General features: G+C 45.9%; 5 protein-coding genes across 5 annotated transcripts; 1 reads left to right on the plus strand and 4 right to left on the minus strand.

Moving 5' to 3' along the window:
• Nucleotides 1-129: 129 nt before the first annotated feature.
• On the plus strand, nucleotides 130-14,416 carry LOC141203912 (uncharacterized). The gene is made up of 7 exons (XM_073663884.1): nucleotides 130-190; nucleotides 10,927-11,077; nucleotides 11,207-11,386; nucleotides 11,470-11,593; nucleotides 11,677-11,774; nucleotides 11,971-12,061; nucleotides 14,294-14,416. The coding sequence occupies exons 1-7, from the start codon at nucleotides 165-167 to the stop codon at nucleotides 14,320-14,322; spliced, it is 699 nt and encodes a 232-aa protein (XP_073519985.1). The 5' UTR covers nucleotides 130-164; the 3' UTR covers nucleotides 14,323-14,416.
• A 19,003-nt stretch (nucleotides 14,417-33,419) lies between these two features.
• On the minus strand, nucleotides 33,420-70,870 carry LOC141203887 (uncharacterized). The gene is made up of 7 exons (XM_073663862.1): nucleotides 70,794-70,870; nucleotides 46,015-46,164; nucleotides 45,784-45,885; nucleotides 45,577-45,700; nucleotides 45,399-45,493; nucleotides 45,113-45,203; nucleotides 33,420-35,350 (listed from the first exon to the last, which is right to left on the minus strand). The coding sequence occupies exons 2-7, from the start codon at nucleotides 46,090-46,092 to the stop codon at nucleotides 34,032-34,034; spliced, it is 1,809 nt and encodes a 602-aa protein (XP_073519963.1). The 5' UTR covers nucleotides 46,093-46,164; nucleotides 70,794-70,870; the 3' UTR covers nucleotides 33,420-34,031.
• Nucleotides 70,871-76,177: 5,307 nt separating this feature from the next.
• On the minus strand, nucleotides 76,178-102,872 carry LOC141203914 (uncharacterized). The gene is made up of 7 exons (XM_073663886.1): nucleotides 102,780-102,872; nucleotides 84,549-84,698; nucleotides 84,315-84,419; nucleotides 84,108-84,231; nucleotides 83,928-84,025; nucleotides 83,641-83,731; nucleotides 76,178-80,893 (listed from the first exon to the last, which is right to left on the minus strand). Exons 2-7 carry the CDS (start codon nucleotides 84,624-84,626, stop codon nucleotides 79,641-79,643), a joined length of 1,749 nt encoding a protein of 582 aa, XP_073519987.1. The 5' UTR covers nucleotides 84,627-84,698; nucleotides 102,780-102,872; the 3' UTR covers nucleotides 76,178-79,640.
• Nucleotides 102,873-114,911: 12,039 nt separating this feature from the next.
• Nucleotides 114,912-126,266, minus strand: LOC141203893 (uncharacterized). Its single transcript, XM_073663866.1, has 6 exons — nucleotides 125,465-126,266; nucleotides 125,159-125,335; nucleotides 124,949-125,072; nucleotides 124,768-124,865; nucleotides 121,408-121,498; nucleotides 114,912-118,888 (listed from the first exon to the last, which is right to left on the minus strand). Exons 1-6 carry the CDS (start codon nucleotides 125,609-125,611, stop codon nucleotides 117,777-117,779), a joined length of 1,749 nt encoding a protein of 582 aa, XP_073519967.1. The 5' UTR covers nucleotides 125,612-126,266; the 3' UTR covers nucleotides 114,912-117,776.
• Nucleotides 126,267-127,254: 988 nt separating this feature from the next.
• Nucleotides 127,255-138,423, minus strand: LOC141203894 (oocyte zinc finger protein XlCOF8.4-like). Its single transcript, XM_073663867.1, has 5 exons — nucleotides 138,355-138,423; nucleotides 138,189-138,279; nucleotides 127,788-127,927; nucleotides 127,479-127,658; nucleotides 127,255-127,395 (listed from the first exon to the last, which is right to left on the minus strand). Exons 1-5 carry the CDS (start codon nucleotides 138,421-138,423, stop codon nucleotides 127,255-127,257), a joined length of 621 nt encoding a protein of 206 aa, XP_073519968.1.
• Between the last annotated feature and the right edge of the window lie 5,756 nt (nucleotides 138,424-144,179).

Raw genomic sequence — 144,179 nt, forward strand, 5'->3', positions numbered from 1 at the left:
ACTGTAAACCCCTCCTGACCCCACACATAAACTTCAGCTCATCCAGCACCATGACAACCAGCACAGCAGAGTCCTGCATCCACTGAGGCCCCTGATCATGTGACCCCTGACTCCTCCCCTCCTGTGACCTCATCACAGCTCCTGTGCGCACACAGCAGCCATATATGTGGTGGCGGCTCTGCAGGTGGAGGTATGTGGAGACCCCATTACTGGGCACAGGGGGCATTAACCCCTTCAGCACGGAGGCTCTTTTGGGGTCTTGTGTTGCCCCTTTATAAGAATCATAAGGTTTCTGTTCTGTTTCCTGTAATAGATACATACGACCCCACTATGGAGACAGGAAGGGAGGAAACGTCTTGTTCTCAGAGTACAGGACCCCCACAGTGTAATGCCCCCATAGTACCGCCATCCCCCCACACAGTACAATCAGAGGCATAACTAGGGTCTGATGGGACCCGTTGCGAGATTTCGGCCACCCCCCCATCCTGATATATACAGTGGGTATGGAAAGTATTCAGACCCCTTTACATTTTTCACTCTTTGTTTCATTGCAGCCATTTGGTAAATTCTAAAAAGTTCATTTTTTTCTCATTAAAGTAGACTCTGCACCCCATCTTGACTGAAAAAAACAGAAATGTAGAAATTTTTGCAAATTTATTAAAAAAGAAAAACTGAAATATCGCATGGTCATAAGTATTCAGACCCTTTGCTCAGACACTCATATTTAAGTCACATGCTGTCCATTTCCTTGTGATCCTCCTTGAGATGGCTCTACTCCTTCATTGGAGTCCAGCTGTGTTTAATTAAACTGATAGGACTTGATTTGGAAAGGCACACACCTGTCTATATAAGACCTCACCGCTCACAGTGCATGTCAGACCAAATGAGAATCATGAGCACAAAGGAACTGCCCAAGGCGCTCAGAGACAGAATTGTGGCAAGGCACAGATCTGGCCAAGGTTACAAAAGAATTTCTGCATTACTCAAGATTCCTAAGAGCACAGTGGCCTCCATAATCATTAAATGGAAGAAGTTTGGGACCACCAGAAGTCTTCCTAGACCTGGCCGTCCAGCCAAACTGAACAATCGTGGGAGAAGAGCCTTGGCGAGCGAGGTAAAGAAGAACCCCAAGATCACTGTGGCTGAGCTCCAGAGATGCAGTAGGCAGATGGGAGAAAGTTCCACAAAGTCAACTATCACTGCAGCCCTCCACCAGTCGGGTCTTTATGGTAGAGTGGCCCGATGGGAGCCTCTCATCGGTACAAGACATATGAAAGCCCGCATAGAGTTTGCTCAAAAACACATGAAGGACTCCCAGACTATGAGAAATAAGATTCTCTGGTCTGATGAGATGAAGATACAACTTTTTGGTGATAATTCCAAGCGGTATGTGTGGAGAAAACCAGGCACTGCTCATCACCTGCCCAATACAATCCCAACAGTGAAACGGGGTGGCAGCATCATGCTATGGGGGTGTTTTTAAGCTGCAGGGACAGGACGACTGGTTACAATTGAAGGAAACATGAATGCAGCCAAGTACAGAGATATTCTGGATAAAAACTCTGGACCTCAGACTTTGCCGAAGGTTCACCTTCCAACAAGACAATGACCCTAAGCACACAGCTAAAATAACAAAGGAGTGGCTTCAGAATAACTCTGTGACCATTCTAGACTGGCCCAGCCAGACCCCTGACCTAAACCCAATTGAGCATCTCTGGAGAAACCTGAAAATGGCTGTCCACCAACGTTCACCATCCAACTTGACGGAACTGGAGAGGATCTGCAGGGAAGAATGGCAGAGGATTCCCAAATCCAGGTGTGAGAAACTTGTATCATTCCCAAGAAGACTCATGGCTGTACTAGCTCAAAAGGGGGCTTCTACTCAATACTGAGCAAAGGGTCTGAATACTTATGACCATGTGATATTTCAGTTTTTCTTTTTTAATAAATTTGCAAAAATTTCTACATTTCTGTTTTTTTTCAGTCATGATGGGGTGCAGAGTGTACTTTAATGAGAAAAAAATTAACCTTTTAGAATTTACCAAATGGCTGCAATGAAAGAAAAGAGTGAAAAATTTAAAGGGGTCTGAATACTTTCCGTACCCCCTGTATATGTATGTCCCTTATCCTGGGCCTAAACCTAGTATATGTCCCCCGTTCTGCCTCTGTTCTTTAGTGTATAGAAAAAAATAAACTATTACACTCACCAGGGGCGAACATAGAAGTGATGGGGCCCCATAACAGAAGTATAATTCACTCCCCATAATCCTCCATACAGTATAATGCACAGCCCATAGTCATACATGTAGTATAATGCACAGCCCATACTCATACATGTAGTGTTTCTACTCAATACTGAGCAAAGGGTCTGAATACTTATGACCATGTGATATTTCAGTTTTTCTTTTTTAATAAATTTGCAAAAATGTCTACATTTCAGTTTTTTTCAGTGAAGATGGGGTGCAGAGTGTATTTTAATGAGAAAAAAATGAACTTTTTGGAATTTACCAAATGGCTGCAATGAAACAAAGAGTGAAAAATGTACTGTTATACCAATTAAATATGTGAATAGAGTTGATATAGACCCAGTCTGCGTACGGGCACTCTGACCTCTCTATGCACCAGATTAGATGTATGTTATGTATTTATGTTTTGAAAAATCAAATAAAAATGATGTTGAAAAAAAAAAGAGTCAAAAATTTAACCCCCGAGGGTGGTTTGCACATTAATGACCAGGCCAATTTTTACAATTCTGACTTTCACTTTATGAGGTAATTACTCTGGAACGCTTCAACGGATCCCCCTGATTCTGAGATTGTTTTTTCGTGACATATTGTACTTCATGATTTTGGTAAAATTTCTTCGATATCACTTGCGTTTATTTGTGAAAAAAACGGAAATTTGGCGAAAATTTTGAAAATTTAGCAATTTTCAAAATTTGAATTTTTATGCCCTTAAATCAGAGAGATATGTCACACAAAATACTTAATAAATAACATTTCCCACATGTCTACTTTACATCAGCACAATTTTGGAACCCAATTTTTTTTTTGTTATGGAGCTATAAGGGTTAAAAGTTGACCAGTGATTTCTCATTTTTCCAACAAAATTTACAAAACCATTTTTTTAGGGACCACATCACATTTGAAGTCACTTTGAGAGGTCTTTATGACAGAAAATACCCAAAAGTGACACCATTCTAAAAACTGCACCCCTCAAGGAGCTCAAAACCACATTCAAGAACTTTATTAACCCTTCAGGTGCTTCACAGGAATTTTTTGAATGTGGAAGAAAAAAAATGAACATTTAACTTTTTTCACAAAAATGTTACTTTAGACCCAATTTTTTTTATTTTCATGGGGGTAACAAGAAAAATTGGACCCCAAAATTTGTTGTGCAATTTACCCTGAGCACGCAGATACCCCATATGTGGGGAAAAAACACTGTTTGGGCGCACGGCATAGCTCGGAACGTAAGGAGCGCCATTTGACTTTTTGATTGTAAAATTTGCTTGAATAATTAGCGGATGCCATGTTGCGTTTGGAGAGCCCCTGATGTGCCTAAACATTGGAGCTCCCCCACAAGTGACCCCATTTTGGAAACTAGACCCCCCAAGGCACCTATCTAGATGCATAGTGAGCACTTGGAACCCCCAGGTGCTTCACAAATTGATTCGTAAAAATGAAAAAGTGAAAAAAAAAACACTTTTTCATTTTTACGAATCAATTTGTGAAGCACCTGGGGGTTCCAAGTGCTCACTATGCATCTAGATAGGTGCCTTGGGGGGTCTAGTTTCCAAAATGGGGTCACTTGTGGGGGAGCTCCAAAGTTTAGGCACGCAGGGGCTCTCCAAACGCAACATGGCGTCTAACAATTTGAGCCGATTTTCCATTCAATTTGTTAGCGGACACCATGTCGCGTTTGGAGAGCCCCTGATGTGCCTAAAGAGTGAAGCTCCCCCACAAGTGACCCCATTTTGGAAACTATACCCCTCAAGGATTTTATTAAGGTGTATAGTGAACATTTTGAACCCAGAGGTACGACACAGAATTTGATAACATTAGGTCATCATATTGAATAAGTTGTCATTAGTCTTGAGCGCAAGTGCTCGCTACTTGAGTTTGCATTGGGTACTCAGGTATGCACCATGTACTGCGTGTGCTCGAGTGACATGCTCGAGTCCCCGCCCGGATGTTTCACGGTTATTAGATACCCAAAAAAAGACATGCGGGGATCGTTCGTGCATGGCAGGCAATCCCCGCAAAGTTTTTTGGGCCGTGAAGCATATGGGGTGGAGACTCGAGCATGTCACTCAAATACCCACGATACTCAATGCATACCAGAACACCCGATGAAAACTCAAGTAGCGAGCACTTGCGCTCAACACTAGTCGCCATATCTTCATCTTTTTTTCTTACTTTTGAAAAAAATCACAACCCTAACCCCAACCGTAACCCCAACCCCAGCCCTAACCGTAGCACAACCCTAACCCTAGCACAACCCTAACCTGAGAGTTTATTTTTTACGCCGTTCCTCATGCAGTATAAGTGATTAGACGACATTATTCTTCGGGTCGGTGAGACTACAGCGATACCAGAATCATATGGGGTTTTTATGACTGACAGCTGTCACACACTAAAAGTTTTTGCATCGCCATATTTTGAGAGCTATAATTTTTCCAGATTTTGGCAGACAGTCATGTGACGGCTGGTTTTTTTGCGGGATGACTTGACGTTTTTATTGTTGCCATTTTCAGGCACGTGACATTTTTTGATCGCTTTCTATTCCGATTTTTGGGAGGCAGAATAAACAAAAACCAACAATTCAGGAATTGTTTTTTTTTTTTTATTCTGTTCCGCGTGTGGTAAAATTGATAAGGCAGCTTTATTCTTCGGGTCAGTACGTTTACAGCGGTACCACATTTATATCGTATTTCTATGTTTTGCACTTTTACATAATAAAAGCAATTTTATAGAAAAAATTATTTTTTAGCATAGCTTTATTCTGAGAGCTATAACTTTTTTATTTTTCGGCTGATGGAGCTGTATGGTGGCTTGTTTTTTGCGGGACGAGATGACGTTTTCAGCAGTACCATTTTTATTTATATTTGTCTTTTTAATCACGTGTTATTCCATTTTTTTGGGGTGGTATGGTGATGAAGCATTGTTTTTTGCTTCGTTTTTTTTTTTTTACCCTGTTCACTGAAGGGGTTAACTAGTGGGACAGTTTTATAGGTCAGGCTGTTCCGGACGCGGCGATACCAAATATGTGTACTTTTATTGTTTTTTTTGGTTTTTTTTATAATAATATTTATTGATGGGTACATTATATTTTATTTTTGGTGGATTATATATATATATATTTTTTTTTACAATTTTTTTTTTTTTTTTTCACTTTCTGATAGTTTTTATACTTTATTACTTTGTCCCACTATGGGACTTTCACTTTTTTTTTTCTGATCGCCTGCATGGCACAGGAATGCAGCACCATCCCTGTGCCATGCCGGCTGTCAACGCTGGACAGGGAGAAGATTGTTTGGAGATGCACTGCGCATGTCCAAAAAATCTTCCTGATGTCTGGTGACCCGGATGTTGTCATGACGACATCGGGTCGTCATGGCAACATCCTGGAAGCCACGGCAGACAGCGCTGGAAGCCGGAAGAGGAGGTGAGTATCTGCGATCACCTCCCCTTGCCACCGCAATGCTGCGATCGACTTCGATCGCAGCATCGCGGGGGTTAATGTGCTGGGAGCGGTGCGTGACCGCTCCCTGCACATAGTACCGGGTGTCAGCTGTGACAATCAGCTGACACACGGCGGCGATCGCGCCCGCACAGCCTGTGTGCGCGCAAGATCGCCATGACGTACTAATACGGGTCTGGCTCTTAAGTCCCAGGGCACAGACGCGTATTAGTACGTCTAATGTTGTTAAGGGGTTAAAGGGGTCTGAATACTTTCCGTACCCACTGTATATGTATGTCCCTTATCCTGGGCCTCAACCTAGTATATGTCCCCTGTTCTGCCTCTGTTCTTTAGTGTATAGAAAAAAATAAACCATTACACTAACCAGGGGCGAACATAGAAGTGATGGGGCCCCATAACAGAAGTATATTGCACAGCCCATAGTCATCCATGTAGTATAATGCACAGCCCATAGTCATCCATGTAGTATAATAAACAGCCCATAGTCATCCATGTAGTATAATGCACAGCCCATAGTCCATACATGTAGTATAATGCACAGCCCATAGTCATCCATGTAGTATAATGCACAGCCCATAGTCATCCATGTAGTATAATAAACAGCCCATAGTCATCCATGTAGTATAATGCACAGCCCATAGTCCATACATGTAATATAATGCACAGCCCATAGTCATCCATGTAGTATAATGCACAGCCCATAGTCCATACATGTAATATAATGCACAGCCCATAGTCTGTACATGTAGTATAATGCACAGCCCATAGTCATCCATGTAGTATAATGCACAGCCCATAGTCCGTATATGTAGTATAATGCACAGCACATAGTCATACATGTAGTATAATGCACAGCCCATACTCATACATGTAGTATAATGCACAGCCCACACTCTTACATATAGTATAATGCACAGCCCATACTCTTACATGTAGTATAATGCACAGCCCATACTCATACATGTAGTATAATGCACAGCCCACACTCTTACATATAGTATAATGCACAGCCCATACTCTTACATGTAGTATAATGCACAGCCCATAGTCATACATGTAGTATAATGCACAGCCCATACTCATACATGTAGTATAATGCACAGCCCATACTCATACATGTAGTATAATGCACAGCCCATACTCATACATGTAGTATAATGCACAGCCCATACTCTTACATGTAGTATAATGCACAGCCCACACTCTTACATGTAGTATAATGCACAGCCCACACTCTTACATGTAGTATAATGCACAGCCCACACTCTTACATGTAGTATAATGCACAGCCCACACTCATACATGTAGTATAATGCTCAGCCCATAGTCTGTACATGTAGTATAATGCACAGCCCATAGTCATACATGTAGTATAATGCACAGTCCATAGTCCATACATGTAGTATAATGCACAGCCCATAGTCATACATGTAGTATAATGCACAGCCCATAGTCATACATGTAGTATAATGCACAGTCCATAGTCCATACATGTAGTATAATGCTCAGCCCATAGTCCATACATGTAGTATAATGCACAGCCCATAGTCATACATGTAGTATAATGCACAGTCCATAGTCCATACATGTAGTATAATGCACAGCCCATAGTCATACATGTAGTATAATGCACAGCCCACACTCATACATGTAGTATAATGCTCAGCCCATAGTCTGTACATGTAGTATAATGCTCAGCCCATAGTCCATACATGTAGTATAATGCACAGCCCATAGTCATCCATGTAGTATAATGCACAGCCCATAGTCATCCATGTAGTATAATGCACAGCCCATACTCTTACATGTAGTATAATGCACAGCCCACACTCATACATGTAGTATAATGCACAGCCCACACTCATACATGTAGTATAATGCGCAGCCCATGGTCCATACATGTAGTATAATGCACAGCCCATAGTCCATACATGTAGTATAATGCACAGCCCATAGTCCATACATGTAGTATAATGCTCAGCCCATAGTCATACATGTAGTATAATGCACAGCCCACACTCTTACATGTAGTATAATGCACAGCCCATACTCATACATGTAGTATAATGCACAGCCCATACTCATACATGTAGTATAATGCACAGCCCACACTCTTACATGTAGTATAATGCACAGCCCACACTCTTACATGTAGTATAATGCACAGCCCACACTCATACATGTAGTATAATGCTCAGCCCATAGTCTGTACATGTAGTATAATGCACAGCCCATAGTCATACATGTAGTATAATGCACAGTCCATAGTCCATACATGTAGTATAATGCACAGCCCATAGTCATACATGTAGTATAATGCACAGCCCATAGTCATACATGTAGTATAATGCACAGTCCATAGTCCATACATGTAGTATAATGCTCAGCCCATAGTCCATACATGTAGTATAATGCACAGCCCATAGTCATACATGTAGTATAATGCACAGTCCATAGTCCATACATGTAGTATAATGCACAGCCCATAGTCATACATGTAGTATAATGCACAGCCCACACTCATACATGTAGTATAATGCTCAGCCCATAGTCTGTACATGTAGTATAATGCTCAGCCCATAGTCCATACATGTAGTATAATGCACAGCCCATAGTCATCCATGTAGTATAATGCACAGCCCATAGTCATCCATGTAGTATAATGCACAGCCCATAGTCATCCATGTAGTATAATGCACAGCCCATACTCTTACATGTAGTATAATGCACAGCCCACACTCATACATGTAGTATAATGCACAGCCCACACTCATACATGTAGTATAATGCGCAGCCCATGGTCCATACATGTAGTATAATGCACAGCCCATAGTCCATACATGTAGTATAATGCACAGCCCATAGTCCATACATGTAGTATAATGCACAGCCCATAGTCATACATGTAGTATAATGCTCAGCCCACACTCATACATGTAGTATAATGCTCAGCCCATAGTCCAAACATGTAGTATAATGCACAGCCCATAGTCATCCATGTAGTATAATGCACAGCCCATAGTCATCCATGTAGTATAATGCACAGCCCATACTCTTACATGTAGTATAATGCACAGCCCACACTCATACATGTAGTATAATGCACAGCCCACACTCATACATGTAGTATAATGCGCAGCCCATGGTCCATACATGTAGTATAATGCACAGCCCATAGTCCATACATGTAGTATAATGCTCAGCCCATAGTCATACATGTAGTATAATGCACAACCCATACTCATACATGTAGTATAATGCTCAGCCCATAGTCATACATGTAGTATAATGCACAGCCCACACTCTTACATGTAGTATAATGCACAGCCCACACTCTTACATGTAGTATTATGGCCAAGGGCACCGTGTAGTCGCTGATTTAAAAAAACAGAACATTATACTCGCCTTCTCTCTGCTCCCTCGCAGCGCGGTGTCTTTTTTCTGGAGCTGCCGCTGACTTCAGCTACAAGTGACAGGAGAGCATGATGTTACTTCCATGCGCCCCCTAATGGCGTACATGCCGATGTCAGCTGCTGGCCTCTGATTGGTCAGCAGCGTGTATTGTGGCACTTCAGCTGAATGTCAGTCCGAGAACACATCCAGCTGAAGTAGGGGTCGGTCGCAGGAGCCACTGCGGTCATTAAGCCTCTCACTATAATGCTCTCATAGTACCTCTATTTCCCCACACCGTATAATGTTCTCACAGTACCGCCATCCCCCCACATACAGTATAATGTTCTCACAGTACCGCCATCCCCCCACATACAGTATAATGTTCCCACAGTACCGCCATCCCCCCACATACAGTATAATGTTCCCACATTACCACCATCCCCCCCCACATACAGTATAATGTTCCCACATTACCACCCCCCCACATACAGTATAATGTTCTCATAGTACCTCTATTTCCCCCCACATACAGTATAATGTTCTCACAGTACCGCCATCTTCCCACATACAGTGTAATGTTCCCACAGTACCGCCATCTTCCCACATACACTATAATGTTCCCACAGTACCACCATCCCCCCCACATACAGTATAATGTTCTCACAGTTCCGCCATCTTCCCACATACAGTATAATATTCCCACATTACAACCATCCCCCCACATACAGTATAATGTTCCCACAGTTCCGCAGTCTTCCCACATACAGTATAATGTTGTCACAGTCCCGCCACCCCCCCGCATACAGTATAATGTTCCCACAGTGCCACCATCCCCCCACATACAGTATATTACCAACATCCCCCCCACATGCAGTATAATGTTCCCACAGTGCCACCATCCCCCCACATACAGTATAATATTACCAACATCCCCCCCACATGCAGTATAATGTTCCCACAGTGCCACCATCCCCCCACATACAGTATAATATTACCAACATCCCCCCCACATACAGTATTATGTTCCCACAGTACCACCATCCCCCCACATACAGTATAATGTTCCCACAGTGCCACCATCCCCAATTTTATTTTATGTTTTAACACTTGCTTTTCTTTTTTTGGTGTTTTTCATGTAATATATGGAAGCCTACAGGAAAATGCTAAAAGAAACATAATATCCAGGAATAAAACCACTGTACATGGAGACATTAGCATCAAATAACTGTCTTGTTCTTACACACACGCTCTTATAAATGAGATCTAACGTGATAAAAGATTACAACCTGGGGAAGACGGGAAACATTCACATAGACGGTCGGTGATGATGTAGTCAGTGACGGACTCTGGCCAAATTTGTTTCTAGAGCCGCATTAGAAGATGAAGATGTCGTCCTCATCATGAAGTTGTTATTTCTCATGCCATGTGTAATGTATATGACGAGAATTAGCGTTATGGAAGATGAGTCTATAAGAAACGTATTCAGCTGCCGACTCCGAGGAAGAAACTGCTTGTTGTCTGTGGCCTAAAATATATAGATTTTATTAGTACGTCAGGGACAAAAGCAGAATGTTGTAAAATAATAAAAATACCATTGCTGCTTGGGTTTCTGGGTGATTCTTACTGAAGCAGTGGCCAACTTACCCAGTGATTGGAAGTATGGAGGAGATGTCTAAGTCAGCAATTCAACTTATGTTCCAGTCCATAAAAACTAGAGAACACAACATCTACACATTCTATCTCCTGATATATTTCCCCTTATTGTCTCCAGTAATTGTATTATTACACAGGATTCTTTATGATGTTACATCGGCTCATCTTCTCATTCAGGTTTCTACAATATCAGATCCTCTCAGTGAAGATCTTCTATATTAAGAGAATTTTTCTGAATCACCTATCAAGGATGGGCATGGACAGAGACAAGATGGCGGAGAGGATAATGCACCTCACCCTAGAGATCCTCTTCCGGCTTACTGGAGAGGTGAGAGATTCTGATGACGTCACGTTACATCATTCTTATCTATGGGAATAACAGATGGACAGAACTGGAGAGGTGAGGACTCTGGAATTGTCTGGAGTGAGATTTATTAATGTGTCTCTCCATAACCAGGATTACACAGTAATAAAGAAGACCTCTAGTGAGTGCTGTCAGGACCCTGTGTCTGAGGGATGGGGAAGACCCCTGAACCCAATCACAGGGCCTCAGTCTCACTTCCTGATACATAAGGACATCAATGACCAGAAGATCCTAGAACTCGTCTACAAGATGATTGAGCTGCTGACTGGAGAGGTGACACTGCTGGGAATGCTGGGACATTATACAGTAACGCTATGGAGGGATCGAGGGGATGACGGTATCATTGTATGTGTCAGGTTCCTATAAGGTGTCAGGATGTCGCCATCTATTTCTCCATGGAGGAGTGGGAGTATTTAGAAGGACACAAAGATCTGTACAAGGACGTCATGATGGAGGTTCCCCAGCCCCTCACATCACCAGGTAATAGACAGGACTAAATACACACGGCCTATAATTATCTGTATGTAAAAAATGAATTCAGTCCCTGTATGTGTTTCCTCCAGATCTATCCAGTAAGAGGACAACACCAGAGAGATGTCCCCGTCCTCTTCTTCCACAGGACTGTAAACAAGAAGATCCCAATGTTCCTCAGGATCATCAGGTAGATGGAGAGAAGGTGTCATGGGATCTCCCCTATGATGTGTAGACGGCTGTGAAGGTCTTGTGTTCAGTCTTGTTATATCCACCAGTATTATGTTTTATACTTGTGTTATGAGAATTGTGGAGATGGCTGGATTAGAGCTGATCATAGATGTGACTTCTCCATCTGTCTGTGACTTCTACAATATTTGTTTCAGGGTGAAGATCTGACCCATATTAAAACTACAGAGACACATGTGAGGGGTGATGAGCGGTGTAAAGAGGAGATTCCTACATATGACTACCCAGGTGAGTAGTGACCACTAAATGCAGAGAAGTCACAGATTCTTCTCAGTCACCGGCTGTGGCTGCTTTATCGGTGGTGTAGTCTGGCCGTATCACAATCGTGTGATCACCATTTTCCCTCTAGACCACAACATTTTCCTCCATCCAAAAATGTTCACATTACTTTGTGTAATTGTAAAAGTCCTTTTCTGTAGAACTTACAACCTGGAGATCCACCTGCCCCCTGGGATTAGTAGACGCTGACCGTTACCTGCCCAGGTCTGTAAACTACAAAGCCAAATGACAGCGTACGTAGAAAGTGCTGACAAGTGAGAAAATCACTTGAAGGAAAATATTCTGATGGGTCTGTAAGAGAAAGCGGAGGGTAATGATGCTGTTGGCTTCCTAGATCCCTGATATCTTATTGGATGAATCTACCTTCTCTCCCTTCTGTGCGGCTGAATGTGCTCATATGGTCCCTACAAGACCAGGTCCAGTCTTTCTGGCCAAACTTCACTTTTATGATCGACAACATTAAATGTGCAGTGAGGGCCAAGTGTGAATTTCTGTACAATAACAACGGAGTTTCCCTTTATCTCGACTTTTCAAACTATCTTCAAACAGGATTGTGATAGACTACATAAATAACATTACACCTGTGCCATGATACGTCTCTAAGCTGTGTGTGGCTGATGGCTGTAATATACATCTATTCACACCTGCAGGAGATGTGGTGGCATGGCTAGAGCCCTGGTTTCATGGATTCACTCCATGTCATAAATTACATTATGTTTCCATCCTAAGGAATTCAGATTACTGCACAATCGCTCCTGAAATGGGGGCACTAATACTTTCTCTACTCTTCTGGTCAGGACTCATCACACCTCCAATGGTCCACCATAAATGAGTGCAACTCCGGTTTAGTGTTGGAGCTCTCCCTTATATATACGTTGTTGTTGGGGATGTAACAAATCTTTTATTCTGTCTTTTTTACAGGTTCATTCTATATGATAGTTTGATTATGGTGGGATTGGCCTGAATCACTTATGTGACTCTGTAATTCCATGGTAGTCTTTAAAAGAAGGTCATCTCTGCACTATTATAAAAAGTTCTCTTTCAATGTCTAATATTTCTTTTTGAAATTTATCTGACAGGAAATATTGTCCCTTACGATAGTTTAGATGATGAAGAGCCCCCGAGCCCCAGACTCTAATTACCCCAGAGAGGTTTCACCACTAGTTACTCACTATTTACTGAGAAGACTGTTGAGTTTGATCATTTCAGTAGATGTGTTGTTGTCTATACTCACAGTTTTTGACTTCAGTAATCCTCTGATTTAACCCCTTCCCGCAGTCAGTTTTTTGTTCCTAATCAGGTTCCATTTTTCAAATCTGACATGTGTCACTTTATATGGTGATAATTTTGGAATTCTTCACAAAGGATAATAGGAAACAAATGGACCTTAAAAATGATTTCCAACTACTCTTGAATCTGACAGTCCCCTATATCCGGTTGTACACTACTGTCTGGGCACATGGCAGGGTAAGAAGGGAAGGAGCGCCATTTAGCTATTTGAATGCAGATCTTGCAGATCCCAGAGGAGATGGGACACAACATTTGCAGAAACCTTAATATGACAAAATGGCAGAAAACCATAGCAATAGAAATCCCCATAAAGTGACTCCATTTTGGAAATTATAACCCTCAATGAATTAATCTATAGGAGTAGTGACTATTTTGATTCCACGGCCATTTTCTGGACATTAGCTCACAGTCGATGTTGGAGAGTAAAAATTGCCCATTGGCCATTTTATTCCCCAACACATAGTGCCCAGATTGTGCTCCAGGAGACGCACACCGTAAATGAAGAGGGTTCTTCTCACTATAGTAATGCCAAATACATGGATGATAAATGTGGTTTGGACGCACTGCAAGGCTCAGAAGTGAGGGGGAGATCTGACTTTGGGAGAGCGGATATTGCTGGATTGGTTTATGGATGAGTAGTAGTTTTTATTGGTATCATTTTCATCTACATAACATTGTTTGGTGGCTTCTTATTCCATATTTTGGAGGCCGAATGCACAAACAGTTGAACACCACGATCCAATGGTTCATCCTATGAAGTTTTCTATTAGACTGTGAATTGTCATTCTGTCAATAAGTTGTGATTTCTACAGACATTTTAAGTAGAAATGTTCAAAAATATAAATTTCAATGATGTTTTATTTAAAATTAATATTTTTTTTTTCTTGGCAGATGACTGTACCAGGAGATCAGAGGGATAGGAGATTTTTATATCAGATGATCTTCAGATCCCACAGGATACAATTGAAGTGAATGCCATTACTCCAGATTTACCATCATCCCTTCCCAGCAAAGATCTGTCATCTGATCCTATGAAACAGGTCCTGTCTTCTGATTCATTACCGACTACTAAGCAAAGTCAAAATAAAAGAATAAGAATTGAAAAACGAACTGATCCTAAAGCAAAGAAGTCATTTTCACTTTCAGAAAATGGAAATAGTTTGACCCTCGAAAAGTCTATAAGTCAAAAAATACACACAGTGGACAATAGATTTTCGTGTTCCAAATGTGGGAGATGTTTTAACTGTAACTCAGTTTTGGTTAGACACCAGAGAACTCACACAGGGGAGAAGCCTTTTTCATGTCCAGAATGTGGGAAATGTTTTAACCGTAAATCGGTTTTGGTTATTCACCAGAGAACTCACACTGGGGAGAAGCCTTTTTCATGTCCAGAATGTGGGAAATGTTTTAACCATAAATCAGTTTTGGTTATTCACCAGAGATCTCACACAGAGGAGAAGCCTTTTTCATGTTCAGAATGTGGGAAATGTTTTAACCATAAATCAGCTTTGGTTAAGCACCAGAGAACTCACACAGGGGAGAAGCCTTTTTCCTGTTCTGAATGTGAGAAATGTTTTAACCAGAAATCAGATCTTGTTAGACACCAGAGAACTCACACAGGGGAGAAGCCATTCTCATGTTCAGAATGTGGGAAATGTTTTAACCTTAAATCAGCTTTAATTAGACACCAGAGAATCCACACAGGGTAGAAGCCTTTTTCCTATTCTTTTTTTTTTAATTCAGTAAATTTTTGAGTTTTTTTCATTATTTTTTTTTACAAAACAAGAAACCAGTACATACAATAATAAAATAACATACATGCATCTCTCCGATATATCCTTTCAGCTTGCCCATTACCGTCTGATACCTTGCAGTTACTATATCTTACAATTAACATTCCACATTCTTGAAATCTCTTATTAGCATAATATTGTAATAAACATTATAATCCTCTACACATATAGGTGTGCTATATTACCCAGACCACATGTTAAGGAATTCCAATACACAATGAAACATTAGACCTCGTCAATGCCTCCCTTCCTCCATAAGTCAAATTGTCTCTCCAGCAATAACCCCCTTGATGGCATTCCAGGTGTATCCAACCATAAGTCTCATATTTTCTCAAATTTATTCATTGAGTTTCGTTTTTTATATACCCCTTTTTCTAATCTGATATTAGTTATCCTATTTTTGAGTTCACTAATTTCTGGGGGTGAGGGGTTAATCCATTTGGATGCAATATGTTTCCTAGTTTGAAATAAAATACGTGAAATCCCTATTGAAATTGGGTCAAATTCCATATCATCCTCTAATATACCTAATAGGCATTTTTTGGGTCTGGTTGAATATCTATTTTATATTCCCTCTTTATAATAGACAGAACTCCTTTCCAGCATTTACCTGACTCCCGGCATTCCCATAGCGTATGTAATAGGCCCGCATCATCCATTTTACATCTTGGACATTCAGCATCAGTCCGGTATCCTATGTTACATAGGAATCTTAGTATTTCCCTTCTCTAATACCAACTTAACAAAAGTATTATGTTTTACCGAAAAGGGAGTCCATTTTGATTGTGCATTAAATGAACGCCGAAACTGTAAATATCTATAGAATTGTGTCAACCCAAATCCCCCCTTTAATTGATCAAAGCACTTAAGTATCCCTTCAGACAATAGGTTTTATATCGTTTATACCGTATTTTTCGGACTATAAGATGCACCGTATTTTTCGGACTATAAGATGCACTTTTTTCCTTCAAAATTTTGGAGGAAAGTAGGGGGTGCATCTTACAGTCCGAATGTGGCATATAAATAATCCTCTGGCTGGTTGGGGAGCGGGGCACAGGAGGCAAGAGCCGCCTGCTGCAGCCTACACTGTGCTCGGTGCTAATGAAAATGGCTATTCATGCCCATGGGGGTGAATATTCATGGTCTTTAGTAGCGGGCACACGCGATCGCTCAGCAGCAGTATCCGCGCTGCGGCTACACTGTGTGCCGGCTATTAAGGAGAATGAAGTCACTGCTCCCCATGCACACAGTTCCGGTGTGGGGAGCAGTGACTATTCCCGCAGCTCATCTCACCTTGTGAGGGCGCATGGCAGTGAGATCAGCTGCTGGTAGACAGGATTCAGCGATGGAGCAGAGGGGAGGAAGGCGAGTAGAAGTGTTTTTTGTTTTCTTTTTGCAGCGTGATGGAGATAAGGGTTGCCATGCATACCAGGAAGAGGGACGAGGGGAGCCATGCTTACCAGGAAGAGGGACGAGGGGAGCCATGCTTACCAGGAAGAGGAATGAGGGGTGCCATGCATACCAAGAAGAGGGATGAGGGGGGGCCATGCATACCAGGAAGAGGGATGAGGGGGGTCATGCATACCAGGAAGAGGGATGAGGGGGACCATATATACAAGGATAAGGATGAGGGGTGCCATACTTACCAGGATAGCGATGAGGGGGCCATGCATACCAGGAAGGGGGATGAGTGGTGCCATGCATACCAGGAAGATGAACTTGGGGGGCCTTGCATACCAGGATAGGGATGAGGGGTGCCATGCATACCAGGATAGGGATGAGGGGGCCATGCATACGAGGAAGGAGGATGAGGGGTACCATGCATACCAGGAAGAGGGACAAGGGGTTCCATGCATACCAGGAAGAAGAGAACGAGGGGGGCCTTGCATACCAGGATAGGGATGAGGGGTGCCATGCATACCAGGATAGGGATGAGGGGGCCATGCATACCAGGAAGAGGGACAAGGGGTGCCATGCATACCAGGAAGAGGGACAAGGGGTGCCATGCATACCAGGATAGGGATGAGGGGGGCCTTGCATACCAGGATAGGGATGAGGGGTGCCATGCATGCGAGGATAGGGATGAGGGGTGCCATGCAAACGAGGATAGGGATGAGGCATCCCATGCATACCAGGATAGGGATGAGGGGGCCATTCATACCAGGAAGGGGGTTGAGGGGTGCCATGTATACCAGAATAGGGATAAGGGGGGGCCATGCATACCAGTATAGTGATGAGGGGCGCCATGCATACCAGGATGGGTATGAGGGGTGCCATGCATACTAGGATGGGGATGAGGGGTGCCATCCATGCATAACAGGATGGAGGGGTGCCATGCATACCAGGAAGAGGGATGAGAGGGGCCTTGCATACCAACAGGGATTCGGAGTGCCATGCATACCAGGATAAGGATGAGGGATGCCATGCATACCAGGATAGGGATGAGGGGTGCCATGCATACCAGGAAGGGGGATGAGGGGTGCCATGCATACCAGGAAGAGGGACGAGGGGTGCTATGCATACCAGGATAAGGATGAGGGGTGCCATGCATACCAGGATAGGGATGAGGGGGCCATGCATACCAGGAAGGGGGATGAGGGGTGCCATGCATACCAGGAAGGGGGATGAGGGGTGCCATGCATACCAGGAAGAGGGATGAGGGGTGCCATGCATACCAGGAAGAGGGATGAGGGGTGCCATGCATACCAGGAAGAGGGACGAGGGGTGCCATGCATACCAGGAAGAGGGACGAGGGGTGCCATGCATACCAGGAAGAGGGACTAGGGGTGTCATGCTTACCAGGAAGAGGCATGAGGGGTGCCATGCATACCAGGAAGAGGGATGAAGGGTGCCATGCATACCAGGATAAGGATGAGCGGTGCCATGCATACCAGGATAGGGATGAGGGGGCCATGCATACCAGAAGGGGGATGAGGGGTGCCATGTTTACCAGGAAGAGAGATGAGCGGGGCCATGCATACCAGGAAGATTGATGAGAGGGGCCATGCATACAAGGATATGGATGAAGGGTGCCATGCATACCAGGATAGGGATGAGGGGTGCCATACATACCAGAAAGGGGGGTGAGGGGTGCCATGTGTGCCAGGAAGAGGGACGAGGGGTGCCATGCTTACCAGGAAGAGGGACTAGGGGTGCCATGCTTACCAGGAAAAGGGATGAGGGGGGGCCTTGCATACCAGGATAGGAATGAAGTGGGCCTTGCATACCAGGATAGGGATGAGGGGTGCCATGCATACGAGGATAGGGATGAGGGGTGCCATGCATACGAGGATAGGGATGAGGGGGGCTATGCATGCCAGGATAGGGATGAGGGGTCCATGCATACCAGGATGGGGATAAGGAGTGCCATGCATACCAGGAAGAGGGATGCCATTCATACTAGGATGGGGATGAGGGGTGCCATGTATACCAGTATGAAGGGGTGCCATACATACCAGGGTGAGGAGTGTCATGCATACCAAGATGGAGGGTGTCATACATACGAGGATGAGAGGTATCATGCATGCCAGGATGAGGGGTGCCTTGCATGCCAGGATAGGGATAAGGGGTACCATGCATACCAGGGCTGTGGAGTTGGTAAGCCAAACCTCCGACTACGACTCCTCAATTTCCATGACCAGGACTCCGACTCCCTCATACACGGCTCATGTTTAAGTGATGAATTTACTGTAGCACAGATTCATCTCAGCTAGAAGTCCAGACCTTTAGATCAGGAATAGGAGGGACATTTATAGGACATTTCAGAACTTTCCCAAATTCTTATGAAAAAATATTCCACACAAACTGCATTGAACTACTGTACCCAATTTATTATATATTTTAGGAGTCGAGTCCATTTTATTCTGACTCCACTAAAATGGGCTCCGACTCCACAGCCCTGATGCATACCAGGATGGAGGGGTGCCATGCATACCAGGATAGGGGATTGGGGTGTCACGCATAATAGGAAGGGGGGCATATACAGTATACCAGGATGGGCGATATTAACAGAATTGGGGGACATTACCCCTATAACAGTGTCAGCAGCAGACCCCTCCCCCATAACAGGGCATCATGACCACATTTTTTGCTTACATTTTTTTTTTATTTTCCTCCTCGAAAACCTAGGTGCGTCTTATAGTCCGAAAAATACGGTATACCTTTATCCATCCAACTGCGAAATCCCTCTAATTTATAGGACTCAGCATATTTATTATTAAACCATATCTATAATATAAGTCGGGATGCGTGTCTCTGTCTGAAGCCTCGATAGACTGCGCATGCGTGACGCGCAGTCTGGCTCCAGAGAGAAGCAGGCATCCAGCCGTTACAGGTAAGAGGAGTATATGGCACTGGAGATCACGGTATGCGTAGACACTGAACGCATACCGCGATCTCCGGCGCCATACTTACATACTTACCTGACCGGGAGGAGCGTTGCCACAGCGCCTCTCTTCTCTGGAGACCGGGGGAGGAGTGAAGGCGTCGGACCGGCGCGTGAGCATTGCGCTATCCGGCGCCATTTTACTGAAGACACATTTACCGTGTGTCTTCAGCAAAATGGCGCCGGACAGCATGGTGCTCCGGCGCCGCACTCCTCCCCCGGCCTCCGGCAGAGAGGACGCAGCAGCGCTGGAGTACAGAGAAGAAAGGTGAGTATAACTGTTTATTTTTTTTGTATGTGTGTACAGTGTGAAAGGGATGAGGGGGCCACACATAACAGGATTGTGGGGTAAGGGGACCATGCATATACCAGGATTGGGGGGTGAGGGGTACCACACATACCAGGATTGGGGGGTGAGGGGTACCACACATACCAGGATTGGGGGGTGAGGGGTACCACACATACCAGGATTGGGGGTGAGGGGTACCACACATACCAGGATTGGGGGGTGAGGAGTACCACGCATACCAGGATTGGGGGGTGAGGGGTGCCACGCATACCAGGATTAGGGATGAGGGGTGCCAAGAATATCGGGATTGGGGATGAGGGGTGCCACGCATACCAGGATTGGGGGATGAGGAGTGCCACGCATACCAGGATTGGGGGATGAGGAGTGCCACGCATACCAGGATTGGGGGGTGAGGGGTGCCACGCATACCAGGATTGGGGGGTGAGGGGTGCCACGCATACCAGGATTGGGGGGTGAGGGGTGCCACGCATACCAGGATTGAGTGTGAGGGGTGCCACGCATACCGGGATTGGGATGAGGGGTGCCACGCATACCGGGATTGGGGATGAGGGGTGCCACGCATACCGGGATTGGGGATGAGGGGTGCCACGCATGCCGAGATTGGGGATGAGGGGAGCCATGCATACAAGGATTGAGGATGAGGGGTGCCACGCATGCTGAGATTGGGGATGAGGGGTACCACGCATGCCGGGATTGGGGATGAGGCGTGCCACGGATGCCGGAATTGGGGATGAGGGGTGCCACGCATGCCGGGATTGGCGATGAGGGGTGCCACATATACCGTGATTGGGGATGAGGGATGGAGTGCCATGCATACCAGAATGAGGGATACCATACATACCAGGATAGGGATGAGGGGTGCCACGCATACCAGGATTGGGAGTGAGGGGTGCCAAGCATAACGGGATTGGGGGTGAGGGGTGCCACGCATACCGGGATTGGGGGTGAGGGGTGCCACGCATACTGGGATTGGGGTTGAGGGGTGCCACGCTTACCGGGATTGGGGGTGAGGGGTGCCACGCATACCGGGATTGGGGGTGAGGTGTGCCACGCATACCGGGATTGGGAATGAGGGATGGGGTGCCATGCATACCAGGATGAGGGATACCATAAACACCAGGATAGGGATGAGGGATGGGGTACCATGCATACCAGGATGAGAGATACCATACACACCAGGATAAGGATGAGGGGTGCCACGCATACCGTGATTGGGGGTGAGGGGTGCCACGCATACCTGGATTGGGGGTGAGGGGTGCCACGCATACCGGGATGAGGGGTGCCACGCATACCAGGATTGGGGGTGAGGGGTGCCACTCATACCGGGATTGGGTGCCATGCATACCAGGATGAGGGATGCCACGTATACCAAGGATTGGGGGTGAGGGATGCCACGCATACCAGGATTGGGGGTGAGGGGTGTCACGCATAAGAGGATTGGGGGTGAGGGGTACCACGCATACCAGGATTGGGGGTGAGGGGTGTCACGCATAAGAGGATTGGGGGGTGAGGGGTACCACGCATACCAGGATTGGATGGTGGGGACAGGATGGAGGCAGCACAAATACAAGGAGGGGGGCAGCACATACCAGCATGGGAGACCATATACCAATAAAAATGCTCGCCACCCGGGCGTAGAACAGGTTCAATAGCTAGTAGGTGTATATTCACTGCAGTCTCCTATTTCCATTATATGGTTACCCCTATCCCAGACCTTGTAGAGTAGAGCAAGTGTAGGGTATATTGATTTCTTGTGCTCGAGGTCATTCAGTTCAACTATATGAATAGGAATATTCCACGGTGTTCCTGAGGTAATTAACCCCTTAATATTATTTGGGTTTGCAGCGCTATGTCACCTACCCAAATGTTGCAGTTGCGCTGCTATATAATATATTAGTGCATTAGGAATCACCAATCCACCAGATTCCTTGTCACTTTGTAGATATTACATAGTTACATAGTTTATAAGGCCGAAAAAAGACAAGCATCCATCCAGTTCAGCCTATTTCTTGCGCACTGCAGCTATTCCGCAGCGTTGATCCAGGGGAAGGCAAAAAAAAACCATGCGGTATAGGCCAATTTACATCATTGAGGAAAAATTCACTTCCCGACTCCTATCTGGCAGTCAGATTAAATCCTTGGATTAATTAACTATCACTAAGCATAAGATGTAATTTTATTGTTCTCAAGAAAGGCGTCCAGGCCTCTCTTGAACTCATTAAGTGAGTTGGACATCACCACTTCCTCTCCCAGAGAGTTCCAGAGTCTCTCGGCTCTGACCGTAAAGAATCCCCTTCTATGCTGGTGCAGGAACCTCCTTTCCTCCTGACGCATAGTGTGCCCCCTCGTCTTTGTCACCATCCTTGGTATAAACAGGTCATGGGAGAGATCTCTGTACTGCCCCCTGATGTATTTATACATGTTTATGAGGTCTCCCCTAAGCCTTCTCTTTTCCAACGTAAATAGGCCTAATTTTGACAACCTCTCTGGGTATTCTAGTCCCTCCATTCCCTTTATTACCTTAGTCGCCCTCCTTTGTACCCTCTCTAGCTCCAATATGTCTTTCCTGAGCACCGGAGCCCAGAACTGTGCACAATATTCTAAGTGCGGCCTTACCAGCGCTTTATACAGAGGAAGAACAATGTTCTCATCATATGCCCCTATTCCTCTTCTGATGCATGCCATGACTCTATTTGCCTTCGCAGCTGCTGCCTGACACTGGGCACTCCAATTTAATTTGCTGTTAACCAAGATGTCCAGGTCCTTCTCCATGTCAGATTTCCCCAACGGTTTCTCATTTAATATGTATGGGTGACTGCTGTTTTTCTTTCCCATGTGCTTGACCTTACATTTATCGGCATTGAACCCCATTTGCCATTTTTTGGCCCAACTCCCCAATTTATCTAAATCCTCCTGTATCTGTGCCCTATCCTCATCTGTATTAACTACTTTACAAAGTTTAGTATCATCTGCAAATATTGCTATTTTACTATGCAACCCTTCCACTAGATCATTAACCGGATCCCGACCGCCCACTGTACATAAACGTCGGCGCTGCCTGGGCTCTGTGCAGCGCCGACGTTTAAAAACGGTGGGTGGTCCCGCAGCGCTCAGGACCCCCAGGGTCCTGCAAGCACTGCGGTACCGGTTCAGAGCGATAGCTCTGACATGTGGCATCATGGGTACCTGATTGGATCAGGTCCCCATGATGTTAACCTGTTCCTATCTTCTAGATGCCGCGATCCATAGCGATCACGGCATTTAAAAGATAGTGACAGCTGGTGGTCGGCGATCGGGACCCCCACATACCTTAGCGGAGGGGATCCCGGTGCTGCGACCTCAGGTCTCGATGATGTCAGCGTCACTCCAGCCAATCAGAGAGATCACTAGGGAAGTTTATTTTAGCAACAAACTTTCCCGAGCGATCTGCCTGATAAATACACTGTTTCCCCTCCGATCTCAGTGAGAGAGCAGAGGAGAAGCAGTGTGACAAGAGCTGTCAGCCTTGCCACTGTAAAAGTGAAACAAAAAAAATCAAAAAAGAAAGTAAGGCTATGTGCCCACGATGCCGAAATGAAGCAGAAAATTTCTGCTGCATTTCTGCATCTCCCTGGCAGAAAAAACGCATGCAGATTGTGCATGCGTTTTTCCTGCAGAATACATGCGGATTCACATGTGTTTCCGCATGCAGATTGACAAGCGCTTTCCAGGCGATTAGCATCACTTGGAAAGTGCTTGACAACTAGGTCACACTGTATAAATCCATGCAAACAGCATGGATTTATATAGTGTGACCGTAAAACAATGCTTAAAATAAAGCTATACTCACCCCTGATGGCCCGGCGTGGCTGCAGCGCTCGTTCCTGTCTGGTTCCCGGCTGCCGGCATATCGCGAGACACAGCGGTGAAGGGCCTGCGGTCACATGACTGTGACGTCACCGAAGGTCCTTCAGCGCTGCCGGCATGCCGAGAGAAGCCGTTGGACAGGTGAATATAAACTTTATTTGTTATTTTATTCTTTTTTTCACAGGTACAATGGTACCCAGGTCTGGATGAGAGTCTCCTCTCCTCCAGAACTGGGTACCATCCGCACATAGCGACGCATAGAAGCCGCTTGTACAAATGTACAGTCGCGGTTTCTATGCGTCTCAATGCAAGTCAATGGCGGCGCTTCCGCAAAATTAATGAATATGCTGCAGATTTATGAGCGCTGCAGAAACGCTGCGGAAAAATCCGCAGCATGTGCATTGACATTGCGGAATGCCATTGGGGACCATGGGGTGCGGATTACCATGTGTTTTTGATGCGTTTCCGCAGCATAAACGCATGAAAAATTCATCGTGTGCACGCAGCCTAAAAGTTAGGTTAGGGTTAGTCAGTCCTGTCAGATCAGTCAGTCCTGTCAGATCAGTCAGTCCAGTCAGTCAGTCTTGTCAGTCAGTCAGTCCTTGTCAGATCAGTCAGTCAGTCCTTGTCAGATCAGTCAGTCAGTCCTTGTCAGATCAGTCAGTCCTGGTCAGATCAGTCAGTCCTGTCAGTCAGTCAGTCCTGTCAGATCAATCAGTCCTGTCAGGTCAGTCCAGTCAAAAAATATAAAAATAAAATGGCCCGTCAGACTTATACCGCAGAGGAGGTGTATGCCCTGCTATGTTCTGACAGTGATGACAGTGCAATGTCAGATGGAGATGTGGATTTTGAGGGCTTTAGTAGCGGCGACACTGAGAGCTCAGAAATGAGCAGTGATTCTGGTCCATCCTCAAGCCCAAGGACCAGTACAGCAATAGGGGCAAATAGCGCTACTGGAGAAACGTCTCCAAATCAGGGAACACTGCCCAGTACAAGCGCTGTCCCTGCTACTAGTGAATTGGCGCACGCCAGTGTACAAGGGGCTTTGCCACATGATCTAGCATTTCCCAGATGGGAGGCTTCGGATTTGGCTGCTCCATTCAGCCCTGATTTCAACGCCATTCCTGGTATAAATGTGGAGGTGGAAGATTTTGGACCAATTCATTTTTTTAATTTGTTTTTTACAGACAGCTTGCTAGAGCATATTGTCGTGCAAACAAATTTATACGCATCCCAATTCATAAGCCAGAATCCCCGATCTTACTATGCTAGGGCAAATTTATGGACACCAACTAATGTCCCGGAAATAAAAAAAATTTTAGGACTTACATTTGCCATGGGGCTTGTTAAAAAACCGAGCATTCGATCCTACTGGTCCAACCACCCTGTTCAAGCCACCCCTATGTTTTCAGTCATTCTTACTAGGACCCGTTATGAAATGCTCATGCGGTTTTGGCATTTTAACGACAATAGTCAATGCCTGCCCAGAAATGCCCCAGAACATGACAGGTTATATAAAATTAGACCCATCATTGAAAATTTGTCAGAAAAATTCTTAAGGCTCTACACCCCAACACAAAATATTTCTATAGATGAGTCCCTTGTAAAATTCAAAGGAAGACTGCACCTCAAGCAATTTATCCCATCTAAAAGGGCAAGGTTTGGAATAAAGATCTATAAAATGTGCGAAAGTTCAACCAGATACACATCCGCTTTTCGTATATATGAGGGGAAAGAAAGCCAACTAAACCCACCAGGATGCCCTACTTATCTGGGGACATCTGGAAAAATCGTTTGGGAATTGATAAGTCCATTTTTTCAAAAAGGCTACAATCTATATGTGGACAATTATTACACCAGCATACCCCTATTTAAAAGTCTGGTTGAACACAACATCGGAGCTTGTGGGACCATTCGTAAAAACCGTCAGGGGTTTCCTTAACCATTGGTCAACCAAAAGTTTCAAAAAGGGCAGTCGGGCTGTACGCAACGGAGAGCTGCTTGCCCTGAAATATAGGGATAAGAGGGATATTTTTGTCCTCAGCTCGATCCACACAGATGCCACAAGGGCCACTGTAGAACTAGGATCCACCACTCCGAAGCAAAAACCTGTGTCAGTCATTGACTACAACAAACACATTGGGGTGTGTGGACTTTGCAGACCAGGTTCTACAGCCATACCAGGTATCAAGAAAGTCCTATACCTGGTATAAAAAGTTGGTTATTTATTTGTTTCAGGTGGCCACATACAATTCTTTTGTGTTGTACAAAAAAGCAGGAAATTCAGATCCTTTTCTTGATTATCAAGAAAAGGTAATTGAAAATCTTGTTTTTCAAAGTGTTAGCCCCGCTCATCTGTTAGAATCTGAGGATGTGAAAAGACTCACTGAGCGACATTTTATTGCACTTATTCCAGCAACGGAAATGAGAAGGAACCTCCAGAAAAGATGTCGTGTATGTACTAAGAGAGGAATGAGGCGTGATACCCGCTACTATTGCCCACAATGCCCATCATTGCCAGCCTTATGCGTCACTGACTGCTTTAAAATCTTCCACACAGAACCACGTTTTTAAACTGTAAAAATGTATCCCAATTTGTCATTCAAACATTTGGTTCATTTAGTGAATGACACATTCGAGTAGAGCTCACTTAATTTCCAGGGGTTGGGGGTGTTCTCCAGAATCTAAACCTTCCATTGCGTGCTTGCTTCTGGAAATCATCCATTGAGTTAAAATGGTCACTAAACCCATAGATGAATTCCCAGAGGGGGGGATTCTTTAGTACTGGTACTTAGCACCTCTGAAAAGTGGCAGAACAGCAGAATCCCCCCTGAAGTGACCCCATTTTGGAAATGACACCTCTCTGGGAATTCATCTATGGGTTTAGTGACCATTTACCTATCTATTTATTTTCCCACCACTAGATTAATTTATACAGAAGAGTAGATTGTTAAATTCGGTCACTTGTTGGGGGTTTCCTCTGTTTAGGCACATCAGGGGCTCTCCAAATGCAACATGGCGTCCGCTATCGATTCCAGTCAAATTTCCATTCCAAAAGTCAAATGGCGCTCCTTACCTTCCGAGCCATAACGTGCGCCCAAACAGTGGTTTTGCACCACATATGGGGTATCAGCGTGCTCAGGAGAAATTGCACAACACATTTTGGGGTCCATTTTTTCTGGCTGCCCTTGTGAAAATTAAAAATTTGAGGCTAAAGTAGCAGTTCTGTGAAAAAAACTTAAATGTTCATTGTTTTCTTCCACATTCCAAAAATTTCCGTGAAGCATCTGAAGAGTTAACAAAGTTCTTGAATGTGGTTTTGAGCACATTGAGGGGTGCAGTTTTTAGAATCGTATCACTTTTGGGTATTTTCTGTCATAAAAGCCCCTCAAAGTCACTTCAAATAAGATGCGGTCCCTAAAAAAATGTTTTTGTAAATTTTGTTGTAAAAATGAGAAATCGCTGGTCAACTTTTAACCCTTATAGCTCCCTAACAAAAAAAAATTTTGGTTCCAAAATGGTGTTGATGTGAAGTAGACATGTGGGAAATGTTATTTATTAACTATTTTGTGTGACATATCTCTCTGATTTAAGGGCATGAAAATTCAAAGTTTGAAAATTGCTAAATTTTCGCCAAATTTCCGACTTTTTTACAAATAAACGCAAGTGATATCGAATAAATTTTACAACTATCATGAAGTACAATATGTCACGAAAAAACAATCTCAGAATCAGGGGAATCCGTTGAAGCATTCCAGAGTAATTACCTCATAAAGTGACAGTGGTCAGAATTGAAAAAATTGGCCCGGTCACGAAGGCAAAAACAGGCTCTGGTGCAAAGTGGTTAAACCATGACCTTCACCAGACGGATTGCTAGTGAAGCAGGACACCAGTAGGAAGCAGCGCTAGGGAACAGAGGCATATAATGCCAAGTGGAAAGGCGTTACTTACTACTGGTGGATAAAACAAGACTGAGCACAAGACCTTCACAGCCATCTACACATCATAGGGGAGATCTCATGACTAGAGATGAGTGAACTCTTCAGCATTGTGCGGTTTGTCACCTAAGCATATTAGCTTCAGCACAGCCTGTTGCCGCTTGGCCAAGGCAGTGCTTCCAGCTTGTGACTGATGTGGTCATTTCGGAGATGGAGGCTGCAGAGGAGGAAGAGGCTGAGGAGGATGAGGTGCTGGAGCTATAGACTTTGGGGGCAACCCTAATTGACCTAGGGACCGCAATCCTCGGCATCGGGAGGCTGTGTTCCGTCCCAAGATCCGACTGGGTCCCCACTTGCAGTATGTTAACCCAGTGTGCCGTCAGCGAGATGTACCGTCCCTGCCCACAAGCACTTGTCCACGTGTCCATGGTTAGGTGGACTTTCCCGGTAACTGCGTTGTTGAGGGCACGGCTAATGTTTTGGGACACGTGCTTGTGTAATGCGGGGGCGGCACACTGGGAGAAATAGTGGCGGCTGGGGACCGAGTACCAAGGGATGGCCGCCACCATCAGGTTGCGAAATGCTTGCAGAATGCAGGTTGCTAAAAGGCAACATTTCGAGCGCAAGCAGTCGTGAAATGTGGGAATTTAGGGACGTTGGCTGCGTATTTGCGCTTGCATTCCAAGGACTGGGGTATGGACAACTGAACGCTGCACTGGGACAAGGACGTGCTTCCTGATGCTGCTACTTGAGAGTGTGCAATGACAAGTGCTGGGCAGGAGGCATCTTCACATGCACCATGAACAGGGGATTGGCTTGCACGCACAACAGCAGAAGAAGCAGTGGTGTCACCCGCAGACACTGTTCCTGGACCCTGGGTTTCGGCCCACAAAGTCAGGTGCTTTGCGGCCATGTGCCTGATCATGCTGGTGGTGGTCAGGCTGGTAGTTTTGCTACCCTGCTGATGCTGGCCTGGCCGGTGGTGCAAATGGCCTTTTTGGGGTTATCGGTAGAGTCTTTAAAAAACAACCAGACTGGGGAAGATCTAACAGTTGTACTGGCAACTTCCGTCGTGTTGGTGTTATGGGGAACGGTTGCCCGCCTTGTCTGTGGCTTCAACACTGCTTCTTCCTGCCTTTTGGGGTGCTCTACCGCCCTCCCCGTTTGCTGCTGTCCTCGCTCTGCATGTCCTCCTGCCAAGTTGGGTAAGTTACTATATCATGCACCACCTTGTCTTCCACTTCCGCACTCTGGTCCTCCTCCTTTCTGGCAATTGTGTCTCATCACTGTCCACCTCTTGTGACACTTTCCCACCGCCGCCTTCGTATGACCTTGGCTGCTCAAATATTTGAGCATCGCTATATGTGATCTCCTCTTGCCCCGCTTCAAGTGGACCAGGCAAGTGGCCCAAATTTATAAATGGAAAAATGAACAGCTCTTCGGAATGTCCAAGTGTGGGATCAGTTGTCTCCAGACACTAGGCATAGTGGGAGGAAGGAGGATCAGGGTGAGGAATATGCGGTCCAGACTTACGGCTACTGAGACTTGACCGTGTAGAAGACAGGGTGGTGGTGGCTAAGTGACTGGAAGCATTATGTGCTATCCAACCAATAACCTTTTCACACTGCTCTGTGTTCAATAGTGGTGTACTGCGGTCCTCTATTAATTCGGACAGGAAGGTCAAGCGAGAAGATGTGGGTGTTTGTTGTGGCACAATTTCAGCTTGCCCACGGTCTCGGCTTCTGCATGCACCATCACCATCATGTCCAGTTCACCGTCCGTTGCCACATGCCTTGCCCATTTTAAATGGAGGACAATATCTTCCACGCTCACTACAAATGGCTGAATTTGGAGCGAAGTTATATGTGATCCGTGTGACGGACAAACCACAGTTTTAAATACCGACCTTGTGTCAGTAAGTTAACTGACACACAAACAAAATTTCAATGGAGGCCAGAAATGGCAATATTTTTTAGCGCAATCATATGTGATCCGTGTGATGGACAAACCACCGTTTTAAATAGCTGGATTTTTAGCGCTGTAATATGGAAAGGACCTGGCTGTATTCTGCAGTGCCAACAAGCAAATGGCGGAGAAAAACAGTGTTCTCTGGATTGACTTTTAAGCAAATAATCAGGATAAAGATAAAAAAAAATTATTCCTGGCTCCTGAGACCTGGTGCTACTTCTACAAATATCTGTAAAAGCACCAGCAGACAGAATTGGAATGGAGCCTCTTGCTATGTGCACTGCAGTCTGCTGTATACCCTGCCTGCCTGCCTAGCATGGTGGTGCTAGGTCTGATATAGACCTGATGACCCTGTGCGGCCAGCCAATCACTGTAATGCCACAACCAACATGGCTGCGACTTTACAGTATGTGGCAGACAATCCCTGCATGTTCATTGGGGCTTTAAAGAGCGCCAAACATGCAGGGAGGGGACCCGAGCTCCCACCGAGCAACCCCGGAAATACTCGGCGAGCAGTTGCGAGCATGCTGGCTCATCACTAGTTACGGTTCATTACAACATTCCACTCTAAAGCTACAGAATTACGTGACTGTCTTAACAAATCATGGCCCATCTTAATGGCTGACCCCATGTTGGCAAAATATCTACCAGACAGCAAATCACCTTCAGAAAGGCAAAAAATCTCTGTGATCATCTTATAAGAAGCCATCATTATCCTACCACTCCCCCTAATTTTTTGAAAAGACCACCTCCAGTAAATGGATGTGTACCATGTGGTTGATCTGTGGCGTGTCCTAATGTCGAACATGCTAACTCTTTCACAGATTCCCAGGGTTCTAGGACCTATTAGATCACCAAACCGATAACTTGTACCTCTAAAGTGGTGGTCTATTATGCAACATGCCTCTGTCCTAAAATCTATGTAAGGCTATGTGCCCACGATGCATAAATGCTCAGGATTTTTTCCTGAGCGTTTCTGCATCTCCCTGGCAGAAAAAAAACCATGCGGATTGTACATGCGGATTGTACATGCGTTTTCCTGCCAGGGACATGCGGAAATGGAGCGTTATTCACTGACATTTCTGCATGCGGATTGACAAGCGCTTTCCAAGCGATTAGCATCACTTGGAAAGTGCTTGTGACAACTAGGTCACACTATATAAATCCATGCAAACTGCATGGATTTATATTGTGTGACCCGAGAGAGTGGTTAAAAATAAAAAAATAAATATATACTTACCCTCCGATGGCCCGCGTTGGCTTGCTTCGCTCGGTGCCCGCAGCGGTGGATTGAAAGACCTGCCGACGTCAGCGTCGAGTGACCCGTCACATGACTCTCACGTCAGCGCAGGTCCTTCAATCCACTGCAAAGTGCCGGGAAGCAAGGAGGAGCGCAGCGCGGGCCGCCGGAAGTTAAATATACATTTATTTTTTATTTTATTCTTTTTTTACAGATTTTTTAATGGTACCTGGGTGTGGAGGAGACTCTCCTCTCATCTACACCTGGGTACCATCCGCACATTAGAACGCACCAATTACACAAGTACAGATGCAGTCTTGCGTAATTGGTGCGTTCCAATGCAAGTCAATGGCGGCGAAAACGCAGCATTTCCGCAAAATAATTGGTAGTGCTGCGTTTTTTTCCGCAATGATAATCCGCAGCGGAAATTTCCGCAGCATGTGCACAGCACGGATTATCATTGGGGAACATTGCTGCCCTTCTACCATGCGTTTTTAATGCCTTTCCGCAGCTGCAAGAACGCTGCAGAAACGCATTAAAATGCATCATGGGCACACAGCCTAAGGCTCACAACTAGATAACTTAAGACAAGAACACGTGAACACGTCCTAGGTATTGAAGCGGCGGTAAATGAAACGGATATTTCTACGTTAAAACTATTCCCAAGCATTTGAGAATACACCATAAGTGTGACGCATCTAAACTTAAAGTTCTGGGTATTGACATGATCACCACTAATATTAGGGAAGGTCGAGTGAGCCAACTATTAGCTCAGAAAGAGAGCAGATGGATTTGGACTTTGATCACCTATATCCACATTGTTTTAGCTATTTTATTTGTGTTACCTTTTTATCTAGTATGGTTGGGTAGTAGTTAATAATTTCTATCTGTCAATGACGTTGAGGACTTCCATTCTGCTATTGGATAACATGGACATAATTGCTGGCACTGTATTGTCTCTCAAGATCTGTAACTTTTTTTCTGTGTGCGCATTTTGTCCAGTTATTATTGTATATATTTCGCATTTATAGATCGATATATTGAGAGATATTTTCTTATATCTTATTATGCATTTATACTATGATCTCATATAATCATGGTATACTTCATGCTTTTCTTAAATATATACTTTGTTTTGTCATGGCCAATTAACTTCTCTGACTTATACAGAACTGGCTATCGCCTATACCCCTTAGATACATATATACATTTGGGCTATGCTATTATTGACAGTTTACCCCATTATGCTTGTTTCTTTTTCTCTCCGGTTGTATTTGACTATATGTCTGTGGACTGGGCGGTACGCATGGCTTCACTGTTCTCTGTGGTGACCTCGCTGGCCGTATCAATCTATGCTCCATGACGCGTGATCACGTGGTTCCCCTCGTACTTGCGGCGTGATGGATCATATGACGCGTTTGCCATGGATGTGGCGGTGTAGCGGTGATTGCCATGTGTCATGCCACGCCCTCCCCACACCCATTGGCCGAGAGACTACACACCCCCTTTTCTATTGGCTCAAGGGCCCTTTTTAAACCCTACCCACCTTCATTGACGCCTCCTCCTGATGAAGGCAGCCATGCCGAAACGCGCATCAGGGTGAGCGCAATTGAGGAGCGTGTTCACATCCACGGTGGCTGTAAGTATTCTATAGGATTCATGCTACACTCTTTTTGCTGCCGTTCTTTAAACTTTTTTCCTACTTAGATGCATTTTCTAGGCTTTAATATGTATTAGGATATACTTTTACCCTGTAGCCTAAGAGGTCAGGGCACTGATACCACTTATAAAGATCTGCTGTCCCCGGTATGAGCTATCTATATTAGTACCTATATATAGACAGCAGTATGACTAACCTCTCATATAGCAACTACTTCTGACCTACCTCATAAGCACCTGCACTTTTATTGAATGCTTCTCTGCTTTTTAACAATATATTCTTATTTTTTGGCAGCCCAATTATGTATTTACATCAGAAAAGAATCATGTTAGTTTGTCTCATGCTCCTCATTAGCGCTCCTCCATTGTTTTACTATTAACTGTCTCTGTGATTCATATTTTTTTCCTGTATGAATTATAATTAATAACATTTTGTAATTTTTTCACTATTATATGGGACTCTGACTTGAAGTTTTTTCCTCTTGTTTCTTATGTATGGAGGAGCAGGTGGGGCTCATTATACTGTATACTGGTTGGCCCACGACTTTGTCAAAGTTTTCATGTTGTGAGTTTTACATTCCTGATGTAGAATCAGTCTGGGTAAATGTACATGGACATGGCAATAATGGAAAGCTGCTAACTGGACTTTGCTACAAGCCTCCTAATATAGCTGAACACGTAGAGGATGAAATGCTGCAACAAATTAAAAAGGCAACAAAAACAAGTCATGGTGAAAAGTGTTGGATCCCTTGAAATTGTTCGAGAAAATGAAGTAATTCTCCCAGAAAATTATTGCAATTACATGTTTTGTTATACACGTTCATTTCCTTTGCATGTATTGGAACAACACAAGAAAACAGAGCAAATAAGGCAAATTGAACATAATTTCACACAAAATAGGCCGGAAAAAATTATAGGTAAACAACTTTGTTTCAAGCATGTGAAGCTTGTTCACACGCAATTGTGGCAAGTAACAGGTGTGGGCAATATGAAAATCACAACTAAAACTAGATAAAAAAGGGAGAAGTTGATTCAATCTTTGCATTGTGTGCGTATGTGTGCCACACTAAGCATGGAGAAAACAGAAAGAGGAGACGAGAACTGTCTGAGGACTTGAGAACCAAAATTGTTGAAAAATATCAACAATTTCAAGGTTATAAGTCCATCTTTAGGGATAAGCATGTTCCTTTGTCCAAGGTACGCAGGATAATCAATAAATTTACAACCCATACAGTCAAATATGGTGGAGGTTCAAAGGTGTTTTGGGGTTGTTTTGCTGCCTCTGGCACTAGGTGCCTTGCCTGTGTGCAAGACATCATGAAATCTGAAGATTAGCAAAGGATTTTGGGTCACAATTTAGTGCCTAGTGTCAGAAAGCTGGGTTTGCGTCCTAGGTCATGGGTCTTCATACTTTACTTTCCCCTTGTTGACAGTGTGTTGCAGCCTCCCCTCTGGTTCCTCAGGAGGTATGAGAAACTCCTCAACGGCTTATTAGGGAGTTAGGTCTGTGGTGGCGTTATTAGTTGTGCAGATAGGGTCTTTCTTGTCTGTACAGAGACTAGTTGTGTGTAGTCTCCGGTGGTTATCAAGATGCGCTTTCTGGTTAAAACATTTCCCACAATCTGAACATGAAAAAGGCTTCTCCCCTGTGTGAGTTCTCTGATGTGTGATAAGAGTTGATTTGTCTGTAAAACATTTCCCACATTCTGAACATGGAAAATGTTTCTCCCCTGTGTGAGTTCTCTGATGTTTGATAAGAGTTGAGTTCTGTGTAAAACATTTCCCACATTCTGAACATGAAAATGGCTTCTCCCCTGTGTGAGTTTTGTGATGCTTGATAAGAGTTGATTTGTTAGTAAAACATTTCCCACATTCTGAACATGGAAAAGGCTTCTCCACTGTGTGGGTTCTCTGATGTGCGATAAGATCTGATTTCTGTACAAAACATTTCCCACATTCTGAACAAGGAAAAGGCTTCTCCCCTGTGTGAGTTCTCTGATGTGTGATAAGATTTGATTTCTGTACAAAACATTTCCCACATTCTGAACATGAAAATGGCTTCTCCCCTGTGTGAGTTTTGTGATGTGTGATAAGAGTTGAGTTCTGTGTAAACCATTTCCCACATTCTGAACATGAAAATGGCTTGTCTCCTGTGTGAGTTCTCTGATGGTTGATAAGAGTTGATTTCTCTGTAAAACATTTTCCACATTCTGAACATGGAAAAGGCTTGTCCCCTGTGTGAATTCTCTGATGTTTGATAAGATATGATTTCTGTACAAAACATTTCCCACAATCTGAACATGAAAAAGGCTTCTCCACTGTGTGAGTTCTCTGATGTGCGATAAGATGTGATTTCTGTACAAAACATTTCCCACATTCTGAACAGGAAAATGGCTTCTTTCCTGTGTGAGTTATCTCATGCCTAACAAGATGTGATTTCTGATTAAAAAGTCTCCCACAGTTGGAGCAAGAAAATCTATTCTTGGCTGTGTGAATTTTTTGATGTTTAAGAAAAGACTTTTTGAGAAGAAAACTATTTCTATATTCTGAATGTGAAAATGGCTTATCTGCTTTAGGAGCAGTTTGTTTTTTAATGCTTATTTTGTGACTATGATTTCCCTTAGTAGTCAGTAATGAATCAGAAGACAGGACGTGTTTCATAGGATCAGATGACAGATCTTTGCTGTGAAGGGATGATGGTAAATCTGGAGAAATGTCAGTCACTTCAATTGTATCCTGTGGGATCTGAAAATTATCTGATTTGAACATTGAAGATGTCAGCTGTCCCTCTGATCTCCTGGTACAGTCATCTGCCAAGAATAAAACCAATTATTATTTTTTAATAAAAAAGACTTGAATTTTATACTTTTGAACATTTCTACTTAAACTGTCTGTAAAAAAAGGAAAGTTATATAAAAAAAAATTCACTTATTCACCAGGACAATGACCATCTAATAGAAAACCTCATAGGATGAACCAGTGGAGAGTGGTGTTCAACTGTTTGTTCATTCTGCCTCCAAAATATGGAGTAAAGCCCCCGTCTCACATAGCGAGATCGCTAGCGAGATCGCTGCTGTGTCATGGTTTTGGTGACGCAACAGCGACCTCACCAGCGATGTCGCTATGTGTGACACTTTGCTGCGAGGTCGCTGATCGTTGCAAAGTGTCCTGGACCATTTTTTCATCGTTGCCCTGCCGCTGGTCAGCACACATCGCTGTGTGTGACCAGCGGGAGCAGCGATCAGGCTGGTAACCATGGTAAACATCGGGTTACTAGGGGCACACGCGCACCTAGTAACCCGTTGTTTATCATGGTTACGAGCCTGCTAAAGTGAGCGGTAACCTCCCGCTCACTGTAGCAGGCTCATAACCATGGTAAACATCAGGTTACTAGGGGCACACGCGCACCTAGTAACCCGTTGTTTATCATGGTTACGAGCCTGCTAAAGTGAGCGGTAACCTCCCGCTCACTGTAGCAGGCTCATAACCATGGTAAACATCAGGTTACTAGGGGCACACGCGCACCTAGTAACCCGTTGTTTATCATGGTTACGAGCCTGCTAAAGTGAGCGGTAACCTCCCGCTCACTGTAGCAGGCTCGTAACCATGATAAACAACGGGTTACTAGGTGCGCGTGTGCCCCTAGTAACCCGCTGTTTATCATGGTTACCAGCCTGCTCATGCTTCAGCAGGCTGGTAAATAGGAGCAGGACATCGTGGAAAGATTCTTTCCACGATGTCGCTGCTCCCCTGATTGTTGGTGAGCCTGCCTGTTTGACAGCTCACCAGCGACCACATAACGACGCAGCAACGATCCCTGACAGGTCGTATCGTTGTCGGGATCGCTGCAGCGTCGCTAAGTGTGACGGGGCCTTAAAAGGCGCAGGCTCTGTCCAGCCACTAAGATTAGGGTTCCTGGTACCAGTAGTACCATCCAGTCTGGCGGTATGGGTGTGTGTGCTGTCCAGCTGGAGTAATCTACTCCCTGCTTCAGCCAATTGGAAAGCACCGCACCCTACTAAAGCTGGAAGCATATTGCCGGAAGCTGCCAGATCCAGCCGTGTTCTCCTCTGGTTCAGTCCTCTGTGCTCAGCTCCCGGCTTGTGTATTTGGTTCCTGTTGTGACCTCGGCCCGTTTACTGACTACTCTTGTGTCTTCTGATTTTGTACTTTTTCTGCCCTCCTGGTTCTGATCCGGCTACCTGACTATTCTTCTTCCCATCTCACTCCACAGAATAGCAGGTAACACTGTGGCCCAAGCCTAGGGGGTCTCTGTGTAAGTCCAGATCCATGTAGAGGGGTTAAAGGGTGATGAGCAAAGTAATTTGTGAAATCTGTAAACAGGGTAGATAGTGACAAGTCTGTTTGTGGTGGCCATATTTTGAGCTGCCAGTAGACCATGAACAGCGCCCCCAATACATTGTGTCTGCGAACTATTCCAGGAAAATCTGCATTCCTAACAGCTAAATGTCGCTCCTTCCCTTCTTATCCTGCCATGTGCCCAGACAGTAGTGTACAACCGTATATAGGGGATTGTCAGATTCAAGAGAAGTTGGAAAATAATTTGTAAGGTCCATTTGTTTCCTATTATCCTTTGTGAAGAATTCCAGAATTATCACCACATAAAGTGACACACGTCAGATTTGAAAAATGGAACCTGATTAGGAACAAAAACTGTCTGCGGGAAGGGGTTAAATCAGAGTATTTTGGGTACTAACTACTGTAGTGCCAATGTGAGTATAGACAGTAACACATCTACTGAAATGATCAAACTCAACAGTCTCCATCAGAGAAAAATGAGTAACTAGTGGTGAAACCTCTCTGGGGTAATTAGAGTCTGGGGCTCGGGGGCTCTTCATCATCTAAACTATCGTAAGGGACAATATTTTCTGTCAGATGAGTGTCAAGAAGAAATATTAGACATTGAAAGTGAAGTTTTTTACAATACTGCAGAGCTGAGGGGTCTTAAATTTAGATCTCGGGCATTTGGAAGAGGCAATGGAGATCTTTTTGAAAGACTACCAGGGAGTTACAGAGTCACATAAGTGAGGCCGGCCGATCCCACCACAATCAGACTATTATACAGAATGAACTTGCAAAAAAAGAAAGAATATATAAACATGTAACATCCCCAACAACAATGTATGTATGAAGGGAGAAATCCAACACTAAACCGGAGATGCACTCATTTATGGTGGACCATTGGAGGTATGATGAGTTCTGACCAGAAGAGTAGAGAAAGTATTAGCGCCCTCATTTCAGGAGAGATTGTGCAGGAATCTGAATTCTTTAGGATTGAAAACATAATGGAATTTATGATGCGGAGTGAATCCATGAAACCAGGGCTCGAGCCATGCCACCACATCTCCTGCAGGCGTGAATAGATTGTGATAGTGTCACTGGTTTTATATGTGAGGGGAGGTATGTGTCACTCAGGATGCTCTCCTGTGTGAACTAAGACCTACTTTATTTTTCTGCCAGCGTGTTATATGCTGGTAGATTTACTCTGTTAAAGGGTGTGCGGTTTTATGGGAATGGCAAAGAGGGCGGGACGTCATTCCCCCTACCTCCCCTCAGGGTGTGGCTGAGCATTGTGTAAAAGCTCAGTCCTGTTTTTTTTCCTGTGGAGTGTGGTCTGGAGAGGAAAGTCTCCAGACAGTATTGTGGAAGCTGCAGAGCTTTGCACAAGGACTTTAGCAGTGCAGTTTATGCTACCGAGAGCGGGCGGAACCCGCTCATTTATGGACTGAGTTATACTTTGTTTTTTTTTCCGTTTAACCCAGAGGGGTCATGTTTGTTTTTCCTGCGAAACTTGCATGAGTTTATGGCTGATAATAAGCCAGCAGAAAGGAAACCTGGGAACGTGTGTCCTGAGTCTGCCTCCAGGAGAGCCGAGCGAGTCGTCTTGCCACAGTTGGTGTGAGAGTGCATGCAGGATTCCAGAAACACGTGTACCTGCCACAAAGACCGGTGGATGTCCTGGGTGAAGGCTGCCAGCCAGCCAGAGAAGTCCAGCAGCAGGGAGGAGCTCATTAAGCACCTGGTCCAGGCCCAGCAGAGCATGCAGCAGCAACACCTACAGGCCCAGCAGAGTATGCAGCAGGCCCAGCGGAGCATGCAGCAGCAACACCTACAGGCCCAGCAGAGTATGCAGCAGGCCCAGCGGAGCATGCAGCTGCAGCACCAGGAGAGTATGCAGCAGGCCCAGCAGAGTATGCAGCAGCAGCACCAGGAGACAACCAAACTGTTGCTTCAGCAGATCCAGTTGCAGCAAAAGTCGCAACAGCAGCACCAGCAGGAGGCGCAACAGCAGATACAGCTTTTGGCGGACGCCATCCAGAGCAGAGTGGCCACCCCACCCTCAGGGACGACTGATGATTCTTACGTCAGGAAGGCGGTAAGGATGGCAATGCAGAAGATGACCCCTGGGGATGATGTAGAAGCATTTCTGACTGTTTTTGAGAGGGTGGCTGATCGGGAGAGACTTCCACCAGCACAGTGGGCAGAGGTTCTGGCGCCATATTTATCGGGTGAACCCCAGAAGGCGTATTTTGACTTGGCGCTGCAAGATGCTAAGGAGTATCCCAAACTAAAGACAGAGATCTTAGCACATCTGGGAGTAAATATGGCGGTGAGAGCCCAGCGAGTTCATCACTGGGCGTATGCTAGCAACAAACCCCCTCGTTCGCAGATGTTTGACCTCCTGCATCTTGTTCAGAAGTGGCTACAACCGGAGTCCTCCACTCCCGCCCAGATGGTTGAGCGGGTGGTGATTGACAGGTTCATGCATTCCCTTCCCAAGCCAGTACAGACCTGAGTTGCCCAGGGTGATCCCCAGAACGCAGATGACTTCATCGGCCTGGTAGAGAGGTACCAGGTAGTCGAGAGATCTCTTGGGAAACCGGATGCAGTCACTTCTCCCTACTGGAATACCCAAAAGGGGGCGCGTTCACCACGGAAGGGGTCTAGAGCCACCACTGGGGGACGTCCCACTCCTACTGAAGGTGCCTTTAGAACAGTTGGTAAAGATATAGTTTGCTGGCGGTGTCACAACCCTGGACATGTAGCCGCCAGGTGTCAAATATCCCCTGAGCCCATGGACTGCAACCTAGGCAGACGGGTCTCTTATTATGCCTATCCAGCCTGTAGCGTGGACTGTCGACCCGGCGAGGGGCCGCAGGCGTGTGCAGTGTCCATTAATGGAATAAAAGTGCTTGGGCTGTAGGACTCCGGGAGTCTGGTGACCTTGATCAGAGCATCCCTTCCCCACCAGTTTATCCCTTCCAAAACCCTGGGCGTTCAGTGCATCCATGGTGACGCCAATGACTATCCCGTGGCCACAGTAACAGTGGTGACAGACTGTGGTGCCCAGTCCCATGAAGTCGGGGTAGTAAAGGACCTGATACATCCCGTCATATTGGGCCGTGATTTTTCCTTATTCTGGGACTTGTGGGGGAAGGGAACTGGACTAAGTAGCATGGGGAAAAGCCAGGTCCTTGAAGAAGAACCCCACGACGAAGTCTCAGATGGAGGAGTTCCCACTGTGCGTCCTTGTCAGTGATGAGGGTGAGACGGTGACCGAGGAGGCCGACCTCCCTGTGTTAGATATGTCCAGAGAGAACTTTGGGACTGCTCAAGTTCGAGACCTGACCTTAAAAGGGGCGTTTGACCAGGTTACTGTATGTAATGGGGTTGCCCAAGAGCCGGGGCCGACACCAGATTCCCCCAATTTGCAGTGCAGGGGGAGTTGCTATATCGGGTGGCCAACCTGAGGGGCGGTGAGATAGTGGAACAGCTGTTAGTGCCGGGGCCATACAGACGGCGGGTGCTAGATATGGCCCATTCACATGTTCTGGGGGGACACCTAGGGGTCGAGAAAACTCAGGAGAGGATATTGAGAAGGTTTTATTGGCCAGGGTGTTATCGAGAAGTTCAAAACTATTGTAGGTCCTGCCCCACCTGCCAAATAACCGCTCCCTCCTCCCACTTCCGTAGCCCCTTAGTCCCACTACCTGTGATAGAGGTTCCCTTTGAGAGGATTGCCATGGACCTCGTGGGCCGCTTAGTTAAATCAACTCGGGGCCACCAATATATCCTGGTTGTCATGGACTATGTGACTCGGTATCCGGAAGCGGTTCCCCTAAGGAACATGTCCAGTAAAAGTATAGCCCGAGAGCAGGTCCATATTTTTGCTCGGACAGGTCTACTAAAAGAGATTCTGACAGACCAAGGAACCCACTTCATGAGCAAGGTGATGAAGGAGCTTTGCAGAGTCCTTCAGATAACTCATTTTCGGACCTCGGTTTATCATCCACAGACGGACGGCCTAGTGGAATGCTTCAACAAGACCTTAAAGGCGATGCTCAAGAAGGTGGTTGAAAAGGATGGGCGAGACTGGGACTACCTGCTCCCATTTCTGCTTTTCCCGGTCAGAGAAGTTCCTCAAGCCTCCACTGGCTTCTCTCCATTTGAGCTCCTATATGGGCGGCATCCAAGAGGTCTCCTAGACATCGCCAAGGAAACTTGGGAAGCTGAAGTCACGCCACACCAGAGTATCATCGAACATATCGCCCAGTAACAGGAGAGAATGTCAAAGGTGCTGCCCATCGTGAGGGAACATCTCCTTCAGGCGCAGGAAGCCCAGGCGAGGGTCTATAACCGGTCGGCGAGACTAAGACAGTTCCAGCCCGGAGACCGTGTTTTGGTGCTGATCCCTACTATCGAGAGCAAGTTCCTCGCCAAATGGCAAGGTCCATACGAGGTGGTGGAGAAAGTGTCACGGGTGTGTCGCCACGAAGATCGTCACGATTACACAGCCTGACTTCTCGCAGCTGACTTTTTGGTGCTTTGTGTTTTTCGGCAGTGAGGGAGTTAATTCTCTCTCTCTCTGTGCTAGACGAGGTCCAGCCTCGCCCAGCTGCAATCAATGATGCTGTAGTGAGACTCCTTCAAATGCCTGCTGGTCTGTTAGGGAAGTGTCGGTGAAAGCATTTCATGCAGACTAACAGAGCGGATCGTGGTATTTGGAGTTTCAGAGATAAGTGTATTCGGAGAGTTTTTTCCCTTCCTCGCTTTATCATTTATCTCCTTTCCCGTTGGTGTTCCCTCTGTTGTAGTTGTGTAGTTTTTGTATGCAAGGTGGTTTTGGTTTTTCCCTTGTACTGTCTCGTTCGTCTAAGTACTGTGTGTGGGCATATTATTACTTGTCCCCTTTTGTTGTGATCGGGGTCCTTCTCAGGACTAGATTACTTAGGTGCAGGGATCATCAGGAGGTAGGGGTTACGCTGGCGGCCTGGACCTCTGTACCTTTAACAGTACCTCCAGGTAGAGGGATTAGCCAGGGCCCCAGCTTAGGGTCAGCTTAGGCCCCCTACCTCCAGTATACAGAGACAGCGTGACAGAAAGTCAGCGAGGTTAATTATAAAGTCCACCAGCCTGGCCGAAGAAAGCCGCATCAAATAGATCATATAAATTTGCTCAAGCCGTGGCGGGACCGTGAACCTGTGGAAAATCCTTGCCTGGGAGCCGCACCAGAAGGCAAGGTGGAGGAGGTCACTATTGCAGATACTCTATCACCGGCCCAAAAGCAACAGTGTCGAGAATTACTACAGCGGAATCGGGAGCGGTTCTCAGAGTTGCCGGGGCATACTCAAGTGGTAGAGCATGATGTGCTGACAGAGCCGCACGTACGAGTGAATCTGAAGCCGTATCGGATTCCGGAAGCACGCCGGGAGGTGATCTCGGCCGAGGTGAAGAGGATGTTAGACCTCTGAGTAATAGAGGAGTCAAAGAGTGGGTGGTCGAGCCCAACCGTCCTCGTGCCGAAACCCAATGGACAGTGGAGGTTTTGTAATGACTACCGCCGGCTGAATGAGGTATCCAAATGTGACGCGTACCCGATGCCCCGCGTCGACGAACTCATCGAGAGGCTTGGACCGGCGAGGTACATCACCACTCTCGACCTGACGAAGGGCTACTGGCAGATCCCCATGGCTAAGGAGAAGACGGCTTTCTCAACACCTGATGGGTGTTTGCAATACACACGGATGCCGTTCGGACTACAGGGGGCCCCAGCTACTTTCCAGAGGGCTATGGATCGGATCCTAGCCCCACATAAGAAGTATGCCGCAGCCTACCTCGACGACATTGGGGTCTTTAGCCCAGACTGGGCTAGTCACCTACCTAAACTACAGGCCGTTCTGGACGCGCTAAGGAAGGCAGGATTTACCGTAAATCCGAAAAAGTGTGCCATCGGGAAGGAGGAGGCCAAGCACCTGGGCTATGTTGTTGGGAGAGGCGAAATAAAACCGCAAATCAAGAAAGTGGAGGCAATTCAAACCTGGGCGCAACCACTCTCGAAGAAGCAGGTGAGAGCGTTCCTAGGAATGGTGGGATACTACAGGCGGTTTATCCCGAATTTCGCCATGATTGCCGCGCCACTAACGGATCTTCTAAAAGGCACCAAATCAACCATGGTGAAATGGACAGAAGAAACGGAGACCGCGTTTCAACAGTTGAAGCTAACACTGTGCAAGCATCCGGTCCTGGTCGCGCCAGACTTCGAAAAAGAATTTGTGGTCCAGACGGACGCTTCAGAGGTTGGTCTAGGGGCTGTACTCTCCCAAGAGATAAATGGGGAAGAACATCCCATTCTCTATCTAAGCCGAAAGCTGTCCTCCTGCGAGAACTACGCCATAGTAGAGAAAGAGTGTTTAGCCATAAAATGGGCCGTGGATACACTGAAATATTACCTACTAGGCCGGAAGTTTAGATTAGTATCAGACCATGCCCCGTTGAGATGGTTGAGGGAGAAGAGGGGTAAAAATGCCAGGGTAACTAGATGGTTCCTAGGGCTTCAAGAGTTTAACTTTCACGTGGAGCATAGGCCCGGGAAGTTACATGGGAATGCAGATGCCCTCTCTAGGATTCCCTGCCTGGTGTCAGAAGGTGCCCAAACCCCCGGCTTTGGGCAGAGGGGGGGAATATGTGACAGTGTCACTGATTTTATATGTGAGGGGAGGTATGTGTCACTCAGGATGCTCTCCTGTGTGAACTAAGGCCTACTTTATTTTTCTGCCCACGTGTTATATGCAGGTAGATTTACTCTGTTAAAGGGTGTGCGGTTTTATGGGAATGGCAAAGAGGGCGGGACGCCATTCCCCCTATCTCCCCTCAGGGTGTGGCTGAGCAATGTGCTAGCTCAGTCCTGTTTTTTTTCCTGTGGAGTGTGGTCTGGAGAGGGAAGTCTCCAGAGAGTATTGTGGAAGCTGCAGAGCTTTTCACAAGGACTTTAGCAGTGCAGTTTATGCTACCGAGAGCGGGCGGAACCCGCTCATTTATGGACTGAGTTATACTTTGTTTTGTTTTTTTTTCCGTTTAACCCAGAGGGGTCATGTTTGTTCCTGCGAAACCTGCATGAGTTTATGGCTGATAATAAACCAGCAGAAAGGAAACCTGGGAACGTGGGTCCTGAGTCTGCCTCCAGGAGAGCCGAGCGAGTCGTCTTGCCACAAGATGTATATTACAGCCATCAGCCACGCACAGCTTAGAGATATATCATGGCACAGGTGTAATGTTATTTATGTAGTTTATCAAGATCCTGTTTGAAGTTAGTCAGTTTTAAAAGAAGTTGAAAAGTATAAAGGGAAACTCTGTTGTTATTGTACAGAAATTCACACTTGTCCCTCACTGGACATTTAATGTTATCGATTAAAAAAGCAAAACTTTGACCATAAAGACTGGACCTGGTCTTGTAGGGACCATATGAGAACATTCAGCAGCACAGAAGGGAGAGAAGGTAGATTCATCCAATAAGATATCAGGGATCTAGGAAGCCAACAGCATCATTACCCTCCGCTTTCTCTTACAGGCTCATCAGAATATTTTTCTTCAAGTGATTTTCTCACTTGTCAGCACTTTCTACGTACGCTGTCATTTGGCTTTGTAGTTTTCAGATCTGGGGAGGTAACGGTCAGCGTCTACCAATCCCAGGGGGTAGGTGGATCCTCCAGGTTGTAAGATCTATAGAAAAGGTCTTTCACAATTACACAAAGTAAATTGAATATTTTCGGATGGAGGAAAACGTTGTGGTCTAGAGGGAAAATGGTGATCACACGATTGTGATACGGCCGGACTACATGACTGATAAAGCAGCCACAGCCGGTGACTGAGAAGAATCTGTGACTTCTCTGCATTTAGTGGTTACTACTCACCAGGGTAGAGGACGCAGTGTCTCAGGCACGTGATCCCTTAGCCCATTCTCCCAGTCTTCTGGTCCTAAGGGATCGAGTGCCTGAGACACTGCATCCTCACCCTCCTTTCCTATTGTCATTCCCAACAAGTGGTACACTGATGAAGGTCTTATAGACCGAAACGTGTTTTTGTTTTTTTTCTGCTGTGGACTGCAATTAAAATTGCTTTTGCTAAAATTCATTACCTGAGTGCCGAGGTTTCTCTTATATTATATGCGGTTTGGACCATACTTGTGCACCTTGGTCCAGTAGTGCTGCGTTCTCCACCACTATTAATGAGAAAAATCTAAGACTTCTCAACATTTCATAGTTACTACTCACCTGGGTAGTCATATGTAGGAATCTCCTCCTTACACCGCTCATCACCCCCCACATATGTCTCTGTAGTATTAATATGGGTCAGATCCTCACCCTGAAACAAATATTATAAAAGTCACAGACAGAAGAAGTCACATCTATGATCAGCTCTAATCCTGCCATCTCCACCGTTCTCATTACACAAGTATAAAACATATAATAATGGTGGATAAAACAAGACTGAAGACATGACTTTTACAGCCGTCTACACATCATAGGGGAGATCTCATGACACCTTCTCTCCATCTACCTGATCCTGAGGAACATTGGGATCTTCTTGTTTACAGTCCTGTGGAAGAAGAGGACGACGACATCTCTCTGGTGTTGTCCTCTTACTGGATAGATCTGGAGGAAACACATACAGGGACTGAATTCATTCTTTACATACAGATAATTATAGTCCGTGTGTATTTAGTCCTGTCTATTACCTGGTGATGTGAGGGGCTGAGGAACCTCCATCATGTTGTCCTTGTACAGATCTTTGTGTCCTTCTAAATACTCCCACTCCTCCATGGAGAAATAGATGGCGACATCCTGACACCTTATAGGAACCTGACACATACAATGATACCGTCATCTCCCCGATCCCTCCATAGCGTTACTGTATAATGTCCCAGCATTCCCAGCAGTGTCACCTCTCCAGTCAGAAGCTCAATCATCTTGTAGGCGAGTTCTAGGATCTGGTCATTGATGTCCTCATGTATCAGGGGGTGAGGTGGAGGCTCCGTGATTAATCTCTGGTTATGGAGAGACACATTAATAAATCTCACTACAGACATTTCCAGAGTCCTCACCTCTCCAGTTCTGTCCATCTGTTATTCCCATAGATAAGAATGATGTTATGTGATGTCATCAGAATCTCTCACCTCTCCAGTAAGCCGGAAGAGGATCTCTAAGGTGAGGTGTAATATCCTCTCTGCCATCTTGTCCCTGTCCATATCCATCTTTGATGGGTAAATCAGGAAAATTTTCTTATATAGACGATCTTCACTGAGGGGATCCGGTATTGTAGAGACCTGAAAGAGAAGAAGATGAGCCGATGTAAAATCATAAAAATCCTGTATAATAATACAATTACTGGAGACAATAAGGGGAAACATATGAGGAGATTTATTATTTTAAATTTAGTTTTTTCTTTACATCTAGTAATAAAACCTGTATATTTTAGGCCACAGACAACAAGCAGTTTCTTCCTTGAAGTCTGCAGCTGAATACGTTTCTCATAGACTCACCTTCCATAACGCTAATTCTCGTCTCATTTTCAGTCACTGGAATTGGCATTAGCAATACTGCAGGAGATATTTATTTCACGTGACATGAGAAATAACTACTTCATGATGAGGAAACATCTACTACTACAGATCTAAAACCATATTTGGAGACAGTCCATCACTGACTACATCACCACTGGCCGTCTGTATGAATGTTTCCCGTCTTCCCCAAACTGTAATCTTCTATCAAGTTAGATCTCAGGTCTGATTCACACACAGAAGTTTGAGGCTTTTATAAAAGCTGTTTTGTTTGCACAAATGCCGTGGACAGAAATTATTTAATACTAAAGTCTACATGTACAGTGTATTATGGGTTTTATTTCTAGCCTTAGGCCTTCCTATATTACAAGAAAAAACCCAGAAAAAAAGCAGATATTAAAATGTTTCAAAAGAAAATTGGCACCAACATTTCTTGTAAAAAGAAAAAACATGCAAAAAGCAGAAGACACATTTTGTAATTTTTTAACATGTTATGAAATCTTTTGGGCACCAGAACATAGATGTACACCTCAAGGATGGCACAGGTGCGGCTGCAATAAAATCCCTGGCAGTTTAACCACTTGCTCCTGCAAAAAGTAAACATGGCATCTAAGAAAGTGTGACAGAGTTCAGCTGAATGCCCTCCTCCCTCAAGTACTGGGCCTGTAATGTACAAAAGTCTATTAGGCCGGGCCAGAGGCAGAGTTCCATAACTTACTTTTTAACACCTCCATAAACATTAGACTAAAGTTACATGGAAGCACTGATTTTGGTTGACTATATAATGTATTTGGGGACCTCCCTACAGATGCAGTCAGTCATACAAACCACAGGAAAGCTGGAATATTTGTGTATGGGGGAGTCTGGAGAGATAGCCGTCTGCCAAATGATCGTTCAGCCAACACTTATCTCATGTGTATGGGGCAGTTAGTATTACACTGACAGGCAGTGATAATACACGGCACTACAGTAGTACAGTGCATCACCTGAGCAATCAAAGGCTTCTGTGTTGTATGATCGCACTAATGAGAGGTATTTTAAAAAGTTTATAAAAAAGGTTTAAAAAAGTTTTAAAGTGAAAATATCACAGTTTTAGCAAAAATAAATATTTGTCACTATAAGGAAAACATGCATATAATGAGAAAATGGAAAGGGAGGTCAGCTCACTGTTTATTTAATGCACCTTGTCTGAAGAATACAGCATGAGCCGCCCTGGTCAGGGACTGTGAAGACCCGGGATCTTCTGTGGGCGTAACGCTACTCAAACAACACAGGGTGAGGGTAAAACAGAGTGGTAATACTTTATTGAACCACAAAGCGGACATTAAACATACAGAAAAGTCCAGCAAATACCCAAGATAGTACAACATTACACAGTCTCACCCTTCCTTCTCCGCCCGCCTGGGATAGAACAGCTGCGACTTTGGAGACTTCCAGGGCCGACTACGTCAACCAGTGGCCCTCCCCTTCTGGCGGGCCCCCACAGAGAGAAGGTAGCGGCAAGCTTAGGAAGTCAACAGTCCATTGAGGAACAAGACCAGGAGACCCGATGGTCCCATCCAGGCCTCTCCGAGAGTTTCCATGGGACCAGACGACCGGTGGGTCCCTCCTGGCAACTCCAAATGTCTCCATCGGTTCTAGTTGACCGGTGGGTCCCTCCTAGCAACACCTAAAGAGCATATCCATGGGGCCAAGTGACTTTTTCGTCCACTCCTGGACTTCCCAAAAGTATCCATGGTCTCTCTGATGGTTAATGGAGCAGATCTGAAACTTTCCAGTGAGGGCTGATACCCTTAGATTAGAATCATGTAGAATACAAATCTGTGTCTCTTTAGATGCCATGCAATCCATCTACTTTCCTGAAGGATGTCTCCCATTTTCCTTCCAAAGGCCTTCTGATGTTCCGTGATTCTCTGTCCCAAATTTCATTCTGTCTACAGCACTACAGACATCCCTGTTTATATTTACATCTGTGTGAGGTCATAAAGCCCAGGTAAAAGAGGTAAAGGTGCAGGGATCACCTATCATTGTTTGAGCTAATCTATTTACATAGTTGGTATCACAGGGCCTGTTGTAAATAAACTTTCAGCTGACTTAGTACAATTTGTCATTAGCACAGTAAACATGATTGCTTCCAAACGAATAGAATTCAGCATTCAGGGTTATACAAATACTATGACCTTTTTGATCAGCAAGAGAAATACAGCCCCTGACGAAGCTACTGTAGTAGCGATACGCGTAGGGCTTACCTTTTTGCGGTGGACTCCCTCAGTAGGTATCTATGCCCTACGTGTATCACTACTACAATAGGTTCGTCAGGGGTCGTATGTTTTTTAACCACTTGTGTGTCCCTACATGAAATAAAGTTGCTATTTTATTTATTATTTGTAGTAATTCTTATTATTTTTGGATGTGCATTATCTCATTGTGCAAGCTTTTCTCTACCTACTTCTTTATGTGCTTTGTTGCACAGTTACCATTGCACCCCGTATTATATTTCAGTGATTTAGATTGTGTGGTGCCGACTGCCAAATATCTTAATAGATTAATGTCTTCTAATACATTTTTTTAGCGGACCTGACGTGCATCCCACGTATTGTAGTTAACTCTCTATACACTCTATTAAATAAATGACCCCCTATAGTGTTACAATTGATGAAATTGTGTATTGAAAATTGCTGGACCGTTAGGTTTTCTTCAAATGTGTTGGTTTCATTAACATAGTTGCATGCTTTACAGGGTGTATGTCCACATTTAAAAAAACCCTTATAGGATAACCAAGTTACATTGCGCTTGATATTTGCTTCTTGCTTATTCCGCCTGGTGTAGAAGCCTTTTTGGATGCAAAACTAAAATATGCAAAAGAATTTACAAAGTCTGGAGGATACCATCTCAGACATCAAAAAAACTACGTTTGAGAGAGATATCAAAGACTACGAGTCAAGTTCAATTTACACATGGAAATGAAACAAACCAGGAGCTACTGTTCTGAAATACAGGTCACACAATAAATTCAAAGGAAATAGAGGAGAGCGGAGGTCAGCTTCACAAATCCTAATGTGTCCAGGGGTTCCTCTAATTATAATCCTCTGAGGACTTATCTGATGCATCAGTGGGATCAACTAAAGACAGATGGAACAAAAATAAATTCTCAAGAACGACCCACAATCCAGCACAAAACAACGGGCGGTAGAAAGCTCAAACGTGCCCGGACATGTGCATTCCATGCCGGAGGGCATCACGGTCTCCTATCTGCGCATGCGCGTGTCCGGAAGCATGCGTTCCACGCCGGATCGCATATGGTATTGGATTGCATACCACAAACATAGAAAAATCCTATCTCTGAGATCAGCATCATGGGAGACTAAAAACAAGTACTGCACATCCTCCCATCATGTAATAGGCATGTAGATCTTCTTTATCACCACAAAAATATTGGATGGTGGCCCACAGTATATTCCTAAATGGTCAAACTTGACCTCTATTGCACAATTAGAGATAAACAAGGATCATCACACTTGTCAATGACGAAATAGTATAAGTGGAATATAATTGATAAGTAATAATTCTGATATAGAAGCTCAGATATTTCGGTGAACTACAACAATATGTGAACCCCATTCACAGGGAACTGACTAGCAATGGGTAGAGCATAAAATCCAAAAATATAATCCAGAATGGGGCTGTATTCACACAAAACAGGCATAGGAAATTTGCTCATTGAGTCCCTTAGGGGCTCGAGAATCCAATCTAACAATCCACTCACTTTCCTTTCAGAGGATACATCTATTGTGATCACCTCCTCTCACATTGGGTTTAACCACCACAATGATACAAAAGGAGAGGTCTCCGGTTTCACCTCGATGTGCACTGTTCATGTGTCTCACAAATGTGATCTCCCGACCATGGCGTATATCGCCCAAATGCTGCCCTACTCTCCTCCTAGACTCCCTCTTGATCTTGTCTACATATTCTAGGGGGCAGGTGCATGTGGCCATATATACTAGTCCTGAGGTTTTACAGCTGGAATAATCCCACTGGAAAAGATTTTAACCATGGAGGAACTTGAGAAAGATTTACATGGTCTCATCCAATTACATGTACAACATTCTCCAGAGCTAAAGAAACCACAGATTCTTCTATCTAGCCAAGTCCCCTTGGGTGCAAGACCAACCCTTTCTGAAAGTTATTGTGGGAGTAGATTCCACAGCACCCTCAGGTCTGGGTCGACCACAAGTATATCCCAGTGTTTTCTGAGGATATGAAAGATACAGTCACTCTGATTGTCATAAGTTTTTCTTACTCGTGTAGTCCAATCTTCTTCTTGGTCTCTTGGATTGGTATGGAGGAGTGTCTCTCTCTCTCCCATTTTTCTGCAAATGATGAAGCGGAATCCAAAATGTACCACAAGTACCCATTATCCCTTAATCATGTGTTCAGGTCTATTGCCTGTATATTAGATTCTGTGACATTCGAGCAGTACCTTCTCAAACTTAAAAATTGGCCCTTGGGTTTTCCTCTGTATATGGGGATGGGGGTGGTGGTTATCCCACTTCAATAGTTTATTAGTGCTTGAAGGTTTATGGTAGATGAGTGACCCTAGGGTCCCATTCCAATCTAACTTGATCAGTACATACAGGAACGTCAACAGGTAATAATTAGTGTTGGTCTGCCCCTTTAAATAAAATGTACTTTTCAGGTTATCCCCCCAGCACCCTCACTTATCTTCCCTTCTTTTGAGGCCCACAGAGTCAGACTCTACCGGCCCTTCTCCCTGTGAGTGGCGGTTGAGGATCGCCCTCCGGGCCCCTCCCGTTCCCTCCCGTCAGTTTGTGGATCATTTTGCCACTTGACTTCCAAATTTTCTATCCTATGACATCCCCACCCTCATCATGGGAGACTTTAACATCCCAATTGGCGATTCCATCTCCCCATCTGCAGCTTATCTTTTATCTCTAACTTCCTCCTTCACCCTTTCACAGCTTACTAATTCTCCTACACATGAAAATGGAAATACTCTTGACTTGATCTTCGCCCGGCTCTGTTCAATACATGACTTTACTAACGCTCCTCTTGCACTCTCTGATCACAACCTTCATTCATTCTCTGTCAAGGACTGTCCCCCTGCTCAGGACACCCCCACTTTCCACACTTACAGAAATATACAATCCATTAACACCCAGAAATTTATGAAAACATTGCAAACATCATTGGCCCCAATCTCCTCCCTCTCATGATCTGACTCTGCACTGAAGCATTATAATGAAACATTGCTATGTGCCCTGGATGAAGCCGCACCTCCTACATAGAGAACAACTCGGCACAGACGGCGACAACCCTGGAACACGCCGCAAACACGTCTTCTCCAGCGGTGCTCCAGGTGCGCTGAACGGCTGTGGAGAAAATCTAATCTCGCTGAAGATTTCCTCCATTATAAATTTATGCTTAAAACCTATAACTCTGCCCTTCACCTCTCCTACCAAACCTACTTTAACAACCTCATCATCTCACGGTCCAATAATCCTAAACGCCTGTTTGACACTTTTCACTCTCTCCTCAATCAAACAGCACAGGCCCCGACCACCGACCTCAGCGCTGACGATCTGGTCAATTATTTCAAAGAGAAAATTAACCATATCCGACAGAAACGTTTCTCTCAATTCTCAAATGTAATGCATGCTCCTCCCTCCCACACTGCATCTTGCTCATTTTCTGACTTCGAACCAGTCACGGAAGAAGAAGAAAAAAACCATCCCTGGACCAGAACAGTGCTGCTAACTACAGACCTGTCTCCAATCTTCCCTTTATCTCTAAACTCCTGGAACGCCTGGTCCATTCCTAATCCACTATCTCTCAGATAACTCTCTTCTTGACCCTTTACAATCTAGTTTCCGCTCTTTACATTCTACTGAAACTGCCCTCACTAAAGTCCCTAATGATCTACTAACAGCTAAATCTAATGGTCACTACTCTCTGCTGATTCTCTGGATCTCTCTAAATCATGCGACACTGTGGATCACCAGCTCCTCCTCACTACGCTCCGCTCTATCGGCCTCAAGGACACTGTCCTCTCCTGGTTCTCCTCCTACCTCTCTGACCGCTCCTTCACTGTATCTTTTGCTGGCTCCTCTTCTTCTCCCCTTCCCCTTATTGTCAGGGTTCCTCAAGGATCAGTCCTAGGCGGCCTTCTTTTCTCCTTATACATCGCTCCTATTGGACAATCAGCAGATTCGGTTTTCAGTACCATCTCTATGCTGATGACCCAATCATACACCTCTTCTCCAAACATCACCCCGGAATTATTACAAAACACCAGTGATTGTCTTTCCGCCGTCTCTAACATTATGTCCTCCCTCTATCTAAAATTGAATCTGTCAAAAACTGAACTACTCGTATTTCCTCCCTCCACTAACCTACCTGTGCTGATATTGCCATTTCCGTTTGTGGCTCCACCATTACTCGCCAGCAACATGCCCGCTTGTCTTGGGGTCATACTTGATTCAGATCTTTCCTTCACTCCTCATATCAAATCACTCACTCACTCGTGTCATCTACACCTCAAAAACATGTCTAGATTCAGAAATTTTCTTACTTTTGACTCTGCAAAAACTCTTACTGTAGCTCTTATTCATTCTCGTCTAGACTATTGCAACTCTCTACTAATCAGTCTCCCTCTTTCTAAACTCTCCCCTCTCCAATCCGTCCTGAATGCAGCAGCCAGGATCATATTCCTCGCCAACCGCTACACCGATGCCTCTTCCCTGTGCCAGTCATTGCACTGGTTGCCCATCCAATACAGAGTTCAATATAAACGTATCACTCTCACCCACAAAGCGCTCCATGTTCAGTACCCCCCCTACATCTCCTCCCTCGTCTCAGTCTACCACCCTTCCTGTCCCCTCCGTTCTGCTAATAACTTTAAACTAAAATCCTCTGTAATCGGAACATCCCGCTCCCGTCTCCAAGATTTCTCGCGTGCTGCACCAATTCTTTGGAATGCACTACCCAGGATAATTCAATTAAATCCCAATACGGAGAGTTTTAAGCAAGCCATAAAAACCCATTTCTTTAGACTGGCCCATCACCTCAACACACTTGTCTAACTGTCCCAGTTTGGCCCATATTAAAATTTTCTTCAAAATCATGCTCATACAATCCATGCAGTGATTAGCCTCTGTCTGTACTGTACACATACTGGCTGGTGACTAGTTCATATAGTGTTATGTACTTACCCTATTTAGCATATTAAGGCTGTATTATAGAATATATATACATTTTACCTTTGTGTCTCCTCTATTTCCTTATAGACTGTAAGCTTGCGACCCTCACTCCTTTTAACATCTGAGTTATGCTTATTCTGTAAAGTCTGTATTGTCTGTATAAGTCTCCCCTAAAATTGTAAAGTGCTGTGGAATATGTTGGTGCTCTAAAAATAAAAAATATTATTATTATTATAATTAAATTCAGATGTAAATTTAAAGCCCACTCTATTGAAGTTGAGTTCCCCGACAAATGAAAAAGATTGTTCACTCGTCCCCGACAAGATGATAAAAATGTAGTCAATATATTTCTACCATACCCCAGTATATGGATGCCACCACTTATAATCATCTCTGAATATTGTGGTTTCCTCCCACCAGTCCAGGGATAAGTTAGCATATGAGGGGGCACAGGGGCTCCCCATCGCAGTACCCCTGAGCTGGAGGAAGTACTGCCTGTCAATAAGAAAGAAGTTATGAGAAAGGGTGAATTTTAGAAGATCCTCCATGAAGTCATTATGTCTGCTACACTGTACTGATCTCGATTTATAGAAACGTCTTACTCCTCTGATACCATCCTCAGGCCGTATATTACTGTACAAAGCCTCGATATCTAGTAAGGCCGGCTGCTCCCCTACATGCATGTATACATGCTCGAGGGTCTACATGTAGGGGAGCAGGCAAAGGGAAAACCAACTCCAGAGGGATTATTCCAACTGCAGGACCTTAGGCGGTACTGTGGGGGCATCAAACATACTGCATAAGGGGCATAATGGGGGCATCACACATACTGCATAAGGGGCATAATGGGGGCATCACACTGTGTGGGGTCATCATACATCCTGCATAAGGGGCATAATGGGGGCATTACACTGTGGGGGGCATCATACATCCTGCATAAGGGGCATAATGGGGGCATTATACTGTGTGGGGGCATCATACATCCTGCATAAGGGGCATAATGGGGGCATTACACTGTGGGGGGCATCATACATCCTGCATAAGGGGTATAATGGGGGCATTACACTGTGTGGGGGGCATCATACATCCTGCATAAGGGGCATAATGGGGTCATTACACTGTGTGGGGGCATCATACATCCTGCATAAGGGGCATAATGGGGGCATTACACTGTGGGGGCATCATACATACTGCATAAGGGGCATAATGGGGGCATTACACTGTGTGGGCATCATACATCCTGCATAAGGGGCATAATGGGGGCATTACACTGTGTGAGGGCATCATACATCCTGCATAAGGGGCATAATGGGGGCATTAGACTGTGTGGGGGCATCATACATCCTGCATAAGGGGTATAATGGTGGCATTACACTGTGTGGGGGGCATCATACATCCTGCATAAGGGGCATAATGGGGTCATTACACTGTGTGGGGGCATCATACATCCTGCATAAGGGGCATAATGGGGGCATTACACTGTGGGGGCATCATACATCCTGCATAAGGGGCATAATGGGGGCATTACACTGTGTGGGGGCATCATACATCCTGCATAAGGGGTATAATGGGGGCATTACACTGTGTGGGGGCATCATACATCCTGCATAAGGGGCATAATGGGGGCATTACACTGTGTGGGGGCATCATACATACTACATAAGGGAGATAATGGGGGCATTACATTGTGAGGGCATCATACATCCTGCATAAGGGGCATAATGGGGGCATTACACTGTGTGGGGGCATCATACATCCTGCATAATGGGGTCATTACACTGTGTGGGGGCATCATACATCCTGCATAAGGGGCATAATGGGGGCATTACACTGTGGGGGCATCATACATACTGTATAAGGGGCATAATGGGGGCATTACACTGTGGGGGCATCATACATCCTGCATAAGGGGCATAATGGGGGCATTACACTGTGTGGGGGCATCATACATCCTGCATAAGGGGCATAATGGGGGCATTACACTGTGTGGGGGCATCATACATCCTGCATAAGGGGCATAATGGGGGCATTACACTGTGTGGGGGCATCATACATCCTGCATAAGGGGCATAATGGGGGCATTACACTGTGTGGGGGCATCATACATCCTGCATAAGGGGCATAATGGGGGCATTACACTGTGGGGGCATCATACATCCTGCATATGGGGAATAATGCGGGCATTACACTGTGTGGGGGCATTATACATCCTGCATAAGGGGCATAATGGGGGCATTACACTGTGTGGGGGCATTATACATCCTGCATAAGGGGCATAATGGGGGCATCACACTGTGTGGGGGCATCATACATCCTGCATAAGGAGCATAATGGGGGCATTACACTGTGTGGGGGCATCATACATACTGCATAAGTGGCATAATGGGGGCATTACACTGTGTGGGGGCATCATACATCCTGCATAAGGGGCATAATGGGGGCATTACACTGTGTGGGGGCATCATACATCCTGTATAAGGGGCATAATGGGGGCATTACACTGTGTGGGGGCATCATACATCCTGCATAAGGAGCATAATGGGGGCATTACACTGTGTGTGGGCATCATACATCCTGCATAAGGGGCATAATGGGGGCATTACACTGTGGGGGCATCATACATCCTGCATAAGGGGCATAATGGGGGCATTACACTGTGTGGGGGCATCATACATCCTGCATAAGGGGCATAATGGGGGCATTACACTGTGTGGGGGCATCATACATACTGCATAAGGGGCATAATGGGGGCATTACACTGTGTGGGGGCATCATACATCCTGCATAAGGGGCATAATGGGGGCATTACACTGTGGGGGCATCATACATACTGCATAAGGGGCATTACACTGTGTGGGGGCATCATACATCCTGCATAAGGGGCATAATGGGGGCATTACACTGTGGGGGCATCATACATCCTGCATATGGGGAATAATGCGGGCATTACACTGTGTGGGGGCATTATACATCCTGCATAAGGGGCATAATGGGGGCATTACACTGTGTGGGGGCATCATACATCCTGCATAAGGGGCATAATGGGGGCATTACACTGTGTGGGGGCATCATACATCCTGCATAAGGAGCATAATGGGGGCATTACACTGTGTGGGGGCATCATACATACTGCATAAGTGGCATAATGGGGGCATTACACTGTGTGGGGGCATCATACATCCTGCATAAGGGGCATAATGGGGGCATTACACTGTGTGGGGGCATCATACATCCTGTATAAGGGGCATAATGGGGGCATTACACTGTGTGGGGGCATCATACATCCTGCATAAGGAGCATAATGGGGGCATTACACTGTGTGGGGGCATCATACATCCTGCATAAGGGGCATAATGGGGGCATTACACTGTGGGGGCATCATACATCCTGCATAAGGGTTATAATGGGGGCATCATACATCTTGCATAATGGGCATAATGGGGTCATTACACTGTGTGGGGGCATCATACATCCTGCATAAAGGGCATAATGGGGGCATTACACTGTGGGGGCATCATACATCCTGCATAAGGGGCATAATGGGGGCATTACACTGTGTGGGGGCATCATAAATACTGCATAAGGGGCATAATGGGGGCATTACACTGTGTGGGGGCATCATACATCCTGCATAAGGGGCATAATGGGGGCATTACACTGTGGGGGCATCATACATACTGCATAAGGGGCATAATGGGGGCATTACACTGTGTGGGGGCATCATACATCCTGCATAAGGGGCATAATGGGGGCATTACACTGTGGGGGCATCATACATCCTGCATATGGGGCATAATGGGGGCATTACACTGTGTGGGGGCATTATACATCCTGCATAAGGGGCATAATGGGGGCATTACACTGTGTGGGGGCATCATACATCCTGCATAAGGAGCATAATGGGGGCATTACAGTGTGTGGGGGCATCATACATCCTGCATAAGGGTTATAATGGGGGCATTACACTGTGTGGGGGGCATCATACATCCTGCATAAGGGGCATAATGGGGGTATTACACTGTGGGGGCATCATACATCCTGCATAAGGGTTATAATGGGGTCATTACACTGTGTGGGGGCATCATACATCCTGCATAAGGGGCATAAGGGGCATAATGGGGGCATTACACTGTGGGGGCATCATACATCCTGCATAAGGGGCATAATGGGGGCATTACACTGTGTGGGGGCATCATACATACTGCATAAGGGGCATAATGGGGGCATTACACTGTGTGGGGGCATCATACATACTGCATAAGGGACATCATGGGGGCATTACACTGTGGGGGCATCATACATCCTGCATAAGGGTTATAATGGGGGCATTACACTGTGTGGGGGGCATCATACATCTTGCATAATGGGCATAATGGGGTCATTACACTGTGTGGGGGCATCATACATCCTGCATAAGGGGCATAATGGGGGCATCATAAATCCTGCATAAGGGGCATAATGGGGGCATTACACTGTGTGGGGGCATCATACATACTGCATAAGGGGCATAATGGGGGCATTACACTGTGTGGGGGCATCATACATCCTGCATAAGGGGCATAATGGGGGCATTACACTGTGGGGGCATCATACATCCTGCATATGGGGCATAATGGGGGCATTACACTGTGTGGGGGCATTATACATCCTGCGTAAGGGGCATAATGGGGGCATTACACTGTGTGGGGGCATCATAAATACTGCATAAGGGGCATAATGGGGGCATTACACTGTGTGGGGGCATCATACATCCTGCATAAGGGGCATAATGGGGGCATTACACTGTGGGGGCATCATACATACTGCATAAGGGGCATAATGGGGGCATTACACTGTGTGGGGGCATCATACATCCTGCATAAGGGGCATAATGGGGGCATTACACTGTGGGGGCATCATACATCCTGCATATGGGGCATAATGGGGGCATTACACTGTGTGGGGGCATTATACATCCTGCATAAGGGGCATAATGGGGGCATTACACTGTGTGGGGGCATCATACATCCTGCATAAGGAGCATAATGGGGGCATTACAGTGTGTGGGGGCATCATACATCCTGCATAAGGGTTATAATGGGGGCATTACACTGTGTGGGGGGCATCATACATCCTGCATAAGGGGCATAATGGGGGTATTACACTGTGGGGGCATCATACATCCTGCATAAGGGTTATAATGGGGTCATTACACTGTGTGGGGGCATCATACATCCTGCATAAGGGGCATAATGGGGGCATTACACTGTGGGGGCATCATACATCCTGCATAAGGGGCATTACACTGTGTGGGGGCATCATACATACTGCATAAGGGGCATAATGGGGGCATTACACTGTGTGGGGGCATCATACATACTGCATAAGGGACATCATGGGGGCATTACACTGTGGGGGCATCATACATCCTGCATAAGGGTTATAATGGGGGCATTACACTGTGTGGGGGGCATCATACATCTTGCATAATGGGCATAATGGGGTCATTACACTGTGTGGGGGCATCATACATCCTGCATAAGGGGCATAATGGGGGCATCATAAATCCTGCATAAGGGGCATAATGGGGGCATTACACTGTGTGGGGGCATCATACATACTGCATAAGGGGCATAATGGGGGCATTACACTGTGTGGGGGCATCATACATCCTGCATAAGGGGCATAATGGGGGCATTACACTGTGGGGGCATCATACATCCTGCATATGGGGCATAATGGGGGCATTACACTGTGTGGGGGCATTATACATCCTGCGTAAGGGGCATAATGGGGGCATTACACTGTGTGGGGGCATCATACATCCTGCATAAGGAGCACAATGGGAGCATTACAGTGTGTGGGGGCATCATACATACTGCATAAGGGGCATTACACTGTGTGGGGGCATCATACATCCTGCATAAGGGGCATAATGGGGGCATTACACTGTGTGGGGGCATCATACATCCTGCATAAGGAGCATAATGGGGGCATTACACTGTGTGGGGGCATCATACATCCTGCATAAGGGGCATAATGGGGGCATTACACTGTGTGGCGGCATCATACATACTCCATAAGGGGCATAATGGGGGCATTACACTATGTGGGGGCATCATACATACTGCATAAGGGGCATAATGGGGGTATTACACTGTGTGGGGGGCATCATACATACTGCATAAGGGGCATAATGGGGGCATTACACTGTGGGGGCATCATACATACTGCATAAGGGTTATAATGGGGACATTACACTGTGTTGGGGCATCATACATCCTGCATAAGGGGTATAATGGGGGCATTACACTGTGGGGGGCATCATACATCCTGCATATGGGGAATAATGGGGGCATTACACTGTGGGGGCATCATACATCCTGCATATGGGGAATAATGCGGGCATTACACTGTGTGGGGGCATTATACATCCTGCATAAGGGGCATAATGGGGGCATTACACTGTGTGGGGGCATCATACATCCTGCATAAGGGGCATAATGGGGGCATTACACTGTGTGGGGGCATCATACATCCTGCATAAGGAGCATAATGGGGGCATTACACTGTGTGGGGGCATCATACATATTGCATAAGTGGCATAATGGGGGCATTACACTGTGTGGGGGCATCATACATCCTGCATAAGGGGCATAATGGGGGCATTACACTGTGTGGGGGCATCATACATCCTGTATAAGGGGCATAATGGGGGCATTACACTGTGTGGGGGCATCATACATCCTGCATAAGGAGCATAATGGGGGCATTACACTGTGTGGGGGCATCATACATCCTGCATAAGGGGCATAATGGGGGCATTACACTGTGGGGGCATCATACATCCTGCATAAGGGTTATAATGGGGGCATTACACTGTGTGGGGGGCATCATACATCTTGCATAATGGGCATAATGGGGTCATTACACTGTGTGGGGGCATCATACATCCTGCATAAGGGGCATAATGGGGGCATTACACTGTGGGGGCATCATACATCCTGCATAAGGGGCATAATGGGGGCATTACACTGTGTGGGGGCATCATAAATACTGCATAAGGGGCATAATGGGGGCATTACACTGTGTGGGGGCATCATACATCCTGCATAAGGGGCATAATGGGGGCATTACACTGTGGGGGCATCATACATCCTGCATAAGGGGCATAATGGGGGCATTACACTGTGTGGGGGCATCATACATCCTGCATAAGGGGCATAATGGGGGCATTACACTGTGGGGGCATCATACATCCTGCATATGGGGCATAATGGGGGCATTACACTGTGTGGGGGCATTATACATCCTGCATAAGGGGCATAATGGGGGCATTACACTGTGTGGGGGCATCATACATCCTGCATAAGGGGCATAATGGGGGCATTACACTGTGTGGGGGCATCATACATCCTGCATAAGGAGCATAATGGGGGCATTACACTGTGTGGGGGCATCATACATACTGCATAAGTGGCATAATGGGGGCATTACACTGTGTGGGGGCATCATACATCCTGCATAAGGGGCATAATGGGGGCATTACACTGTGTGGGGGCATCATACATCCTGTATAAGGGGCATAATGGGGGCATTACACTGTGTGGGGGCATCATACATCCTGCATAAGGAGCATAATGGGGGCATTACACTGTGTGGGGGCATCATACATCCTGCATAAGGGGCATAATGGGGGCATTACACTGTGGGGGCATCATACATCCTGCATAAGGGTTATAATGGGGGCATTACACTGTGTGGGGGGCATCATACATCTTGCATAATGGGCATAATGGGGTCATTACACTGTGTGGGGGCATCATACATCCTGCATAAGGGGCATAATGGGGGCATTACACTGTGGGGGCATCATACATCCTGCATAAGGGGCATAATGGGGGCATTACACTGTGTGGGGGCATCATACATCCTGCATAAGGGGCATAATGGGGGCATTACACTGTGTGGGGGCATCATACATCCTGCATAAGGGGCATAATGGGGGCATTACACTGTGGGGGCATCATACATCCTGCATATGGGGCATAATGGGGGCATTACACTGTGTGGGGGCATTATACATCCTGCGTAAGGGGCATAATGGGGGCATTACACTGTGTGGGGGCATCATACATCTTGCATAAGGAGCACAATGGGAGCATTACAGTGTGTGGGGGCATCATACATCCTGCATAAGGGGCATAATGGGGGCATTACACTGTGGGGGCATCATACATCCTGCATATGGGGAATAATGCGGGCATTACACTGTGTGGGGGCATTATACATCCTGCATAAGGGGCATAATGGGGGCATTACACTGTGTGGGGGCATCATACATCCTGCATAAGGGGCATAATGGGGGCATTACACTGTGTGGGGGCATCATACATCCTGCATAAGGAGCATAATGGGGGCATTACACTGTGTGGGGGCATCATACATACTGCATAAGTGGCATAATGGGGGCATTACACTGTGTGGGGGCATCATACATCCTGCATAAGGGGCATAATGGGGGCATTACACTGTGTGGGGGCATCATACATCCTGTATAAGGGGCATAATGGGGGCATTACACTGTGTGGGGGCATCATACATCCTGCATAAGGAGCATAATGGGGGCATTACACTGTGTGGGGGCATCATACATCCTGCATAAGGGGCATAATGGGGGCATTACACTGTGGGGGCATCATACATCCTGCATAAGGGTTATAATGGGGGCATTACACTGTGTGGGGGGCATCATACATCTTGCATAATGGGCATAATGGGGTCATTACACTGTGTGGGGGCATCATACATCCTGCATAAGGGGCATAATGGGGGCATTACACTGTGGGGGCATCATACATCCTGCATAAGGGGCATAATGGGGGCATTACACTGTGTGGGGGCATCATAAATACTGCATAAGGGGCATAATGGGGGCATTACACTGTGTGGGGGCATCATACATCCTGCATAAGGGGCATAATGGGGGCATTACACTGTGGGGGCATCATACATACTGCATAAGGGGCATAATGGGGGCATTACACTGTGTGGGGGCATCATACATCCTGCATAAGGGGCATAATGGGGGCATTACACTGTGGGGGCATCATACATCCTGCATATGGGGCATAATGGGGGCATTACACTGTGTGGGGGCATTATACATCCTGCATAAGGGGCATAATGGGGGCATTACACTGTGTGGGGGCATCATACATCCTGCATAAGGAGCATAATGGGGGCATTACAGTGTGTGGGGGCATCATACATCCTGCATAAGGGTTATAATGGGGGCATTACACTGTGTGGGGGGCATCATACATCCTGCATAAGGGGCATAATGGGGGTATTACACTGTGGGGGCATCATACATCCTGCATAAGGGTTATAATGGGGGCATTACACTGTGTGGGGGGCATCATACATCCTGCATAAGGGGCATAATGGGGGTATTACACTGTGGGGGCATCATACATCCTGCATAAGGGTTATAATGGGGTCATTACACTGTGTGGGGGCATCATACATCCTGCATAAGGGGCATAATGGGGGCATTACACTGTGGGGGCATCATACATCCTGCATAAGGGGCATAATGGGGGCATTACACTGTGTGGGGGCATCATACATACTGCATAAGGGGCATAATGGGGGCATTACACTGTGTGGGGGCATCATACATACTGCATAAGGGACATCATGGGGGCATTACACTGTGGGGGCATCATACATCCTGCATAAGGGTTATAATGGGGGCATTACACTGTGTGGGGGGCATCATACATCTTGCATAATGGGGTCATTACACTGTGTGGGGGCATCATACATCCTGCATAAGGGGCATAATGGGGGCATCATAAATCCTGCATAAGGGGCATAATGGGGGCATTACACTGTGTGGGGGCATCATACATACTGCATAAGGGGCATAATCGGGGCATTACACTGTGTGGGGGCATCATACATCCTGCATAAGGGGCATAATGGGGGCATTACACTGTGGGGGCATCATACATCCTGCATATGGGGCATAATGGGGGCATTACACTGTGTGGGGGCATTATACATCCTGCGTAAGGGGCATAATGGGGGCATTACACTGTGTGGGGGCATCATAAATACAGCATAAGGGGCATAATGGGGGCATTACACTGTGTGGGGGCATCATACATCCTGCATAAGGGGCATAATGGGGGCATTACACTGTGGGGGCATCATACATACTGCATAAGGGGCATAATGGGGGCATTACACTGTGTGGGGGCATCATACATCCTGCATAAGGGGCATAATGGGGGCATTACACTGTGGGGGCATCATACATCCTGCATATGGGGCATAATGGGGGCATTACACTGTGTGGGGGCATTATACATCCTGCATAAGGGGCATAATGGGGGCATTACACTGTGTGGGGGCATCATACATCCTGCATAAGGAGCATAATGGGGGCATTACAGTGTGTGGGGGCATCATACATCCTGCATAAGGGATATAATGGGGGCATTACACTGTGTGGGGGGCATCATACATCCTGCATAAGGGGCATAATGGGGGTATTACACTGTGGGGGCATCATACATCCTGCATAAGGGTTATAATGGGGTCATTACACTGTGTGGGGGCATCATACATCCTGCATAAGGGGCATAATGGGGGCATTACACTGTGGGGGCATCATACATCCTGCATAAGGGGCATTACACTGTGTGGGGGCATCATACATACTGCATAAGGGGCATAATGGGGGCATTACACTGTGTGGGGGCATCATACATACTGCATAAGGGACATCATGGGGGCATTACACTGTGGGGGCATCATACATCCTGCATAAGGGTTATAATGGGGGCATTACACTGTGTGGGGGGATCATACATCTTGCATAATGGGCATAAAGGGGTCATTACACTGTGTGGGGGCATCATACATCCTGCATAAGGGGCATAATGGGGGCATCATAAATCCTGCATAAGGGGCATAATGGGGGCATTACACTGTGTGGGGGCATCATACATACTGCATAAGGGGCATAATGGGGGCATTACACTGTGTGGGGGCATCATACATCCTACATAAGGGGCATAATGGGGGCATTACACTGTGGGGGCATCATACATCCTGCATATGGGGCATAATGGGGGCATTACACTGTGTGGGGGCATTATACATCCTGCGTAAGGGGCATAATGGGGGCATCATACATCCTGCATAAGGAGCACAATGGGAGCATTACAGTGTGTGGGGGCATCATACATACTGCATAAGGGGCATTACACTGTGTGGGGGCATCATACATCCTGCATAAGGGGCATAATGGGGGCATTACACTGTGTGGGGGCATCATACATCCTGCATAAGGAGCATAATGGGGGCATTACACTGTGTGGGGGCATCATACATCCTGCATAAGGGGCATAATGGGGGCATTACACTGTGTGGCGGCATCATACATACTCCATAAGGGGCATAATGGGGGCATTACACTATGTGGGGGCATCATACATACTGCATAAGGGGCATAATGGGGGTATTACACTGTGTGGGGGGCATCATACATACTGCATAAGGGGCATAATGGGGGCATTACACTGTGGGGGCATCATACATACTGCATAAGGGTTATAATGGGGACATTACACTGTGTTGGGGCATCATACATCCTGCATAAGGGGTATAATGGGGGCATTACACTGTGGGGGGCATCATACATCCTGCATATGGGGAATAATGGGGGCATTACACTGTGGGGGCATCATACATCCTGCATATGGGGAATAATGCGGGCATTACACTGTGTGGGGGCATTATACATCCTGCATAAGGGGCATAATGGGGGCATTACACTGTGTGAGGGCATCATACATCCTGCATAAGGGGCATAATGGGGGCATTACACTGTGTGGGGGCATCATACATCCTGCATAAGGAGCATAATGGGGGCATTACACTGTGTGGGGGCATCATACATACTGCATAAGTGGCATAATGGGGGCATTACACTGTGTGGGGGCATCATACATCCTGCATAAGGGGCATAATGGGGGCATTACACTGTGTGGGGGCATCATACATCCTGTATAAGGGGCATAATGGGGGCATTACACTGTGTGGGGGCATCATACATCCTGCATAAGGAGCATAATGGGGGCATTACACTGTGTGGGGGCATCATACATCCTGCATAAGGGGCATAATGGGGGCATTACACTGTGGGGGCATCATACATCCTGCATAAGGGTTATAATGGGGGCATTACACTGTGTGGGGGGCATTATACATCTTGCATAATGGGCATAATGGGGTCATTACACTGGGTGGGGGCATCATACATCCTGCATAAGGGGCATAATGGGGGCATTACACTGTGGGGGCATCATACATCCTGCATAAGGGGCATAATGGGGGCATTACACTGTGTGGGGGCATCATAAATACTGCATAAGGGGCATAATGGGGGCATTACACTGTGTGGGGGCATCATACATCCTGCATAAGGGGCATAATGGGGGCATTACACTGTGGGGGCATCATACATCCTGCATAAGGGGCATAATGGGGGCATTACACTGTGTGGGGGCATCATACATCCTGCATAAGGGGCATAATGGGGGCATTACACTGTGGGGGCATCATACATCCTGCATATGGGGCATAATGGGGGCATTACACTGTGTGGGGGCATTATACATCCTGCATAAGGGGCATAATGGGGGCATTACACTGTGTGGGGGCATCATACATCCTGCATAAGGGGCATAATGGGGGCATTACACTGTGTGGGGGCATCATACATCCTGCATAAGGAGCATAATGGGGGCATTACACTGTGTGGGTGCATCATACATACTGCATAAGTGGCATAATGGGGGCATTACACTGTGTGGGGGCATCATACATCCTGTATAAGGGGCATAATGGGGGCATTACACTGTGTGGGGGCATCATACATCCTGCATAAGGAGCATAATGGGGGCATTACACTGTGTGGGGGCATCATACATCCTGCATAAGGGGCATAATGGGGGCATTACACTGTGGGGGCATCATACATCCTGCATAAGGGTTATAATGGGGGCATTACACTGTGTGGGGGGCATCATACATCTTGCATAATGGGCATAATGGGGTCATTACACTGTGTGGGGGCATCATACATCCTGCATAAGGGTTATAATGGGGGCATTACACTGTGTGGGGGGCATCATACATCTTGCATAATGGGCATAATGGGGTCATTACACTGTGTGGGGGCATCATACATCCTGCATAAGGGGCATAATGGGGGCATTACACTGTGGGGGCATCATACATCCTGCATAAGGGGCATAATGGGGGCATTACACTGTGTGGGGGCATCATACATCCTGCATAAGGGGCATAATGGGGGCATTACACTGTGTGGGGGCATCATACATCCTGCATAAGGGGCATAATGGGGGCATTACACTGTGTGGGGGCATCATACATCCTGCATAAGGGGCATAATGGGGGCATTACACTGTGGGGGCATCATACATCCTGCATATGGGGCATAATGGGGGCATTACACTGTGTGGGGGCATTATACATCCTGCGTAAGGGGCATAATGGGGGCATTACACTGTGTGGGGGCATCATACATCCTGCATAAGGAGCACAATGGGAGCATTACAGTGTGTGGGGGCATCATACATCCTGCATAAGGGGCATAATGGGGGCATTACACTGTGTGGGGGCATCATACATCCTGCATAAGGAGCATAATGGGGGCATTACACTGTGTGGGGGCATCATACATCCTGCATAAGGGGCATAATGGGGGCATTACACTATGTGGGGGCATCATACATACTGCATAAGGGGCATAATGGGGGTAATACACTGTGTGGGGGGCATCATACATACTGCATAAGGGGCATAATGGGGGCATTACACTGTGGGGGCATCATACATACTGCATAAGGGGCATAATGGGGGCATTACACTGTGTGGGGGCATCATACATCCTGCATAAGGGGCATAATGGGGACATTACACTGTGTTGGGGCATCATACATCCTGCATAAGGGGTATAATGGGGGCATTACACTGTGGGGGGCATCATACATCCTGCATAAGGGGCATAATGGGGGCATTACACTGTGGGGGCATCATACATCCTGCATATGGGGAATAATGCGGGCATTACACTGTGTGGGGGCATTATACATCCTGCATAAGGGGCATAATGGGGGCATTACACTGTGTGGGGGCATCATACATCCTGCATAAGGGGCATAATGGGGGCATTACACTGTGTGGGGGCATCATACATCCTGCATAAGGAGTATAATGGGGGCATTACACTGTGTGGGGGCATCATACATACTGCATAAGTGGCATAATGGGGGCATTACACTGTGTGGGGGCATCATACATCCTGCATAAGGGGCATAATGGGGGCATTACACTGTGTGGGGGCATCATACATCCTGTATAAGGGGCATAATGGGGGCATTACACTGTGTGGGGGCATCATACATCCTGCATAAGGAGCATAATGGGGGCATTACACTGTGTGGGGGCATCATACATCCTGCATAAGGGGCATAATGGGGGCATTACACTGTGGGGGCATCATACATCCTGCATAAGGGTTATAATGGGGGCATTACACTGTGTGGGGGGCATCATACATCTTGCATAATGGGCATAATGGGGTCATTACACTGTGTGGGGGCATCATACATCCTGCATAAGGGGCATAATGGGGGCATTACACTGTGGGGGCATCATACATCCTGCATAAGGGGCATAATGGGGGCATTACACTGTGTGGGGGCATCATAAATACTGCATAAGGGGCATAATGGGGGCATTACACTGTGTGGGGGCATCATACATCCTGCATAAGGGGCATAATGGGGGCATTACACTGTGGGGGCATCATACATACTGCATAAGGGGCATAATGGGGGCATTACACTGTGTGGGGGCATCATACATCCTGCATAAGGGGCATAATGGGGGCATTACACTGTGGGGGCATCATACATCCTGCATATGGGGCATAATGGGGGCATTACACTGTGTGGGGGCATTATACATCCTGCATAAGGGGCATAATGGGGGCATTACACTGTGTGGGGGCATCATACATCCTGCATAAGGAGCATAATGGGGGCATTACAGTGTGTGGGGGCATCATACATCCTGCATAAGGGTTATAATGGGGGCATTACACTGTGTGGGGGGCATCATACATCCTGCATAAGGGGCATAATGGGGGTATTACACTGTGGGGGCATCATACATCCTGCATAAGGGTTATAATGGGGTCATTACACTGTGTGGGGGCATCATACATCCTGCATAAGGGGCATAATGGGGGCATTACACTGTGGGGGCATCATACATCCTGCATAAGGGGCATAATGAGGGCATTACACTGTGTGGGGGCATCATACATACTGCATAAGGGGCATAATGGGGGCATTACACTGTGTGGGGGCATCATACATCCTGCATAAGGGGCATAATGGGGGCATTACACTGTGGGGGCATCATACATCCTGCATATGGGGCATAATGGGGGCATTACACTGTGTGGGGGCATTATACATCCTGCGTAAGGGGCATAATGGGGGCATTACACTGTGTGGGGGCATCATACATCCTGCATAAGGAGCACAATGGGAGCATTACAGTGTGTGGGGGCATCATACATACTGCATAAGGGGCATTACACTGTGTGGGGGCATCATACATCCTGCATAAGGGGCATAATGGGGGCATTACACTGTGTGGGGGCATCATACATCCTGCATAAGGAGCATAATGGGGGTATTACACTGTGTGGGGGCATCATACATCCTGCATAAGGGGCATAATGGGGGCATTACACTGTGTGGCGGCATCATACATACTCCATAAGGGGCATAATGGGGGCATTACACTATGTGGGGGCATCATACATACTGCATAAGGGGCATAATGGGGGTATTACACTGTGTGGGGGGCATCATACATACTGCATAAGGGGCATAATGGGGGCATTACACTGTGGGGGCATCATACATACTGCATAAGGGGCATAATGGGGGCATTACACTGTGGGGGCATCATACATCCTGCATAAGGGGCATAATGGGGGCATTACACTGTGTGGGGGCATCATACATCCTGCATAAGGGGTATAATGGGGGCATTACACTGTGGGGGGCATCATACATCCTGCATAAGGGGCATAATGGGGGCATTACACTGTGGGGGCATCATACATCCTGCATAAGGGGCATAATGGGGGCATTACACTGTGGGGGCATCATACATCCTGCATAAGGGGCATAATGGGGGCATTACACTGTGTGGAGGGGCATCATACATCCTGCATAAGGGGCATAATGGGGGCATTACACTATGTGGGGGCATCATACATCCTGCATAAGGGGCATAATGGGGGCATTACACTGTGGGGGGCATCATAAATCCTGCATAAGGGGTATAATTGGGGCATTACACTGTGGGGGGCATCATACATCCTGCATAAGGGGCATAATGGGGGCATTACACTGTGGGGGCATCATACATCCTGCATAAGGGGCATAATGGGGGCATTACACTATGTGGGGGCATCATACATCCTGCATAAGGGGCATAATGGGGGCATTACACTGTGGGGGGCATCATAAATCCTGCATAAGGGGTATAATTGGGGCATTACACTGTGTGGGGGGGCATCATACATCCTGCATAAGGGGCATAATGGGGGCATTACACTATGTGGGGGCATCATACATCCTGCATAAGGGGCATAATGGGGGCATTACACTGTGTGGGGGGGCATCATACATACTGTATAAGGGGCATAATGGGGGCATTACACTATGTGGGGGCATCATACATCCTGCATAAGGGGCATAATGGGGGCATTACACTGTGTGGGGGCATCATACATCCTGCATAAGGGGCATAATGGGGGCATTACACTGTGGGGGCATCATACATCCTGCATAAGGGGCATAATGGGGGCATTACACTGTGGGGGTCCTGTACTCTGAGAACAATACGTTTCCTCCCTTCCTGTCTCCATAGTGGGGTCGTATGTATCTATTACAGGAAACAGAACAGAAACCTTATGATTCCTATAAAGGGGCAACACAAGACCCCCAAAGAGCCTCCGTGCTGAAGGGGTTAATGCCCCCTGCGCCCAGTAATGGGGTCTCCACATACCTCCACCTGCAGAGCCGCCACCACATATATGGCTGTTGTGTGCGCACAGGACCTGTGATGAGGTCACAGGAGAGGAGGAGTCAGGGGTCACATGATCAGGGGCCTCAGTGGATGCAGGACTCTGCTGTGCTGGTTGTCATGGTGATGGATGAGCTGAAGTTTATGTGTGGGGTCAGGAGGGGTTTACAGTGTGGATGTAGCAGAGCCGCGTGTGTACGAGGTGTACGGAGCAGAGCCGCGTGTTTACGAGGTGTACGGAGCAGAGCCGGGCGTGTACGAGGTGTACGGAGCGGAGCCGCGCGTGTACGAGGTGTACGGAGCAGAGCCGCGCGTGTACGAGGTGTACGGAGCAGAGCCGCGCGTGTACGAGGTGTACGGAGCGGAGCCGCGCGTGTACGAGGTGTACGGAGCGGAGCCGCGCGTGTACGAGGTGTACGGAGCAGAGCCGGGCGTGTACGAGGTGTACGGAGCGGAGCCGCGCGTGAACGGAGCGGAGCCGCGCGTGTACGAGGTGTACGGAGCAGAGCCGCGTGTGTACGAGGTGTACGGAGCGGAGCCGCGCGTGTACGAGGTGTACGGAGCGGAGCCGCGCGTGTACGAGGTGTACGGAGCAGAGTCGCGCGTGTACGAGGTGTACGGAGCAGAGTCGCGCGTGTACGAGGTGTACGGAGCAGAGCCGCGTGTACGAGGTGTACGGAGCAGAGCCGCGTGTGTACGAGGTGTACGGAGCAGAGCCGCGCGTGTACGAGGCGTACGGAGCGGAGCCGCACGTGTACGAGGTGTACGGAGCGGAGCCGCGCGTGTACGAGGTGTACGGAGTGGAGCCGCGCGTGTACGGAGCGGAGCTGCGCGTGTACGAGGTGTACGGTGCGGAGGCGCACGTGTACGAGGTGTACGGAGCGGAGCCGCATGTGTACGATGTGTATGGAGCGGAGCCGCGCATGTACGAGGTGTACGGAGCGGAGCCGCGTGTGAGGTGTACAGAGCGGAGCCGCGCGTGTACAAGGTGTACGGAGCAGAGCCGCGCGTGTACGAGGTGTACAGAGCGGAGCCGCGCGTGTACGAGGTGTACGGAGTGGAGCCGTGTGTACGTGGTGTACGTAGCAGAGCCGTATGTGTACGAGGTGTAGGGAGCGGAGCCGTGCGTACGATGTGTAGGGAGCGGAGCCGTGTGTGTACGAAGTGTAGGGAGCAGAGCCGTGTGTGTACTTAGTGTAGGGAGCAGAGCCGTGTGTGTACGAAGTGTAGGGAGCGGAGCCGTGTGTACACGAAGTGTAGGGAGCGGAGCCGTGTGTACAAGGTGTTCGGAGCGGAGCCGTGCGTGTACGAGGTGTACGGAGCAGAGCGGAGCAGAGCGTGTACGAAGTGTATGGAGCGGAGCTGCATGTGTACGAGGTGTACGGAGCGGAGTAGCGTGTACGAGGTGAGCGGAGCAGCGTGTGTGCGAGGTGTACGGAGCGGAGCCGGGTGTGTACAAGGTGTACGGAGCGGGGCTGCGCATGTACGAGGTGTACGGAGCGAAGCCGGGTGTGTACGAGGTGTACGGAGCGAAGCCGTGTGTGTAAGATGTGTACGAAGCGGAGCCGCGCGTGTACGAGGTGTATGGAGCGGAGCCATATGGTTACGAGGTGTATGGAGCAGAGCCGCGCGTGTACGAGGTGTATGGAGCGGAGCCGCGCGTGTAAGAGGTGTACGGAGCGAAGCCGCGTGTGTACGATGTGTACGGAGCGGAACCGCTTGTGTACGAGGTGTACGGAGCGGAGCCGCGTGTGTACGAGGTGTACGGAGCGGAGCCGCGTGTGTACGATGTGTACGGAGCGGCACACTGTGTACGAGGTGTACGGAGCGTAGCCGCATGTGTACGAGGCGTATGGAACAGAGCCGCGCGTGTACGAGATGAGCGGAGCAGCGCATAAACGAGGCGTATGGAGCGGAGCCGCATATGTACGAGGTGTACGGAGCGGAGCTACGTGTGTACGAGTTGTACAGAGCGGAGCTACGTGTGTACGAGTTGTACAGAGCAGAGCCGCGTGTGTACAAGGTGTATGGAGCGGAGCCACGTGTGTACGAGTTGTACGGAGAGGAGCTGCGTGTGTTTGTTTCATTGCAGCCATTTTGTAAATTCTAAAAAGTTCATTTTTTTCTCATTAAAGTACACTCTGCACCCCATCTTGACTGAAAAAAATCAAATGTAGAAATTTTTGAAAATTTATTAAAAAAGAAAAACTAAACTATCACATGGTCATAAGTATTCAGACCCTTTGCTCAGTATTGAGTAGAAGCCCCTTTTGAGCTAGTACAGCCATGAGTCTTCTTGGGAATGATGCAGCAGGTTTTTCACACCTGGATTTGGGTTCCTCTGCCATTCTTCCTGGCAGATCCTCTCCAGTTCCGTCAGGTTGGATGGTGAACGTTGGTGGACAGCCGTTTTCAGGTCTCTCCAGAGATGTTCAATTGGGTTTAGGTTAGGGCTCTGGCTGGGCCGGTCAAGAATGGTCACAGAGTTGTTCTGAAGCCACTCCTTTGTTATTTTAGCTGCGTGCTTAGGGTCACTGTCTTGTTGGAAGGTGAACCTTCGGCCAAGTCTGAGGTCCAGAGCACTCTGGAAGAGGTTTTCATCCAGGATATCTCTGTACTTGGCCGCATTCATGTTTCCTTCAATTGCAACCAGTCGTCCTGTCCCTGTAGCTGAAAAACACCCCCATAGCATGATGCTGCCACCACCATGTTTCACTGTTGGGATTGTATTGGGCAGGTGATGAGCAGTGCCTGGTTTTCTCCACACATACCGCTTAGAATTATCACCAAAAAGTTCTATCTTCGTCTCATCAGACCAGAGAATCTTATTTCTCATAGTATAGGAGTCCTTCATGTGTTTTTAAGCAAACTCTATGTGGGCTTTCATATGTCTTGCACTGAGGAGAGGCTTCCGTCGGGCCACTCTGCCATAAAGGCCCAACTGGTGGAGGGCAGCAGTGATAGTTGACTTTGTGGAACTTTCTCCCATCTCTCTACTGCATCTCTGGAGCTCAGCCACAGTGATCTTGGGGTTCTTCTTTGCCTCTGCCACCAAGGCTCTTCTGCCACAATTGCTCAGTTTGGCTGGACGGCCAGGTCTAGGAAGACTTCTGGTGGTCTCAAACTTCTTCCATTTAAGGATTATGGAGGCCACTGTGCTCTTAGGAACCTTGAGTAATGCAGAAATTCTTTTGTAACCTTGTCCAGATCTGTGCCTTGCCACAATTCTGTCTCTGAGCTCCTTGGGCAGTTCCTTTGAGCTACTGATTCTCATTTGGTCTGACATGCACTGTGAGCTGTGAGGTCTTATATAGACAGGTGTGCACCTTTCCAAATCAAGTCCTATCAGTTTAATTAAACACAGCTGGACTTTAATGAAGGAGTAGAACCATCTCAAGGAGGATCACAAGGAAATGGACAGAATGTGACTTAAATATGAGTGTCTGAGCAAAAGGTCTGAAGACTTATGACCATGCGATATTTCAGTTTTTCTTTTTTAATAAATTTGCAAAAATTTCTACATTTCTGTTTTTTTCAGTCGAGATGGGGTGCAGAGTGTACTTTAATGAGAAAAAAATGAACTTTTTAGAATTTACCAAATGGCAGCAATGAAACAAAGAGTGAAAAATTTAAAGAAGTCTGAATACTTTCCGTATCCACTGTATATGGATTCTGGATTGCTGATTTGTCTGGAATATTGTACAGCTGCCAAAACAGCAGACCCCCTCTCCCACTACAGTGACCCCACTTAGGAAACGATATTCCTCTGGTATTAGAGGTTTAGAATACAAAGGGACATGATGAATTCTAAGTCTTTTCTTTAGACTATGGACTTCTTAGGGTGCCAACCTCCGCAGTCATTCAGTGTTAGTAGTAATAAGGATGAAATAGTAATTATCAATACACCCCATCCTATTTCCTCTCATCTCGCAATGTGCCCGTCCATCTGTTATCATTTTTATTCTATTTCATACAAAGACTTAGAATTCATCACGCCCCTATGTATTCTAAGCCTCTAATCCCACATTTGTTATTATTCCACCCCCGCGATGGGCGTAAAGGCTGCTGGAATAATTATGTCTAACATTCTGGGAGGGTGTCATGGGTGTATCAGGTTTGACAGACAGTCGTTCTGGATCCAGCTGTAGAAGGTCGCTGCGCTTGGCTTTGCAGACACCTTTTTGATTCTTTCATCTCTGTAGTGTAGTGCTATCCTTCTCTCGCTAAGACCCAGCAGTGATCTCCTCTTTCTGCTGCTAATTGACACACCCTTGGTTGATATTTAAAAACCCATAGTGTCTCCAGAGAGTCACCGGTGAACTATTTTCTTCTGTTTAGGTCTGGAGTTCTAGCAGTCGGCTAGTTTCTTCTTGGAGTTTCTTGGTGATTAGGGCCGATAGGGGAGTCAGGGTGTTGTAAGATCTGCCTAGGGGCTCTCCTCTCTCATTTTCCCTAGTTGTTGGGTTCCCCCATTTTCCCATCGTCATACATTTGGTCCTTCCATTCTACTTTGAAGAACCTAGAATATAAGACATAATTTCAGTTGTTTCACACTTTTTTGTTAAGTATATAATTCCACATGTGTTAATTCATAGTTTTGATGCCTTCAGTGTGAATGTACAATTTTCATAGTCATGAAAATACAGAAAAATCTTGAAATGAGGTGTCCAAACTTTTGGTCTGTAATGTATGAACCAGATATGGTCGTCATTGTGTCCATGGAGTAAGAGAGAGACAGCACATATCTTGTGATTTTACATCCAGTCCAAGAGGGGCATCTCCAGCCCCCGATGTGGGGGACTGATATCACCAGCCTATTGTATTCTCCCATTTTCCCCCATCACTGACTAAGAGCTATGATGAACCCTGGTGACCTCAGCTGATAGGACAGAAGGGAACTGGTGTTACGAGTTGTATACACCACCTTTACACAACTATTGTAAATCTGCTTCTGATTTGCCCAGACTGAGCTTCTGTTCAGAGAAAAGTCCTTCCCCCTCCAGTAAAGCACACTGTCTTATACACACATTATATATATATAATAATAATATATACTCACACACACATGAGTGGAGCAATATTCATGTGGGATAATATATGTATATATATTATATGTATACTGTGAGGAAAAAAAGTATTTAGTCAGCCCCCAATTGTGCAAGTTCTCCCACTTACAGAGATGAGCGAGGCCTGAAATTGACATCATAGGTCGAGATCAACTATCAGAGACAAAATGAGAAAACAAATCCTGAAAATCACATTGTCTGATTTGGAAAGGATTTTTTTAATATACATAAATATGCATGTGTTAATTGATAACAAATATTCATTTCATATATAAAGAGATAAAACTCAAATAAAAGCTGCGACACCTTCCCATAATGGCTACAGCCAGAGGGATCAAAAGATAAAACGTATTCAGAACATACCCCGGCCCCCTCACACCACCCCAACGCCGTATTGCTGATGCTTCGTCAGGGGCACTGTGATTTTCTTGATTTTTTTTGGATATTCTCTCTCTCAATGTTAAAATTAATCTACCCTTAAAATTATAGACTGTCTTTGTCAGTGGGAAAACTTACAAAAACAGCAAGGGATCAAATACTTATTTCCTTCACTGTATATATATATATATATATATATACACACACACTGCTCTAAACTAAAGGGGACACTGAAATAACACATCCTAGATCTGAATGAATGAAATCTTCTCATTGAAAACTTTGTTCTGTAGAAAGCTGAATGTGCTGACAACAAGATCACACAAAATCATCAATGGAAATCACATTTATTAACCAATGGAGGCCTGGATTTGGAGTCACCCCCAAAATTAAAGTGGAAAAACACACTACAGGCTGATCCAACTTTGATGTAATGTCCTTAAAACAAGTCACAATGAGGCTCAGTATTGTGTGTGGCCTCCATGTCCCTGTATTACCTCCCTACAACGCCTGGGCATGCCCCTGATGAGGGTGCGGATGGTCTCCTGTGGGATCTCCTCCCAAACCTGGACTAAAGCATCCGCCAACTCCTGGACAGTCTGTGGTGCAACGTGACGTTGGTGGATGGAGCGAGACATGATGTCCCAGATGTGCTCAATCGGATTCAGGTCTGGGGAATGGGTGGGCCAGTCCATAACTTCAATGCCTTCATCTTGCAGGAACTGCTGACACACTCCAGCCACATGAGGTCTGGCATTATCTTGTATAAGGAGGAACCCAGAGCCAACCGCATCAGCATATGGTCTCACAAGGGGTCTGAGAATCTCATCTCGGTACCTAATGGCAGTCAGGCTACCTCTGGCGAGCACATGGAGGGCTGTGAGGCCCTCCAAAGAAATGCCACCCCACACCATTACTGACCCACTGCCAAGGAGGTCATGCTGAAGGATGCTGCAGGCAGCAAATCGCTCTCCACGGCGTCTCCAGACTCTGTCACGTCTGTCACATGTGCTCAATGTGAACCTGCTTTCATCCGTGAAGAGCACAGTGTCCTGCACGGTCTTGGGCTGTGAGCACAACCCCCATCTGTGGACGTCGAGCCCTTATACCACACTCATGGAGTCGGTTTCTAACCGTTTGTGCAGACACATGCACTTTTCTGGCCTGCTGGAGGTCATTTTGCAGGGCTCTGGCAGTGCTCTTACTGTTCCTCCTTGCACAAAGACGGAGGTAGCGGTCCTGCTGCTTTGTTGCTTTTCTACGGCCCCCTCCACGTCTCCTGGAGTACTTACCTGTCTCCTGATAGCGCCTCCAGCCTCTGAACACTACGCTGACAGACACAGCAAACCTTCTTGTCACAGCTCGCATTGATGTGCCATCCTGGATGAGCTGCACTACCTGGGCAACTTCTGTGGGTTGCAGAGTCCATCTCATGCTACCACGAGTGTAAAAGCATAGCCAACATTCAAAAGTGACAAAAACATCAGCCACAAAGCATTGGTACTGAGATGTGGACTGTGGTCCCCACCTGCAGAACCACTCCTTTATTGAGGGTGTCTTGATAATTGCCAATAATTTCCATCTATTGTCTATTCCATTTGCACAACAGCATGTGAAATTGATTGTCAATCAGTGTTGCTTCCTAAGTGGACAGTTTGATTTCACAGAAGTTTGATTTACTTGGAGTTATATTCTGTTAAGTGTTCCCTTTATTTTTTTGAGCAGTGTAGTATGGTTGGGTAGTAGTTAATAATTTCTATATATTTTATATATATAATAGAATATAATTTATATATAATTTATATATATTTCGCATTTATAGATCGATATTTTGAGAGATATTTTCTTATATCTTATTATGCAGTTATACTATGATCTCATATAATCATGTTATACTTCATGCTTCACTGTTCTCTGTGGTGACCTCGGTGGCCGTATCAATCTGTGCTCCATGACGCGTGATCACGTGGTTCCCCACGTCCTTGCGGCATGATGGATCATATGACGCGTTTGCCATGGATGCGGCGGTGTAGCAGTGATTGCCATGTGTCATGCCACGCCCTCCCCACACCCATTGGCCGAGAGACTACACACCCCCTTTTCTATTGGCTCAAGAAAGCTGGGTTTGCGTCCTAGGTCATGGGTCTTCCAGCATGACAATGACCCCAAACATACTTCAAGAAGCCCCCAGAAAATGGATGAAATCAAAGTGCTGGAGAGTTCTGACCAGCAAGGAGTCTGGATCTAAATCCCATTGAACACCTGTGGAGAGATCTTAAAATTGCTGTATGGAGACAAATATTACAGTTTGAGAGTCCTCAGTTTTTGATGCCATCTTTTCAGTTAGCCATTAGTCAGTAAGCTTTCGAGACTACTTGGGTCTCTTCATCAGACTTAGTATAACACAAAATCTGAAGAGTCACATATTTATACACAACATGGCACAGGAATAATGCAAAAGATAACACAAGTGGGGTGAAGCAGAAATATCAGTATGGGATAAAATAAGTGGCCACAAGTAGATCTATTCTGTCTTTTTTTGTGTGGCGATGAGAATTCATCCTTGTTCTAAGTTTTTGCCCTGTCTCCCCTACATACAGACCCCCAGTTGGACATTTGGTACATATAATTAAGTACATTACATGTGATGCAGCTGAAAGTACCTGGGATCTTGTGGTCCTGATGTGAGTTGGGAATCTTTATCTTGTCCGTGGTCATTATAAATGGACAGGTTTTACATATACAGTTGGTGAGGATGAATTTTGTAAGTTTCACCACAAAGGTGAAACTATCCTCCCGGTCAGTTTGATTTCCCTCCCAGTACCTTTTCATTCTAACAATGATAGGTTTTTGAGAGATTATACTTGTTCCTTCTATTTTTTGTTCTCCTTAGCTTGCCTTCTTTGCCCTATATGAATGTGTTTTTGTTTCTCATTCAGGGTTTTCGTATTTTACTTCATACTTTTCTTTCCCCCTGTTGACAGTGTGTTGCAGTCTCCCCTCTGGTTCCTCAGGAGGTACGAGAAACCCCTCAACAGCTTATTAAGGAGTTAGGTCTGTGGTGGTGTTTTTAGTTGTGCAGCTAGGGCCTTTCTTGTCTGTACAGAGACTAGTTGTGTGTAGTTGCAGCATTCTCCCCTGTATGGGTTCTCTGGTGGTTATCAAGATGCGTTTTCTGGTTAAAACATTTCCCACATTTTGAACATGAAAAAGGCTTCTTCCCTGTGCGAATTCTCTGATGTTTATTAAGATGTGATTTCTGTACAAAACATTTCCCACAATCTGAACATGGAAAAGACTTCGCCCCTGTGTGAGTTCGCTGATGTGTGATAAGCTTTGATTTGTTTGCAAAACATTACCCACATTCTGAACATGAAAATGGCTTCTACCCTATGTGAGTTTTGTGATGTTTGATAAGAGTTGATTTCTCTGTAAAACATTTTCCACATTCTGAACATGGAAAAAGCTTTTCCCCTGTGTGAGTTCTCTGATGTGTGATAAGCTTTGATTTCTTTGCAAAACATTTCCCACACTCTGAACATGAAAATGGCTTCTCCCCTGTGTGAGTTCTCTGATGTGTGATAAGCTTTGATTTCTGTACAAAACATTTCCCACAATCTAAACATGAAAAAGGCTTCTCCACTGTGTGGGTTCTCTGGTGCGTAAGAAAATTAGATTTCTGGTTAAAACATTTCCCACATTCTGAACATGGAAAAGGCTTCTCCCCTGTGTGAGTTCTCTGATGGTTGATAAGAGTTGATTTCTCTGTAAAACATTTCCCACATTCTGAACACGAAAAAGGCTTCTCCCCTGTGTGAGTTTTGTGATGCTTGATAAGATTTGATTTCTGTGCAAAACACTTCCCACATTCTGAACAAGAAAATGGCTTCTCCCCTGTGTGAGTTCTCTGATGTGCAATAAGAGTTGATTTCTCTGTAAAATATTTCACACATTCTGAACATGAAAATGGCTTCTCCCCTGTGTGAGTTCTCTGATGTATATTAAGATATGATTTCAGAACAAAACATTTCCCACAATCTGAACATGAAAAAGGCTTCTCTCCTGTGTGAGTTCTCTGGTGCTTAAGAAAACTAGATTTCTGGTTAAAATATTTTCCACATTCGGAACATGGAAAAGGCTTCTCCCCTGTGTGAGTTCTCTGATGTGCAAGAAGAGTTGATTTCTCTGTAAAACATTTCCCACATTCTGAACAGGAAAATGGTTTCTCTCCTGTGTGAGTTCTCTCATGCCTAACAAGACTTGATTTCTGATTAAAACATCTCCCACACTTGGAGCAAGAAATTCTATTCTTCGCTGTGTGAATTTTTTGATGTTTAAGAAAAGACTTTTTGAGAGGAAAACTATTTCCATATTCTGAATGTGAAAATGGCTTCTTTGCATTAGGAGCAGTTTGTTTTTTAATGATTATTTTGTGACTTTGATTTTCCTTAGTAGTCGGTAATGAATCAGAAGACAGGACCTGTTTCATAGGATCAGATGACAGATCTTTGCTGTGAAGGGATGATGGTATATCTGGAGTAATGTCATTCACTTCAATTGTATCCTGTGGGATCTGAAAAACGTCTGATTTGAAAATTGAAGATGTCAGCTGTCCCTCTGATCTCCGGGTACAGATATCTGCCAAGAATAAAACCAATTATTATTTTTTAATAAAAAAGACTTGAATTTTATATTTTTGAACATTTCTACTTAAACTGTCCGTAAATAAAGGCAAGTTCTATAAAAAAAAAATTCACTTATTCACCAGGACAATGACCATCTAATAGAAAACCTCATAGGATGAACCAGTGGAGCGTGGTGTTCAACTGTTTGTTCATTCTGCCTCCCAAATATGGAGTAAAAGGCGCAGGCTCTGTCCAGCCACCAAGATTAGGGTGCCTGGGACCAGTAGTACCATCCAGTCTGGCGGTATGGGTGTGTGTGCTGTCCAGCTGCAGTAATCTGCTCCCTGCTTCAGCCATATGGAAAGCACAGCACCCTACTAAAGCTGGAAGCATATTGCCGGAAGCTGCCAGATCCAGCCTTGTTCTCCTCTGGTTCAGTCCTCTGTGATCAGCTCCCGGCTTGTGTATTTGGTTCCTGTTGTGACCTCGGCCCGTTTACTGACTACTCTTGTGTCTTCTGATTTTGTATTTTCTCTGCCCTGCTGGTTGTGATCCGGCTACCTGACTATTCTTCTTTCCATCTCACTCCACAGACTAGCAGGTAACACCGGGGCCCAAGTCTAGGGGGTCTCTGTGTAAGTCCAGATCCATGTAGAGGGGTTAAAGGGTGATGAGCAAAGTAATTTGTGAAATCTGTAAATGGAGTTGATAGTGACAAGCCTGTTTGTGGTGGCCATCTTTTGAGCTGCCAGGTGACCATGAACAGCGCCCCCCATACATTGTGTCTGCAAACTATTCCAGGAAAATCTGCATTCCTAATAGCTAAATGGCGCTCCTTCCCTTCTTACCCTGCCATGTGCCCAGACAGCAGTGTACAACCGTATATAGGGGATTGTCACATTCAAGAGAAGTTGGAAATAATTTGTAAGGTCCATTTGTTTCCTATTATCCTTTGTGAAGAATTCCAGAATTATCACCACATAAAGTGACACAAGTCAGATTTGAAAAATGCGGGAAGGGGTTACATCAGAGGATTACTGAAGTCAAAAACTTTGAGTATAGACAATAACACATCTACTGAAATGATCAAACTCAACAGTCTGCATCAGAGAAAAATGAGTAACTAGTTGTGAAACCTCTCTGGGGTAATTAGAGTCTGGGGCTCGGTGGCTCTTCATCATCTAAACTATCGTAAGGGACAATATTTTCTGTCAGATGAGTGTCAAGAAGAAATATTAGACATTGAAAGTGAAGTTTTTTACAATACTGCAGAGCTGAGGGGTCTTAAATTTAGATCTCGGGCATTTGGAAGAAGCAATGGAGATATTTTTGAAAGACTACCAGGGAGTTACAGAGACACATAAGTGAGGCCGGCCGATCCCACCACAATCAGACTATCATACAGAATGAACTTGTAAAAAAAAGAAAGAATATATAAACATGTAACATCCCCAACAACAATGTATGTATGAAGGGAGAAATCCAACACTAAACCGGAGATGCACTCATTTATGGTGGACCATTGGAGGTATGATGAGTCCTGACCAGAAGAGTAGAGAAAGTAATAGTGGCCCCATTTCAGGAGAGATTGTGCAGGAACCTGAATTCCTTAGGATTGAAAACATAATGGAATTTATGACGTGGAGTGAATCCATGAAACCAGGGCTCGAGCCATGCCACCACATCTCCTGCAGGCGTGAATAGATGTATATTACAGCCATCAGCCACGCACAGCTTAGAGACATATCATGGCACAGGTGTAATGTTATTTATGTAGTTTATCGCAATCCTGTTTGAAGTTAGTTGGTTTAAAAAGAAATTGAAAAGTATAAAGGGAAACTCTGTTGTTATTGTACAGAAATTCACACTTGGTCCTCACTGAACATTTAATGTTGTCGATCATAAAAGTGAAGTTTGGCCAGAAAGACTGGACCTGGTCTTGTAGGGACCATATGAGAACATTCAGCTGCACAGAAGGGAGAGAAGGTAGATTCATCCAATAAGATATCAGGGATCTAGGAAGCCAACAGCATCATTACCCTCCGCTTTCTCTTACAGGCCCATCAGAATATTTTTCTTCAAGTGATTTTCTCACTTGTCAGCACTTTCTACGTACGCTGTCATTTGGCTTTGTAGTTTACAGATCTGGGCAGGTAACGGTCAGCGTCTACTAATCCCAGGGGGTAGGTGGATCCTCCAGGTTGTAAGATCTATAGAAAAGGTCTTTCACAATTACATAAAGTAAATTGAATATTTTCGGATGGAGGAAAATGTTGTGGTCTAGCGGCAAAATGGTGATCACACGATTGTGATAAGGCCGGACTACACGACTGATAAAGCAGCCACAGCCGGTGACTGAGAAGAATCTGTGACTTCTCTGCATTTAGTGGTTACTACTCACCAGGGTAGAGGACGCAGTGTCTCAGGCACGTGATCCCTTAGCCCATTCTCCCAGTCTTCTGGTCCTAAGGGATCGAGTGCCTGAGACACTGCGTCCTCACCCTCCTTTCCTATTGTCATTCCCAACAAGTGGTACACTGATGAAGGTCGTATAGACCGAAACGTGTTTTTGTTTATTTCTGCTGTGGACTGCAATTAAAATTGCTTTTGCTAAAATTCATTACCTGAGTGCCGAGGTTTCTCTTATATTATATGCGATTTGGACCTTACTCGTGCACCCTGGTTCATTAGTGCTGCGTTCTCCACCACTATTACTGAGAAAAATCTGAGATTTATCAACATTGCATGGTTACTACTCACCTGGGTAGTCATATGTAGAAATCACCTCCTTACACCGCTCATCACCCCTCACATATGTCTCTGTAGTATTAATATGGGTCAGATATTCACCCTGAAAGAAATATTGTAAAAGTCACAGACAGATGGAGAAGTCACATGTATGATCGGCTCTAATCCTGCCATCTCCACCGTTCTCATTACACAAGTATAGAACATAATAATGGTGGATAAAACAAGACTGAAGACATGACTTTTACAGCCGTCTACACATCATAGGGGAGATCTCATGACACCTTCTCTCCATCTACCTGATGATCCTGAGGAACATTGGGATCTTCTTGTTTACAGTCCTGTGGAAGAAGAGGACGGGGACATCTCTCTGGTGTTGTCCTCTTACTGGATAGATCTGGAACAAACACATACAGGACTGAATTCATTCTTTACATACAGATAATTATAGGCCGTGTGTATTTAGTCCTGTCTATTACCTGGTGATGTGAGGGGCTGGGGAACCTCCATCATGAAGTCCTTGTACACATCTTTGTGTCCTTCTAAATACTCCCACTCCTCCATGGAGAAATAGATGGCGACATCCTGACACCTTATAGGAACCTGACACATACAATGATACCGTCATCCCCCCGATCCCTCCATAGCGTTACTGTATAATGTCCCAGCATTCCCAGCAGTGTCACCTCTCCAGTCAGCAGCTCAATCATCTTGTAGGCGAGTTCTAGGATCTTCTGGTCATTGATGTCCTCATGTATCAGGGGGTGAGGTGGAGGCCTCGTGATTAATCTCTGGTTATGGAGAGACACATTAATAAATCTCACTGCAGACATTTCCAGAGTCCTCACCTCTCCAGTTCTGTCCATCTGTTATTCCCATAGATAAGAATGATGTAATGTGTCGTCATCAGAATCTCTCACCTCTCCAGTAAGCCGGAAGAGGATCTCTAGGGTGAGGTGTAATATCCTCTCCACCATCTTGTCCCTGTCCATATCCATCTTTGATAGGTAAATCAGGAAAATTTTCTTATATAGACGATCTTCACTGAGAGGTTCCGGTATTGTAGAGACCTGAACGAGAAGAAGATGAGCCGAGGTAACATCATAAAAATCCTGTGTAATAATACAATTACTGGAGACAATAAAGGAAACATATGAGGAGATTTATTATTTTAAATTTAGTTTTTTCTTTACATCTAGTAATAAAACCTTTATATTTTAGGCCACAGACAACAAGCAGGTTCTTCCTGGAAGTCTGCAGCTGAATACGTTTCTCATAAACTCACCTTCCATAACGCTAATTCTCATCTCATTTTCCGTCACTGGAATTGGCATTAGCAATAATGCAGGACATATTTCTCATGTCACGTGAAATAAATAACTACTTCATGATGAGGAAACATCTTCTACTACGGATCTAAAACCATATTTGGAGACAGTCCGTCACTGACTACATCTCCACTGGCCGTCTGTATGAATGTTTCCAGTCTTCCCCGAACTATAATCTTCTATCAAGTTAGATCTCATGTCTGATTCACACAGAGAAGTTTGAGGCTTTTATAAAAGCTGTTTTGTTTGGACAAATGCCGCAGACAGAAATTATTTGATACTAAAGTCTACATGTCCAGTGTATTATTGTCACGCTGTCTCTGTGTACTGGAGGTAGGGGGCCTAAGCTGACCCTAAGCTGGAGCCCTGACTAATCCTTCTACCTGGAGGTACTGTTAAAGGTACAGAGGTCCAGGCCGCCAGCGTAACCCCTACCTCCTGAGGATCCCTGCACCTAAGTAATCTAGTCCTGAGAAGGACCCCGATCACAACAAAAGGGGACAGGTAATAATATGCCAACACTCAGTACTTAGACGAACGAGACAGTACAAGGGTAAAACCAAAACCACCTTGCATACAAAAACTACACAACTACAACAGAGGGAACACCAACGGGAAAGGAGATAAATGATAAAGCGAGGAAGGGAAAAAACACTCCAAATACACTTAGCTCTGAAACTCCAAACACCACGATCCGCTCTGTTAGTCTGCATGAAATGCTTTCACCGACAACTTCTCTAACAGATCAGCAGACATATGAAGGAATCTCACTACTGCAGAATTGATTGCAGCTGGGCGAGGCTGGACCTTGTCTAGCACAGAGAGAGAGAGAGTTAAATCCCTCACTGCCGAAAAGCACAAAACACCAAAAACTCAGCTGCGAGAAGTCAGGCTGTGCAATCGTGACGATCTTCGTGGCGACACAACCATGACAGTACCCCCCCTTCTACCTCAGGGCCAGGTTTATCCGGGTGAGTCGTGTGGAAGGCCCGAATTAACAAGTCTGCGTTAATATCTGACGCAGGAACCCACATACTCTCCTCAGGACCATACCCCTTCCAATGAACCAGGTACTGAAGGGACCGACGATTAAAGTGTGAATCGATGACCTTCGATACCTGGAACTCCAAGTTACCATTGACCACCACTGGAGGCGGAGGTAAAGGTGACGGTATCACCGGCGCCACATACCTCTTAAGCAACGATCTGTGGAACACGTTGTGAATTTTAAACGTAGGGGGAAGGATCAAGACGGAATGCCACCGGATTAGTTATAGAACTGATCCTGTACGGCCCGATGAACCTGGGACCCAGTTTCCAGGAAGGAACCTTAAGTTTTATATTCTTAGTAGACAACCATACCAGATCGTTCACACTTAGGTCCAGACCAGACACTCTCCTCCTGTCAGCCATATGTTTTAACGGTTCCCCATAGTACTCAGATTATTCAGTACCCCTCTCCATACAGAAGCGAGTGATGACGAAAATCGTTCCTCCTCAGGAACCCCCGAAGAGCCCCCTCTACTGAAAGTACAAAACTGGGGGTGAAAACCATATGCCCCAAAAAAAGGGGACTTACCAGTGGACTCACTCCGCCTATTATTGAGAGCAAACTCCGCCAGAGGTAAGAAAGAAGCCCAGTCCTCCTGGTTCTCTGACACAAAACACCGGAGATATGTCTCCAAACTCTGGTTCAGACGTTCCGTCTGACCATTGGTCTGGGGATGAAAAGCCGATGAGAACGACAAATGCATCCCCCGCCGAGTACAAAATGCCTTCCAGAACTTGGACACAAACTGAGACCCCCGATCCGACACCACATCGGAGGGTACCCCGTGAAGCCTCACAATCTCCCCAATGAACACCTGCGCAAGAGTTTTAGCATTAGGAAGAGCAGGAAGAGCGATAAAATGTGCCATCTTGCTGAACCTGTCTACTACAACGAGAATGACAGTTTTACCCGAAGACGGCGGGAGGTCCGTAATAAAGTCCATAGACAGATGAGTCCAAGGACGCTCCGGGATCTTCAAAGGTAAGAGGGCCCCAGACGGACAGGTATGTGGGGTCTTAGAGCGCGCACAAACCCCACAGGACGCAACAAAAGTTACCACCTCCTTATGTAAGTTAGGCCACCAAAACCGACGCGAGAGGAGATCCACAGTTGCTTTACTCCCTGGGTGTCCTGCTAAAGCTGAGTTATGGTGTGCCTCGATCACCTTTTGTCGTAGCTGATCTGGAACAAACAGTCTCCCTGGAGGTCCAACAGGGGCGTCCCCCTGAGCCTCCAATACCTCCTCCTCAAGCTCAGAGCATACTGCCGACACCACCACCCCCTCTTGAAGGATAGGAACCGGGTCATCCGTATTCCCGGCCCCAGGGAAACTACGAGATAAGGCATCCGCCTTCACATTTTTTGACCCAGGACGAAACATAACGACAAAATTAAACCTGTTAAAAAACAACGACCACCTGGCTTGTCTGGGATTCAGACGTTTTGCAGACTCCAGATAAAGCAGGTTCTTGTGATCGGTGATGACGGTGACCGGATGGACTGCCCCCTCCAAAAAATGGCGCCACTCCTCAAAAGCTAACTTAATGGCCAAGAGTTCCCTATTGCCGACATCGTAATTCCTCTCGGCGGACGACAATTTTTTAGAGAAAAAGGCGCACGGATGCCACTTACCAGGGGATGAACCTTGTGACAACACTGCTCCTACCCCTACCTCGGAAGCGTCTACCTCTACAATGAATGGCTGTGATGCATCAGGTTGAATGAGTATGGGTGACTAGGCAAAACATTTTTTCAAGGAGGAGAAAGCTTGACAAGCCTTGTCAGACCACCTAGAAAAATCCGTCCCCTTTTTTGTCAGGTCAGTGAGAGGTTTAACCATGGACGAGAAATTACGAATGAACTTCCGGTAATAATTAGCAAACCCCAGGAAACGTTGTAGTGCCTTAAGATTCTCAGGCAGATCCCACTCAAGAACTGCCCGCACTTTCCCAGGGTCCATACGAAAACCAGACGCTGAAACCAGGAAACCTAAAAACTGGAGTTCCTGTACGGCGAACACACACTTTTCCCATTTAGCATACAGTTTATTATCCCACAAGATCTGTAACACCTGCCTAACGTGCTCCTGATGAGACACCAGATCAGGCGAGTAAATTAAGATATCATCCAGATATATGACAACAAACTGTCCAACCAGGCGGCGAAAAATGTCATTAACAAAGTGTTGGAACACCGCCAGGGCATTAGTCAGACCGAATGGCATGACAAGGTTCTCATAATGCCCCTCCGGAGTGTTAAACGCCGTCTTCCACTCATCCCCCTCCTTCATTCTAATCAGATTGTACGCCCCCCTGAGATCCAACTTAGAGAACCATTTGGCGCCCACGATCTGATTAAAGAGATCGGGAATAAGTGGGAGCGGGTACGGATCTCGGACCGTAATCCGATTAAGTTCACGGAAATCCAGGCAAGGGCGCAGGCCTCCATCCTTCTTCTTCACAAAGAAGAACCCCGCGGCCACCGGGGAAGATGAAGGTCTAATATGCCCCTTAGCCAGACTTTCAGAAATATAATCCTTCATGGCCTGCCTCTCAGGACCAGAAAGGTTATACAACCTAGATTTAGGTAACTTGGCCTCAGGGAGCAGTTTTACAGAACAGTCATACTCGCGATGAGGAGGTAGTTCCCGACACCCCTTCTCCGAGAATACATCCTCAAAGTCCACCAAAAATGGAGGCAAGACCCTAGGAGTGACAGCACCGACGACCGTATTCATGCAGTTTTTATTACAGAAATTACTCCATTGGCTTATCTCTCTGGATTGCCAATTAATAACCGGGTTATGCTTAGTTAACCAAGGAAGGCCCAACACTATAGGAGTGGGAAGACCCTCCAACACGTAGCAAGACAACAGTTCTTTATGTATCGCCCCCACTTGAAGTTTTACGTTATGCACAACATGCAAAAAACTTCCCTGACCGAGGGGCCTGGCATCGATCGAGAATATGGGGATGGGTTTAGCCAACTCACTCAAATGCATACCTTGAACCCGGGCAAACCGAGCGTCCACCAGATTAGCCCCGGCCCCACTATCTAAAAGAACAGATATCTTCTCAGTTCTCGTACCCACCGCCACCTCCGCCGGTACGAGAAACTGAGATGACCCTAGGGAAGAAATACCTACTCCCAGATTGCCGTCCACCACACAACCTGGGATTAAAAGTTTTCCGACGACTCTTTACTCTGCAAAGGACGGGATGGACACCCCCCAATAAAATGTCCCTTTCTCCCGCAGAAGAAACACCTTCCAGTCTTGTGGTGTGCCACCGGTCCCCTCCCCCGAAATGATGTCCCTCCTAATTGCATAGGCTCCTCTGGACTGACCAGGGGAACCACCATATGAGGGGACCTTGTAGGAGGTGGAGTCATCACAGGGGGTGGAGTTATCCCGCACCTCTCCCGAAGCCGTCTGTCAATGCGAATAGCAAGGGCCATAGCGGCTTCCAGTGACGTGGGAGAGTCATACTGTGCCAACACATCCTTTAATTTGTCGGATAAACCTTGACAAAACTGGCTCCTAAGAGCCGGGTGTCACGGGTGTGTTGCCACGAAGATCGTCACGAGTACACAGCCTGACTTCTCGCAGCTGACTTGTTGGTGCTTTGTGTTTCTCGGCAGTGAGGGAGTTAATTCTCTCTCTCTCTCTGGGCTAGATGAGGTCCAGCCTCGCCCAGCTGCAATCAATACTTCTGTAGTGAGACTCCTTCATATACCTGCTGGTCTGTTTGGGAGGTGTCGGTGAAAGCATTTCATTCAGACTGACAGAGCGGATCGTGGTGTTTGGAGTTGCTGAGATAAGTGTATTTGGAAGTGTTTTTTCCCTTTCCTCGCTTTATCATTTATCTCCTTTCCCGTTGGTTTTCCCTCTGTTGTAGTTGAGAAGTTGTTTGTATGCAAGGTGGTTTTGGTTTTTCCCTTGTACTGTCTCGTTCGTCTAAATACTGTGTTTGGGCATATTATTTCTTGTTCCCTTTGGTTGTGATCGGGGTCCTTCTCAGGACTAGATTACTGAGGTGCAGGGATCTTCAGGAGGTAGGGGTTACGCTGGTGGCCTGGACCTCTGTACCTTTAACAGTACCTCCAGGTTGAGGGATTAGTCAGGGCCCCAGCTTAGGGTCAGCTTAGGCCCCCTACCTCCAGTATACAGAGACAGCGTGACACCGGGTCATTCCACTGGGTGTCAGTGGCCCACCTACGGAACTCCGAACAGAATTCCTCCGCCGGACGATCTCCCTGCTGGATCCTACGTAACTTAGATTCAGCAAGGGAGATCCGATCCGGGTCATCATATACAAGACCCAGAGCAGCAAAAAACCTATCCACTGACTGGAGAGCTGGGGAGCCCGGGGGAAGAGAGAACGCCCAAGATTGTGGGTCCCCTTGTAGGAGCGAGATGACAATTCCCACCCTTTGTTCTTCACTCCCCGATGACCGAGGCCGCAGCCGAAAGTACAACTTGCATGCATCCCGGAAAACAAAAAACTTGTCCCGCCCCCCAGTGAACCTGTCAGGGAGAGCTGCTTTAGGTTCTGGTCCGGCTTGCTCCTGAGGATACAAAACCTTGGACCTAATGTCCGCCAGCTCCATGGACAAACTCTGCAACTGCCGAGCTAGACCGGCTACTGGATCCATGGTAGCTGGAGAAAATCTAAGTGGTCGGTGAAAATGTCACGCTGTCTCTGTGTACTGGAGGTAGGGGGCCTAAGCTGACCCTAAGCTGGGGCCCTGACTAATCCCTCTACCTGGAGGTACTGTTAAAGGTACAGAGGTCCAGGCCGCCAGCATAACCCCTACCTCCTGAGGATCCCTGCACCTAAGTAATCTAGTCCTGAGAAGGACCCCGATCACAACAAAAGGGGACAGGTAATAATATGCCAACACTCAGTACTTAGACGAACGAGACAGTACAAGAGTAAAACCAAAACCACCTTGCATACAAAAACTACACAACTACAACAGAGGGAACACCAACGGGAAAGGAGATAAATGATAAAGCGAGGAAGGGAAAAAACACTCCAAATACACTTAGCTCTGAAACTCCAAATACCACGATCCGCTCTGTTAGTCTGCATGAAATGCTTTCACCGACAACTTCCCTAACAGAGCAGCAGACATATGAAGGAATCTCACTACTGCAGAATTGATTGCAGCTGGGCGAGGCTGGACCTTGTCTAGCACAGAGAGAGAGAGAGTTAACTCCCTCACACCAAAAACTCAGCTGCGAGAAGTCAGGCTGTGCAATCGTGACGATCTTCGTGGCGACACAACCATGACAATTATGGGTTTTATTTCTAGCCTTAGGCTTTCCTATATTACAAGAAAAAAAAACAGAAAAAAAGCAGATATTAAAAGGTTTCAAAAGAAAATTTGCACCAACAATTCTTGTAAAAAGAAAAAACATGCAAAAAGCAGAAGACACATTTTGTAATTTTTTAACATGTTATGAAATCTTTTGGGCACCAGAACATAGATGTACACCTCAGGGGTGGCACAGGTGCGGCTGCAATAAAATCCCTGGCAGTTTAACCACTTGCTCCTGCAAAAAGCAAACATGGCATCTAAGAAGGTGTGACAGAGTTCGGCTGAATGCCCTCCTCCCCAAAGTACTGGGCCTGTAATGTACAAAAGTCTATTAGGCCGGGCCAGAGGCAGCGTTCCATAACTTATTTTTTAGCGCCTCTATAAACATTAGACTAAATTTACATGGAAGCGCTGATTTTGGTTGACTATATAATGTATTTGGGGACCTCCCTACAGATGCAGTCAGTCATACAAACCACAGGAAAGCTGGAATATTTGTGTATGGGGGAGTCTGGAGAGATAGCCGTCTGCCAAATGATCGTTCAGCCAACACTTATCTCATGTGTATGGGGCAGTTAGTATTACACTGACAGGCAGTGATAATACACGGCACTACAGTTGTACAGTCCATCACCTGAGCAATCAAAGGCTTCTGTGTTGTATGATCGCACTAATCAGAGTTATTTTAAAAAGTTTATAAAAAAGATTTTAAAAAAGTTTAAAGTGAAAATATCACAGTTTTAGCAAAAATAAATATTTGTCACTATAAGGAAAACATGCATATAATGAGAAAATGGAGAGGGAGGTCAGCTCACAGTTTATTTAATGAACCTTTGGACTATTCACCATCAGTCCTTAGACATTTAAGAGGCATCCTTCTTTGGAAAACAACTTCAGACTTATCTGGATATAACATTAGGATGAGAGGAGAATCAGGAACTCTTTGGATCCATCATAATACATGTGGACTAGAGACAATCATCAGGATCTATTTGGCAACATGTATTAGTGATATGGCTTTACTGATTATAATATCTATGTGATTTATGTTTACTGTGTTTCTTATCCCTTCCGTCCTTTGGTATATGGTGTCTAATAGACACGTCACGGATTTGGGGACTCTACATATATTGTCTTTGGAAGGAGGAGATATATTTATTGTACATCCACGCTTTCTCTTTTGGTGTGTATACACCACTACATGTGAACTACTAATCATACTTACCCATCCTCTCTGTGTCCCTTACTTAAGATGGCCGCCGCTGTGCCGCGCATGCGCGGCGCTCTCCTCTACATGGCGCGTCCTGGGAGGCTTCCGTTATGATGGTGGTGCGGGTCAGTGACGTCATTTGGAACGCATTGTTCCCGCCCGCACTCCCACCGGGAATCTTGCCTGTCGTGACGCGCCATGGGGGAATCTGCCTGCCGCTCATTCGCTGCATTCAATCAGCGGTACCACCTGCCACTAATCCCGGGATTGTATTTAGGTATGCCAAGTAGTTTACCACAACCACAGCCCCCCGAAGAAGCAACGCGAAACGCGCGTCGGGGCTTTCAGAGTCACACGCTAATCCCTGTTGCTCATATGGGTAAGCCCCCTCTGATCCAAATATGACTGCACTTTTAACACTTTAGATCCTGGATGGAGGAGGGGGGTTTTACCAGGTAACTTACTACCTATAATTATTTCTCTATGGGTGATTGTGTGACATTTATTGTCAAATTCTGTACACTTTATTATTCTCTAGTTATTTGTTGGATACTACTTTATCTATTTAATATATACCATTATACTGTGGGAACAAGGATTGAGTACTTTTGCGGCTCTGTGTTGTGATTTTCACCCCGAATGACTTACTATTTTTATATATGTATTTTTGTCCTTTTTGCATGTATATTTTAAATGATTGAATAAACATGTGTTTTTAATTACCAACATTTTTTTGTTGCTTGAGTGGGAATGTACTCCGTGCTCTCTGTAGGTTAATTATTTAATGAACCTTGTCTGAAGAACACCGCATGGAGCCGCCCTGGTCAGGGACTGTGAAGACCCGGGGTCTTCTGGGGGCGCAACGCTACTCAAACAACACAGGGTGAGGGTAAAACAGCGTGGTAATACTTTATTGAACCACAAAGCGGACATTAAACATACAGAACAGTCCCAGCAAATACCCAAGATGGTACAACATTACACAGTCTCACCCTTCCTTCTCCGCCCGCCTGGGATAGAACAGCTGCAACTTTGGAGACTTCCAGGGCCGACTACCTCAACCAGTGGCCCTCCGCTTCTGGCGGGCCCCCACAGAGAGAAGGTAGCGGCAAGCTTAGGAAGTCAACAGTCCATCGAGGTACAAGACCAGGAGACCCGATGGTCTCATCCTTGCCTCTCCGAGAGTTTCCATGGGACCAGAGGACCGGTGGGTCCCTCCTGGCAACTCCAAATGTCTCCATGGGTTCTAGGTGACTGGTGAGTCCCTCCTAGCAACACCAAAACAGCATATCCATGGGGCTAAGTGACTTTTTCGTCCTCTCCTGGACTTCCCAAAAGTATCAATGGTCTCTCTGATGGTTAATGGAGCAGATCTGAAACTTTCCAGTGAGGGCTGATACCCTTAGACTAGAATCATGTAGAATACAAATCTGTGTCTCTTTAGATGCCATGCAATCCATCTACTTTCCTGAAGGATGTCTCCCATTCTCCTTCCAAAGTCCTTCTGATGTTGTGATTCTCTGTCCCAAATTTCATTCTGTCTACAGCACTACAGACACCCCTGTTTATATTTACATCTGTGTGAGGTCATAAAGCCCAGGTAAAAGAGGTAAAGTTGCAGGGATCACCTATCATTGTTTGAGCTAATCTATTTACATAGTTGGTATCACAGGGTCTGTTATAAATAAACTTTCAGATGACTTATAAAATTTGTCATTAGCACAGTAAACATGATTGTTTCCAAACGAATAGAATTCAGCATTCAGGGTTATACAAATACTATGACCTTTTTGATCAGCAAGAGAAATACAGCCTCTAAAGAAGTTACCGTAGTAGCGATACGTGTAGGGCTTACCTCCGTAGGTATCCATGCCCTACGTGTATCGCTACTACAGTAGCTTCGTCAGGGGTCGCATGTTATTTAACCACTTGTGTGTCCCTACATGAAAAAAAGTTGCTATTTTATTTATTATTTGTAGTAATTCTTATTATTTTTGGATGTGCATTATCTCACTGTGCAAGCTTTTCTCTTACCTACTTCTTTAAGTGCTTTGTTGCACAGTTACCATTGCACCATGTATCATATTTCAGTGATTTAGATTGTGTGGTGCCGACTGCCAAATATCTTAATAGATTAATGTCTTCTAATACATTTTTTTAGCGGACCTGACGTGCATCCCACGTATTGTAGTTAACTCTCTATACACTCTATTAAATAAATGACCCCCCTATAGTGTTACAATTGATGAAATTGCGTATTGAAAATTGCTGTACCGTTAGGTTTTCTTCAAATGTGTCGGTTTTATTAACATAGTTGCATGCTTTACAGGGTGTATGTCCACATATAAAAAAAACCCTTATAGGATAACCAAGCTACATTGCGTTTGATATTTGTTTCTTGCTTATTCCGCAGAGTGTAGAAGCCTTTTTGGATCCAAAACTCAAACAAAATATGCAAAAGAATTTACAAAGTCTGGAGGATGCCATCTCAGACATCTAAAAACTACGTTTGAGAGAGATATCAAAGACTACGAGTCAAATTCAATTTACACATGGAAATGAAACAAACCAGGAGCTACTGTTCTGAAATACAGGTCACACAATAAATTCAAAGGAAATAGAGGAGAGCGGAGGTCAGCTTCACAAATCCTAATGTGTCCATGGGTTTCTCTAATTATAATTCTCTGAGGACTTATCTGATGCATCAGTGGGATCAACTAAAGACAGATGGAGCAAAAATAACTTCTCAAGAACGACCCACAATCCAGCATAAAACAATGGGCGGGCAGAAAGCTCAAACGTGCCCGGACATGTGCGGTCCATGCCGGAGTGCACCACGGTCTCCTATCTGATCATGCGCATGTCCAGAAGCATGCGTTCCAAGCCGGATCGCATATGGTATTCGATTGTATACCACCAACATAGAAAAATCCTATCTCTGAGATCAGCATCATGGGAGACTAAAAACAAGTACTGCACATCCTCCCATCATGTAATAGGCATGTAGATCTACTTTATCACCACAAAAAATATGGCATGGTGGCCCACAGTATATTCCTAAATGGTCAAATTTGACCTCTATTGCACAGTTAGAAATACACAAGGATCACCACACTTGTCAATGACGAAATAGTATAAGTGGAATATAATTGATAAGTAATAATTCTGATATAGAAGCTCAGATATCTCGGTGAAGTACAATATGTGAACCCCATTCACAGGGAACTGACTAGCAATGGGTAGAGTATAAAATCCCAAAATATAATCCATAATGGGGCTGTATTCACACAAAACAGGCATAGGAAATTTGCTCATTGAGTCCCTTAGGGGCTGGTGAATCCAGTCTAACAATCCACTCACTTTCCTTTCAGAGGATACATCTATTTTGATCACCTCCTCTCACATTGGGTTTAACCATCACAATGATACAAAAGGAGAGGTCTCCGGGTTCACGGCGATGTGCACTGTTCATGTGTCTCACTAATGTGATCTCCCGACCATGGCATATATTGCCCAAATGCTCCCCTACTTTCCTCCTAGACTCCCTCTTGATCTTGTCTACATATTCTAGAGGGAAGGTGCATGTGGCCATATATACTAGTCCTGAGGTTTTACAGCTGGAATAATCCCACTGGAAAAGATTTTAACCATGGAGGAACTTGAGAAAGATTTACACGGTCTCATCTAATTACATGTACAACGTTCTCCAGATCTAAGGAAACCACAGATTCTTCTATGTAGTCAAGTCCCCTTGGGTGCAGGTTTTTTATAGACACTGTGCACTAAACGGTCCCTAATTGACCGACCCTTTCTGAAAGTAGAAGTGGAAAGTGGAAGTAGATTTCACAGCACCCTCAGGTCCGGGTCGACCACAAGTATATCCCAGTGTTTTCTGAGGATATGAAAGATACAGTCACTCTGATTGTCATAAGTTTTTCTTACTCGTGTAGTCCAATCTTCTTCTTAGTCTCTTGGATTGGTATGGAGGAGTGTCTCTCTCTCCCATTTTTCTGCAAACGATGTTGCGGAATCGAAAATGTACCATGAGTACCCTTTATCCCTTAATCTGGTGTTCAGGTCTATTGCCTGTATATTAGATTCTGTGACATTCGAGCAGTACCTTCTCAACCGTAAAAATTGGCCATTGGGTTTTCCTCTTTGTATGGGGATGGGGGTGGTGGTTATCCCACTTCAATAGTTTATTAGTGCTTGAAAGTTTATGGTAGATGAGTGTCCCTAGGGTCCCATTTCAATCTTTCTTGATCAGTACATACAGGAACAGCAACTGGTAATAATTGGTGTTGGTCTGCTTCTTTAAAAAAAATGTACTTTTCAGGTTATATCCTCAGTACCCTCACTTATCTTCCCTTCTTTTGAGGACCACAGAGTCAGACTCAACCGGCCCTTCTCCCTGTGAGTGCCGGTTGTCTATCGCCCTCTGGGCCCCACCCGTCAGTTTATGGATCATTTTGCCACTTGGCTTCCAAACTTTCTATGCTAGGACATCCCCACACTCATCATGGGAGACTTTAACATCCCAATTGGTGATCCATTCACCCTATCTGCAGCTTATCTTTTATCGCTAACTTTCTCCTTCGGCCTTTCACAGCTTACTAATTCTCCTACACATGAAAATGGAAACACGCTTGACCTGATCTTCGCCCGGCTCTGTTTAATACATGACTTTACGAACGCTCCTCTTCCGCTCTCAGATCACAACCTTCTTTCATTCTCTGTCAAGAACTGTCACCCTGCTCAAGACACCCCCACTTTCCACATCTATAGAAATATACAATCCATTAACACCCAGAAATTCATGAAAACGTTTAAATCATCATTGGCCCCAATCTCCTCCCTCTCATGTCCTGACTCTGCACTGAAGCATTATAACGAAATATTGCTATGCGCCCTGGATGAAGCCGCACCTCCTACACAGAGAACAACTCGGCACAGACAGCGACAACCCTGGCACACGCTGTAAACACGTCTTCTCCAGGGGTGCTCCAGGTGCCGAACGGCTGTGGAGAAAATCTAATCTGCCCGAAGAATTCCTCCATTATAAATTTATGCTTAAAACCTATAACCCCTTCACCCCTCCAAACAAACCTACTTTAACAACCTCATCATCTCACGGCCCAATAAGCAAAAACACCTGTTTCATTAAGGAGAGAGTGAAAAGTGTCAAGAAGCACAAGGCCCGACCACCGACCTCAGCGCTGACGATCTGGCCAATTATTTCAAAGAAAAAAATTGACCATATCAGACAGGAAATTTTCTCCCAATTCCCAAATGTTATGCATGCTCCTCCCTCCCACACTGCATCTTGCTCATTTTCTGACTTCGAACCAGTCATGGAAGAAGAAGCGACAAGGCTCCTTGCTTCCTCTCGCTCTACCACCTGCACCAGTGACCCTATTCCCTCACATCTCCTTCAGTCCCTTTCTCCAGCTGTCACCACGACTCACCTAACTAAAATATTCAACCTCTACCTCTCATCTGGTATTTTTCCCTCCTTTTTTAAACACGCCAGCATACATCCGCTACTTAAAAAAACATCCCTCGACCAGAACTGCACGGCCAACTACAGACCTGTTTCCAATCTTCCTTTTATCTCTAAATCTCTAGAACGCCTGGTCTATTCCCGTCTAATCCGCTATCTCTCAGATAACTCCCTTCTTGACCCTTTACATTCTACTGAAACTGCACTCACTAAAGTCTCTAATGATCTACTAACAGCCAAATCTAATGGTCACTACTCCCTGCTGATTCTCCTGGATCTCTCTGCAGAATTCGACTCTGTGGATCTACCTCTCTGACAGCTTCTTCTTTTGCTGGCTCCTCTTCCTCTCACATTCCCCTTATTGTTCCTCAAGGATCAGTCCTAGGCGCCTTCTTTTCTCTTTATATACCGCTTCTATTGGACAAACAATCAGCAGATTCGGTTTTCAGTACCATCTCTATGCTGATGACACCCAATTATATACCTCTTCTCCAGACATCACCTCTGCATTATTACAAAATACCAGTGATTGTCTTTCCGCAGTCTCTAACATTATGTCCTCCCTCTATCTAAAACTGAATCTGTCAAAAACTGAACTACTCGTATTTCCTCAATCCACTAACCTACCTGTGCCCAATATTGCTTCAGTTTGTGGCGCCACCATTACTCCCCAGCAACATGCCCACTGTCTTGGGGTCATACTCGATTCAGGTCTTTCCTTCACTCCTCACATCAAATCACTCGCTCACTTGAGTCATCTACACCTCAAAAACATCTCTAGAATCAGAAATTGTCTTACCTTTGACTCGGCAAAAACTCTTACTGTAGCTCTTATTCATTCTCGTCTAGGCTATTGCAACTCTTAACTAATCGGTCTGCCTCTTTCTAAACTTTCCCCTCTCCAATCCATCCTTATCGCAGCAGCCAGGATCATATTCCTCACCAACCGATACACCGATGCCTCTTCCATGTGCCAGTCATTGCACTGGTTACCCATCCAATACAGAGTTCAATACAAACTTATCACTCTCACCCACAAAGCGCTCCACGATCCAGCACCACTCTACATCTCCTCCCTCATCTCAGTCTACCACCCTTCCCGTGCCCTCCATTCTGCCAATGACTTAAAACTAAAAGCCTCCATAATCTGAACCTCACACTCCCGTCTCCAAGATTTCTCGCGTGCAGCACCAACTCTTTGGAATGCACTACCCAAGACAATTCGATTAATTCCCAATACCCACAGTTTTAAGCGTGCCATAAAAACCTATTTCTTTAGACTGGCCCATCGCCTTAACACACTTATCTAACTGTCCAAGTTTGGCCCATATTAAAATTTTCTTCAAAATCATGCTCATACCATCCATGCACTAATTAGCCTCTGTACTGTACACATACTGGCTGGCGACCAGTTCATGTAGTGTTATGTACTTACCCTATTTAGCATATTAAGGCTGTATTATAGAATATATGTACATTTTACCTTTGTGTCTCCCCTATTTCCTTACAGACTGCAAGCTTGCGACCCTCACTCCTTTTAATATCCGAGTTAAGCTTATTCTGTAAAGTCTGTATTGTCTGTATAAGTCCCCCCTAAAATTGTAAAGTGCTGTGGAATATGTTGGAGCTAAAAAAATAAAAATTATTATTATAATTAAATTCAGATGTAAATCTAAGGCCTACTCTATTGATGTTGAGTTCCCCGACAAATTAAAAAGATTGTTCACTCGTCCCCGACCAGATGATAAAAATGTAGTCGATATATTTCTACCATACCCCAGTATATGGATGCCACCACTTATAATCATCTCAGAATATTGTGGTTTCCTCCCACCAGTCCAGGGATAAGTTAGCATATGAGGGGGCACAGGGGCTCCCCATCGCAGTACCCCTGAGCTGGAGGAAGTACTGCCTGTCAATAAGAAAGTAGTTATAAGTAAGAGTGAATTTTAGAAGGTCCTCCATGAAGTCATTATGTCTGCTACACTGTATTGATCTTGATTAAAAGAAATGTCTTACTCCTCTGATACCATCCTCAGGCCGTATATTACTGTACAAAGCCTCGATATCTAGTAAGGCCGGCTGCTCCCCTACATGCATGTATACATGCTCGAGGGTATATATGGAGGGGAGCAGGCAAAGGGAACACCAACTCCAGAGGGATTATTACAACTGCAGGACCTCAGGCGGTACTGTAGGGGCATCATACACACTGCATAAGGGGCATTATGGGGGCATTACATTATGTGGGGGGCATCATACATACTGCATAAGGGGCATTACACTGTGTGGGGGCACCATACATACTGCATAAGCGGCATAATGGGGGCATTACACTGTGTGGGGCATCATAAATACTACATAAGGAGCATAATGGGGGCATTACACTGTGTGGGGGCATCATACATCCTGCATAAGGGGCACAATGGAGGCATTACACTGTGTGGGGGCATCATACATACTGTATAAGGGGCATAATGGGGGCATTACACTGTGTGTGGGGGCATCATACATCCTGCATAAGGGGCATAATGGGGGCATTACACTGTGTGGGGCCATCATACATACTGCATAAGGGGCATTACACTGTGTGAGGGCATCATACATCCTGCATAAGGGGCATAATGGGGGCATTACACTGTGTAGGGGCATCATACCTCCTGCATAAAGGGCAAAATGGGGGCATTACAATGTGTGGGGGCATCATACATCCTGCATAAGGGGCCTAATGGGGGCATTACACTGTGTGGGGGGGCATCATACATCGTGCATAAGGGGCATAATGAGGGTATTACACTGTGTGGGGGCATCATACATCCTGCATAAGGGGTATAATGGGGGCATAACACTGTGTGGGGGCATCATACATCCTGCATAAGGGGTATAATGGGGACATTACACTGTGTGGGGGGTATCATACATACTGTATAAGGGGTATAATGGGGGCATTACACTGTGTGGTGACATCATACATGCTGCATAAGGGGCATAATGGGGGCATTATACTGTGTGGGGGCATCATACATCCTGCATAAGGGGCATAATGGGGGCATTACACTGTGTGGGGGCATCATACATCCTGCATAAGGGGCATAATGGGGGCAGTACAGTGTGTGGGGGCATCATACATCCGGTATAAGGGGCATAATGGGGGCATTACACTGTGTGGGGGCATCATACATACTGCATAAGGGCATAATGGGGGCATTACACTGTGTGGGGGCATCATACATCCTGCATAAGGGGCATTATGGGGACATTACACTGTGTGGGGCCATCATACATACTGTATAAGGGGAATAATGGGGGCATTACACTGTGTGGGGGCATCATACATCCTGCATAAGGGGCATAATGGGGGCATTACACTGTGTGGGGGCATCATACATCCTGCATAAGGGGCATAATGGGGGCATTACACATCCTGCATAAGGGGCATAATGGGGGCATCATACATCCTATATAAGGGCATATTGGGGGCATTATACTGTGGGGGGCATCATACATCCTGCATAAGGGGCATAATGGGGGCATTACACTGTGTGGGGGCATCATACATCCTGCATAAGGGGCATAATGGGGGCATTACACTGTGTGGGGGCATCATACATCCTGCATAAGGGGTATAATGGGGGCATTACACTGTGTGGGGGCATCATACATCCTGTATAAGGGGCATAATGGGGGCATTACACTGTGTGGGGACATCATACATCCTGTATAAGGGGCATAATGGGGGCATTACACTGTGTGGGGGCATCATACATCCTGCATAAGGGGCATAATGGGGGCATTACACTGTGTGGGGACATCATACATCCTGCATAAGGGGCATAATGGGGGCATTACACTGTGTGGGGGCATCATACATCCTGCATAAGGGGTATAATGGGGGCATTACACTGTGTGGGGGCATCATACATCCTGTATAAGGGGCATAATGGGGGCATTTCACTGTGTGGGGACATCATACATCCTGTATAAGGGGCATAATGGGGGCATTACACTGTGTGGGGGCATCATACATCCTGCAAAAGGGGCATAATGGGGGCATCATACATCCTGCATAAGGGGCATAATGGGGGCATTACACTGTGTGGGGACATCATACATCCTGCATAAGGGACATAATGGGGGCATTACACTGTGGGGGCATCATACATCCTGCATAAGGGGCATAACACTGTGTGGGGGCATCATACATACTGCATAAGGGACATAATGGGGGCATTACACTGTGTGGGGGCATCATACATACTGCATAAGGGACATAATGGGGGCATTACACTGTGTGTGGGGACATCATACATCCTGCATAAGGGACATAATGGGGGCATTACACTGTGGGGGCATCATACATACTGCATAAGGGGCATAATGGGGGCATTACACTGTGTGGGGGCATCATACATACTGCATAAGGGGCATAATGGGGGCATTACACTGTGTGGGGGCATCATACATCCTGCATAAGGGACATAATGGGGGCATTACACTGTGTGGGGGCATCATATATCCTGCATAAGGGGTATAATGGGGGCATTACACTGTGGGGGTCCTGTACTCTGAGAACAATACGTTTCCCCCCTTCCTGTCTCCATAGTGGGGTCGTATGTATCTATTACAGGAAACAGAACAGAAACCTTATGATTCTTATAAAGGGGCAACACAAGACCCCAAAAGAGCCTCCGTGCTGAAGGGGTTAATGCCCCCTGCGCCCAGTAATGGGTCTCCACATACCTCCACCTGCAGAGCCGCCACCACATATATGGCTGTTGTGTGCGCACAGGAGCAGTGATGAGGTCACAGGAGGGGAGGAGTCAGGGGTCACATGATCAGGGGCCTCAGTGGATGCAGGGCTCTGCTGTGCTGGTTGTCATGGTGCTGGATGAGCTGAAGTTTATGTGTGGGGTCAGGAGGGGTTTACAGTGTGGATGTAGCAGAGCCGCGTGTGTACGAGGTGTACGGAGCGGAGCCGCGTGTGTACGAGGTGTACGGAGCGGAGCCGCGCGTGTACGAGGTGTACGGAGCGGAGCCGCGCGTGTACGAGGTGTACGGAGCGGAGCCGCGCGTGTACGAGGTGTACGGAGCGGAGCCGCGCGTGTACGAGGTGTACGGAGCGGAGCCGCGCGTGTACGAGGTGTACGGAGCGGAGCCGCGCGTGTACGAGGTGTACGGAGCGGAGCCGCGCGTGTACGAGGTGTACGGAGCGGAGCCGCGCGTGTACGAGGTGTACGGAGCGGAGCCGCGCGTGTACGAGGTGTACGGAGCGGAGCCGCGCGTGTACGAGGGGTACGGAGCGGAGCCGCGCGTGTACGAGGTGTACGGAGCGGAGCCGCGCGTGTACGAGGTGTACGGAGCAGAGCCGCGCGTGTACGAGGTGTACGGAGCGGAGCCGTGTATGAGGTGTATGGAGAGGAGCTGCGCGTGTACGAGGTGTACGGAGCGGAGCCGCGCGTGTACGAGGTGTACGGAGCGGAGCCGCGCGTGTACGAGGTGTACGGAGCGGAGCCGCGTGTTTGCGAGGTGTACGGAGCAGAGCCGCGTGTGTACGAGGCGTACGGAGCAGAGCCGCGCGTGTACGGAGCAGAGCCGCGCGTGTACGAGGCGTACGGAGCAGAGCCGCGCGTGTACGAGGATGAGGTGTACGGAGCGGAGTTGCGCGTGTACGAGGTGTACGGAGCGGAGTTGCGCGTGTACAAGGTGTACGGAGCGGAGCCGCGCGTGTACGAGGTGTACGGAGCAGAGCCGCACGTGGACGAGGTGTACGGAGCGGAGTTGCGCGTGTACGAGGTGTACGGAGCGGAGCCGCGTGTGTACGAGGTGTACGGAGCGGAGCCGCATGTACGAGGCGTTCGGAGCGGAGCCGCGCGTGTAAGAGGCGTACGGAGCGGAGCCGCGCGTGTACGAGGCGCACGGAGCGGAGCCGCGCGTGTATGAGGCGTACGGAGCGGAGCCGCGCGTGTACGAGGCGAACGGAGCCACGCGTGTGAGAGGCGAGCGGAGCCGCGCGTGTGAGAGGCGAGCGGAGCCGTGCGTGTGCGAGACGTACGGAGCGGAGCCACGTGTGTACGAGGTGTACGGAGCGGAGCCGTGTGTGTACAAGGTGTACGGAGCGGAGACGTAGGTGTACGGAGCAGAGCCGCGTGTGTACGAGGTGTACAGAGTGGAGCCGCGTGTACGAGGTGTGCGGAGCGGAGCCGCGTGTGTACGAGGTGTACGGAGCTGAGCCGCGTGTACGAGGTGTACGGAGCGGAGCCGCGTGTACGAGGTGTACGGAGCGGAGCCGCGTATGTACGAGGTGTACGGAGCGGAGCCGCGTGTGTAAGAGGTGTACTGAGCAGAGCCGCGTGTGTAAGAGGTGTACGAAGCAGAGCCGTGTGTGTAAGAGGTGTACGGAGCAGAGCCGTGTGTGTAAGAGGTGTACGGAGCGGAGCCGCACGTGTACGAGGTGTATGGAGCAGAGCCGTGTGTGTACGAGGTGTACGGAGCTATCTGTCTATCACCCTACACATGCCCTCCGTTCCTCCATAATCCAAAACTCGCACCTCAGTCTTAAATACTTCTCCCGTGCTGCGCCGTTCTCTGGAATGCACTACCCCAGACAATCTGACTGATACCTAGCCCCCACGTTTTTAATCAAGCTTTAACCCCTTTCTGACGTGGGGCGTAATAATATGTATCTGCGCCCTGGGCGTTATTGATCAGGTACGTATTATTACGCTCCGGCGATCGCCCGCTGTGTGGGAGCGATTGCCGCCAGGCGTCAGCTGATTGTGACAGCGGACATACGGTACTATGTTTCAGGAGCTGTCCCGCACCGCTCCCGGTACATTAACCTGGAAATGCTGCAGAGCCCCCTCTTACCTTGGATCGGAGCCCCCGTGCCATGGTGACCCGATGTCATCAAGACGACATCCGGGTAACCAAGCATCAGGAAGTTAGAAAGATCATGCACAGTGCATGATCTACCTAACTTGTGTCTGCAGGTCTGACAGCCTGCATAGCATAAGGATGCTGCTGCTGCATCCCTATGCTATGCAAGTGATCAGCCTGCAAAAAATGAAAGTCCCATAGTGGGACAAAGTGTAAAAGTGTAAGTGAAAAAAATATTAAAAATAAAATGAAAAAATAATCCAAAAAAAAATAAAAATATACTGTACCCATAAATAAATATTATTAATAGTGATGAGCGAACGTGTTCGCCACTGCTCGGTACTCGCCCGATTATCTCACTGTTCAAGATGCTCGGCGCTCGACAAGTATTTCCGGGTTGCTCGGGCGGGAGCTCGGGTCTCCTCCCTGCATGTTTGGCGCTCTTTAGAGAGCCAGTGAACATGCAGGGATTGCCTGTCACACACTGTAATGCCGTAGCCATGTTGGTTGTGGGCATTACACTGATTGACTGGCCACACAGCGTCATCAGGAGTATATAAGACCAGGCGCCGTTATGCTTGTCTCAGTCACTCCGGAATCAGGAGGCAGAGTAGGGAGAGGTGTCAGGGAGAGATTTGCTTGTTTAGAGTTAGTATAGGTATTCCACAACATATATATATATATATATATATATATATATATATATATATATATGTATACTGCTCAAAAAAATAAAGGGAACACTCAAATAACACATCCGAGATCTGAATGAATGAAATCTTCTCATTGAATACTTTGTTCTGTACAAAGTTGAATGTGCTGACAACAAAATCACACAAAAATCATCAATGGAAATCACATTTATTAACCAATGGAGGCCTGGATTTGGAGTCACCCCCAAAATTAAAGTGGAAAAACACACTACAGGCTGATCCAACTTTGATGTAATGTCCTAAAAACAAGTCAAAATGAGGCTGAGTATTGTGTGTGGCCTCCACGTGCCTGTATGACCTCCCTACAATGCCTGGGCATGCTCCTGATGAGGCTGCGGATAGTCTCCTGTGGGATCTCCTCCCTGACCTGGTCTAAAGCATCCGCCAACTCCTGGACAGTCTGTGGTGCAAAGTGACGTTGGTGGATGGAGCGAGACATGATGTCCCAGATGTGCTCAATCGGATTCAGGTCTGGGGAACGGGCGGTCAGTCCATAGCTTCAATGCCTTCATCTTGCAGGAAGTGCTGACACACTCCAGCCACATGAGGTCGGGCATTGTCCTGCATTAGGAGGAACCCAGGGCCAACCGCACCAGCATATGGTCTCACAAGGGGTCTGAGGATCTCATCTCGGTACCTAATGGCAGTCAGGCTACCTCTGGAGAGCACATGGAGGGCTGTGCAGCCCTCCAAAGAAATGCCACCCCACACCATTACTGACTCACTGCCAAACCGGTCATGCTGAAGGATGTTGCAGGCAGCAGATCGCTCTCCACGGCGTCTCCAGACTCTGTCACGTCTGTCACATGTGCACGGTGTTGGGCTGTGAGCACAACCCCCATCTGTGGACGTCGGGCCCTCATACCACCCTCATGGAGTCGGTTTCTAACCGTTTGTGCAGACACATGCACATTTGTGGCATGCTGGAGGTCATTTTGCAGGGCTCTGGCAGTGCTCCTGCTGTTCCTCCTTGCACAAAGGCGGAGGTAGCGGCCCTGCTGCTGGGTTGTTGCCCTCCTACGGCCCCCTCCACGTCTCCTGGTGTACTGGCCTGTCACCTGGTAGCACCTCCAGCCTCTGGACACTACGCTGACAGACACAGCAAACCTTCTTGCCACAGCTCGCATTGATGTGCCATCCTGGATGAGCTGCACTAAGTGAGCAACTTCTGTGGGTTGTAGAGTCCGTCTCATACTACCACGAGTGTGAAAGCACAACTAACATTCAAAAGTGACCAAAACATCAGCCAGAAAGCATTGGTACTGAGATGTGGTCTGTGGTCCCCACCTGCAGAACCACTCCTTTATTGAGGGTGTCTTAATAATTGCCAATAATTTCCATCTATTGTCTATTGCATTTGCACAACAGCATGTGAGATTGATTGTCAATCAGTGTTGCTTCCTAAGTGGACAGTTTGATTCACAGAAGTTTGATTTACTTGGAGATATATTCTGTTGTTTAAGTGTTCCCTTTATTTTTTTGAGCAGTGTATATATATATATATATATATATACACACACTAGATGGTGGCCCGATTCTAACGCATCGGGTATTCTAGAATATGTATGCGGCTGACCGGGCGCGACTAATCAGCGAAGCAGTGTTTAAATGGGTTGTGCACTACTTTAAATTAACCCCCCAATGTATCCCCCCGGGGCCCCTCCCGACGGTAAATGTGAAGGGAGGACCGGGGAGCGAGGCCGCCGGTCGGGGTACTTCTGCTGCGAGCTGCCGGGAGATGACCGGCTAGCACAGGTCATCTCCCGGCTGCGTCGCCGCTGATCTCCCGGGCGGCCGCAACCAATCAGCAGAGCTGTGTTTAAATTCGGCGCCAATATCGCTGATTGGTCGCGGCCGGCGGCCGCAACCAATCAGCGAGCCGTGTTAGTGAGGACCGGGGAGCAGCGCTGCCTGTGCGGGTACTTCCGCTAGCGTCGGTCATCTCCCAGCTGCATCGCCGCTGACCTCCGTGCGGCAGATGAGCCGCTAATAGCAGCCATCTTGTTCTGAAATCCCGCGTCGCTGATTGGCCACGGCCGGACCAATCAGCGACGCGGGATTTCCTGGATGGACAGACAGATGGGATAAGCCGATTATATAGTATATATATATATATATATATATATATATATATATATATATATATACACATACACACAACTGAACTAACAGTCCTTCTGAGGCAGTGTATGTTGCAGACTGCAGTGCATGATACAGCACAAGAGGGTCCATTGAACGTCCTGTTAGTATAGGTATTCCGCAACATATATATAACCCCTGGCAAAAATTATGGAATCACCAGGCTCGGAGGATGTTCATTCAGTTGTTTAATGTTGTTGAAAAAAAGCAGATCACAGACATGGCACAAAACTAAAGTCATTTCAAATGGCAACATTAGGGCTTTAAGAAACACTAAAAGAAATCAAGATTAAAAATGTGGTACTCAGTAAGGGTAAATTTTTTCAGACCAAGCAGAGGGAAAAAATTATGGAATCACTCAATTCTGAGGAAAAAATTATGGAATCACCAAGTAAATTTACATTTCTAAAACTAACACCTGCATCAAATTAGATCTGCTGGTTAGTCTGCATCTAAAAAGGAGTTATCACACCTTGGAGAGTTGTTGCACCAAGTGGACTGACATGAATCATGGCTCCAACACAAGAGATGTCAATTAAAACAAAGGAGAGGATTATCAAACTTTTAAAAGGTAAATCATCACACAATGTTGCAAAAGATGTTGGTTGTTCATAGTCAGCTGTGTCTAAAATCTGGACCAAATACAAACAACATGGGAAGATTGTTAAAGGCAAACATACTGGTAGACCAAGGAAGACATCAAAGCATCAAGACCGGAAACTTAAAGCAATATGTCTCCAAAACAGGAAATGCACAACAATACAAATGAGGAACGAATGGGAGGAAACTGGAGTCAATGTCTGTGACCGAACCGTAAGAAACCGCCTAAAGGAACTGGGATTTACATACAGAAAAGCTAAACAAAAGCCATCATTAACACCTATCCCATCAGTTGAAAGGATGTTTGGGGATGATGACATCATTTTTCAAGATGATAATGCATCCTGCCATAGAGCAAAAACTGAAAACATTCCTTGAAAGAAGACACATAAGGTCAATGTCATGGCCTGCAAATAGTCCAGATCTCAATCCAATTGAAAATCTTTGGTGGAAGTTGAAGAAAATGGTCCATGACAAGGCTCCAACCTGCAAAGCTGATCTGGCAACAGTTGGAGCCAGATTGATGAAGAATACTGTTTGTCACTCATTAAGTCCATGCCTCAGAGACTGCAAGCTGTTATTAAAGCCAGAGGTGGTGCAACAGAATACTAGTGATGCATTGGAGTGTTCTTTTGCGTGTTTGTTTTTCATGATTCCAGAACTTTTTCCTCAGAATTGAGTGATTCCATAATTTTTTCCCTCTGCTTGGTCTGAAAAAATTACCCTTACTGAGTACCACATTTTTAATCTTGATTTCTTTTAGTGTTTCTTAAAGCCCTAAAGTTGCCATTTGAAATGACTTTAGTTTTGTGCCATGTCTGTGATCTGCTTTTTTTCAACAACATTAAACAACTGAATGAACATCCTCCGAGCCCAGTGATTCCATAATTTTTTCCAGGGGTTGTATATATACACTGCTCAATAAAATAAAGGGAACACTCAAATAACACATCCTAGATCTGAATGAATGAAATATTCTCATTGAATACTTTGTTCTGTACAAAGTTGAATGTGCTGACAACAAAATCACACAAAAATCATCAATGGAAATCAAATTTATTAACCAATGGAGGCCTGGATTTGGAGTCACCCCCAAAATTAAAGTGGAAAAACACACTACAGGCTGATCCAACTTTGATGTAATGTCCTAAAAACAAGTCAAAATGAGGCTCAGTATTGTGTGTGGCCTCCACGTGCCTGTATGACCTCCCTACAACGCCTGGGCATGCTCCTGATGAGGTTGCGGATGGTCTCCTATGGGATCTCCTCCCAGACCTGGACTAAAGCATCCGCCAACTCCTGGACAGTCTGTGATGCAACGTGACGTTGGTGGATGGAGCGAGACATGATGTCCCAGATGTGCTCAATCAGATTCAGGTCTGGGGAACGGGTGGGCCAGTCCATAGCTTCAATGCCTTCATCTTGCAGGAACTGCTGACACACTCCAGCCACATGAGGTTTGGCATTGTCCTGCATTAGGAGGAACCCAGGGCCAACCGCACCAGCATATGGTCTCACAAGGGGTCTGAGGATCTCATCTCGGTACCTAATGGCAGTCAGGCTACCTCTGGTGAGCACATGGAGGGCTGTGCAGCCCTCCATAGAAATGCCACCCCACACCATTACTGACCCACTGCCAAACCGGTCATGCTGAAGGATGTTTCAGGCAGCAGATCGCTCTCCACGGCGTCTCCAGACTCTGTCACATCTGTCACATGTGCTCAGTGTGAACCTGCTTTCATCTGTGAAGAGCACAGAGCGCCAGTGGCGACTTTGCCAATCCTGGTGTTCTATGGCAAATGCCAAGCGTCCTGCATGGTGTTGGGCTGTGAGCACAACCCTCCTCTGTGGACATCGGGCCCTCATACCACCCTCATGGAGTCGGTTTCTAACCATTTGTGCAGACACATGCACATTTGTGGCCTGCCAGAGGTCATTTTGCAGGGCTCTGGCAGTGTTCCTCCTTGCACAAAGGAGGAGGTAACGGTCCTGCTGCTGGGTTGTTGCCCTCCTATGGCTCCCTCCACATCTCCTGGTGTACTGGCCTGTCTCCTGGTATCTGCTCCATGCTCTGGACACTGTGCTGACAGACACAGCTAACCTTCTTGCCACAGCTCGCACTGATGTGTCATCCTGGATGAACTGCACTAACTGAGCAACTTCTGTGGGTGGGTTGTACTGTAGACACCGCCTCATGCTACTGTACCTCTAGGGGTGAGAATAATGGCAAAATGAAAAAGTGACCAAAACAACAACCAAAAAGGATGAGAACAGAGAAATGGTCTATGGTCACCACCTGCAGAACCGCTCCTTTATAGGGGGTATCTTGCTAATTGCCTATCATTTCTACCAGTTGTCTATTCCATTTGCACAACAGCAGGAGAAATTGATTCACAATCAGTGTTGCTTCATAACTGGACAGGTAGATTTCACAGAAGTGTTATTGACTTGGAGTCACATTGTGTTGTTTAAGTGTTCCCTTTATTTTTTTAAGCAGTGTATATTATATATCCATCGGAACTAACAGTCCTTCTGAGGACTAATCCAGATGCATATAATCAGTGCTAGGCAGGCAGGCAGTTATGTGGCAGACTGCAGTGCATATAGTGCAAGAGGGTCCATTGAACGTTCCTGCTGCTGCTGTTCTTACAGATATTTGTAGACATAGCCCCAGATATCAGAGGCCAGGGAAAATTTTTTTTTATCTTAATCCTGGTTATTTGCTTAAAAAGCAATCCAGAGTACCTCATTTATCTGCTCCATTTGCTTGTTGGCACTGCAGAATACAGCCAGATCCTTTCCATATTACATCAATAAAAATCCAGAAATTTGTAGTGAACGTGGAAAATATTGGCCTCCATTCACAGTGAGTACGGAAAGTATTCAGACCCCTTTAAAATTTTCACTCTTTGTTTCATTGCAGCCATTTGGTAAATTCTAAAAAGTTCACTTTTTTTCTCATTAAAGTACACTCTGCACCCCATCTTGACTGAAAAAACCCCCAGAAATGTAGACATTTTTGCAAATTTATTAAAAAAGAAAAACTGAAATATCACATGGTCATAAGTATTCAGACCCTTTGCTCAGTATTGAGTAGAAGCCCCCTTTTGAGCTAGTACAGCCATGAGTCTTCTTGGGAATGATGCAACAAGTTTTTCACACCTGGATTTGGGGATTCTCTGCCATTCTTCCTCGCAGATCCTCTCCAGTTCCGTCAGGTTGGATGGTGAACGATGGTGGACAGCCATTTTCAGGTCTCTCCCGAGATGTAACCTTGGCCATATCTGTGCCTTGCCGCAATTCTGTCTCTGAGCTCCTTGGGCAGTTCCTTTGAGCTCATGATTCTCATTTGGTCTGACATGCACTGTGAGCTGTGAGGTCTTATATAGACAGGTGTGTGCCTTTCCAAATCAAGTCCTATCAGTTTAATTAAACACAGCTGGACTCCAATGAAGGAGTAGAACCATCTCAAGAGGATCACAAGGAAATGGACAGCATGTGACTTAAATATGAGTGTCTGAGCAAAGAGTCTGAATACTTATGACCATGTGATATTTCAGTTTTTCTTTTTTAATAAATTTGCAAAAATTTCTACATTTGTTTTTTTTTTAGTGAAGATGGGGTGCAGAGTGTACTTTAATGAGAAAAAAGTGAATCTTTTTAGAATTTACCAAATGGCTGCAATGAAACAAAGAGGGAAAACTTTAAAGGGTCTGAATACTTTCCGTACTCAATGTAAATTTGTTGCAGTGTGTCAGTGAAGTTATTGACACGAGGTCGCTGTGAAAAATAGTAACCTACAGGCCAGCTATATAAAGACAAAAAAATGTAAATAATAAAAATATGGGAGGAAGAGAAACCAATCACAAACTAAAATGTTTTTATACAAATGCACAAAGCATGGGCAACAAACAAGGAGAATTGGAACTACTAACGCAGGAAAAGGAATATGATGTCATTGGAATCACTGAAACTTGGTGGGACGATACACATGATTAGAATACAAGGCTAAAAGGATACAACTTATTTGCAAGAAACAGACTTGATAAACGAGGAGGAGGTGTCGCATTGTATGTTAGAAAAGCGTATATCTGCACAGAGATTGAAGCTTCAGAGACTGGGAGTTCTGTGGAAACTGTTTGGGTAAGAATACAAGGAGAGAACAACGGAAAGGACACCATTGTAGGCATTTACTACAGGCCACCTGGGCAAGCTGAAGATATGGATGAACTCTTTATGTATCAAATGACCAAGTTCTCCAAAAAATATCACGTAGTGGTCATGGGAAATTTCAACTATCCAGACATTTGTTGGGAATCTCTCTCAAGTAAAGCTAACAGGTCAAGCAAATTCTTATCCTCTCTTGCTGACAACTTTATCTTCCAAAAGGTAGGGGAGAATACAAGGGGATCTGCTACTTTGGATCTAATCCTTTTAAACAGGGAGGAAATGGTTGAGGAGGTAAAAGTGGCTGAAACCCTAGGAGGCAGCGATCATGCTTTTATAGAATTTTGGATAACTAGAGGAGGAAGACATGTGGAGACTCAAACTTCAAGGTTAGATTTCAGAAAGGCAGATTTTAAGCGACTCAGAAAGAGAATAGGAGGGATCCAATGGCTGGATGCCCTTAAAGACAAAAATGTCCAGGAAGGATGGGAAATTTTTTTAAAATGAGATTCTCAAAGCACAATCGTTAGCAATCCCGAAAAGTAGGAAGAATGGGAAGCATTTAAGGAAACCAGGATGGATGAACACAGAGCTTAAACACATGCTAAAAAGAAAGAAAGAAATGTTTATCAAATGGAAAGAGGGAGGCATATCTAAAGAAGATTATAATGCAGTCTGCAGATCCTGTAGGGCACGTATCAGGTTAGCTAAAGCTGACAATGAATTAAGGCTTGCAAGAGATGTCCAAAGCAATAAACAAGGATTTTGAGGGTATGTCAAAAGTAAAAGAAAAGTCAAAGATGCTATAGGATTTTTACAGGATGAAAATGGTGAAATGGTAAGAGGATGTTGAGAAGGCAGAACTTTTTAATTCCTATTTTGCATCTGTTTTCTCTCAGAAAGAAAATGTAACATCACCTGATGTTCACTGTCCTATTAAAGGAATAGAAGAATCCAAGTTATCTGTAAACAGAGAGATTGTGAGGGAATATTTAGCTAACATAAATGAGTTCAAGTCTCCAGGTCAAGATGAATTACACCCCAGAATACTGAAGGAGATCGTAGAAATTTTAGAACCACTCTCCATAATCTTTGAAAATTCTTGGAGAACAGAAGTCCCAGAAGACTGGAGAAGAGCAAATGTTGTTCCTATCTTCAAAAAGGGGAAGAAGGTGGACCCAGGGAACTATAGGCCGGTGAGTCTGACTTCTATACCAGGAAAGATCTTTGAACAAATTATTAAACAACATGTATGTAAGTACCTGGATAAGAATGAAGTGATTAACCAGAGTCAGCATGGGTTTGTAACTAACAAGTCATGTCAGACTAACTTAATTTCCTTCTATGACAGAATCACTGACTGGGTGGATCAGGGAAATGCTGTAGATATAGTATATATAGTATATCTTGACTTCAGTAAAGCATTTGACAAAGTATCTCACACCACCCTTATTGAAAAAATTACCAAGTATGGAATGGACAAGGCAACTGTTAGGTGGATTCATAACTGGCTTAGTGATCGGACTCAAAGAGTGGTCGTAAATGGCTTCACATCCAGTTGGATGAATGTCTCAAGTGGGGTACCACAGGGCTCTGTCCTGGGACCTGTATTGTTCAACATCTTTATCAATGATTTAGATGAAGGAATTGAGGGTAAACTGATTCAATTTGCTGATAACACAAAGCTAGGAGAGATAGCTAATATTAGAGAAGAGAGAGAGAGGATTCAAAAAGACCTAAATAAACTGGAGCAGTGGGCAGTAACTAACAGAATGGTTTTTAACAGGGAAAATAAAAATGAAAAAAGCATATACAAAATGGGAGGAGTAGAGCTAAGCAACAGTACATGTGAAAAAGACTTAGGTATACTAATAGATCATAGACTGAACATGAGTCAACAGTGTGATGCAGCAGCAAAAAAAGGCAAATACAATTCTGGGATGTATTAACAGAAGCATACAGTCTAGATCACGTGAAGTCATTATCGGACTTTACTCGTCTTTGGTCAGACCTCATCTGGAATACTGCGTCCAGTTTTGGGCAGCACATTTTAAAAAAGACATCGATAAACTGGAGCAAGTTCAGAGAAGAGCGACCAGAATGGTGACCGGTCTGCAAACCATGTCCTATGAGGAACGGTTACAGGATTTGGGAATGTTTAGCTTGCAAAAAAGAAGACTGAGAGGAGACTTAATAGCTGTCTACAAATATCTCAAGGGCTGTCACATTGTAGAAGGATCATCTTTATTCTCATTTGCACAAGGAAAGACTAGAAGCAATGGGATGACACTGATTAGATATTAGAAAAAACTTTTTGACAGTTAGGGTGATCAATGAGTGGAACAGGCTGCCACGAGAGGTGGTGAGTTCTCCTTCAATGGACGTCTTCAAACAGAGGCTGGACAGACCATCTGTCTGAGATGATTTAGTGAATCCTTCTTTGAGCAGGGGGTTGGACCAGATGACCCAGGAGGTCCCCTCCAACTCTACCATTCTATGATTCTATGTTCTGGGACCGCAGGGGCTCTCCTAGTTGTTCATGTCACCTGCAAACCACAACAGTAAAATCTGCACTGTAATATAGCGCTCCTTCCCTTATGAGCTTTGCATTGTGCCTGAAAAGTAATTTTCCACCACATATGGAATATCGGCGTACTCAGGAGAAATTGTACAACAGCTTTTGAGGTTCATTTTCTCCTCTTACCCTTGTGAAAATAAAAAAATTGGGGCTAAAAGATAATGTTTGTGGAAAAAGTTGGATTTTTTTTATTTTCACGGCTCTACGTTATAAACTTCTCTGAAGCACCTGGGGGTTCAAGGTGCTCACCACACATCTAGATAAGTTCCTTGAGGGGACTAGTTTCGAAAATGGTGTCACTTGTGGGGGTTTTCCACTGTTTAGGCACATCAGGGGGTCTCCAAACGTGACATGGCATCCGCTAATTATTCAAGCAAATTTTACATTCAAAAAGTCAAATGGCACTCCTTCCCTTCCAAGCCCTGCCATGTGCCCAAGCAGTGGTTTTCACCCACATATGGGGTATCGGCGTACTTGGGAGAAATTGCACAACAAATTTCATGGTTCAATTTCTTCTGTTACCTTTATGATAATGCAAAATTAAGGGCTGAAAAACATTTTATTTTATTTTTACGGCTCAATATTATAAACTTCTGTGAAGCACCTGGGGGTTCAAGGTGCTCACCACACATCTAGATAAGTTCACTGAGGGGTCTAGTTTCCAAAATAGTGTCACTTGTGGGAAGCTTTAACTGTTGAGGCACATCAGGGGCTCCCCAAACATGACATGGCGTCCACTAATTATTCAAGCAAAGTTTACGTTCAAAAAGTCAAATGGCGCTCCTTGCCTTCGGAGCCCTGCCGTGCACCCCAACAGTGGTGTTCTCCCACACATGGGGAATGGGCGTGCTCAGGGGAAATTGCACAAGAAATTTTGTAGTCCATTTTTTCCTGTTACCCTTGCGAAAATAAAAAAAATTGGGTCTAAAGTAGCAGTTGTGTGAAAAAAAGGTAAATGTTCATTGTTTTCTTCCATAATCCAAAAATTCCTGTGAAGCACCTGACGGTTAAATAAACTTCTTAAATGTGGTTTTGAGCACCTGGAGGGGTGCAGTTTTTAAAATGGTGTCACTTTTGGGTATTTTCTGTCATAAAGGCCCCTCAAAGTGACTTCAAATAAGATGTGGTCCCTAAAAAAATGTTTTTGTAAATTTTGTTGGAAAAATGAGAAATCGCTGGTCAACTTTTAATCCTTATAACTTCCTAACAAAAAAAAATATTTGGTTCCAAAATTGTGCTGATGTAAAGTAGACATGTGGGAAATGTTATTTATTAACTATTTTATATGACATACCTCTACTGATTTAAGGGCATGAAAATTCAAAGTTTGAGAATTGCGAAAATTTCTAAGTTTTTGCCAAATGTCCGATTTTTTCACAAAGTAACGCAAGTCATATCAAAGAAATTTTACCACTATCATGAAGTACAAGATGTCACGAATAAACAGTCTCAGAATCAGGGGAATCTGTAGAAGTGTTCCAGAGTAATTACCTCATAAAGCGACAGTGGTCAGAACTGTATAAATTGGCCTGGTCATGAAGGCAAAAATAGGGTCTGGCGCGAAAGGGTTAAAGAAAAACGAACAGGTCTGTGAGAGGCAGAATTCTTGCTGGTTGGTCGGTGATCAAATACTTATTTCATGCAATAAAATGCAATGTAATTATTTAAAACTCATACAATGTGATTTTCTGTTTTTTTCTTTTTAGATTCTGTCTCTCATAGTTGAAGTGACCTATGATAATAATTACAGACCTCTGCATTCTTTGTGGGTGGGAAAACTTGCAAAATCGTCAGTATATCAAATACTTATTTTCCCCACTGTATATTAGGGCATAAACCTCAAATTTCTTGCTATAGCAACTGAAATGCAAGTGCAAATGAGACATCATGAGATTGGAGGATCAAGGGGCGCATGCTCCAAAACATGCATAGTGAGAGTATAAACTATGCAGACAGGTAGGTAATATACATAGAGGGGATTTAAAAGCGCAATACCTCATTGGTGAAAACAGGAATGCATATGTTGAGATAATATATCTAAATAAATAAGTAATATCAATGGTCTGCAAACATAAGTTAGATAAGATTAAATAGGCTGGAGGAGAGAGCAGTTCTCTCAGCGATCAGGAAGGACACTGTCTGAGCGTTCTTTGTCACAGGAAACAGCCTCCAGTCTATAAGTCGCACTCACTTATTAGTAAGATGTTTTCTTGCTAAAAGTGTGTCGTTCCAAGTCAAACATTACCACATTAAGAATATAAAAAGGCTTCTCCCCTGTGTGACTGCTCTAGTGACTAAGAAGAGATGGTTTCTTCAAAAAACATTTCCCACATTCTGAACAGGAAAAAGGCTTCTCCTCTGTGTGGGATCTTTTGTGTATAACAACTGATTTCTGGTTAAATATTTCCCACATTCAGAACATCTAACACGAAAAAGGCTTCTCCCTTGTGTGAGTTCTTTGGTGATTAACAAAATGTGTTCTCTTGTTAAAACATTTCCCACATTCCGAACATGAAAAAGGCTTCTCCCCTGTGTGAATTCTTTGATGATTAACAAAATATGATTTCTGGTTAAAACATTTCCCACATTCTTGGCAGGAAAAAGGCTTCTCCCCTGTATGGGTTCTTTGATGGATAAAAAATATGATTTCTGGGTAAAACATTTTCAACATTCTGAACATGAAAATGGCTTATCCCCTCTGTGAGTTCTCTGATGTGTAACGAGAGATGATTTTGTTGTAAAACATTTCTCACATTCTGAACATGAAAATGGCTTATCCCCTGTGTGAGTTCTCTGATGTGTAACGAGAGATGATTTTGTTGTAAAACATTTCCCACATTCTGAACATGAAAATGGCTTCTCCCCTGTGTGTGTTTTATGGTGGCTATTAAGATGCACTTTCCGGTTAAAACATTTCCCACATTCTGAGCATGAAAACGGCTTCTCCCCTGTGTGCGTTCTAAGATGCTTATCCAAATCTGATTTCTGGCTAAAACATTTCTCACATTCTGAACATGAAAATGGCTTTTCCCCTGTGTGAGTTCTTTGGTGCTTAACAAATTGTGATTTCTGTGCAAAACATTTTCCACATTCTGTACATGAAAAAAGCTTCTCCCCTGTGTGAGTTCGAAGATGTGGTACAAGAGTTGATTTCTCTGTAAAACATTTCCCACATACTGAACATGAAAATGGCTTCACTCCTGTGTGAGTTCTCTGATGTTTGCTAAGACTTGATTTCTCTGCAAAACATTTACCACATTCTGAACATGAAAAAGGCTTCTCCCCTGTGTGAATTCGAAGATGTCTAACAAGAGATAATCTCACTGTAAAACATTTCCCACATTCTGAACATGAAAATGACTTCTCCTCTTTGTGACTTCTCTGGTGACTAACCAGATTTGATTTCTTGTTAAAACATTTCCCACACTTGGGACAAAGAAATCTATTCTCTGCTGTGTGAATTTTTTCATGTTTAAGAAAAGACTTTTCAAGGGGAAAGCTATTTCCATGTTCTGAACGTGAAAATGGCTTCTTTTCATTAGGAACAGTTTGTTTTTTAATGATTATTTTGTGACTATGATTTTCCTTGGTAGTCAGTAATGAATCAGAAGACAGGACCTGTTTCAAAGGATCAGATGATTGATCTTTGCTGTGAAGGGATGATGGTAAATCTGGAGTAATGGCATTCACTTCAATTGTATCCTGTGGGATCTCAAGATCATCTGATTTAGAAATTGAAGATGTCAGCTGTCCCTCTGATCTCCTGGTAGAGTCACCTGCCAAAAATAAATCCTATTATTTTTTAATAAAATATCCTTGAAATTTATATTTTTGAACATTTCTACTTAAACTGTTCGTACAAAGGGCAAGTTATATAAAAATATTGAATTATTCACCAGGACAATGACAGTTCACAGTCTAATAGAAAATCTCATAGGATGAACCAGTGGAGCGTGGTGTTCAACTGTTCATTTTGCCCCCCAAATATGGAGTAAAATCCACCAAACAATGTTATGTAGATGAAAATAATACCAATAAAAACTTCTACTCATCCAGCAAAAAAACAAGTCCCCACTCTGATCCATCATCTGTCAGTGTAAAAACAGAGGATCAAAGGTTCTTTAAAAGCAACATGGCTTCCATAAACCAATCCAGCAATATCCGCTCTCCCACAGTCAGATCTCCCCCTCTCTTCTGAGCCTTGCAGTGCGCCCAACACACATTTATCATCCATGTATGTGACATTACTATAGTGAGAAGAACCCTCTTCATTTACGGTGTGTGTCTCCTGGAGCACAATCTGGGCACTACGTGTTGGGGAATAAAATGACATATTTAAAATTTTTCACTCTCCAACATCCACTGCCTGTTGAATCAAAATAGTCACTACACCTATAGATTAATTGAGGGTTATAATTTCCAAAATGCAGTCACTTTATGGGGATTTCTATTGCTCTGGTTTTCTGACATTTTGGCATATTAGGGCTTCTGCAGTTGGTGTGTCCATTTACTTTGGGATCTGCTCCTGCAACGTCTGCTTCTGTCACCAGGAGCCGCCTTATTCATCCTGCAGGTGGCGCTGGTGATGGAGGAGACATCAGAACCAGAAGCTCTGGGCGGCGCAGGCTCTGTCCAGCCACTAAGATTCGGTAGCCTGGGACCAGTAGTACCATCCAGTCTGGCGGTATGGGTGTGTGTGCAGTCCAGCTGCAGTAATCTGCTCCCTGCTTCAGCCATTTGGAAAGCACCGCACCCTACTAAAGCTGGAAGCATATTGCCGGAAGCTGCCAGATCCAGCCTTGTTCTCCTCTGGTTCAGTCCTCTGTGATCAGCTTCCGGCTTGTGTATTTGGTTCCTGTTGTGACCTCGGCCCGTTTACTGACTACTCTTGTGTCTTCTGATTTTGTACTTTCTCTGCCCTCCTGGTTCTGACCCGGCTACCTGACTATTCTTCTTCCCATCTCACTCCACAGAACAGCAGGTAACACCGGGGCCCAAGCCTAGGGGTCTCTGTGTAAGTCCAGATCCATGTAGAGGGGTTAAAGAATGAGGGTTAAGGCAATACTTGAAATCTGGAAAACGGGGTAGATAGCACCAAGCCTGTTTGTGGTGGCCATGTTTTGAGCTGCCAGGTGACCATGAACAGCGCCCCCAATACATTGTGTCTGTAAATTATTTCAGCAAGATCTGCATTGAAATATCTCAATGGTGCCCCTTCCCTTCTTACCCTGCCATGTGCCCAGACAGTAGTGTACAACCGTATATAGGGGACTGTCAGATTCAAGAGAAGTTGGAAATAATTTGTAAAGTTCATTTGTTTACTATTATCCTTTGTGAAGAATTCCAGAATTATCACCACATAAAGTGACACACGTCAGATTTGAAAAATACAATGGGGCCGGATTAGGGACACAAAACTGGCTGCGGGAAGGGGTTAAATCAGAGTATTTTGGGCACTAATTACTGAAGTCAAAAACTGTGAGTATAGACAGTAACACATCAACTGAAATGATCAAACTGAACAGTCTCCATCAGTAAATAGTGAGTAACTAGTGGAGAAACCTCTCCGGGGTAATTAGAGTCTGGGGCTCGGGGGCTCTTCATCATCTAAACTATCGTAAGGGACAATATTTCCTGTCAGATAAATTTCAAGAAGAAATATTAGACATTCAAAGAGAACTATTTTATAATATTGCAGAGCTGAGGTGTTTAGCTTAGAGACATATCATGGCACAGGTGTAATGTTTTTTATGTAGTTTATAACAATCCTGTTTGAAGTTAGTTGGTTTAAAAAGAAATTGAAAAGTATAAAAGGAAACTCTGTTGTTATTGTACAGAACTTCACACTTGGCCCTCACTGCACATTTAATGTTATCGATCATAAAAGTGCAGTTTGGCCAGAAAGACTGGACCTGGTCTTGTAGGGACCATATGAGAACATTCAGCCGCACAGAAGGGAGAGAAGGTAGATTCATCCAATAAGATATCAGGGATCTAGGAAGCCAACAGCATCATTACCCTCCGCTTTCTCTTAGCGGTCCAGTACAATATTTTATTATATTTTATCCTAAGCCCAGGGGTAGGTGGGTCTTCCAGGTTGTAAGATCTGTAGAAAAGGGCTTTCAATGCCCAAAGTCATTTGAACAGTTTTTGGTGGAGGAGAATATTGTGGGCTAGAGGAAAATTGGTGATCACACAATTGTGATACGGTCAGGATACACCACCGATAAAGCAACAGCAGCCGGTGACAAGAGAAGAATCTGTGACTTCTCTGCATTTAGTGGTCACTACTCACCTGGGTAGTCATATGTAGGAATCTCCTCCTTACACCGCTCATCACCCCTCACATATGTCTCTGTAGTATTAATATGGATCAGATCTTTACTCTGAAACAAATATTATAAAAGTCACAGACAGATGGAGAAGTCCTATCTATGATCAGCTATAATCCTGCCATCTCCACCGTTCTCATTACACAAGTATAAAACATATACCGTATATTCCGGCGTATAAGATGACCTGGTGTATAAGACGACCCCCCTACTTTCCTGTTAAAATATAGAGTTTAGGATATATTCACCGTATAAGACTACCCCTTTTCCAACGCATACCAAACACCGGTAAAAATTAAAAAAAAACAGATTTGAATTTAACATGGTCCTTTTTTAATTTAAATTCTTATGACATGCAGGTATATAGCAGGAAAACTGTCACTCATAAACATATTAAAATAGGGGGGACCCCACGTCATTTTTTGGGGGGGTCCCCCATTCTAATAGCTAGTAAAGGCTAGGTATTCAGCTGGGGGCTGATATTAGTAGCCTGGGAAGCTCCGTGGGTATTACCCCCTTCCCAGACTTCAAACATCTGCCCCAGCCGTCTGCTTAACCTCCGCTAGAGACTATAATGATGGTGGATCCCACGCCAATTTTCTTTTTAAAAAATCCTTTATTTTAACACTAAATGACAATTGAGGGGTTAATAAAGATGCAGTCCCTAAATTATTAATTTTGTAATTAATTTTTCCCAAAAATGTTGACGTGGACTTCGCCATATTTTTGTGTCCAGCCAGGTACAGCAGGCAGGAACGGGCTGCCCCCAACCACCAGCTGCCTATTTGTACCTGGCCGGACACAACAATATAGGGAAACCCTTTTTTTTTTAATTATTTCATGAAATAATTAAAAAAAAAAAGACGTGGGGCTTCGCCCTATTTTTGTGTCCAGCCAGGTACAACTAGGCAGCTGGGGGCTGGAATCTGCAGCGCAGGGAGGCCCAAGCTTTCTGCCCCCCCCCCCCCCCCCCGCTGCAAATTGCAGTCCGCAGCCACCCCGGAAAATGGCGCGTTCATAGAAGCGCCATCTTCTGGCGCTGTACCCAACTCATCCAGGGCCCTGGTGCGGTGGCTCACTGGGTAATAAAGGGGTTAAGGCCAGCTTGGCATTATCAGCTGGCCCTAAGCCCGAAATTCATGGGGTCACGCCAATATTAGACATGACCGCCATGAATTTCTAGTAAAGTAATTAAAAAAAACACAAACACCCAGAATAAAGTCCTTTAATTGAAATAAAGACACAATTTTTTAATGTTCTAAATTAAACCATACTTACCATCACGCCCATTCCAGCTGAAGCCAACGATCTCCTGCAATAAAAGAAAAATAATAAAGCAACCTCATCCTTACCTCTCCATGGTTCCCAGGACCGGTCCAGCTCTGCTACATTCACATGACAGGCTGCACCGCAGCAGAACGCTGCCGTTCAGCTTGCCATGCGGCAGACACTGAGAAGCGCAGGCATGCTTGTGCTCCTCAGTGTCTGACTGTGACGGCATCCAGATGAGCCGAGATCATGTCCAATGAACTCGGCTCACCTCATGCACGTCACTGACAGCGTGGGAAAATTCTCCTGCTCCCCGCATGCGCAGTAGAAGTTTCCCACGCTGTCAGTGACGGACGTCCAGGAGGTGAGCTGAGTTCATTGTCGGCACATCTGGATGCCGTCACAGCCAGACACTGCAGAGCGCAAGCAAGCCTGCGCTTCTCAGTGTCTGCGGGATGACAGGCTGGATGGCGGCGTTCTGCTGCGGTCCAGCCTGTCATCTCGATGTAGCAGAGCTGAAGCTGTCCTGGGAACCATGGAAAGGTAAGGATGAGGTTGGTTTATTATTTTTCTTTTATTGCAGGAGATCGTTGGCTTCAGCTGGAATGGGCGTGATGGTAAGTATGGTTTAATTTAGAACAATAAAGAATTGTGTCTTTATTTCAATTAAAGGACTTTATTCTGGGTGTTTGTGTTTTTTTTTACTTTTACTATGGGGTTAGTAATGGGGGTGTCTTATAGACGCCTCTCCATTACTAACCTGGGCTTGATGTCAGCTGGCATTATAAGCTGACATCAACCCCAGCCCTATTACCCCACTGCCACCGCACCAGGGCAGCGTGGAAGAGCGAGGCTAAGTGCCAGAATTGGCGCATCCTATGAATGCGCCATTTCTGGGGCGGCTGACGGCTGGTGTTTCTAGCCTGGGAGGGGGCCAATATTCATGGCTCCCTTCCTGGGCTATTAATATCAGCCCCCAGCTGTCTGCCTAGCCTTTGCTAGCTATTAAATTAGGGGGGACCCCACGTCATTTTTTTGGGGGGATCCCCCATTTTAATAGCTAGTAAAGGCTATGTATTCAGCTGGGGGCTCATATTAGTAGCCTGGGAAGCTCCGTGGGTATTACCCCCTTCCCAGGCTTCAAACATCTGCCCCAGCCGTCTGCTTAACCTCCGCTAGAGACTAAAATTAAGGGGAACCCCACGCCAATTTTTTTTTAAATAAATCCTTTATTTTAACACTAGATGACAAGTACAGTAACCAGCACTGTCACTGTACTTCATATATATGTGACTGACATGTTTCTATCTATCTAATCTATGTGTGATGCTCTATCTTTCTGTTATAAATTGTCCGGTACCGCTGCTGAATTGCCGGCCGGCTTTTTTAAAGAGACGGTGCATGAAAACACTAATATTTGTTTTAATAAATCCTTTACACTAAATGACAAGTACAGTGAGCAATACTGTCACTGTACTTCATATATATGTGACTGACATGTTTCTATCTATCTAATCTATGTGTGATGCTCTATTCTTTCTATTCTAAATTGTCGGGTGCCGGCTTATGCCGCTGCTGAATTGCCGGCTTTTCATATATTGTCACAGAAGCGATGCGAACTTCCCTGCTCCGGACACAGCGCAGCGCTTCTGTGACAAGTGAAAGCTGTCGGCACAGAAGCCCTGCGCTGTGTCCGGAGCTGGGAATACGCAGCGATGTGTCAGTTTCAGCACAGAAGCGCTGACTGTCTGGACCTACCGCCGCCGTATTTTAACTCCCTCCACCTTATATTAACTCCGACATGGCAGGGATACGGCCACGGCAGCTTATTAACACCCCCAGAGTATCCCCGCATGTCAATTTCTGAAAGTTCAAAAGCATTACCGGCGTATAAGACGACCCCAGACTAGACAGAAGATTTTTCAGTCTTCAAAAGTCGTCTTATACGCCGGAATATACGGTAATACTGGTGGATAAAACAAGACTGAGCACAAGACCTTCACAGCCGTCTACACATCATAGGGGAGATCTCATGACACCTTCTCTCCATCTACCTGATGATCCTGAGGAACATTGGGATCTTCTTGCTTACAGTCCTGTGGAAGAAGAGGACGGGGACATCTCTCTGGTGTTGTCCTCTTACTGGATAGATCTGGAGGAAACATACAGGGACTGAATTCATTCTTTCCATACGATAGTTATAGGCCGTGTGTATTTAGTCCTCCTGTCTATTACCTGGTGATGTGAGGGGCTGGGGAACCTCCATCATGACGTCCTTGTACAGATCTTTGCATCCTTCTAAATACTCCCACTCCTCCATGGAGAAATAGATGGCGACATCCTGACACCTTATAGGAACCTGACACATACAATGATACCGTCATCCCCCGATCCCTTCATAGCGTTACTGTATATATAATGTCCCAGCATTCCCAGCAGTGTCACCTCTCCAGTCAGCAGCTCAATCATCTTGTAGGTGAGTTCTAGGATCTGGTCATTGATGTTCTTATGTATCAGGGGGTGAGATGGAGGTCCCGTGATTGGGCGCTTGGGTCTTCCCCATCCCTCAGACACAGGGTCCTGACATCGCTCACTAGAGGTCTTCTTCACTACTGTGTAATCCTGGTTATGGAGAGACACATTAATAAATCTCCCTCCAGACATTTCCAGAGTCCTCACCTCTCCAGTTCTGTCCATCTGTTATTCCCATAGATAAGAATGATGTAATGTGAAGTCATCAGAATCTCTCACCTCTCCAGTAAGCCGGAAGAGGATCTGACCAGCCCCCGCTTCCCCAGTCCCACTAACAGGAGCTCTATGGAATGCTCGCTCCGTCTGCAACAAACGTTCCAAAATCCATGATCTTTTCATTACTAACAAACTTTCCTTCCTTGGCATCACTGAAAAGTGGCTCAACCCCTCTGACCCGTCCTCTCTAGCTGCACTTTCGTACGGTGGATTCCATCTTTCTCACACACCCCGCTCCAACACCAAGCATGGTGGAGTAGTAGGTTTTCTCCTGTCAGATAACCGCTCTTTCACCCAAATCCCACTGCCACCTTCCGTTGCTCTCCCCTCTTTTGAGGTGCATTCTGTTCGCATCTACTCCCCCTCCACCTCACCGTCATTTACCGCCCCCCAGGACCAGCCACCATTTTTTCAGCCACTTCACCACCTGGCTACTTCATTTCCTTTCCGCTGACATCCCCATCATTGGTGATTTCATCATCCCCATTGACACTTCCCACTCATCTGCCTCTAAGCTTCTATCCCTCACTTCCTCCTTCGGCCTTGCTCAATGGTCTTCAGCCCCCACCCACATAGATGGCCACACACTGGACCTCATCTTCACCCGCCTCTGTTTCCTATCTAACTTCTCTAACTCACACCTCTCTCTCTGTCTGACCACAATCTACTTACATTCTCCTCCCTCTCCTCTCCAGGTGCCAATCCTTACTCCACAAACTTGCAGACCATCGCAGAAATCTCAAACACCTTGACCTACATTCACTCTCTGAATCCCTCCTCCCTCTTACAGACATAAGTTCATTACACGATGCAGATGCAGCTGCCACTTTATATACTGTCATACTGTCTGTTCAGCGTCGATGGCCTGAGGACAGGGAGGAGCAGGAGCAGGAGGAGGAGGAAGAGGAGGAGAGCATGGTCAGTCGTCCTCTTGGTGAGGACATGGAAGTCTTGCCTCTTTGCAGTATGGCACACATGGCTGAGTTTATGTTATGCTGCCTTTCTCGTGACCCTCGCGTTCTCAAAATTTTTGGTAACAGTCATTACTGGTTGGTGACACTTCTATATCCACGCTACAAGGAGGACTTTCTAGCTCTTATTCATGAGGCGGACATGTCTACAAAAATGGGGCAGTACCAGGATGCCCTTGTTGCAGAACTATTAAAAAAATTCCCATCTGAAAACGCTGGCGGCAGAGAGCACAGTTCGTTGGACAACCAAGGAGTACAGGCGAGGGAGACACAATTCATGTTTCGACGGACTACACCGTCGATAAAGCAGCCACAGCCGGTGACTGAGTAAAATCTGTGACTTCTCTGCATTTAGTGGTCACTACTCACCTGGGTAGTCATATGTCGGAATCTCCTCCTTACACCGCTCATCACCCCTCACATATGTCTCTGTAGTATTAGTATGGGTCAGATCTTCACCCTGAAACAAATATTGTAAAAGTCACAGACAGATGGAGAAGTCCCATCTATGATCAGCTCTAATCCTGCCATCTCCACTGTTCTCATTACACAAGTATAAAACAAATAATACTGGTGGATAAAACAAGACTGAGCACAAGACCTTCACAGCCGTCTACACATCATAGCGGAGATCTCATGACACCTTCTCTCCATCTACCTGATGATCCTGAGGAACATTGGGATCTTCTTGTTTACAGTCCTGTGGAAGAAGAGGACGGGGACATCTCTCTGGTGTTGTCCTCTTACTGGATAGATCTGGAGGAAACACATACAGGGACTGAATTCATTCTTTACATACAGATAATTATAGGCCGTGTGTATTTAGTCCTGTCTATTACCTGGTGATGTGAGGGGCTGGGGAACCTCCATCATGAAGTCCATGTACAGATATTTGTGTCCTTCTAAATACTCCCACTCCTCCATGGAGAAATAGACAGCGACATCCTGACACCTTATAGGAACCTGACACATACAATTATACCGTCATCTCCTCGATCCCTGCATAGCGTTACTGTATAATGTCCCAGCATTCCCAGCAATGTCACCTCTCCAGTCAGAAGCTCAATCATCTTGTAGGTGAGTTCTAGGATCTTCTGGTCATTGATGTCCTCATGTATCAGGGGGTGAGGTGAAAGCTCAGTGATTGGGCTCAGGGGTCTTTCCCAGCTCTCAGACACAGGGTCCTGACAGCGCTCCCTAGAGGTCTTCTTCACTACTGTGTAATCCTGGTTATGGAGAGACACATTAATAAATCTCACTACAGACATTTCCAGAGTCCTCACCTCTCCAGTTCTGTCCATCTGTTATTCCCATAGTTAAGAATGATGTAATGTGACGTCATCAGAATCTCTCACCTCTCCAGTAAGCCGGAAGAGGATCTCTAGGGTGAGGTGCATTATCCTCTCCGCCATCTTGTCTCCGCTCATATCCATCTTTGATAGGTAAATCAGGAAAATTCTCTCATATAGAAGATTTTCACTGAGAGGATCCGATACTGTAGAGAGAAGATGATGAGCTGATGAAACAGCATAAAAATCCTGTATAATAATACAATTACTGCAGATAATAAGGGAAACATGAGATTTATTATTTTAAAGTATTTAGTTTTCTTCTATACATCAAACTAATAAAACCTATATATTTTAGGCCACAGACAACAAGCAGTTTCTTCCTCGGAGTCGGCAGCTGAATACGTTTCTCATAGACTCATCGTCCATAACGCTAATTCTCGAATCATTTACCAACACTGGAATCGGTAATGGATTCCACATTCCTCTATTCCTCCTCATCCAGTGAGGAAGGACCCCCAACAAGGCGCCTTAGGACCTAGGCAATCCCTACCGCAATTGATCCCATATGGCCTGCACCCCTGAAAATTATCAGCCTGTTATTCTGGATTTCACCGGAAGCTGAGGAATCAAATTTGCTGTTACACGCCTCACTGAAATTGACTTTTTCAAATTCTTTTTCAGAGAGGAAATAGTAAATCTTATGGTGGCCCAGACAAATTTGTATGCCCATCAATTTTTTACCAAAAATCCCACGTCAGCATATGCCAGGTGGACCCCTGTAAATGCAGCAGAGATTAGGACATTTTGAAGCATGGTTCTGCATATGGGCATAGTTAGAAAACCAGAGATTCGGCAATACTGGAGTACTGATATTCTCTACAGCACACCGGTATTCTGTTTGGCTATGAAAAAAATGTTTGCATTAGGCCCCAGCCCCACTATCAGTATTTGGTCAGTATTCGGTCAGTATTATTTCTCAGGAGTTGGAGCCAAAACCAGGTGAGGAACAATCCAAGAAAAGGTATAATAGGAACAAGTCACCAATTCTGCATTTATCTCCCACTCCTGGTTTTGGCTCCCACTCCTGAGAAAAAATACTGACCGAATACGGATAGTGGGGCCATGGCCTTATAGTGATAATGCGCTGTGTCCTCCTGAGACGATCCAAACTTTGATCGTCTATACACAATTCGGCCAGTAGTTGACCACTTCAGCAGAAAATTTGCTGAGGCGTACAACCCCCAAAGGGACATCTCTATAGATGAATCTCTGGTTCATTTCAAAGGGCGGTTAAATTTCCGACAATACACTGTGTGCAGAATTATTAGGCAAGTTGTATTTTAGAGGATTATTTTTATTATTGATCAACAACTATGTTCTCAATCAACCCAAAAGACTCATAAATATCCAAGCTTAATAGTTTTGGAAGTTGGAGTGGGATTTTTTTAGATTTGGCTATTTTAGGAGGATATCTGTTTGTGCAGGTAACTATTACTGTGCAGAATTATTAGGCAACTTAATAAAAACCAAATATAATCCCATCTCACTTGTTTATTTTCACCAGGTAAACCAATATCAGTGCACAAAATTTAGAAATAAACATTTCTGACATGCAAAAACAAAAACCAAAACAATTAGTGATCAATATAGCCACCTTTCTTTATGATGACACTCAACAGCCTTCCATCCATAGATTCTGTCAGTTGCTTGATCTGTTTTCGATCAACATTGTGTGCAGCAGCCACCACAGCCTCCCAGACACTGTTCCGAGAGGTGTACTGTTTTCCCTCCTTGTAGATCTCAAATTTTATGATGGACCACAGGTTCTCTATGGGATTCAGATCAGGTGAACAAGGGGGCCATGTCATTATTTTTTCTTCTTTTAGACCTTTACTGGCCAGCCACGCTGTGGAGTAGTTGAATGCATGTGATGGAGCATTGTCCTGCATGAAAATCATCTTTTTCTTGAACGATACCGACTTCTTCCTGTACCACTGCTTGAAGAAGTTGTCTTCCAGAAACTGTCAGTAGGTCTGGGAGTTGAGCTTCACTCCATCCTCAACCCGAAAAGGTCCCACAAGTTCATCTTTGATGATACCAGTACCCCACCTCCACCTTGGTGGCGTCTGAGTCGGAGTAAAGCTCTCTGCCCTTTAGAGATCCAGCCTCTGGCCCATACATCTGGCCCATCAAGAGTCACTCTCATTTCATCAGTCCATAAAACCTTTGAAAAATCAGTCTTAAGATATTTCTTGGCCCATTCTTGATGTTTTATCTTATGTTTCTTGTTCAAAGGTGGTTGTTTTTCAGCCTTCCTTACCTTGGCCATGTCCCTGAGTATCGCACACTTTGTGCTTTTTGATACTCCAGTAACGTTGCAGCTCTGAAATATGGCGAAGCTGGTGGTGGATGGCATCTTGTCAGCTTCACGCTTGATTTTCCTCAATTCATGGGCAATTATTTTGCGCCTGTTTTGGCCAACACGCTTCTTGCGACCCTGTTGTCTATTTGCCATGAAACGCTTGATTGTTCGCTGATAACGCTTCAAAAGTTTGGAAATTTCAAGACTGCTGCATCCCTCTGCAAGACAGCTCACAATTTTGGACTTTTCAGAGCCCGTGAAATCTCTCTTCTGACCCATTTTGCCAAAGGAAAGGAAGTTGCCTAATAATTAATCACACCTTATATAGGGTGTTGATGTCATTAGACAACACCCCTCCTCATTACAGAGATGCACATCACCAGATTTACTTAATTGGTAGTTGGCTCTCAAGACTATGCAGCTTGGAGTAGGACAACATGTATAAAAAGTATCGAAGTGATCAAAATAAGCATTTGCCTAATAATTCTGCACGCGGTGTACTTGCCCAGTAAGAGGGCTAGGTACGGAGTTAAACTATAAAAGATGTGCGAGAGTACCACAGGGTACACCCACAGATTTAGGGTCTAAGAAGGAAAGGACGTCCAAATTAACAAGTGGGATAATTGTGTGGGAATTGATGCACCCACTAATGGAGAAGGGTTATCCCCTCCACATTGATACATTTTTACACCAGCATCCTACTCTTCAAGACCCTCTCTGTCAGAGGTACAGTTGCATGCGGCACCGAGTGAAAAAAAACAGACAGGCCTCTCTAAGCTGCTAATTGGGCAATTGCCGAAAAAGGGAGAAATAATTAAGCTACTCAACCAGTATAGGTGCTTCATAATAATTATTGTACAGTAAAAATCATCTGATTAGGTGCACTTGTGGACTACAGAGTAAGGGGACAAAATCGCTAGAAAACATCAGAACCACGGACTGAAAAAAAAAATGATCAAAAAATTCCCAAATGACAGAGTATCATATAAAAGATAAAGTCTTTGTTAAGGCATGTATAAAATCTACACAATACAGGTAATTGGAAATGGCGACAGAGATCGTGACATGCACATGAAAAAAGGATGTGCGTATCACCCAGAGATCACACAGGAAATATTTGTATAGTACAGATAATTATAAACATCAAAGCTCGCTCCATCTGCAACAAGTGTTCCTACATCCATGATCTTTTCATTACTAACAAACTTTCCTTACTCGGCATCACTGAAACGTGGCTCAACCCCTCTGACACGGCCTCTCCAGCTGCACTTTCGTACGGTGGATTCCATCTTTCTTACACACCCCGCTCCAACACCAAGCATGGTGGAAGAGTAGGTTTTCTCCTGTCAGATTACCGCTCCATTACCCAAATCCCACTGCCACCCTCCGTTACTCTCCCCTCCTTTCAGGTGCATTCTGTGTGCATCTACTCCCCCTCCAACCGGCCACCACTTTCTTTGACCACTTCACCACCTGGCTGCTTCATTTCCTTTCCGCTGACATCCCCACTATCATCATGGGTGACTTCAACATCCCCGTTGACACTTCCAACTCATCTGCCTCTAAGCTTCTATCCCTCACTTCCTCCTTCGGCCTTGCTCAATGGCCTTCTGCCCCCACTCACAAAGATGGACACACACTAGGCCTCATCTTCACCCACCTCTGTTCCCTAACTTCTCTAACTCACCTCTCCCCCTGTCTGACCACAACCTACTTACATTCTCTTCCCTCTCCTCTCCAGGTGAACAATCCTTACTCCACAAACTTGCAGACCTTCGCAGAAATCTCAAACACCTTGACCTACATTCACTCTCAGAATCCCTCCTCCCTCTTACAGGCATAAGTTCATTACACGATGCAGATGCTGCTGCCACTTTATATATTACTACTACAACAGCTGCAGCTCTGAACTCAGTCGACCCTGTCACTCTAAATGTGAGTGCAACACAGAGAGTCACGCCAGGTGTGAGTGCAACACAGAGGGGAAAGGGAAAGGGAACCCAGACACTAGGGAAAGGGGGAAGAGCTGACCTCCTAATCTGGACTAGCATCACCCTGTCTCCCCCTACCACCCTATACAGCCTCCACTGCTGTCGCCGATCACGTGCCTCACCCTACTATCCATGGTGTAAGGCTATAGCTGGGGGTGGAAGGAGATGCGCACTAGTCAACCTCCGCTAGCACTCTAAAGACAAAAAAGGGAAGACAACACAAGGGAATAACAACTTAGCTTAGAAGAAACTCCAAAAGGGCAAACGGCCTAAAGACTCCAGAAAGGACGTGATGCTACTTCAGCCAAGTTCCAAGTAGAAATGAGTATAACCGGCGACGCCCACCTAGGCACACCAGGTAAAAATACACCCAGACTAAAGGGAGGTAGTCGCTGGGTCCTAAACACAGCCTCCTATCTAGGCAGCTGTCTGCATTGCCAAACGTGGAGATCTCCTGCAAACCACTGCAGGGCGACTGTCACCTCTGACACACCCGTGACAGACCCCCCACACATACCACAGCTCGCATACTCAATAGGCAACCCTGGCACACCAACCTGACTAAAGAACTACGAAGGGCCTCAAGGGTTGCCGAGCAGAGATGGAAAAGGTCCCACTCCAATGAGCATTTCATTGCATTAAAATAGTCCCTCAATTCTTTCAATTCCACACTTACTGCAGCAAAACAAACCTACTTCTCATCTCTCATATCCTCTCCCTGTCTCACAACCCTAAGCAGCTATTCAACACTTTTAATTCTCTCCTCCCTCTCCTCTCATATCAGCCGAAGACTTTGCCTCATTCTTCAAGCAGAAGATTGACACCATCAGACAAAGCTTTTGCCTAAAGACCCCACAGCCCCTCCTCCTATCTACTCAACCCTTCTCCTCCAAAACCAGCTTCTTCACCATTACGGATGATCAAGTTTCCTTTTTACTCCTCGCCACCTGCGAACTTGACCCAATACGTCCCACCTCATCCCAAACCTCACCACAGTCTTCATCCCAAATCTAGCCCACCTTTTCAACCTGTCACAACTGGTATCTTCCCCTCATGTTTCAAACATGTCTCCATCACACCCATCCTCAAAAAGCCCTCCCTTGACCTATCCTCTGACTAGCTATTGACCCATACCACTTCTCCCCGATGCCTCAAAACTACTGGAACAACACGTCCATTCTGAACTGTCCTCCCACCTCTCCTCCTGCTCCCTCTTTGACCGCTTACAATTTGGCTTCCGACCGCACCATTCTACTGAAACTCCTCTGACTAAAGTCACCAACGACCTACTAACTGCCAAATCCAAGCGACACTACTCTGTCCTCCTCCTCCTGGACCGGTCATCGGCCTTTGACACAGTGGACCATTCCCTTTTACCACAGACTCTCTTATGTCTTGGCATCACAGACTTGGCCCTATCTTGGAGCTCTTCATACCTAACAGACCGGACATTGTGTCTTCCACTTACACACCACCTCCTCATCTGACCCCCTATCTGTCCGTGTCCCCCGAGGTTCAGTTCTAGGACCTCTGCTCTTCTCCATCTACACCTTCGGCCTGGGACAGCTCATAGAGTCCCATGGGTTTCAGTATCATCTCTATGCTGATGACACACAGATCTATCTCTCTGGATCTGATATCACCTGCTTACTCATCAGAATCCCACAATGTCTGTCCGCTATTTCATCCTTCTTCTCTGACAGATTTTTAAAACTTAACATGGATAAAACTGAATTCATCATCTTTCCACCATCTCACTCAACCCCCTCATCTGACGAATCCATCATAGTCAATGGCTGCTCACTCTCCCCAGTCCCGCAAGCTCGCTGCCTTGGGGTAACCCTGGACTCTGACCTCTCCTTCAAACCACATATCCAAGCCCTTTCCACTTCCTGCCAACTCCAACTCAAAACAATCTCCTGGATCCGCACATTCCTCAGCCATAAATCTGCAAAAACACTAGTGCACACCTTCATCATCTACCGCCTCGACTACTGCAACCTTCTGCTCTGTGGCCTCCCCTCTAACACTCTCGCACACATCCAATCTATCCTAAACTCTGCTGCCCGACTAACCCACCTGTCCCCCCGCTATTCCCCCCGGCCTCTCCTTTCTGTCAATCCCTTCACTGGCTCTCCATTACCCAGAGACTCTGGTTCAAAACCCTAACCATGGCATAAAAAGCCATCCACAACTTGTCTCCTCCATACATCTGTGACCTAGTCTCCTGGTACTTACCTGCACACAACCTCCGATTCTCACAAGATCTCCTTCTCTACTTCCCTCTTATCTCTTCTTCCCACAATCGCATACAAGATTTCTCCCGTGCATCCTCCCTACTCTGGAACTCTCTACCTCAACATATCAGACTCTCACCTACCGTGGAAACCTTCAAAAGGAACCTGAAGACCAACAAGCGTACAACCTGCAGTAACCACCACTCCACCATACTGCTGCACGACCAGTTCTACCCTCACCTACTGTATCCTCACCCATCCCTTATAGGTTGTGAGCCCTCGCTCAGGGTCCTCTTTCCTCTTGCACCAGTCACTGACTTTTATTGTTCAAAATTATTGTAATTGTTTTTGCTCTGTATACCCCTTTCACATGTAAAGTGCCATGGAATAAATGGTGCTATAATAAATAATAATGATAATAATAATAATAATAATTAAATCCTATTACCACACTCCCCTTCAGCATACAATCACATTAGGTGATGGACTCCCTGACATCTAGGGTGTGGAACTCCCTTTCCCCCTCATTTTTAGGGTTCTCGCAGAATGACGGTAAAACTATATCCTGTGATCTATGAAAAGAGGACACTACCTTTGGAAGGAAGGCAGGGTCCGGGGAAAGAATAACCCTATCTGATAGGATTTGAGTGAAGGGCTGATTTACTGATAGGGCCTGAATCTCTCCTACCCGCCTAGCTGATAAAACGGCACTCCTGGTGGCTATTACAAGTGTCAAATTTTTAAGAGAACAATCTGATATGGGCTCAAAGGGAGTCTTGGAAAGAGCTTTGAGTACTAGGTCTAAGTCCCAGGGGGCTGCTCTCGGTTTTGGAACAGATTCCGAGCGGCTAAGTGCTCTAAAGAATTTTACTATCAAGGGGTGGGACGAGAGGTCTCCTCCAAAAAGGGCCCCTAAAGCTGCAGAGTGAACCTTAAGGGTGCTCTTTTTAGCCCCATCTCCCAACCTTTTTGCAGGAATTCTAAAATCCCCACGTATGGTACCCCTTGTTTTTTTAAAGGATTTATTCCTGAAAAAATTAGAAATTTACTCCATATTCTATAATATATAGTTGACATTTTCTTCCTTGCTTTAACAAGTGTGGAAATCACTCTCCCCGAGCACCCTTTAGCTTTCAGAAGTTGCCGCTCAAGCACCAAGCTTCTTTACGTCTGGGTGGTGAATGGGACCCTGGGAAAGGAGGTCTGGAATCTCTGGGAGTACCCATGGAGTTGCCACCGATAGGCGACGAACCCAGGAAAACCATGTTCTCCTGGGCCAAAAGGGTGCCACTAGAATTATCTCGGCCCTCTCCATACGTACATCCCTGAGAACTGCTGGAATTAGATGTACAGGGGGAAAGGCATAGAGCAGGCCTACTGGCCATTTGAGGACAAGGGAGTCTACCCCCCAGGGGAGATCTTTTGGATCTAAGAAGAATTTGCGGACTTTTTTGTTCAGCTTGTGCGCAAAAAAATCTATTTTTGGAACCCCCCCAGAGACCTACTGTTTTCTGGAAGATTCCTGAGTTCACGGACCATTCGTCCTGATCTACCCTGTGACGACTCAGGAAGTCTGCTTTTATATTTTCTGACCCCTTTAAATAGCCTGCCGAGATGGAACTTAGAATTCCTTCCGCTAACAACATAATTTTTTGAGTTTCTGCCATAAGACCTTCTTATTTTGTTCCCCCCTGTTTGTTTATATAGGTCACTGCAGTTTTGTTGTCTAAGAGGATTCTTAGATGACGATCTTTTACAACTGGCAAGATTTGTCGTTAGGCTAATCCTATGGCTGCTAACTCTTTCCTGTTGGAATATGCATCTATCAAGTCTCGAGGCCATCTCCCTTGCAGGATGCTTCCCTCTACAAGGACACCCCACACCCCAGGAACTTGCGTCCGTAGTGAGTATAAAGGGATTTTTTATTTCCCATGGGACTCTTTGCGATAGATTTGACTCGTTTGTCCACCACATCATTGATAGTTGAGTGTCCTTGGATATCATTTTTGGCGTGTTCAGGTTCCCTCCTGCTTTCTGTTCTACTCTCAGGATATCCCATTGGAGAGGTCTGAAATGACACCTTGCCCAAATTACTGTCGAGATGCATGCAGGAGGGACCCCAAGTTGGACATGGCCCTTCTTAGTGTAGTCTCTGGTTTGTTTATTAGTTCTAAAGCTAGTCTTTCTAGTCTTTCCCTTCTTTCTTCTGGAAGGAAGGACATTTGTTTTCTTGAATCCAACCAGGTGCCTAAGAAGGTTTGTTTTTGTTTTGGCTCGAGCCTTTAATTTTTTTTGAGTTTATCAGCCACCCTAAAGAGGCTAAGATACTTAAAACCTTTGTGACTGCCAGGTTGCATTCGGACTCTGATCTTCCTACCACAAGAAAGTCGTCCAGATACGGGATGAATAAAACGTCAGTTTCCCTTATGTGTGCTGACATTTCCCCCACTATTTTTGTAAAGACCCTTGGGGCCATGGAAAGTCCAAAAGGGGAGCACTTGGAACTGTAGAGGTGTCAGATGGCCTTTAATGTAGACCGCCACTCTTAGGAATCTTTGATGAACTTGAAAGATGGAAACATGATAATAGGCATCTTTCAGATCTATAGTGGCCATGAAGCACTTTGGGAATAGGAGTTTTATCACTGACTCGGTGTTTTCCATCTTGAACCGTTTGAGAACCAGAAACTTTTTGAGGTTCCTTAAGTTTATGATGGTCCTGTAAGACTGATCTGTTTTTTATCTTAGGAATACGGGGCTGTAAAACCCTTTTCCCACAGGATAGAACTCCTTTTTGGATTAGAGACATAACCTCCTGTTCCAGGATATCCTGTACCAAACCCGAAGGTTGGATTTTGGTGACAATATAAGCGTCTGGAGGGGAAGAAAGAAATTCTAATTTCAACCCCTCTAGTATTGTGTGCAGGACCCAGGGACTTAGGGAAATTCTTTCCCAGGCGGGGAAGAAGAGTTTTAATCTTCCACCTACCGGGGACCTGGCGTCATTGTCTTCTCGCTCTTTTTGGGAACCCGGACAAAAAACGATCCACCTGTGAGGTTTTTCCCCTGTTTCTTTCTGGTTCATTCCATTTCGAGTCTTTTGGCTTCGCCCCCACATTTCAGAACGTGCGGAAAGGCCTCTTGAATTTTGGTGCACTTAACTGGGGAAACTTTTTTAGAGTCTCCTGTTTTGTCCAGAATTTTGGCAAGAGAGGACCCAATAAGGTAATTCCCTTCGAAGGGAATACCAAAAAGCCTGGACTTTGAGTCGAAGTCGCCCTTCCAGTTTTTTAACCAGAGGGCTCTTCTGGCTGAATTTGACAGGGCACAGGTTCGGGCTGTTAGACGGACGGCGTCTCCTGAGTAGTCCGCAAGGAAGTCTGCCGCTTTGGCTAAATTGGGTATACAGGCTAGTATCTCGTCTTTGGGGCATTTATTCCGGATCTGGTCTTGTAATTGAGCTTAAAGATCTTGCAGTGCATGTTGCCACTATGTTCGATTTAAATTCTGCGGCCCCTGTCTCCCAAGCTCTTTTTAGAAAACTCTCTACTTTCCAATCAAGAGGGTCTTTTAGTCCAGCATCATCAAATGGGAGGGATGAGTTCCTGAAGACTTTGCAGACCGCCACATCTATCTTGGGTGCTTTGTCCCAGGTCTCTGAGTCCTCTGCTCCGAAAGCGTATTTTCTCTTCATCAGCTCGGGAATATAAGCCTTCCTGTCTGCTTTTTTCCATTCCCTTTGGATCAGCTGGGAGATGGTTTTGTGGACTGGAACCCTTTGAACGATTTTTTAATTTCACTTCTAATCATGCCCTGCATGATATCCATTAGTGAGGGAAACGCCGCTGACAAAGTTCTTTCTATACAATCCTTACAAAGTCGTTTGGTGTAAGCTGACTCTAGTTTATATTTGCATAATGCACATTCCTTATGTTTCAATTTGGCTTGAGTCTTCCTAGGTCTTCCCTAAAGGAAATGTATAGAAAAAGTGTACTTTTAACAAAGTTTTTTCCCCAGGGTTTCACCCCTGACTTACCTCACCTGACGCAGGACTACACAGGTCGGAGGGGCAGCTTCCATGGGTTCTACAGGTTGAGCTGTGTCCTCCATTCTTGGGATGCAGCACTGAATGGAGGTGGGGGGGAGCTTATGTCCTCTTCTTGCTCCCCCCCCCCCCCCGTGATACGCCCCATGGTGTTCTCTGGTGAAGCACTATGCCCCTCGGGCCGTGCCCCCAGATGACGCCCCCGCTCTCGTCCCGGGGACGCACCAACCAAACCAAGCCGTGACCCCGGGACCACCGCTGGCCGGCTCCCAGCAAAGCATCGCGCCACCGGATGTGACGCAAGACGCAGGCGGGGATTCCGGGGAAGCACTCTGCCACAATAGACCGTTCCCCCGGAACTGACGTCACGCCGCCCCGGAGATGCTTGCATGCGACTCGCCGGCCGGCATCCGGAACAGCGCCGCATGCCCCACAGGAGCCAGGAAACCCGGACTGACAAGGGAGCAGTAGCGCCGAGGTGAATTTTCACTCCCTCGGCAGCGCCTGAGGAGCTGTAGGGTCTCTTCGAGGACAGGAAACCACTGAGGCATAGTAGAGGGCTCCGCCTTTCAAACCTGTAGTGGTTTCCTGCCCTCGGAGCGGTTCCCTCTCTCCATGGGTGCTGTCGTGGGGAATGGGAAAAAAGAAACAGAACTAATAAATTTTATATTTAATCCAAAAGAGAGGCAGTGTTTAGGAAAAATATACAGAGATTTTACAAAAGGAGACAATACAATACATATGCAGTTACACAAAATAATACGGATTAAAGAAGAAACTTACTATAAGATCAGAGACGATTCAATATAGCTGGGGGGGTGGGGGCACCCCACTTTGATGTGAACGTTATGGAACGTGATCCGTTGCTTATAGTCTCTCTCTATACCCCCTGGCAATGAATACTGATCCATCCCTCAGTGGATTCTTTTATGTCGAAGGGTGAAACCTGCCCACAAACCCCATGTGCTGCCTTCACATTTTTATTAAAATATCTGGCTTTTGTGATAACTTATCGCTGGTTGATCGTAGAGGCCCGAAAATTATACAATTTTTTCCGTTGTGAATTTACCTTCTGTTAGAGACCACACACGATATAGCTGTGGTATGCCAGGTTGTTACTATTGCGTCACAGCTCCCAGGAGGGGCTTACATCAACGGAAAAATAAGCATATTGTTCCTTAACTGACCCTGTCACTAAAAATATGGGCCCCATTATTATCGAACTTATGGAACTTTAGCTATTCCATATTTTGTCCGGCTGCAGAGCTCTGTTGAATTCCCGGGAACTAATCTTCCTTGGCTAGATGTACATTTATCACAAGTCTCTGTTAATTGGGTTCGCCACCACTCTCAGTACTGGCATCTGCTTACAAGCCACTTTGCCTGCGAGTGCTAATTGGGTTTGTAGCACCTTTTCTGCTACCATTTCTCCTAGCTACTTCTGCTGTGGGTGATAATTTGCATACAGACAGATGGTGGATTGTCAGCTCCTCTCCTCTGACAAATACTATAGGGGAGAAGGGGTGAAGAGAGGGTTGGGGGAAATTCTTAATATTTTCTTAATACATACATGAAAACCACCATAATACTTCCATGACAACCACCATAATACTCGCCTGTCGGATGTAATCCCATCAGCAGTCACTGATGTGACTGCTCTACAAGACAGCCGGCTACACACTTACAATCACACTGCGGTCAGCGGCGGTGCCATGAGATCACTTGGGTTCATCAGCTGAACTGAACTTTCTCCCGGCAACTCAGCTCTACACACTGCCTGTCACTTATTTATTTAGACACTGACTGTGTCAGTATGTAGCCGGCTGTCATGTAGAGCAGTCACATTAGTGACTGTTGATGTGGATTACGCCCGACAGGTGATTATTATGGTGTTTTTTTATTTGTTCTCATTTACAGCGGACAAGGGCATGAGGCATTAGGTAAGTATAACTGTGTTGCTTATTTTTATATAAATGTGTAAAATGGTGTCTGTCTCTCCCGCTTTTCTACAAACAGAATACAAAATGTACTGTGGGGACCCTTTTTCCTGAATCTGGTGTTCATGTCTATTGCCTGTATATTAAAATCTGTGACATTACAGCAGTACCTTCTCAACCATAAAAATTGCCCCTTGGGTTTTCCTTTTTTTAGGGGGATGGGGTGGTGGCTATCTCACTTCAATAGTTTATTAGTGCTTGTAGGTTAATGGTAGATGAGGGTCCCTAGGGTCCGTCCAGTTCTTTCTAGATTAGTACATCCAGGAAAGGCAACTGGTTATAGCTAAACTCTGATGTAAATCTCAACTCTACTGATTTCCCTGACAAATTCAAGAAATTGTTCACTCGTCTTTGACCAGAGGATATATTAATGATACTTTTATCTATACCCCAGTATATGGATCCCACACTTATGATCATCCCTGAATATTGTGGTTTCCTCCCACCAGCCCAGGAATAGGTTAGCATATGAGGGGGCACAGGTGCTCCCCATCGCAGTACCCCTGAGCTGGTGGAAGTACTGCCTGTCAAAAAGAAAGAAGTTCTGAGTAAGAGTGAATTTTAGAAGATCCTCCATGAAGTCATTATGTCTGCTACACTGTATTGATCTCGATTTAAAGAAATGTCTTACTCCTCTGATACCATCCTCAGGCCGTATATTACTGTACAAAGCCTCGATATCTAGTAAGGCCGGCTGCTCCCCTACATGCATGTATACATGCTCGAGGGTATACATGGAGGGGAGCAGGCAAAGGGAAAACCAACTCCAGAGGGATTATTCCAACTGCAGGACCTCAGGCGGTACTGTGGGGGCATCATACATACTGCATAAGGGGCATAATGGGGGCATCATACATACTGCTTAAGGGGCACAATGGGGGTATTACACTGTGTGGGGGCATTATACATACTGCATAAGGGGCATAATGGGGGCATTACACTGTGTGGGGGCATCATACATACTGAATAAGGGGCATAATGGGGCATTACACTGTGTGGAGGCATTATATATACTGCATAAGGGCCATAATGGGGGCATTACACTGTGTGGGTCTTCATACATACTGCATAAGGGGCATAATGGGGGCATTACACTGTGTGGGGGCATCATACATACTGCATAAGGGTCATAATGGGGGCATTACACTGTGTGGGGGCATCATACATACTGCATAAGGGGCATAATGGGGGCATTACATTGTGGGGGCATCATACATGTAGCATCGGCGTCTCTGCCCTCTGCCAGGCAGAGACGCCGTCCCCCTTACCGCCGCGGTCCTGCTCCGGCGTCTTCCGGCCTCCCTGCAGCTGCTGCTGGTGCACGCAGCTTCCCTGGTTCTGTGCTTAGGAAGCGCGCACCATCCTAAAAATTCCCTGGCCAATGTCCGGAGGACTTTCCCTATAGAAGGTACCTCCACCAATATGGAAATCCCCGTGTAAGGTTGTTGCTTTGTGTTAATTACTTAGCTTCAGCCCTCAGGTCCGCTGCAAGTCAGTCCTGTCCGCCAGCCTGTTCTACAGTCCAGTCCACCAGTCTTACTACTATCCAGCCCGCCAGTCTGTCTATGGGCTCTGCCCACCTGCTTACCTGGAAGCACCGGCCTGTTACCTGCCGTGCACGCCAGCCAGCATTACCTGGAAGCATCTGCCTGTTACCTGCCGTGCCCGCCAGCCTGCTTACCTGGAAGCACCCGCCTGTTACCTGCGCTGCCCGTCTGCCTGCTTACATGGAAGAACCTGCCAACTATCTGTTGTGCCCGCCAGCCTGCTTACCTGCAAGCACCTGCCAGCTATCTGTTGTGCCCGCCTGCCTGCTTACCTGGAAGCACCCGCCAGTTACCTGTTGTGCCCACCTGCTGGTCTACCCGGACCACCCGTCAGCCTGCGTGCCGAGCTCATCCGCTGTACCGGTCAGTTCCTGCCTTCTGACCCGTGGGAGTCACCTGCTCTCATACAAGGTCGGTCCCAGAGTGGCACCTGGTCCCTCTGCTCGGTTCCTCCCTGGTTCACGAAGTCGACTGAGCTGCCGTGCAACCTTGGTCGGGCCGAGTAGATACTTAGTCACGCCCCTCTGGTCCCTCCTTGCAGCGCAGCACAGAGGTTCCACCACTCGGATCCGTAACAGTTTGCATGGGCCATGGAACCAGGTGGCCCCGAGGCTCCTTCGCTCTCTGACCTGTACCAGGAGGTTTCTCGTCAGAGATCCCAACAGGAAATTATCCTGACCTACCTGCGGTCTGTCAACTTCCGCCTGGACACGCTGCCCACCCCATCTGTGTCCGTCTCGAGTCGAGCGGCAGCCGCTCCAGCGGCGCCTCAGCCTACTGGTGCCATGGCATTCAGCTCTGGACCCCGGCTCTCTGCGCCTCCACATTTTGGTGGTGACCCCGTCTTATGTCGGGGTTTTCTGAACCAGTGCACGCTGTACTTTGAACTCCTAGCACATCAGTTTCCCTCCGACCAGGCCAAGGTGGCGTTCATCATGTCTCACCTCACCGGGGAAGCATTGGCATGGCTAAACCCTCTATGGGAGAGAGGGGATCCCCTGGTGTCCGATCTTCCGGCTTTCCTCACTGCCTTCCGGAAGGTCTTCGATGAGCCCGGACGAAGGACTTCCACTGCCTCCTCACTGCTCCGTCTCCAAGGGAGTCTCACCGTGGGCCAGTATGCCATACAGTTCCGTACCCTCGCATCTGAGCTTGCCTGGAACAACGAGGCCCTGGTGTCCACCTTCTGGGAGGGTCTTTTCGGACGGATCAAGGACGAGCTAGCCGGCCGGGACATTCCTTCCACCCTGGACGACCTGGTGTCTCTAGCTACCCGGATTGACAACCGTTTCTTGGAAAGAGTTAAGGAGACTACCCGGGAGAGAAGGATTTCCTCGTCTCGCTCCTGTATTCCAGAAACCCACCTCCAGGCCAGCAATTCCTCGGGCACGCTGAACCAAACCCATGCAGATTGACCGGACCAAGATGGTCAAGTCTCGCCAAGAGACGCGCCGAGCCGAGGGGAGCTGTTTCTACTGTGGCAGTAAGGAGCATCTGATCCTTTCCTGTTCGGTGAAGCCAGGAAACTCCAGTGTCTAGGACCGCTTGGAGAGGTCGTCCTAGGCAAGAGTAAATCCTCTCCGTCCTTGACTTTATCCGTTTCTATTTCCAGTGGTGAGACCAGCTTCTTTGAGACCTCCCACCTGGATTCCGGAGCCGCTGGGAATCTCATTTCTCAGGCCCTTGTGGAGAAGTATCAGATTCCTACCAAACCTCTGGCCGAACCATTGGCAGTCGCTTCTGTGGATGGGAGACTCCTTCCGGTGACCATCTTGTTCGTCACACAGCCTGTAACCCTTCAGGTGGGAATGCTGCACTCGGAGAGGATCTCCTTCCATGTGCTATCCGGACTCTCTCACTCCCTTTTGCTAGGTCTACCCTGGCTACAGAAAAATGAACCCGTCCTGAATTGGCGATCTGGTGAGGTGCTCCGTTGGGGGAAGGATTGCCATGAGACCTGCCTGGTTCCGGTTCGCCCGGCTCGATCTCCGTCTAATCCGTGTTAAAGATCCGGGTGGTGGAACCTCTGTGCTGCGGTGCAAGGAGGGGCCAGAGGGGCGTGACTAAGTATCAACTTGGTCCGAACAAGGTCGCAAGGCGGCTCAATCGACTCCGTGAACCAGGGAGGAACCGAGCAGAGGGACCAGGTGCCACTCTGGGACCGACCTTGTATGAGAGCAGGTGACTCCCACGGGTCAGAAGGCAGGAACTGACCGGTACAGCGGATAAGCTTCGGCTGGCAGGCTGACGGGTGGTCTGGGTAGATAAGCAGGTGGG

Source organism: Phyllobates terribilis, unplaced genomic scaffold (assembly GCF_046119375.1).
Source record: "Phyllobates terribilis strain yellow unplaced genomic scaffold, ASM4611937v1 Scaffold_130__1_contigs__length_5004896, whole genome shotgun sequence".
Classification (NCBI taxonomy): domain Eukaryota; kingdom Metazoa; phylum Chordata; class Amphibia; order Anura; family Dendrobatidae; genus Phyllobates; species Phyllobates terribilis.

Coding starts and splice junctions, on each gene's coding strand:
- LOC141203912 (XM_073663884.1), top strand. CDS start 165: ATGTGGTGGCGGCTCTGCAGGTGGAG. Junction 191..10,926: donor TGGCGGCTCTGCAGGTGGAG/GTATGTGGAGAC, acceptor CTTCTCATTCAG/GTTTCTACAATATCAGATCC. Junction 11,594..11,676: donor CCAGCCCCTCACATCACCAG/GTAATAGACAGG, acceptor TGTTTCCTCCAG/ATCTATCCAGTAAGAGGACA.
- LOC141203887 (XM_073663862.1), bottom strand. CDS start 46,092: ATGGATATGGACAGGGACAAGATGGCAGAGAGGATATTACACCTCACC. Junction 45,886..46,014: donor TCTTCCGGCTTACTGGAGAG/GTGAGAGATTCT, acceptor CTCCATAACCAG/AGATTAATCACGGAGCCTCC. Junction 45,494..45,576: donor TCAGCCCCTCACATCACCAG/GTAATAGACAGG, acceptor TGTTTCCTCCAG/ATCTATCCAGTAAGAGGACA.
- LOC141203914 (XM_073663886.1), bottom strand. CDS start 84,626: ATGGATATGGACAGGGACAAGATGGTGGAGAGGATATTACACCTCACC. Junction 84,420..84,548: donor TCTTCCGGCTTACTGGAGAG/GTGAGAGATTCT, acceptor CTCCATAACCAG/AGATTAATCACGAGGCCTCC. Junction 80,894..83,640: donor TTCTACATATGACTACCCAG/GTGAGTAGTAAC, acceptor TATTCTTGGCAG/ATATCTGTACCCGGAGATCA.
- LOC141203893 (XM_073663866.1), bottom strand. CDS start 125,611: ATGCCAAGGAAGGAAAGTTTGTTAGTAATGAAAAGATCATGGATTTTG. Junction 125,336..125,464: donor TCTTCCGGCTTACTGGAGAG/GTGAGAGATTCT, acceptor CTCCATAACCAG/GATTACACAGTAGTGAAGAA. Junction 118,889..121,407: donor TCCTACATATGACTACCCAG/GTGAGTAGTGAC, acceptor TATTTTTGGCAG/GTGACTCTACCAGGAGATCA.
- LOC141203894 (XM_073663867.1), bottom strand. CDS start 138,423: ATGGAGGACACAGCTCAACCTGTAGAACCCATGGAAGCTGCCCCTCCG. Junction 138,280..138,354: donor CCTGTGTAGTCCTGCGTCAG/GTGAGGTAAGTC, acceptor CATTTCCTTTAG/GGAAGACCTAGGAAGACTCA. Junction 127,659..127,787: donor TCTTCCGGCTTACTGGAGAG/GTGAGAGATTCT, acceptor CTCCATAACCAG/GATTACACAGTAGTGAAGAA.